Genomic DNA, 114,333 nt, shown 5'->3' with positions numbered 1-114,333 from the left:
TACTACTGTTCCCAGCAGAATCAGAGTGGCAGTAAACAATGGTATATAGTCTGGCTGAGCGGTGTACACAGAGTGTCAGTAAACAATGGTATATAGTCTGGCTGAGCGGTGTACACAGAGTGTCAGTAAACAATGGTATATAGTCTGGCTGAGCGGTGTACACAGAGTGGCAGTAAACACAATGCTATATACTCTGGCTGAGCGAGCGGTGTACTACTGTTCCCAGCAGACACAGAACAGTAAACAGAATGCTATATAGTGTGGCTGAGCGAGCGGTGTACCACTATTCCCAGCAGACACAGAACAGTAAACAGAATGCTATATAGTGTGGCTGAGCGAGCGGTGTACCACTATTCCCAGCAGACACAGAACAGTAAACAGAATGCTATATAGTGTGGCTGAGCGAGCGGTGTACCACTATTCCAAACAGACACAGAACAGTGAACAGAATGCTATATAGTGTGGCTGAGCGAGCGGTGTACCACTATTCCCAGCAGACACAGAGTGGCAGTAAACAGAATGCTATATAGTGTGGCTGAGCGAGGTACACAGAGTGGCAGTAAACAGAATGCTATATAGTGTGGCTGAGCAAGCGGTGTACTACTATTCCCAGCAGACACAGAGTGGCAGTAAACAGAATGCTATATAGTGTGGCTGAGCGAGGTACACAGAGTGGCAGTAAACAGAATGCTATATAGTGTGGCTGAGCAAGCGGTGTACTACTGTTCCCAGCAGTGACACAATGACAGGGGGGACCCTGGCTAGCGTGGCTGGAGCGCGAACTACCCTGCCTGCCTACCCAAAGCTAAACCCACAGACAAATGGCGGAGATATGACGTGGTTCGGGTATTTATTTACCCGAACCACGTGACCGTTCGGCCAATCAGAGCGCGTTCGGGTCCGAACCACGTGACCCGTTCGGCCAATCACAGCGCTAGCCGAACGTTCGGGGAACGTTCGGTCATGCGCTCTTAGTTCGGCCATGTGGCCGAACGGTTTGGCCGAGCACCGTCAGGTGTTCGGCCGAACTCGAACATCACCCGAACAGGGTGATGTTCTGCAGAACCCGAACAGTGGCGAACACTGTTCGCCCAACACTACTAAAGTGTAGCAATTGTGAAAATTAAATTAAAATAAGCTTGCATTGCCTTTCCTTTAAGTGATATACTCCAAAAGATGTCTTCAGAAAGTTTTTTGAGAATTTCACCTTGGCCAGCATGCTTAGAAAGATTGGTAGAAAAACAGTGCATTTTTGCTTGATGATGATGAAAGATGTCGGAAAGCAGTGCCTGAGGCTTGAGCCATAAGATAAAATGCCCACAAGCGCTAGTAGTGTAGGGGTATCATGCAAGATTCCCATTCTTGCGACCCGGGTTTGAGTCTCGGCTAGCGCAGGATAGCACTTTTATACGTCTTCAGTCAAAAGAAGCAAGGAAATGCATTTCCACTTGATAACATTTCCAAAGTCTTATCTCTTGCAGGTGTAGCTATCATGTGCCACACTTTCCCGAACCTAAAGCAAAAGCTTATGCAGGTTGAACTATTTTTTCCTTCTAAACAATGCACGGTGCCTGCCTGTCCTGCTAATCCTCTGCCTTCCAATACTTTTAGCCATAGACCCTGATCAAACATGCAGATCAGATTTTCTGACTACAGTTGGACTAGATTAGCCACATGTTTCAGGTGCGGGACTCAGAAACTACTGGTGCTAAAAAGATCAGCTGGATGTAAGATAACCTAGATTATTTTTTGTAAAAAATCAATATGTTAACCTCCGTATCCCTCTCAATTTAGGTTTCCATTAAACCAAACAGAGCCAGGAGCTTCTATGTGACATCTACACTGAATGTACACAGCAAACTACTGTTTTTCTTACTGCACAATTTTCTAAATGAGCTGGATAGGCTACATTTATGTAAGGCTCTTACAAATAGCTTGATTTTTGCTTGATGATGATGAAAGATGTCGGAAAGCAGTGGCTGAGGCTTGAGCCATAAGACAAAATGCTCACAAGCGCTAGTAGTGTAGGGGTATCATGCAAGATTCCTATTCTTGCGACCCGGGTTCGAGTCCCGGCTAGCGCAGGATAGCACTTTTATACGTCTTCAGTCAAAAGAAGCAAGGAAATGCATTTCCACTTGATAACATTTCCAAAGTGTTATCTCTTGCAGGTGTAGCTATCATGTGCCACACTTTCCCGAACCTAAAGCAAAAGCTTATGCAGGTTGAACAATTTTTTCCTTCTAAACAATGCACGGTGCCTGCCTGTCCTGCTAATCCTCTGCCTTCCAATACTTTTAGCCATAGACCCTGATCAAACATGCAGATCAGATTTTCTGACTACAGTTGGACTAGATTAGCCACATGTTTCAGGTGCGGGACTCAGAAACTACTGGTGCTAAAAAGATCAGCTGGATGTAAGATAACCTACATTATTTTTTGTAAAAAATCAATATGTTAGCCTCCGTATCCCTCTCAATTTAGGTTTCCATTAAACCAAACAGAGCCAGGAGCTTCTATGTGACATCTACACTGAATGTACACAGCAAACTACTGTTTTTCTTACTGCACAATTTTCTAAATGAGCTGGATAGGCTACATTTATGTAAGGCTCTTACAAATAGCTTGATCTGTAGAGATAGCTACCTAGAGCGATTCAACGTGGTGAAAATGTTAGCAGCTAAAGTGTAGCAATTGTGAAAATTAAATTAAAATAAGCTTGCATTGCCTTTCCTTTAAGTGATATACTCCAAAAGATGTCTTCAGAAAGTTTTTTGAGAATTTCACCTTGGCCAGCATGCTTAGAAAGATTGGTAGAAAAACAGTGCATTTTTGCTTGATGATGATGAAAGATGTCGGAAAGCAGTGGCTGAGGCTTGAGCCTTAAGACAAAATGCTCACAAGCGCTAGTAGTGTAGGGGTATCATGCAAGATTCCCATTCTTGCGACCCGGGTTTGAGTCCCTGCTAACGCCGGATAGCACTTTTATACGTCTTCAGTCAAAAGAAGCAAGGAAATGCATTTCCACTTGATAACATTTCCAAAGTCTTATCTCTTGCAGGTGTAGCTATCATGTGCCACACTTTCCCGAACCTAAAGCAAAAGCTTATGCAGGTTGAACAATTTTTTCCTTCTAAACAATGCACGGTGCCTGCCTGTCCTGCTAATCCTCTGCCTTCCAATACTTTGAGCCGTAGACCCTGATCAAACATGCAGATCAGATTTTCTGACTACAGTTGGACTAGATTAGCCACATGTTTCAGGTGCGGGACTCAGAAACTACTGGTGCTAAAAAGATCAGCTGGATGTAAGATAACCTAGATTATTTTTTGTAAATAATCAATATGTTAGCCTCCGTATCCCTCTCAATTTAGGTTTCCATTAAACCAAACAGAGCCAGGAGCTTCTATGTGACATCTACACTGAATGTACACAGCAAACTACTGTTTTTCTTACTGCACAATTTTCTAAATGAGCTGGATAGGCTACATTTATGTAAGGCTCTTACAAATAGCTTGATCTGTAGAGATAGCTACCTAGAGCAGATTCAAAGTAGTGAAAATGTTAGCAGCTAAAGTGTAGCAATTGTGAAAATTGAATTAAAATAAGCTTGCATTGCCTTCCCTTTAAGTGATATACTCCAAAAGATGTCTTCAGAAAGTTTTTTGAGAATTTCACCTTGGCCAGCATGCTTAGACAGATTGGTAGAAAAACAGTGCATTTTTGCTTGATGATGATGAAAAATGTCAGAAAGCAGTGGCTGAGGTTTGAGCCATAAGATAAAATGCTCACAAGCGCTAGTAGTGTAGGGGTATCATGCAAGATTCCCATTCTTGCGACCTGGGTTCAAGTCCCGGCTAGCGCAGGATAGCACTTTTATACGTCTTCAGTCAAAAGAAGCAAGGAAATGCATTTCCACTTGATAACATTTTCAAAGTCTTATCTCTTGCAGGTGTAGCTATCATGTGCCACACTTTCCCGAACCTAAAGCAAAAGCTTATGCAGGTTGAACGATTTTTTCCTTCTAAACAATGCACGGTGCCTGCCTGTCCTGCTAATCCTCTGCCTTCCAATACTTCTAGCCATAGACCCTGATCAAACATGCAGATCAGATTTTCTGACTACAGTTGGACTAGATTAGCCACATGTTTCAGGTGCGGGACTCAGAAACTACTGGTGCTAAAAAGATCAGCTGGATGTAAGATAACCTAGATTATTTTTTGTAAAAAATCAATATGTTAGCCTCCGTATCCCTCTCAATTTAGGTTTCCATTAAACCAAACAGAGCCAGGAGCTTCTATGTGACATCTACACTGAATGTACACAGCAAACTACTGTTTTTCTTACTGCACAATTTTCTAAATGAGCTGGATAGGCTACATTTATGTAAGGCTCTTACAAATAGCTTGATTTTTGCTTGATGATGATGAAAGATGTTGGAAAGCAGTGGCTGAGGCTTGAGCCATAAGACAAAATGCTCACAAGCGCTAGTAGTGTAGGGGTATCATGCAAGATTCCCATTCTTGCGACCCGGGTTCGAGTCCCGGCTAGCGCAGGATAGCACTTTTATACGTCTTCAGTCAAAAGAAGCAAGGAAATGCATTTCCACTTGATAACATTTCCAAAGTCTTATCTCTTGCAGGTGTAGCTATCATGTGCCACTAATTCCCGAACCTAAAGCAAAAGCTTATGCAGGTTGAACGATTTTTTCCTTCTAAACAATGCACGGTGCCTGCCTGTCCTGCTAATCCTCTGCCTTCCAATACTTTTAGCCATAGACCCTGATCAAACATGCAGATCAGATTTTCTGACTACAGTTGGACTAGATTAGCCACATGTTTCAGGTGTGGAACTCAGAAACTACTGGTGCTAAAAAGATCAGCTGGATGTAAGATAACCTACATTATTTTTTGTAAAAAATCAATATGTTAGCCTCCGTATCCCTCTCAATTTGGGTTTCCATTAAACCAAACAGAGCCAGGAGCTTCTATGTGACATCTACACTGAATGTACACAGCAAACTACTGTTTTTCTTACTGCACAATTTTCTAAATGAGCTGGATAGGCTACATTTATGTAAGGCTCTTACAAATAGCTTGATCTGTAGAGATAGCTACCTAGAGCGATTCAACGTGGTGAAAATGTTAGCAGCTAAAGTGTAGCAATTGTGAAAATTAAATTAAAATAAGCTTGCATTGCCTTTCTTTTAAGTGATATACTCCAAAAGATGTCTTCAGAAAGTTTTTTGAGAATTTCACCTTGGCCAGCATGCTTAGAAAGATTGGTAGAAAAACAGTGCATTTTTGCTTGATGATGATGAAAGATGTCGGAAAGCAGTGCCTGAGGCTTGAGCCATAAGATAAAATGCCCACAAGCGCTAGTAGTGTAGGGGTATCATGCAAGATTCCCATTCTTGCGACCCGGGTTCGAGTCCCGGCTAGCGCAGGATAGCACTTTTATACGTCTTTAGTCAAAAGAAGCAAGGAAATGCATTTCCACTTGATAACATTTCCAAAGTCTTATCTCTTGCAGGTGTAGCTATCATGTGCCACACTTTCCCGAACCTAAAGCAAAAGCTTATGCAGGTTGAACGATTTTTTCCTTCGAAACAATGCACGGTGCCTGCCTGTCCTGCTAATCCTCTGCCTTCCAATACTTTTAGCCATAGACCCTGATCAAACATGCAGATCAGATTTTCTGACTACAGTTGGACTAGATTAGCCACATGTTTCAGGTGCGGGACTCAGAAACTACTGGTGCTAAAAAGATCAGCTGGATGTAAGATAACCTACATTATTTTTTGTAAAAAATCAATATGTTAGCCTCCGTATCCCTCTCAATTTAGGTTTCCATTAAACCAAACAGAGCCAGGAGCTTCTATGTGACATCTACACTGAATGTACACAGCAAACTACTGTTTTTCTTACTGCACAATTTTCTAAATGAGCTGAATAGGCTACATTTATGTAAGGCTCTTAGAAATAGCTTGATCTGTAGAGATAGCTACCTAGAGCAGATTCAAAGTAGTGAAAATGTTAGCAGCTAAAGTGTAGCAATTGTGAAAATTGAATTAAAATAAGCTTGCATTGCCTTTCCTTTAAGTGATATACTCCAAAAGATGTCTTCAGAAAGTTTTTTGAGAATTTCACCTTGGCCAGCATGCTTAGACAGATTGGTAGAAAAACAGTGCATTTTTGCTTGATGATGATGAAAAATGTCGGAAAGCAGTGGCTGAGGCTTGAGCCATAAGATAAAATGCCCACAAGCGCTAGTAGTGTAGGGGTATCATGCAAGATTCCCATTCTTGCGACCCGGGTTCAAGTCCCGGCTAGCGCAGGATAGCACTTTTATATGTCTTCAGTCAAAAGAAGCAAGGAAATGCATTTCCACTTGATAACATTTCCAAAGTCTTATCTCTTGCAGGTGTAGCTATCATGTGCCACACTTTCCCGAACCTAAAGCAAAAGCTTATGCAGGTTGAACGATTTTTTCCTTCTAAACAATGCACGGTGCCTGCCTGTCCTGCTAATCCTCTGCCTTCCAATACTTCTAGCCATAGACCCTGATCAAACATGCAGATCAGATTTTCTGACTACAGTTGGACTAGATTAGCCACATGTTTCAGGTGCGGGACTCAGAAACTACTGGTGCTAAAAAGATCAGCTGGATGTAAGATAACCTAGATTATCCTGCCTATGTATGTGTTCATATACCAGCAAGCCCCCTATCTTAATATTTTCAAACCTTTTCTCAACCTAGTCTTGTCCAAAGCTATAAAATATTAAAATCCTCTTTAGAAAAATGCAGAATGTCCCGATATTAACTGTTGAACTAACTATACGGTGAAATGCTGGATAAAATATGTGGAATAAACCTGACCTTTGAAGTTTGGGCAAAGATTCCAGAAACAAAGATGGCGCCTGTAGAAAAGTCATGTGACCAGAGCCTCAAAGTATAAAGGGAGAAACCACCCCTCCCCACCTTAAGCCACACCCTGAGGAAGGCCATTGGCCGAAACATGTCGGTGGGAGGAGCTACCTGAGGCCGGCCTCATCCACCACCTCGTTCCATACCGTTGCGAGTGTGATCCCCGCTGTTGCGCTGTCACGTGGGCACGCGCGAGTAGATCTACTACACCAACCACCTGGCAACTATCCACAGGATTATGCAGCGCTGAGAAACGCTAAAAGAGAGGTATCGTATACCCTTGGGGGATTGATACAATAGAGTCATAGTGACCCCCTAACAAGGCTGTTGAATAAAGCGGACTCTCTGACTCTCTGACTCTAGCTGTGCATGACATGCATGTTTAACGCTATGCTGAAACTACAAAACTGCTGTTAACAACTAACTACTGCTTATCAATGCTTACTAACGTGGAAGGCTGCGCTTGGATTGCATCTTTGTGCACAATAGTGCTTGCTGCTGGCTAAAGGATCGCAGATATAACTCTATCAGTGACATTTTCCAACTTGGAGACAGCATGTTTTTTACTGGACTCTGAAGGTCTGGAACCTGTTCAACAGTGATTTTTGATTAGCACGTGCAACTTTTTCTTTGAGTCATGACAACTATCACAATGCATGCAATAATTCCTGTGGGATGAATGGTGTGAGTGCATGTATGGAGCGAATGAGGTGGGGAAATGCTGTGCACTCTCTGGAGCTCTTTGAGTGTTTTAAATGGTTTTAAATGTAGTGGAACTGTTTCACAATCTTTTTGATTGCCTATTCACAATAAAGTAACTTTTTGATATTGGCAAGTGAGGCCTGTTTGAACTTTTTGTTGTGGGCATAGAGGTTGAATAATTAAGTTTAAGGCCCACATATAGCTGAAAAGGCCACCTGAAAGGTGCAAATTGCACACAGTGAGGCCTTTACCTCTCAGCTACTGCCACTAGGAGACCCAGTTTTTTTCTTGTACTACAAATAGGGGGGTTTATGAAACCCATGTAAGTGTGGTCCCATACAACGATATCCCAGATTTCTGGGGCTATTATATCTATTGTGAATTGCAATCACTGAGTGTGCACAGATCCAACTGTTGTACATTTTATGCATGGGAGGGGGTGGTACCCACATGAAATAAGAACAATGGCATATCGGTTACCAGAAGTTTTGCAGGAGGAAATTGATTCAGCATTTTTTAGAACAGGGGTCACCGATGAAAAAGAAAAAGGTAAAAATAGGGAACCTCTCTGGCAGCTGTTCAAGGGGCATCGTCATCTAGTGGAAAAACAGCTAAAAAGAAGGTGGAACGTCTCTTTTTTGCAGTCCTATCATAAAGCTAAGGTCATTCCTCACGGGATACGTGAGCGAATAGCACCAGCTAACAATTTATTAACTGAAAGATTTAAGAAAATCTGGAGAGAGGACTGCTTACAGAGAGGTCTACACATACTACAGCTGTTTATAGAGGAGGAAAAGATGCAGTTAGAGGAGCTGTCAGATTTGGTTGAAATAAGCGGTGCCCAACTTGACAAATATAAAGATGACCCAGAGTTTGAAAAACTGAATAATAATCTAAAAGTGTACATAGAAAAGACACAATTTACGGTCCAAAAAATGAAACAGTCCAAATTTCAGAGAGATGTTTTGGAGTGGGACTTGACAACTGTATTTGATCCATCTCTCAGACCTAAACGGGGACGGTCAAAATCAAGAAGAAGGGGGAGTGGTAGTCGACCTAGACGCCCAAATCCAACCCCTAAAAACAACCCCCCTAAAGATATCATACATGACTATGAAGAAGAGACCGAGGATGAGGGCAATGACAGACAGGTGGCTTTTTTAGATCAGGAAGTAGAAGAGGAAGAAGAAGAAGGGAGTGTGGAAAGCGACGACCAGGACAGAGGCAAAGGTTCAGGAAACAGGAACAAAGAGATAAGTCAGAAAGGGAGGGGAGGGAAAGCAAAAACAGTAGTACAGAAGGAAGAACTGAGGAGGGGGCGGAGTCAGAACAAATAACATCAGGACAATTGGGAGTTGATGTGGTAAACCTTTCCGATTTCCCACTAGAGCCTCATCATATCTCCCTTCTCTCAAAGGGGCTTACGTTTGCCCCAGTCCAAAGAGGGGATGAATTTACTGTCTATAAGGATGTTCTCCTTTTTTTAAGGCGGGTCCTGTTGAAATTAATGTTTAAAGACAAAAAAACGGTCATGGAGGGGGAGGAAGCCCAATATGAATGTTTGAGTTTGGGAGAAAGAGAGGCTCTGATGGCATTGGAGAGTTTATGGGATGAAGGACATGTAGACAACAACTTGGCATTGATAACAGAGACTGTTGAGGAATCAATAGCCAAAACCAAACTCCGAAAAAAATCTGACTTCATGCCCTCCCTCAGCTCAAATAAATATCTGTCTGTTTTCCTAGAGACCTTCAGTAAAGATCTGGAGACACTAAACCTGAACCCTAGAATCAAACAAAATCTGACCAAATGTGATGATCGCTGCTGCAGCAGCTGTTGCTGGAAGTAGTAGTGCTGCAGCTCAGGCAGTTCTGATCTATTTCCATGCAAACTGCATAGCTTTGTCTGTCTTTCCCTGCTGTCAGCTTGTGACTGATTATCATTCACCTGTGTGGGAATCTGCATGTCTGCTCCCATTGGATGACCTCAGTATAAAGATCTGCTTCCTGCAGGGTTTCCTTGGGTTTGCATAGCTTCAGTTAAGCCTGTCTTGCTGTCGCTTTAGCCCCCGATCGTGTTTCTTGTTATAATGATACTTTGCTGGTTTTGCATCATATATTGGTTCATTGCCCATATATATGCATACCAGCACGTTTATTATTTTCCTTGTATTTGTGTTACGTTGATACATCAGTGTTGCTGATGTATACGTACACGAACTGTTTATATCCTGTGTGCAGTTAGTCAGCTTTCCAGCACGTTTTGGTAGGTTGCGCGTACCGTGACCACCCGTGCTGAGGTAGTTACCCTGCTCCTGGTTACCGTTTGTGGATTGCGTTCATCTCTGCGAAGAGATAACGAATCCTTCTGAATCCTGTTCTGTTACTGTTTGTGGATTGCGTTCATCTCTACGAAGAGATAACGAATCCTTCTGAATCCTGTTCTGTTGCCGTTTGTGGATTGCGTTCATCTCTGCGAAGAGATAGCGAATCCTTCTGAGTCCTGTTCCCTGTATTACTCCATTCCTAGTCAGCGTTCCTGCTTATGTCATATATCGGTTCATTGCCGATATATACATATGTTAGTCAGACGTTACAAATAGTTTCATTGATAGCTGTAATTGTAATACGCTAGGAAAACATGCTTATTGTATATTTATCTGTGTTACGTTCATCTATCTTAACCACTTCCCGACCGCCCACTACACAGGGGCGGCGGGGAAGTGGAGCCCTGCAGGACGGCCTCACCCACAGAGGCGGCAGTCCATTTAAGGGCATGGGCGGAGCGATGGCGTCATCCGTGACGCGATCCTCTGCCGGCGCCTGTCACCGCTCGCTCGCCGCAACATCCCGCCGGCTATACGGAAGCGCCGGCGGGATGTTAACCCCGCGATCGCCGCATACAAAGTGTATAATACACTTTGTAATGTTTACAAAGTGTATTATACAGGCTGCCTCCTGCCCTGGTGGTCCCAGTGTCCGAGGGACCACCAGGGCAGGCTGCAGCCACCCTAGTCTGCACCAAGCACACTGATTTTCTCCCCCCCCCGCCCCAGATCGCCCACAGCACCCATCAGACCCCCCCCCTGCCCACCCCCCAGACCCCTGTTTGCACCCAATCACCCCCCTAATCACCCATCAATCACTCCCTGTCACTATCTGTCAACGCTATTTTTTTTTTTATCCCCCCCCCTGCTCCCTGCCCCCTCCTGATCACCCCCCACCCCTCAGATTCTCCCCAGACCCCCCCCCCAGACCACCCCCCCCCCTGTTTACTGTATGCATCTATCCCCCTGATCACCTGTCAATCACCTGTCAATCACCTGTCAATCACCCGTCAATCACCCATCAATCACCCGTCAATCACCCCCTGTCACTGCCACCCATCAATCAGCCCCTAACCTGCCCCTTGCGGGCAATCTGATCACCCACCCACACCAATAGATCGCCCACAGATCCGACATCAGATCACCTCCCAAATCCATTGTTTACATCTATTCTCTCCTCTAAACACCCACTAATTACCCATCAATCACCCATCAATCACCCCCTATCACCACTTGTCACTTTTACCTATCAGATCAGACCCTAATCTGCCCCTTGCGGGCACCCAATCACCCGCCCACACGCTCAGATTGCCCTCTGACCCCCCCTTATCAATTCACCAGTGCATTAATTACATCTGTTCTTCCCTGTAATAACCCACTGATCACCTGTCAATCACCTGCCAATCACCTATCACCCATCAATCACCCCCTGTCACTGCCACCCATCAATCAGCCCCTAACCTGCCCCTTGCGGGCAATCTGATCACCCACCCACACCATTAGATCGCCCGCAAACCCGCCGTCAGATTACCTCCCAAATGTATCGTTTACATCTGTTATCTTCTCTAAACACCCACTAATTACCCATCAATCACCCCCTATCACCACCTGTCACTGTTACCTATCAGATCAGACCCTAATCTGCCCCTTGCGGGCACCCAATCACCCGCCCACACGCTCAGATTGCCCTCTGACCCCCCCTTATCAATTCACCAGTGCATTAATTACATCTGTTCTTCCCTGTAATAACCCACTGATCACCTGTCAATCACCTGCCAATCACCTATCACCCATCAATCACCCCCTGTCACTGCCACCCATCAATCAGCCCCTAACCTGCCCCTTGCGGGCAATCTGATCACCCACCCACACCATTAGATCGCCCGCAAACCCGCCGTCAGATTACCTCCCAAATGTATCGTTTACATCTGTTATCTTCTCTAAACACCCACTAATTACCCATCAATCACCCCCTATCACCACCTGTCACTGTTACCTATCAGATCAGACCCTAATCTGCCCCTTGCGGGCACCCAATCACCCGCCCACACGCTCAGATTGCCCTCAGACCCCCCCCCCCCCCCTTATCAATTCGCCAGTGCATTAATTACATCTGTCCTTCCCTGTAATAACCCACTGATCACCTGTCAATCACCTGCCAATCACCTATCACCCATCAATCACCCCCTGTCACTGCCACCCAACAATCAGCCCCTAACCTGCCCCTTGCGGGCAATCTGATCACCCACCCACACCAATAGATCGCCCGCAGATCCGACATCAGATCACCACCCAAGCGCAGTGTTTCCATCTATTCTCTCCTCTAAACACCCACTAATTACCCATCAATCACCCATCAATCACTCCCTATCACCACCTGTCACTGTTACCTATCAGATCAGACCCTAATCTGCCCCTTGCGGGCACCCAATCGACCGCCTACACGCTCAGATTGCCCTCAGACCCCCCCTTATCAATTCGCCAGTGCAATATTTACATCTGTTCTCCCCTGTAATAACCCACTGATTACCTGTCAATCACCTATCAATCACCCATCAATCACCCCCTGTCACTGCCACCCATCAATCACCCCCTGTCACTGCCACCCATCAATCACCCGCTGTCACTGCCACCCATCAATCAGCCCCTAACCTGCCCCTTGCGGGCAAACTGATCACCCACCCACACCAATAGATCGCCCGCAGATCCGACATCAGATCACCACCCAAGCGCAGTGTTTCCATCTATTCTCTACCCTAAACACCCACTAATTACCCATCAATCACCCCCTGTCACTGCTACCTATCAGATTAGACCCCTATCTGCCCCTAGGGCACTCAATCACCCGCCCACACCCTCAGAATGCCCTCAGACCCCAGCCCTGATCACCTCGCCAGTGCATTGCTTGCATCCATTCCCCCCTCTAATCACACCTTGAGACACCCATCAATCACCTCCTGTCACCCCCTAGCACACCTACCCATCAGATCAGGCCCCAATTTGCCCTGTGTGGGTTCCTGATCACTCGGCCAAACCCTCAGACCCCCTTCCGATCACCTCCCCAGTGCATGGATTGCATCTATTTTCCCCTCTAACCACCCCCTGAGACACCCATCAATCACCTCCTGTCACCCCCCTAGCACTCCTATCCATCAGATCAGGCCCAATACAACCTGTCATCTAAAAGCCCACCCTGCTTATGACCGGTTCCACAAAATTCGCCCCCTCATAGACCACCTGTCATCAAAATTTGCAGATGCTTATACCCCTGAACAGTCATTTTGAGACATTTGGTTTCCAGACTACTCACGGTTTTGGGCCTGTAAAATGCCAGGGCGGTATAGGAACCCCACAAGTGACCCCATTTTAGAAAAAAAAGACACCCCAAGGTATTATGTTAGGTGTATGACGAGTTCATAGAAGATTTAATTTTTTGTCAAAAGTTAGCGGAAATTAATTTTTATTAGTTTTTTTTCACAAAGTGTCATTTTTCACTAACTTGTGACAAAAAATAAAATCTTCTATGAACTTGCCATACACCTAACGGAATACCTTGGGGTGTCTTCTTTCTAAAATGGGGTCACTTGTGGGGTTCCTATACTGCCCTGGCATTTTAGGGGCCCTAAACCGCGAGGAGTAGTCTAGAAAACAAATGCTTCAAAATGACCTGTGAATAGGACGTTGGGCCCCTTAGCGCACCTAGGCTGCAAAAAAGTGTCACACATGTGGTACCGCCGTACTCAGGAAAAGTAGTATAATGTGTTTTGGGGTGTATTTTTACACATACCCATGCTGGGTGGGAGAAATTTCTATGTAAATGGACAATTGTGTGTAAAAAAATCAAACAATTGTCATTTACAGAGATATTTCTCCCACTTAGCATGGGTATGTGTAAAAATACACCCCAAAACGCATTATACTACTTCTCCTGAGTACAGTGGTACCACATGTGTGGCACTTTTTTACACCCTAAGTACGCTAAGGGGCCCAAAGTCCAATGAGTACCTTTAGGATTTCACAGGTCATTTTGCGACATTTGGTTTCAAGACTACTCCTCACGGTTTAGGGCCCCTAAAATGCCAGGGCAGTATAGGAACCCCACAAATGACCCCATTCTAGAAAGAAGACACCCAAAGGTATTCCGTACGGAGTATGGTGAGTTCATAGAAGATTTTATTTTTTGTCACAAGTTAGCGGAAAATGACACTTTGTGAAAAAAAACTATTAAAATCAATTTCCGCTAACTTGTGACAAAAAAATAAAAACTTCTATGAACTCACCATACTCCTAACGGAATACCTTGGGGTGTCTTCTTTCTAAAATGGGGTCATTAGTGGGGTTCCTATACTGCCCTGGCATTTTAGGGGCCCTAAACCGTGAGGAGTAGTCTTGAAACAAAAATGACCTGTGAAATCCTAAAGGTACTCATTGGACTTTGGGCCCCTTAGCGTACTTAGGGTGTAAAAAAGTGCCACACATGTGGTACCGCCGTACTCAGGAGAAGTAGTATAATGCGTTTTGGGGTGTATTTTTACACATACCCATGCTAAGTGGGAGAAATATCTCTGTAAATGACAATTGTTTGATTTTTTTTACACACAATTGTCCATTTACATAGAAATTTCTCCCACCCAGCATGGGTATGTGTAAAAATACACCCCAAAACACATTGTACTACTTCTCCCGAGTATGGCGATACCACATGTGTGGCACTTTTTTGCACCCTAAGTGCGCTAAAGGGCCCAAAGTCCAATGAGTACCTTTAGGATTTCACAGGTCATTTTGAGAAATTTCGTTTCAAGACTACTCCTCACGGTTTAGGGCCCCTAAAATGCCAGGGCAGTATAGGAACCCCACAAATGACCCCATTTTAGAAAGAAGACACCCCAAGGTATTCCGTTAGGAGTATGGTGAGTTCATAGAAGATTTTATTTTTTGTCAAAAGTTAGCGGAAATTGATTTTAATTGTGTTTTTTCACAAAGTGTCATTTTCCGCTAACTTGTGACAAAAAATAAAATCTTCTATGAACTCGCCATACTACTAACGGAATACCTTGGGGTGTCTTCTTTCTAAAATGGGGTCATTTGTGGGGTTCCTATACTGCCCTGGCATTTTAGGGGCCCTAAACCGTGAGGAGTAGTCTTGAAACGAAATTTCTCAAAATGACCTGTGAAATCCTAAAGGTACTCATTGGACTTTGGGCCCTTTAGCGCAGTTAGGGTGCAAAAAAGTGCCACACATGTGGTATCGCCGTACTCAGGAGAAGTAGTATAATGTGTTTTGTGGTGTATTTTTACACATACCCATGCTGAGTGGGAGAAATATCTCTGTAAATGGACAATTGTGTGTAAAAAAAATTAACAAATTGTCATTTACAGAGATATTTCTCCCACCCAGCATGGGTATGTGTAAAAATACACCTCAAAACACATTATACTACTTCTCCTGAGTACGGCAATACCACATGTGTGGCACTTTTTTGCAGCCTAACTGCGCTAAGGGGTCCAAAGTCCAATGAGCACCTTTAGGCTTTACAGGGGTGCTTACAATTTAGCACCCCCCAAAATGTCAGGACAGTAAACACACCCCACAAATGATCCCATTTTGGAAAGTAGACCCTTCAAGGTATTCAGAGAGGGGCATGGTGAGTCCGTGGCAGATTTCATTTTTTTTTTTGTCGCAAGTTAGAAGAAATGGAAACTTTTTTTTTTTTTTTTTTTTCCTCACAAAGTGTCATTTTCCGCTTACTTGTGACAAAAAATAATATCTTCTATGAACTCACTATGCCTCTCAGTGAATACTTTGGGATGTCTTCTTTCCAAAATGGGGTCATTTGGGGGGTATTTATACTATCCTGGAATTCTAGCCCCTCATGAAACATGACAGGGGGTCAGAAAAGTCAGAGATGCTTGAAAATGGGAAAATTCACTTTTGGCACCATAGTTTGTAAACGCTATAACTTTTACCCAAACCAATAAATATACACTGAATGGGTTTTTTTTTATCAAAAACATGTTTGTCCACATTTTTCGCGCTGCATGTATACAGAAATTTTACTTTATTTGAAAAATGTCAGCACAGAAAGTTAAAAAAATCATTTTTTTGCCAAAATTCATGTCTTTTTTGATGAATATAATAAAAAGTAAAAATCGCAGGAGCAATCAAATAGCATCAAAAGAAAGCTTTATTAGTGACAAGAAAAGGAGCCAAAATTCATTTAGGTGGTAGGTTGTATGAGCGAGCAATAAACCGTGAAAGCTGCAGTGGTCTGAATGGAAAAAAAGTGGCCGGTCCTTAAGGGGTAGAAAGCCCTAGGTCCTCAAGTGGTTAATCCTGCTATTTTCTGACTATCCTGTCCTGTCTTTGTGAGGCACGCCATCGCCGCATCGCATTGGCTGCCTCATTCCAGTCTGTCTGGTTTTGGACGCTTGCTGTCGCTAAGTAGCCGCTAGCTAGCAAGCGTTCATTCTGTCTACCTGTCCTGATCTCCTCAGTTCTGGTTTATGCGCTCAGCGCTACTTTGCGCTGAGACGTTATAACGAAAGCATTGTTTGTGGCTGTCAGATCTGCACCGGCTCTGTGCGCCACAATCTCCTATTGGAGTCAGTCCTCCCCTCCACTATACTAGGGATAGCCTGTTTCCTGGTGCTAGTGTGTGTACCTCCTCCACGCCAGCTCATGCGTTGCATGCTGACTGTGGAGAATACACCACCAAGCCTCACACCAAAGAGGAAAAAATGGCACTACAGGAATTAAAAGATGCAAGGGGGTTTGTTATAAAGCCGAGCGACAAAGGGGGGAATGTGGTCCTATGGCGTGAAGAGGACTATCTAAAAGAAATGCATCGCCATTTAAGCGATGAGAGGACATATGAAAGCATGACATGTGACCCATTCCCCCCTTTGGTTGACAAGATCAATGACAGATTGCAAGGAGCTTTTGGAGAGGGCCTACTGTCTAAGGCTGAACTGGAATTTTTGAAAGTGGATGAATATATTAGACCTACCCTCTATCTAATTCCGAAACTGCACAAAAATAAAGAGCAACCCCCTGGTCGCCCGATCCTATCAGGAATCGGGGGACCAACAGAACGGATCGGACAATATGTGGACCAAAAATTGAAAAACTTGGTCCAAAGTCTCCCTTCATACGTCCAAGATACCCGCGACGTCCTGAAGGTTATTGGTGGAGTTAAGATGCCCTATGGGGCCCTCCTGGTGGGGATCGATGTGGAGTCTCTATACACGTCGATTCCCCACCAGGTGGGGTTGGAGGCTGCCACATTCTATCTTGAAGAGGCCCATCCAATGATGGTTGATCATAACCGCTTTGTAGTGGATATGCTGCGAATGGTACTAACTGAGAATTACTTCCTATTTGGGGGCAGGTTCTATCACCAGGTGGCTGGAACATCGATGGGAGCGGCGTGTGCGCCAGCGTACGCATGTCTCCACCTGGGATTATGGGAAAGGCGTGACGTGTATGTACTTGATGCATTCCGGCGACACGCCGCGCTATGGATTAGATTCATAGATGATGTGCTGGTGGTGTGGAAAGGTACCAGAGATGAGCTAGATGACTTTGTTAGAACACTTAATAGCAATGATAGGAATATCAGGCTGACATATGTTTGTGACGAGCATGAGATCCCCTTTCTGGACCTGAAAATTGCGGTCAGAGATGGGGCTCTCATTAGCTCAACATATAGGAAGCCAACTGCGGGCAACACCATTCTCCACGCCACCAGCCACCATCCCAGCCACCTGGTGAGGAACATCCCATACGGCCAGTTCCTCCGTTTAAGGAGGAACTGTTCGTGTGAGGAAGAATTTGGCAAAGAATCACGTGAACTGTACTTACGTCTGCGAGAACGGGGATACCCTCATAGAGTACTTAGAAAAAGCCTGAAAAAGGCAAGAGAAAGAGATCGAGAGACTCTCCTTGTGTCTGGTAGGAGAGATGGATCAAAAACTCAAAACAGGGAAAGGATCATTACCCAGTATGGATCACATTGGGAGATAGTGCGAGACTCCCTTCAAAAGGCTTGGCCTATCCTTATGGCATCCCCTGATATCGCAGAAATTGTGGGGCCTACCCCCACAATGACAGCACGAAGAGCCAGAAACTTAAAAGACCAACTTGTGTCCTCTGAATTTAAAAATATAAAGCAAAGTGAAGATAGAAAAACTTGGCTAGCAGCAACTCCACCTCCGAGTGGCATGCACAGATGTGGGAGGTGTAAGGTGTGCCCTTTTGTACATAAAACTAAAACATTTTGGGATGCCAGACACAGAAGAGAATATAAAATTGGGACTTTTGTGAATTGTGAGACCACGGGGGTTGTGTACATGGTGACCTGCCCCTGTGGCCTACACTATATTGGTATGACAACTCGGACATTTAAAACCAGAATTTTGGAACACATATCCAATGTAGGTAATAAAAATGAGAACTGTAAGGGCCCCCTGAGAGAACACTACCGACAAGTCCACGGAGGAAAATTTAAGGGCAGTTTGGTCAAAGTGCTGTCATCAATAGTGAAGGGGGCAAGAAAGATGGATGTTGAGGGTGAGCTCTTGCGTCTTGAGACCATGTGGATTTACAAGCTGGGGACTCTGGCACCACATGGTCTCAACTCAGAGATCAATTTTTCAGTTTATCTGAATCCAAATGGCTAAGCCACATGTTAGCATAACTAACGCCTTCAGGCTTGAATATACACACCCCCTTGATACTGTGTGTGCTAACATATATATGTGGGGAGGTTCTGTTGCGCGGAAAATATCCCCTCTGAGAGATGTATGGCCGTTTAAGAAAGGAGGGGAGGTGATGCTGGAGGCGAGATGCCCATATGATACATGTGGAATGAATGCGCGTGTAATGATCGCTGCTGCAGCAGCTATTACTGGAAGTATTAGTGCTGCAGCTCAGGCAGTTCTGATCTATTTCCATGCAAGTTGCATAGCTTTGTCTGTCTTTCCCTGCTGTCAGCTTGTGACTGATTATCATTCACCTGTGTGGGAATCTGCATGTCTGCTCCCATTGGATGACCTCAGTATAAAGATCTGCTTCCTGCAGGGTTTCCTTGGGTTTTTCATAGCTTCAGCTTAAGCCTGCCTTGCTGTCGCTTTAGCCCCCGATCGTGTTTATTGTTATAAAGATACTTTGCTGGTCTTTGCATCATATATTGGTTCATTGCCCATATATATGCATACCAGCACGTTTATTATTTTCCTTGTATTTGTGTTACGTTAATACATCAGTGTCGCTGATGTATACGTACACGAACTGTTTATATCCTGTGTGCAGTTAGTCAGCTTTCCAGCACGTTTTGGTAGGTTGCGCGTACCGTGACCATCCGTGCTGAGGTAGTTACCCTGCTCCTGGTACCGTTTGTGGATTGCGTTCATCTCTGCGAAGAGATAACGAATCCTTCTGAATCCTGTTCTGTTACTGTTGGTGGATTTCGTTCATCTCTGCGAAGAGATAACGAATCCTTCTGAATCCTGTTCTGTTACCGTTTGTGGATTGCGTTCATCTCTGCGAAGAGATAGCGAATCCTTCTGAGTCCTGTCCCCTGTATTACTCCAGTCTTAGTCAGCGTTCCTGCTTATGTCATATATCGGTTCATTGCCGATATATACATATGTTAGTCAGAAGTTACAAATAGTTTCATTGATAGCTGTAATTGTAATATGCTAGGAAAACATACTTATTGTATATTTATCTGTGTTACGTTCATCTATCTTAATCCTGCTATTTTCTGACTATCCTGTCCTGTCTTTGTGAGGCACGCCATCGCCGCATCGCATTGGCTGCCTCATTCCAGTCTGTCTGGTTTTGGACGCTTGCTGTCGCTAAGTAGCCGCTAGCTAGCAAGCGTTCATTCGGTCTACCTGTCCTGATCTCCTCAGTTCTGGTTTGTGCGCTCAGCGCTACTTTGCGCTGAGACGTTATAACGAAAGCATTGTTTGTGGCTGTCAGATCTGCACCGGCTCTGTGCGCCACAATCTCCTTTTGGAGTCAGTCCTCCCCTCCACTATACTAGGGATAGCCTGTTTCCTGGTGCTAGTGTGTGTACCTCCTCCACGCCAGCTCATGCGTTGCATGCTGACTGTGGAGAATACACCACCAAGCCTTACATTATGAAAACCCCATTACCAATCCCCATTGTGGGGGGGATTCCCAGAAAGTATGACACTGTTAATTATGGTTCCTGTTCCTTTAAAAAATTTGAAGAACTTAGCTCTGAAACAGAAAATGAGTTTTTCTCTGAATGTGCCAGGTTCCTGACCAATCCTGATCTCCAAGCGACTCCTGTTTCAACCTGGGCACTCCAACTAAGTTATATTTTGTTTAAAGGGGAATTATTCCAGTGGGCATTTGATGTTCTCAATCATTCCGATTTGAAAGATAGACCGCTGGAATTTCTAGCGTTTGTGATCCATAACTGGTTGCGCATAGATCCATTGCCTTTTCCTCTTAATGAACTCCTAGCAGCAGGCCAATCAGCTGCTCCTTCAATTGCTTGCAAGAATGAGCAGCAAGCAGAAAGTGTTACTGATAATTTTCCTGCAGCTTTGAATAAATCACCAAAAACCGCAAGGTCAAAGGCAAAACGCAAACGTTCTAAGAAACGTGTCCAATCTGCAGAATCATTATCCTTAGCGACTGAGACCTATAATGAGATTCTGCCATTAACAGATAATGAAATGCAATTGTCTTTCAGGGGAGTTAAATGGACTTATGAAACTACTAATGAACTTTCCTCCCTGGCTAGGGAAAATAAAGATTTTTGTTTAAAAGAATTATCTGAGTATGATTATGATGAGATATTACAGAGTATTGAACAAATCAACTTATTTGTGAACCAAGGGAAGTTTGCATACACTACAGTTCAACACTTGCTACAGGTATTGGAAATTCTTAAGAATAAGGAATCTGCCAATCACCTGCTAATTAACCCTATACATGTGCCTGCCACAATCATATCTGCAGACTGTGATCAGCCTAAATGTTTCGCTGTTAAGTATGCATGGGATCCTCCATTCGAGAGGGGAGAGATGGAAGCCCTGGTCTGTGAATGGAAGAATGATTCAAGTTCATTTTGTCAATTTTACAGTGCAAAAAGTGAAATGGTATTGAACGCATGCATTAAGTCAGCCTATAACCTAATAGAGGCTGGTGTGTGTAGGTATGACCGTGTGGCTCCCTTGATTGATGTGTGGGAACTGATTTTGGATGATTTTTATGTGACTCCGAATTCGCAAATTTGGCGTTCTGACCCGCCTGCTTCAGCACCTTTGGCTGATTCAGCAGGTGATTCGGAGCTCTTTTTGTGTGAAATTGAAGTTCCTGCAATTCCACCCTGTACCAGGGATAACTCAGTGTTACTTCCCAGTAAAACAGAAGCCACTGATACATTCTTAACCTTGCCCTGCGCAAATTTCTCAGCAGAGAATCCAGAGGTCCTGCTGACTTCCGAGTCCAGTCTAGCCAGTACTCATGACTCTTTGTTTAGTGAAACAGACACCAGAAAAATCTTGCCTGTCTCTGCAAACACTTCTGCAGAAATTACCTGTGTTAATAAAGTTCAACTCCTGTCTGATCCAGCAGATGCCAGTAGGTGCACTGCATCAGTTTCCGAGTCCCAGCAATCCTGTCTAGTAAACTCAGAACCCCAGCATCTGAATTTTCCAATTTTACAAATGAATGGTGATTCAGATGCGCAAACATTGTGTCTTGATCTTCCTGTTTCTACACCTCGCTCTAGTTTCGTGAATAGCTCAGAGCATCTGCTATGTGAACCTGAAATCGCAGAATTATTACCTTGTTCAGAAAATTTTCCAATAAATTTGCCCTGTACCATGAATTGTGCAGTAGATCTCTCCAATGAAACTCAGGTCACAGAATCATTATGCTGTCCAGCAGGTGCTTCCATGGTTTTGCCCTGCAATATGGACTGTTCAGTGATCCTGTCCAGTGAAGCTGTGGTCGCAGAGTCTTATGCTTCACCCAGTACTTTGGATACTTTAAACCCTCTAGCAGAGGAGGCTGAAGCACTGCTTACCTCAGTTGGTGTTGCAGTAATATTCACTTGTCTAGCAGCTGTTTTGGAATTAAAGTCTGCTCTAATAAAACTTGATGAATTTCTGCCCAGCAAAGCAGAAGCCATTGAAATATTGTCCTCGTCAGCAAGTGTGTCAGATACCTTGCCCTGTACACAGTCTGATTTAACCAATGTTGAGTCCCTCTCCAGTGTTGTAACAGCCGAGGAACTCCAGCCCTGTCCTCTGAATGTTTCAGAAGTCTTGCCCTGTAACATGGATAATTCTGATTCTCTGGTCAAAATAATAGAAATCTCAGAATTTCAGTCCGGTCTGATGAGTGTTCCTGAAACCCAGCCCTGTATCCTGAAAGATTCTGGTTCTCTGGCCGCTGTGGCAGAGGTTCCAGAGTTCCCTTCCTGTCCAGGGAATTCCTCAGTTTTGCCTAGTCCAGTGGGGGCTGCTGCAATACTGACTTGTTCTGCAGCGCCTCATGAGCTCCAATCCAGTGTATTAAATGAGTCTCTGTCCAGTCCAGAGGTAGTTGTGGAGTCCCTGTCTGGTTCAGTGCATACATCAGAAGATTTGTCCTGTCTTGTTAGTGCCCCTGAATCTGATTTGTTACTGACTTTGCTGGAATCAGCGACATCTAAGTCTGATCCAGCATTCTCGTGTAAAAGTCCAGTAGTTGCGAAGTTTAGTCATGATGATTTTTTTTTGGCCAGTCCTGGTTTTGGTCCTGTCTTGGCTGACCCTGAGGCTCACAGTTCCTTGACATGCCCAGAGGTTTCTCTTGTGCCGGTGTGCCCAGATGTTCTTTGTGTGCCAGAATGCCCAAGTGTGTCTAAGGTGTTAGCGTGCTCTGATGCTTCCTTAGTGGGAACACGTTCTGATATTGCCAGTCTGCCTGCATGCCCAGAGATGGTTCTGGTCCCTGAAAGCCCTGATATTGATGTTTGTCCTTGTGGCCCTGACTCGGGAATTGCCCTAGGTTCCATAGGGGTTCTTGATAGTTCTCCATGTGAGCCTAAGGGGCATTCTGACCTATGGGGATCTCTTTGGAGCTTCAAGGTGTTCTGGGAGGTCTCTGAGAAAACTTGTCCTGGTGCCTTGGACTGGTTCAACAGTGGGTTTTGTGTTGGTAAAGACAGTACCGGTGGGCATTGCAAAGGCTTTGGCGTTTCTGAACTGTTCCTGGAAGGCGGTGGGTATCGCTCAGGGAGTTTCGGAGGGCTTTCTTCTGGAAATCATGGTTCTGATGGGTGTCACACTGGGGCTTGTAGTACTGATGGGCATGGTTCTGTAGGTTCTGGTTCTGATGGGTCCAGTCTTGTGGGGACTGATTCTGGAATTCGGTCTTGCCGGGCTGTCCCGGTCATCATGAATTATCAGTCAGACTGTTTTGTTGGAAATTTCAGTTTTGAAAAGCGTCTGGAATCCACTTTTAAAGGCGGGGGTACTGTAATGATCGCTGCTGCAGCAGCTATTACTGGAAGTATTAGTGCTGCAGCTCAGGCAGTTCTGATCTATTTCCATGCAAGTTGCATAGCTTTGTCTGTCTTTCCCTGCTGTCAGCTTGTGACTGATTATCATTCACCTGTGTGGGAATCTGCATGTCTGCTCCCATTGGATGACCTCAGTATAAAGATCTGCTTCCTGCAGGGTTTCCTTGGGTTTTTCATAGCTTCAGCTTAAGCCTGCCTTGCTGTCGCTTTAGCCCCCGATCGTGTTTATTGTTATAAAGATACTTTGCTGGTCTTTGCATCATATATTGGTTCATTGCCCATATATATGCATACCAGCACGTTTATTATTTTCCTTGTATTTGTGTTACGTTAATACATCAGTGTCGCTGATGTATACGTACACGAACTGTTTATATCCTGTGTGCAGTTAGTCAGCTTTCCAGCACGTTTTGGTAGGTTGCGCGTACCGTGACCACCCGTGCTGAGGTAGTTACCCTGCTCCTGGTACCGTTTGTGGATTGCGTTCATCTCTGCGAAGAGATAACGAATCCTTCTGAATCCTGTTCTGTTACTGTTGGTGGATTTCGTTCATCTCTGCGAAGAGATAACGAATCCTTCTGAATCCTGTTCTGTTACCGTTTGTGGATTGCGTTCATCTCTGCGAAGAGATAGCGAATCCTTCTGAGTCCTGTCCCCTGTATTACTCCAGTCTTAGTCAGCGTTCCTGCTTATGTCATATATCGGTTCATTGCCGATATATACATATGTTAGTCAGAAGTTACAAATAGTTTCATTGATAGCTATAATTGTAATATGCTAGGAAAACATACTTATTGTATATTTATCTGTGTTACGTTCATCTATCTTAATCCTGCTATTTTCTGACTATCCTGTCCTGTCTTTGTGAGGCACGCCATCGCCGCATCGCATTGGCTGCCTCATTCCAGTCTGTCTGGTTTTGGACGCTTGCTGTCGCTAAGTAGCCGCTAGCTAGCAAGCGTTCATTCGGTCTACCTGTCCTGATCTCCTCAGTTCTGGTTTGTGCGCTCAGCGCTACTTTGCGCTGAGACGTTATAACGAAAGCATTGTTTGTGGCTGTCAGATCTGCACCGGCTCTGTGCGCCACAATCTCCTTTTGGAGTCAGTCCTCCCCTCCACTATACTAGGGATAGCCTGTTTCCTGGTGCTAGTGTGTGTACCTCCTCCACGCCAGCTCATGCATTGCATGCTGACTGTGGAGAATACACCACCAAGCCTTACAGCGCGTGTGTTCATATGATAGTGGAAGCCTGCCTATGTATGTGTTCATATACCAGCAAGCCCCCTATCTTAATATTTTCAAACCTTTTCTCAACCTAGTCTTGTCCAAAGCTATAAAATATTAAAATCCTCTTTAGAAAAATGCAGAATGTCCCGATATTAACTGTTGAACTAACTATACGGTGAAATGCTGGATAAAATATGTGGAATAAACCTGACCTTTGAAGTTTGGGCAAAGATTCCAGAAACAAAGATGGCGCCTGTAGAAAAGTCATGTGACCAGAGCCTCAAAGTATAAAGGGAGAAACCACCCCTCCCCACCTTAAGCCACACCCTGAGGAAGGCCATTGGCCGAAACATGTCGGGGGGAGGAGCTACCTGAGGCCGGCCTCATCCACCTCCTCGTTCCATACCGTTGCGAGTGTGATCCCCGCTGTTGCGCTGTCACGTGGGCACGCGCGGGTAGATCTACTACACCAACCACACGGCAACTATCCACAGGATTATGCAGCGCTGAGAAACGCTAAAAGAGAGGTATCGTATACCCTTGGGGGATTGATACAATAGAGTCATAGTGACCCCCTAACAAGGCTGGTGAATAAAGCGGACTCTCTGACTCTCTGACTCTAGCTGTGCATGACATGCATGTTTAACGCTATGCTGAAACTACAAAACTGCTGTTAACAACTAACTACTGCTTATCAATGCTTACTAACGTGGAAGGCTGCGCTTGGATTGCATCTTTGTGCACAATAGTGCTTGCTGCTGGCTAAAGGATCGCAGATATAACTCTATCAGTGACATTTTCCAACTTGGAGACAGCATGTTTTTTACTGGACTCTGAAGGTCTGGAACCTGTTCAACAGTGATTTTTGATTAGCACGTGCAACTTTTTCTTTGAGTCATGACAACTATCACAATGCATGCAATAATTCCTGTGGGATGAATGGTGTGAGTGCATGTATGGAGCGAATGAGGTGGGGAACTGCTGTGCACTCTCTGGAGCTCTTTGAGTGTTTTAAATGGTTTTAAATGTAGTGGAACTGTTTCACAATCTTTTTGATTGCCTATTCACAATAAAGTAACTTTTTGATATTGGCAAGTGAGGCCTGTTTGAACTTTTTGTTGTGGGCATAGAGGTCAAAGTCTTATCTCTTGCAGGTGTAGCTATCATGTGCCACACTTTCCCGAACCTAAAGCAAAAGCTTATGCAGGTTGAATGATTTTTTCCTTCTAAACAATGCACGGTGCCTGCCTGTCCTGCTAATCCTCTGCCTTCCAATACTTCTAGCCATAGACCCTGATCAAACATGCAGATCAAATTTTCTGACTACAGTTGGACTAGATTAGCCACATGTTTCAGGTGCGGGACTCAGAAACTACTGGTGCTAAAAAGATCAGCTGGATGTAAGATAACCTAGATTATTTTTTGTAAAAAATCAATATGTTAGCCTCCGTATCCCTCTCAATTTAGGTTTCCATTAAACCAAACAGAGCCAGGAGCTTCTATGTGACATCTACACTGAATGTGCACAGCAAACTACTGTTTTTCTTACTGCACAATTTTCTAAATGAGCTGGATAGGCTACATTTATGTAAGGCTCTTACAAATAGCTTGATTTTTGCTTGATGATGATGAAAGATGTCGGAAAGCAGTGGCTGAGGCTTGAGCCTTAAGACAAAATGCACACAAGCGCTAGTAGTGTAGGGGTATCATGCAAGATTCCCATTCTTGCGACCCGGGTTTGAGTCCCGGCTAGCGCCGGATAGCACTTTTATACGTCTTCAGTCAAAAGAAGCAAGGAAATGCATTTCCACTTGATAACATTTCCAAAGTCTTATCTCTTGCAGGTGTAGCTATCATGTGCCACACTTTCCCGAACCTAAAGCAAAAGCTTATGCAGGTTGAACAATTTTTTCCTTCTAAACAATGCACGGTGCCTGCCTGTCCTGCTAATCCTCTGCCTTCCAATACTTTGAGCCATAGACCCTGATCAAACATGCAGATCAGATTTTCTGACTACAGTTGGACTAGATTAGCCACATGTTTCAGGTGCGGGACTCAGAAACTACTGGTGCTAAAAAGATCAGCTGGATGTAAGATAACCTAGATTATTTTTTGTAAAAAATCAATATGTTAGCCTCCGTATCCCTCTCAATTTAGGTTTCCATTAAACCAAACAGAGCCAGGAGCTTCTATGTGACATCTACACTGAATGTACACAGCAAACTACTGTTTTTCTTACTGCACAATTTTCTAAATGAGCTGGATAGGCTACATTTATGTAAGGCTCTTACAAATAGCTTGATCTGTAGAGATAGCTACCTAGAGCAGATTCAAAGTAGTGAAAATGTTAGCAGCTAAAGTGTAGCAATTGTGAAAATTAAATTAAAATAAGCTTGCATTGCCTTTCCTTTAAGTGATATACTCCAAAAGATGTCTTCAGAAAGTTTTTTGAGAATTTCACCTTGGCCAGCATGCTTAGAAAGATTGGTAGAAAAACAGTGCATTTTTGCTTGATGATGATGAAAGATGTCGGAAAGCAGTGGCTGAGGCTTGAGCCATAAGATAAAATGCCCATAAGCGCTAGTAGCGTAGGGGTATCATGCAAGATTCCCATTCTTGCGACCCGGGTTCAAGTCCCGGGTAGCGCAGGATAGCGCTTTTATATGTCTTCAGTCAAAAGAAGCAAGGAAATGCATTTCCACTTGATAACATTTCCAAAGTCTTATCTCTTGCAGGTGTAGCTATCATGTGCCACACTTTCCCGAACCTAAAGCAAAAGCTTATGCAGGTTGAACGATTTTTTCCTTCTAAACAATGCACGGTGCCTGCCTGTCCTGCTAATCCTCTGCCTTCCAATACTTCTAGCCATAGACCCTGATCAAACATGCAGATCAGATTTTCTGACTACAGTTGGACTAGATTAGCCACATGTTTCAGGTGCGGGACTCAGAAACTACTGGTGCTAAAAAGATCAGCTGGATGTAAGATAACCTAGATTATTTTTTGTAAAAAATCAATATGTTAGCCTCCGTATCCCTCTCAATTTAGGTTTCCATTAAACCAAACAGAGCCAGGAGCTTCTATGTGACATCTACACTGAATGTACACAGCAAACTACTGTTTTTCTTACTGCACAATTTTCTAAATGAGCTGGATAGGCTACATTTATGTAAGGCTCTTACAAATAGCTTGATTTTTGCTTGATGATGATGAAAGATGTTGGAAAGCAGTGGCTGAGGCTTGAGCCATAAGACAAAATGCTCACAAGCGCTAGTAGTGTAGGGGTATCATGCAAGATTCCCATTCTTGCGACCTGGGTTCGAGTCCCGGCTAGCGCAGGATAGCACTTTTATACGTCTTTAGTCAAAAGAAGCAAGGAAATGCATTTCCACTTGATAACATTTCCAAAGTCTTATCTCTTGCAGGTGTAGCTATCATGTGCCACACTTTCCCGAACCTAAAGCAAAAGCTTATGCAGGTTGAACAATTTTTTCCTTCTAAACAATGCACGGTGCCTGCCTGTCCTGCTAATCCTCTGCCTTCCAATACTTTTAGCCATAGACCCTGATCAAACATGCAGATCAGATTTTCTGACTACAGTTGGACTAGATTAGCCACATGTTTCAGGTGCGGGACTCAGAAACTACTGGTGCTAAAAAGATCAGCTGGATGTAAGATAACCTACATTATTTTTTGTAAAAAATCAATATGTTAGCCTCCGTATCCCTCTCAATTTAGGTTTCCATTAAACCAAACAGAGCCAGGAGCTTCTATGTGACATCTACACTGAATGTACACAGCAAACTACTGTTTTTCTTACTGCACATTTTTCTAAATGAGCTGGATAGGCTACATTTATGTAAGGCTCTTACAAATAGCTTGATCTGTAGAGATAGCTACCTAGAGCGATTCAACGTGGTGAAAATGTTAGCAGCTAAAGTGTAGCAATTGTGAAAATTAAATTAAAATAAGCTTGCATTGCCTTTCCTTTAGGGCTCGTTTCCACTATCGCGAATCTGCATGCGTCCAACGCATGCAGATCCGCACATGTAATACAAGTGGATGGGCCTGTTTCCACTGTAGCGTTGTTGAGGTGCGTTTTTTTCAGCGTGAAAAAAACGCACAAAAGAGCCAACGATTTCGCCTGCGTCGGGAATCCGTGCGAATCGCCGCTAATGTATTTAATAGTAAAAACGCATGCGTTTGTTACATGCGTTTTTATCCGCGATTTCGCGTGCGATTTCGCACCTTTTTCAATTTTATTTAGCCCTGGCAGTGTCATGGTTAATTTCGCATGGCACCCTGCCATGCGAAATCGCATGCGAAATCGCGGGTAAAAACGCATGTGGAAACGCATCCGCATGCGTTTTTACAAGCGTCGGAATGCGGCCGAAATCGCGTCGCAACAGTGGAAACAAGCCCTCAAGTGATATACTCCAAAAGATGTCTTCAGAAAGTTTTTTGAGAATTTCACCTTGGCCAGCATGCTTAGAAAGATTGGTAGAAAAACAGTGCATTTTTGCTTGATGATGATGAAAGATGTCGGAAAGCAGTGGCTGAGGCTTGAGCCATAAAATAAAATGCCCATAAGCGCTAGTAGTGTAGGGGTATCATGCAAGATTCCCATTCTTGCGACCTGGGTTCAAGTCCCGGCTAGCGCAGGATAGCACTTTTATATGTCTTCAGTCAAAAGAAGCAAGGAAATGCATTTCCACTTGATAACATTTCCAAAGTCTTATCTCTTGCAGGTGTAGCTATCATGTGCCACACTTTCCCGAACCTAAAGCAAAAGCTTATGCAGGTTGAACGATTTTTTCCTTCTAAACAATGCACGGTGCCTGCCTGTCCTGCTAATCCTCTGCCTTCCAATACTTCTAGCCATAGACCCTGATCAAACATGCAGATCAGATTTTCTGACTACAGTTGGACTAGATTAGCCACATGTTTCAGGTGCGGGACTCAGAAACTACTGGTGCTAAAAAGATCAGCTTGATGTAAGATAACCTAGATTATTTTTTGTAAAAAATCAATATGTTAGCCTCCGTATCCCTCTCAATTTAGGTTTCCATTAAACCAAACAGAGCCAGGAGCTTCTATGTGACATCTACACTGAATGTACACAGCAAACTACTGTTTTTCTTACTGCACAATTTTCTAAATGAGCTGGATAGGCTACATTTATGTAAGGCTCTTACAAATAGCTTGATTTTTGCTTGATGATGATGAAAGATGTCGGAAAGCAGTGGCTGAGGCTTGAGCCATAAGACAAAATGCTCACAAGCGCTAGTAGTGTAGGGGTATCATGCAAGATTCCCATTCTTGCGACCCGGGTTTGAGTCCCGGCTAGCGCAGGATAGCACTTTTATACGTCTTCAGTCAAAAGAAGCAAGGAAATGCATTTCCACTTGATAACAGTTCCAAAGTCTTATCTCTTGCAGGTGTAGCTATCATGTGCCACACTTTCCCGAACCTAAAGCAAAAGCTTATGCAGGTTGAACGATTTTTTCCTTCTAAACAATGCACGGTGCCTGCCTGTCCTGCTAATCCTCTGCCTTCCAATACTTCTAGCCATAGACCCTGATCAAACATGCAGATCAGATTTTCTGACTACAGTTGGACTAGATTAGCCACATGTTTCAGGTGCGGGACTCAGAAACTACTGGTGCTAAAAAGATCAGCTTGATGTAAGATAACCTAGATTATTTTTTGTAAAAAATCAATATGTTAGCCTCCGTATCCCTCTCAATTTAGGTTTCCATTAAACCAAACAGAGCCAGGAGCTTCTATGTGACATCTACGCTGAATGTACACAGCAAACTACTGTTTTTCTTACTGCACAATTTTCTAAATGAGCTGGATAGGCTACATTTATGTAAGGCTCTTACAAATAGCTTGATCTGTAGAGATAGCTACCTAGAGCGATTCAACGTGGTGAAAATGTTAGCAGCTAAAGTGTAGCAATTGTGAAAATTAAATTAAAATAAGCTTGCATTGCCTTTCCTTTAAGTGATATACTCCAAAAGATGTCTTCAGAAAGTTTTTTGAGAATTTCACCTTGGCCAGCATGCTTAGAAAGATTGGTAGAAAAACAGTGCATTTTTGCTTGATGATGATGAAAGATGTCGGAAAGCAGTGGCTGAGGCTTGAGCCATAAGATAAAATGCCCATAAGCGCTAGTAGTGTAGGGGTATCATGCAAGATTCCCATTCTTGCGACCCGGGTTCGAGTTCCGGCTAGCGCAGGATAGCACTTTTATACGTCTTCAGTCAAAAGAAGCAAGGAAATGCATTTCCACTTGATAACATTTCCAAAGTCTTATCTCTTGCAGGTGTAGCTATCATGTGCCACACTTTCCCGAACCTAAAGCAAAAGCTTATGCAGGTTGAACTATTTTTTCCTTCTAAACAATGCACGGTGCCTGCCTGTCCTGCTAATCCTCTGCCTTCCAATACTTTTAGCCATAGACCCTGATCAAACATGCAGATCAGATTTTCTGACTACAGTTGGACTAGATTAGCCACATGTTTCAGGTGCGGGACTCAGAAACTACTGGTGCTAAAAAGATCAGCTGGATGTAAGATAACCTACATTATTTTTTGTAAAAAATCAATATGTTAGCCTCCGTATCCCTCTCAATTTAGGTTTCCATTAAACCAAACAGAGCCAGGAGCTTCTATGTGACATCTACACTGAATGTACACAGCAAACTACTGTTTTTCTTACTGCACAATTTTCTAAATGAGCTGGATAGGCTACATTTATGTAAGGCTCTTACAAATAGCTTGATCTGTAGAGATAGCTACCTAGAGCAGATTCAAAGTAGTGAAAATGTTAGCAGCTAAAGTGTAGCAATTGTGAAAATTGAATTAAAATAAGCTTGCATTGCCTTTCCTTTAAGTGATATACTCCAAAAGATGTCTTCAGAAAGTTTTTTGAGAATTTCACCTTGGCCAGCATGCTTAGACAGATTGGTAGAAAAACAGTGCATTTTTGCTTGATGATGATGAAAAATGTCGGAAAGCAGTGGCTGAGGCTTGAGCCATAAGATAAAATGCCCACAAGCGCTAGTAGTGTAGGGGTATCATGCAAGATTCCCATTCTTGCGACCTGGGTTCAAGTCCCGGCTAGCGCAGGATAGCACTTTTATATGTCTTCAGTCAAAAGAAGCAAGGAAATGCATTTCCACTTGATAACATTTCCAAAGTCTTATCTCTTGCAGGTGTAGCTATCATGTGCCACACTTTCCCGAACCTAAAGCAAAAGCTTATGCAGGTTGAACAATTTTTTCCTTCTAAACAATGCACGGTGCCTGCCTGTCCTGCTAATCCTCTGCCTTCCAATACTTTTAGCCATAGACCCTGATAAAACATGCAGATCAGATTTTCGGACTACAGTTGGACTAGATTAGCCACATGTTCCAGGTGCGGGACTCAGAAACTACTGGTGCTAAAAAGATCAGCTGGATGTAAGATAACCTACATTATTTTTTGTAAAAAATCAATATGTTAGCCTCCGTATCCCTCTCAATTTAGGTTTCCATTAAACCAAACAGAGCCAGGAGCTTCTATGTGACATCTACACTGAATGTACACAGCAAACTACTGTTTTTCTTACTGCACAATTTTCTAAATGAGCTGGATAGGCTACATTTATGTAAGGCTCTTACAAATAGCTTGATCTGTAGAGATAGCTACCTAGAGCGATTCAACGTGGTGAAAATGTTAGCAGCTAAAGTGTAGCAATTGTGAAAATTAAATTAAAATAAGCTTGCATTGCCTTTCCTTTAAGTGATATACTCCAAAAGATGTCTTCAGAAAGTTTTTTGAGAATTTCACCTTGGCCAGCATGCTTAGAAAGATTGGTAGAAAAACAGTGCATTTTTGCTTGATGATGATGAAAGATGTCGGAAAGCAGTGGTTGAGGCTTGAGCCATAAGATAAAATGCCCATAAGCGCTAGTAGTGTAGGGGTATCATGCAAGATTCCCATTCTTGCGACCCGGGTTCGAGTCCCGGCTAGCGCAGGATAGCACTTTTATACGTCTTCAGTCAAAAGAAGCAAGGAAATGCATTTCCACTTGATAACATTTCCAAAGTCTTATCTCTTGCAGGTGTAGCTATCATGTGCCACACTTTCCCGAACCTAAAGCAAAAGCTTATGCAGGTTGAACTATTTTTTCCTTCTAAACAATGCACGGTGCCTGCCTGTCCTGCTAATCCTCTGCCTTCCAATACTTTTAGCCATAGACCCTGATCAAACATGCAGATCAGATTTTCTGACTACAGTTGGACTAGATTAGCCACATGTTCCAGGTGCGGGACTCAGAAACTACTGGTGCTAAAAAGATCAGCTGGATGTAAGATAACCTAGATTATTTTTTGTAAAAAATCAATATGTTAGCCTCCGTATCCCTCTCAATTTAGGTTTCCATTAAACCAAACAGAGCCAGGAGCTTCTATGTGACATCTACACTGAATGTACACAGCAAACTACTGTTTTTCTTACTGCACAATTTTCTAAATGAGCTGGATAGGCTACATTTATGTAAGGCTCTTACAAATAGCTTGATCTGTAGAGATAGCTACCTAGAGCAGATTCAAAGTAGTGAAAATGTTAGCAGCTAAAGTGTAGCAATTGTGAAAATTAAATTAAAATAAGCTTGCATTGCCTTTCCTTTAAGTGATATACTCCAAAAGATGTCTTCAGAAAGTTTTTTGAGAATTTCACCTTGGCCAGCATGCTTAGAAAGATTGGTAGAAAAACAGTGCATTTTTGCTTGATGATGATGAAAGATGTCGGAAAGCAGTGGCTGAGGCTTGAGCCATAAGATAAAATGCCCATAAGCGCTAGTAGTGTAGGGGTATCATGCAAGATTCCCATTCTTGCGACCCGGGTTCGAGTCCCGGCTAGCGCAGGATAGCACTTTTATACGTCTTCAGTCAAAAGAAGCAAGGAAATGCATTTCCACTTGATAACATTTCCAAAGTCTTATCTCTTGCAGGTGTAGCTATCATGTGCCACACTTTCCCGAACCTAAAGCAAAAGCTTATGCAGGTTGAACGATTTTTTCCTTCTAAACAATGCACGGTGCCTGCCTGTCCTGCTAATCCTCTGCCTTCCAATACTTCTAGCCATAGACCCTGATCAAACATGCAGATCAGATTTTCTGACTACAGTTGGACTAGATTAGCCACATGTTTCAGGTGCGGGACTCAGAAACTACTGGTGCTAAAAAGATCAGCTTGATGTAAGATAACCTAGATTATTTTTTGTAAAAAATCAATATGTTAGCCTCCGTATCCCTCTCAATTTAGGTTTCCATTAAACCAAACAGAGCCAGGAGCTTCTATGTGACATCTACACTGAATGTACACAGCAAACTACTGTTTTTCTTACTGCACAATTTTCTAAATGAGCTGGATAGGCTACATTTATGTAAGGCTCTTACAAATAGCTTGATTTTTGCTTGATGATGATGAAAGATGTCGGAAAACAGTGGCTGAGGCTTGAGCCATAAAACAAATGCTCACAAGCGCTAGTAGTGTAGGGGTATCATGCAAGATTCCCATTCTTGCAACCCGGGTTCGAGTCCCGGCTAGCGCAGGATAGCACTTTTATACGTCTTCAGTCAAAAGAAGCAAGGAAATGCATTTCCACTTGATAACATTTCCAAAGTCTTATCTCTTGCAGGTGTAGCTATCATGTGCCACACTTTCCCGAACCTAAAGCAAAAGCTTATGCAGGTTGAACAATTTTTTCCTTCTAAACAATGCACGGTGCCTGCCTGTCCTGCTAATCCTCTGCCTTCCAATACTTTTAGCCATAGACCCTGATCAAACATGCAGATCAGATTTTCTGACTACAGTTGGACTAGATTAGCCACATGTTCCAGGTGCGGGACTCAGAAACTACTGGGGCTAAAAAGATCAGCTGGATGTAAGATAACCTACATTATTTTTTGTAAAAAATCAATATGTTAGCCTCCGTATCCCTCTCAATTTAGGTTTCCATTAAACCAAACAGAGCCAGGAGCTTCTATGTGACATCTACACTGAATGTACACAGCAAACTACTGTTTTTCTTACTGCACAATTTTCTAAATGAGCTGGATAGGCTACATTTATGTAAGGCTCTTACAAATAGCTTGATCTGTAGCGATAGCTACCTAGAGCGATTCAACGTGGTGAAAATGTTAGCAGCTAAAGTGTAGCAATTGTGAAAATTAAATTAAAATAAGCTTGCATTGCCTTTCCTTTAAGTGATATACTCCAAAAGATGTCTTCAGAAAGTTTTTTGAGAATTTCACCTTGGCCAGCATGCTTAGAAAGATTGGTAGAAAAACAGTGCATTTTTGCTTGATGATGATGAAAGATGTCGGAAAGCAGTGGCTGAGGCTTGAGCCATAAGATAAAATGCCCATAAGCGCTAGTAGTGTAGGGGTATCATGCAAGATTCCCATTGTTGCGACCCGGGTTCGAGTCCCGGCTAGCGCAGGATAGCACTTTTATACGTCTTCAGTCAAAAGAAGCAAGGAAATGCATTTCCACTTGATAACATTTCCAAAGTCTTATCTCTTGCAGGTGTAGCTATCATGTGCCACACTTTCCCGAACCTAATGCAAAAGCTTATGCAGGTTGAACTATTTTTTCCTTCTAAACAATGCACGGTGCCTGCCTGTCCTGCTAATCCTCTGCCTTCCAATACTTTTAGCCATAGACCCTGATCAAACATGCAGATCAGATTTTCTGACTACAGTTGGACTAGATTAGCCACATGTTTCAGGTGCGGGACTCAGAAACTACTGGTGCTAAAAAGATCAGCTGGATGTAAGATAACCTAGATTATTTTTTGTAAAAAATCAATATGTTAGCCTCCGTATCCCTCTCAATTTAGGTTTCCATTAAACCAAACAGAGCCAGGAGCTTCTATGTGACATCTACACTGAATGTACACAGCAAACTACTGTTTTTCTTACTGCACAATTTTCTAAATGAGCTGGATAGGCTACATTTATGTAAGGCTCTTACAAATAGCTTGATCTGTAGAGATAGCTACCTAGAGCAGATTCAAAGTAGTGAAAATGTTAGCAGCTAAAGTGTAGCAATTGTGAAAATTGAATTAAAATAAGCTTGCATTGCCTTTCCTTTAAGTGATATACTCCAAAAGATGTCTTCAGAAAGTTTTTTGAGAATTTCACCTTGGCCAGCATGCTTAGACAGATTGGTAGAAAAACAGTGCATTTTTGCTTGATGATGATGAAAAATGTCGGAAAGCAGTGGCTGAGGCTTGAGCCATAAGATAAAATGCCCACAAGCGCTAGTAGTGCAGGGGTATCATGCAAGATTCCCATTCTTGCGACCTGGGTTCAAGTCCCGGCTAGCGCAGGATAGCACTTTTATATGTCTTCAGTCAAAAGAAGCAAGGAAATGCATTTCCACTTGATAACATTTCCAAAGTCTTATCTCTTGCAGGTGTAGCTATCATGTGCCACACTTTCCCGAACCTAAAGCAAAAGCTTATGCAGGTTGAACGATTTTTTCCTTCTTAACAATGCACGGTGCCTGCCTGTCCTGCTAATCCTCTGCCTTCCAATACTTCTAGCCATAGACCCTGATCAAACATGCAGATCAGATTTTCTGACTACAGTTGGACTAGATTAGCCACATGTTTCAGGTGCGGGACTCAGAAACTACTGGTGCTAAAAAGATCAGCTTGATGTAAGATAACCTAGATTATTTTTTGTAAAAAATCAATATGTTAGCCTCCGTATCCCTCTCAATTTAGGTTTCCATTAAACCAAACAGAGCCAGGAGCTTCTATGTGACATCTACACTGAATGTACACAGGAAACTACTGTTTTTCTTACTGCACAATTTTCTAAATGAGCTGGATAGGCTACATTTATGTAAGGCTCTTACAAATAGCTTGATTTTTGCTTGATGATGATGAAAGATGTCGGAAAGCAGTGGCTGAGGCTTGAGCCATAAGACAAAATGCTCACAAGCGCTAGTAGTGTAGGGGTATCATGCAAGATTCCCATTCTTGCAACCCGGGTTCGAGTCCCGGCTAGCGCAGGATAGCACTTTTATACGTCTTCAGTCAAAAGAAGCAAGGAAATGCATTTCCACTTGATAACATTTCCAAAGTCTTATCTCTTGCAGGTGTAGCTATCATGTGCCACACTTTCCCGAACCTAAAGCAAAAGCTTATGCAGGTTGAACAATTTTTTCCTTCTAAACAATGCACGGTGCCTGCCTGTCCTGCTAATCCTCTGCCTTCCAATACTTTTAGCCATAGACCCTGATCAAACATGCAGATCAGATTTTCTGACTACAGTTGGACTAGATTAGCCACATGTTCCAGGTGCGGGACTCAGAAACTACTGGTGCTAAAAAGATCAGCTGGATGTAAGATAACCTACATTATTTTTTGTAAAAAATCAATATGTTAGCCTCCGTATCCCTCTCAATTTAGGTTTCCATTAAACCAAACAGAGCCAGGAGCTTCTATGTGACATCTACACTGAATGTACACAGCAAACTACTGTTTTTCTTACTGCACAATTTTCTAAATGAGCTGGATAGGCTACATTTATGTAAGGCTCTTACAAATAGCTTGATCTGTAGAGATAGCTACCTAGAGCGATTCAACGTGGTGAAAATGTTAGCAGCTAAAGTGTAGCAATTGTGAAAATTAAATTAAAATAAGCTTGCATTGCCTTTCCTTTAAGTGATATACTCCAAAAGATGTCTTCAGAAAGTTTTTTGAGAATTTCACCTTGGCCAGCATGCTTAGAAAGATTGGTAGAAAAACAGTGCATTTTTGCTTGATGATGATGAAAGATGTCGGAAAGCAGTGGCTGAGGCTTGAGCCATAAGATAAAATGCCCATAAGCGCTAGTAGTGTAGGGGTATCATGCAAGATTCCCATTCTTGCGACCCGGGTTCGAGTCCCGGCTAGCGCAGGATAGCACTTTTATACGTCTTCAGTCAAAAGAAGCAAGGAAATGCATTTCCACTTGATAACATTTCCAAAGTCTTATCTCTTGCAGGTGTAGCTATCATGTGCCACACTTTCCCGAACCTAAAGCAAAAGCTTATGCAGGTTGAACGATTTTTTCCTTCTAAACAATGCACGGTGCCTGCCTGTCCTGCTAATCCTCTGCCTTCCAATACTTCTAGCCATAGACCCTGATCAAACATGCAGATCAGATTTTCTGACTACAGTTGGACTAGATTAGCCACATGTTTCAGGTGCGGGACTCAGAAACTACTGGTGCTAAAAAGATCAGCTGGATGTAAGATAACCTAGATTATTTTTTGTAAAAAATCAATATGTTAGCCTCCGTATCCCTCTCAATTTAGGTTTCCATTAAACCAAACAGAGCCAGGAGCTTCTATGTGACATCTACACTGAATGTACACAGCAAACTACTGTTTTTCTTACTGCACAATTTTCTAAATGAGCTGGATAGGCTACATTTATGTAAGGCTCTTACAAATAGCTTGATCTGTAGAGATAGCTACCTAGAGCAGATTCAAAGTAGTGAAAATGTTAGCAGCTAAAGTGTAGCAATTGTGAAAATTGAATTAAAATAAGCTTGCATTGCCTTTCCTTTAAGTGATATACTCCAAAAGATGTCTTCAGAAAGTTTTTTGAGAATTTCACCTTGGCCAGCATGCTTAGACAGATTGGTAGAAAAACAGTGCATTTTTGCTTGATGATGATGAAAAATGTCGGAAAGCAGTGGCTGAGGCTTGAGCCATAAGATAAAATGCCCACAAGCGCTAGTAGTGTAGGGGTATCATGCAAGATTCCCATTCTTGCGACCTGGGTTCAAGTCCTGGCTAGCGCAGGATAGCACTTTTATATGTCTTCAGTCAAAAGAAGCAAGGAAATGCATTTCCACTTGATAACATTTCCAAAGTCTTATCTCTTGCAGGTGTAGCTATCATGTGCCACACTTTCCCGAACCTAAAGCAAAAGCTTATGCAGGTTGAACGATTTTTTCCTTCTAAACAATGCACGGTGCCTGCCTGTCCTGCTAATCCTCTGCCTTCCAATACTTCTAGCCATAGACCCTGATCAAACATGCAGATCAGATTTTCTGACTACAGTTGGACTAGATTAGCCACATGTTTCAGGTGCGGGACTCAGAAACTACTGGTGCTAAAAAGATCAGCTTGATGTAAGATAACCTAGATTATTTTTTGTAAAAAATCAATATGTTAGCCTCCGTATCCCTCTCAATTTAGGTTTCCATTAAACCAAACAGAGCCAGGAGCTTCTATGTGACATCTACACTGAATGTACACAGCAAACTACTGTTTTTCTTACTGCACAATTTTCTAAATGAGCTGGATAGGCTACATTTATGTAAGGCTCTTACAAATAGCTTGATTTTTGCTTGATGATGATGAAAGATGTCGGAAAGCAGTGGCTGAGGCTTGAGCCATAAGACAAAATGCTCACAAGCGCTAGTAGTGTAGGGGTATCATGCAAGATTCCCATTCTTGCAACCCGGGTTCGAGTCCCGGCTAGCGCAGGATAGCACTTTTATACGTCTTCAGTCAAAAGAAGCAAGGAAATGCATTTCCACTTGATAACATTTCCAAAGTCTTATCTCTTGCAGGTGTAGCTATCATGTGCCACACTTTCCCGAACCTAAAGCAAAAGCTTATGCAGGTTGAACAATTTTTTCCTTCTAAACAATGCACGGTGCCTGCCTGTCCTGCTAATCCTCTGCCTTCCAATACTTTTAGCCATAGACCCTGATCAAACATGCAGATCAGATTTTCTGACTACAGTTGGACTAGATTAGCCACATGTTCCAGGTGCGGGACTCAGAAACTACTGGGGCTAAAAAGATCAGCTGGATGTAAGATAACCTACATTATTTTTTGTAAAAAATCAATATGTTAGCCTCCGTATCCCTCTCAATTTAGGTTTCCATTAAACCAAACAGAGCCAGGAGCTTCTATGTGACATCTACACTGAATGTACACAGCAAACTACTGTTTTTCTTACTGCACAATTTTCTAAATGAGCTGGATAGGCTACATTTATGTAAGGCTCTTACAAATAGCTTGATCTGTAGCGATAGCTACCTAGTAGAGTTGGGCCGAACCTCCGATTTTAGGTTCGCGAACCGGGTTCGCGAACTTTCGCGGAACGTTCGGTTCGCGTTAAAGTTCGCGAACCGCAATAGACTTCAATGGGGATGCGAACTTTGAAAAAAAAAAAATAATTATGCTGGCCACAAAAGTGATGGAAAAGATGTTTCAAGGGGTCTAACACCTGGAGGGGGGCATGGCGGAGTGGGATACACGCCAAAAGTCCCCGGGAAAAATCTGGATTTGACGCAAAGCAGCGTTTTAAGGGCAGAAATCACATTGAATGCTAAATGACAGGCCTAAAGTGCTTTAAAACATCTTGCATGTGTATACATCAATCAGGTAGTGTAATTAAGGTACTGCTTCACACTGACACACCAAACTCACCGTGTAACGCACCGCAAACAGCTGTTTGTACTAGTGACGGCCGTGCTGGACTGGTGCGCACCATGGCGAGAGTGCAGGTTTTGGTGGCTTTACAGCCCATATGGTCGGCCTGGCTGATGTAGCTGAATGACAGAACAGTGACTGTCCAGCTGATCAAATTTGGTCTGACCACAATGAAGCAACGACCTTATTATCTTTTGTGTGCCCCCCGAGACACTCATCTAGGCGCCGGTCATTGCTTCATTGTGATACGCAAGCCCCTTCACCACGGCAAGGTAATGATCACGAAGGGGAATGGGCGCATGTACATGCCTTTTCTTTTGTTGTTGCAGCTGCCCTCAGTGCAGCCAGAAAAATTAGGCAGTCATGTACACGCACCATAAAAATTATTACAGCGGCCGCTGCTAGCAGCGGCCTAAAAAATTCAGCAATCCGCCTGGAGTCCTCGACCCTGTTGGTGGTGGCGGAGAAGGTAGTGAAGCGGCCTGCAGGCAGACATGCTGTGTGGAGGGACTGGGAGCGACTTAGTCTTTTTGGGGCAGGCCAGGCAGCCAGTCACACGGCGTGCAGGCAGAGATGCTGTGTGTGCGGGGACTGACTTAGTCTTGGGGCGGGCAGCAGCCCTCCGGGATCCATGCCTCATTCATTTTGATAAAGGTGAGGTACTTAACACTTTTGTGACTTAGGCGACTTCTCTTCTCTGTGACAATGCCTCCAGCTGCGCTGAAGGTCCTTTCTGAGAGGACGCTTGCGGCAGGGCAGGAGAGAAGTTGGATGGCAAATTGGGACAGCTCTGGCCACAGGTCAAGCCTGCGCACCCAGTAGTTCAAGGGTTCCTCATCGCTGTTCACAGCAGTGTCTACATCCACACTTAAGGCCAGGTAGTCGGCTACCTGCCGGTCGAGGCGTTGGTGGAGGGTGGATCCGGAAGGGCTACGGCGAGGCGTTGGACTAAAGAACGTCCGCATGTCCGACATCACCATGAGATCGCTGGAGCGTCCTGTCTTTGACACGGGAGGAGGATTAGTGGCAGTGGTACCTTGCTGGCGTTGTGCTGTCACATCACCCTTAAAGGCATTGTAAAGCATAGTTGACAGCTGGTTCTGCATGTGCTGCATCCTTTCCACCTTCCGGTGAGTTGGTAACAGGTCCGCCACTTTGTGCCTGTACCGAGGGTCTAGTAGTGTGGCCACCCAGTACAGCTCATTCCCCTTGAGGTTTTTTATACGGGGGTCCCTCAACAGGCAGGACAGCATAAAAGACGACATCTGCACAAAGTCGGATCCAGTACCCTCCATCTCCTCTTGCTCTTCCTCAGTGACGTCAGGTAAGTCAACCTCCTCCCCCCAGCCGCGAACAATACCACGGGAAGGTTGAGCAGCACAAGCCCCCTGCGACACCTGCTGCGGTTGTTCTCCTGCCGCTGTCCCCTCCTCCTCCTCCTCCTCCTCCCCCAAAGAAACACCTTGCTCATCATCCTCTGAGTCTGACTCGTCTTCTGCACACGACCTCTCTTCTTCCTCCTCCTCCCCCCTCTGTGCTGCCGCAGGTGTTGAGGAAACAGCTGGGTCTGATGAAAATTGGTCCCATGCCTGTTCCTGCCGTAACGGTTCCTGGTCACGCTCATTCGCAGCTTCATCCGCCACTCTACGCACAGCACGCTCCAAGAAGTACGCGTAGGGAATTAAGTCGCTGATGGTGCCCTCACTGCGGCTCACCAGGTTGGTCACCTCCTCAAACGGCCGCATGAGCCTGCATGCATTTTTCATCAGTGTCCAGTTGTCGGGCCAGAACATCCCCATCTTCCCAGACTGTTTCGTTCTACTCCAGTTGTAGAGGTACTGGGTGACGGCTTTCTTCTGTTCTAGCAGGCGGGAGAACATGAGCAGGGTCGAGTTCCAGCGAGTGGGGCTATCGCAAATGAGGCGTCTCACCGGCATGTTGTTTTTACGCTGAATTTCTGCAAATCGTGCCATGGCTGTGTAAGAGCGCCTCAAATGCCCACAGAACTTCCTGGCCTGCTTCAGGACATCCGCTAAGCCAGGGTACTTTGCCACAAATCTTTGAACCACTAGATTCATGACATGTGCCATGCAGGGTATGTGTGTCAGCTTCCCCATATGCAAAGCGGCAAGCAGATTGCTGCCGTTGTCGCACACCACGTTGCCTATCTCCAGGTGGTGCGGGGTCAGCCACTCATCCACCTGTTTCTTAAGAGCAGCCAGGAGAGCTGCTCCAGTGTGACTCTCCGCTTTGAGACAAGCCATGTCTAAGATGGCGTGACACCGTCGTACCTGGCATGCAGCATAGGCCCTGCGGAGCTGGGGCTGTGTAGCTGGAGAGGAGAACTGCCACTCAGCCAAGGAGGAGGAGGAGGACAGCGAAGAGCATGTAGCAGGAGGAGAGGAGGTGGCAGGAGGCCTGCCTGCAAGCCGTGGAGGTGTCACAATTTGGTCCGCCGCTTTCTGCTTGCCATCGTTCACCACCAGGTTCACCCAATGGGCTGTGTAGGTAATGTAGCGGCCCTGCCCGTGCTTGGCAGACCAGCCATCCGTGGTCAGGTGTACCCTTGACCCAACGCTCTTCGCAAGAGATGACACCACTTGCCTCTCAACTTCACGGTGCAGTTGGGGTATGGCCTTTCTCGAAAAATAAGTGCGGCCTGGCATCTTCCACTGCGGTGTTCCGATGGCCACAAATTTACGGAAGGCCTCAGAGTCCACCAGCCGGTATGGTAACAGCTGGCGAGCTAACAGTTCCGCCACGCCAGCTGTCAGACGCCGGGCAAGGGGGTGACTGGCCAAAAGTGGCTTCTTCCGCTCAAACATTTCCTTCACGGACACCTGACTGCTGCTGTGGGCAGAGGAGCAGGAACCGCTCAAGGGCAGAGGCGGAGTGGAGGAGGGTGCCTGTGAAGGTGCAAGGGAGAAAGCGGCAGAAGCAGATGATGCACCTGAAGGAGGAAGAGGAGAAGGAGGGTGACTTTTCTTTTGTGTGCTGCTGCTGCTTTTGCTCAGGTGGCCATCCCATTGCTGTTTGTGCCTTTTCTCCAGGTGCCTTCGTAAGGCACTTGTCCCTACGTGAGTGTTGGCCTTTCCACGGCTCAATTTTTGTTGGCAGAGCGAACAGATGGCTTTGGTCCGATCTGAGGCACACACATTAAAAAATTTCCACACCGCTGAGCCACCCTGGGATGTGGGCACTATGGGGACCTCAGCAGCTGATGCTGAAGGGCAAGTTGGCTGGCTGTACATAGGTGGCGATACATGGTGCCGGACTCTGCCACCAGCTGTTTCTGACGAAGAGCTGCCCCAGCTTCTTTCAGCAACTTCTCTCCTCCTACTACTCTCTGACTCCCCCTCTGAACTGTCCCCCTCTTCATCTCCTCTATTGGGAACATACAGAGGATCCCTATTACCGTCATCATCGTAGTCATCCTGCCCAGCTTCGCTTGCCTCAGACAAATCCAAACTTGCACCATCAGTAGGTCCTTCATCCTCCTGACACGTTACATCCATAGTGTTGCCGCGTAACTCAGACATATTAGCTGGTGAAAATTCATCTGGCTGTAACAACAATGGCTGTGCATCAGTGATTTCAACACTAAATAATTCTTGCGAAGTGTCAAATGCAGCGGAAGTGGTGCTAGTAGTAGCGCTGGTGGTTGAGCAAGATGAGGTGTTCTGTGTCGCTAAATACTCAACCACGTCCTGACAATCTTGGGAGGTGATGGGACGTGCCTTCTTCCGAGCACTGTACTGTGGGCCAGGTCCACACGAAATTACATTTACACGACCTCGCGCAGACCTGCCGGGTGGCCTTCCTCTGCCTCTGCCACTACCTCTTCCTCTTCCTCTACCTGTTTTGTCCATATTGGGTATGCACGGAGTGGTATATCACACTGCGTGCACTCACGTAGGTAGGTGGGTTCACTTAACTGCACAGGTATGCGCACTGATGCGGTGGGTTCACTGAACAGAACAGGTATACAGTGGCGGGTTCACAGAACAGGTATGCAGTGGCAGGATCACTGAACACAATAGGTATGCAGTGGCGTGTTCACTAAACAGGTATACAGTGGCGGGTCCACTGAACAGAACAGGTATACAGTGGCGGGTTCACAGAACAGGTATACAGTGGCGGGTCCACTGAACAGAACAGGTATACAGTGGCGGGTCCACTGAACAGAACAGGTATACAGTGGCGGGTCCACTGAACAGAACAGGTATACAGTGGCGGGTCCACTGAACAGAACAGGTATACAGTGGCGGGTTCACAGAACAGGTATACAGTGGCGGGTCCACTGAACAGAACAGGTATACAGTGGCGGGTTCACAGAACAGGTATGCAGTGGCAGGATCACTGAACACAATAGGTATGCAGTGGCGTGTTCACTAAACAGGTATACAGTGGCGGGTCCACTGAACAGAACAGGTATACAGTGGCGGGTCCACTGAACAGAACAGGTATACAGTGGCGGGTCCACTGAACAGAACAGGTATACAGTGGCGGGTCCACTGAACAGAACAGGTATACAGTGGCGGGTCCACTGAACAGAACAGGTATACAGTGGCGGGTTGTGATGATTTGCTCAGCTGCCTGTGCAGACAGGCAGCCCTTTGACCATTGTGTAAGTTTGCATGCTGCAGGACTCTGGAAAGAAGAGTTTCTGTCAGTTTTGCAGCTTGTGCTTGCAGAGGAATTTGCATACGTTGTCATGCAAATTGCCTGGCCACATTCATTGGAGGCGTGTACTATAAGTACTATGTCTTTCCCACAATGCTTGGCTGGTCATTTCCCTTCCATGCTCAGTTCCTGATGGACACTGCTGGAGTGTCAGCCATTGCTATCTAGTATAGTTAATTCCTGGGGATTGCTTTAGGCTCCCCTTCTAGCCCAGTCAGGTTGTATTATCTGTATTGCCTGTTCTGTCTTGTCTTGCCTGTTTGCCATTGTCCTGTCCCTATGGTGGTTGACAGGAAATGGTTCTGAACTATGTTCTTGGAGTATAGCTGGTGCAGCGGTTGCTGCCAGCTATCTCTTCTGTTCTGTTTCCTGGGATCGCGCTAGCTACTTTGTGCTAGCGCTGGGGATCCTTCTGTTCTGTTTCCTGGGATCGCGCTAGCTACTTTGTGCGAGCGCTGGGGATCCTTCTGTTCTGTCTTGTCGGTCGCGATTGCGCTGTCACCAACGGCGGTTGATAGCGAATCGTTCTGTCTTGCTGAGATCGCACTAGCCGCTAGCGTTAGCGGCTGTGGATCTTTCTGATCTGTGTTCCTGCTTGGATCACACTTGCTCTGGCGGAAGAGCGGTGGATCCTTCCTGCCTAGTTCTTGTTTTTCGTGTGTCTGTCTTGTCCGCTGCGCTTGCTACAGGCTCGGTGAGGTAACCGTTAAGCAAGCGCTCGCGTCCCCTGTTTCATGTTTGTCTGTTTATGGTTAGTTAGGCGTGCTTGTCTCTATTGTGCTTATCACGTGGAGATCGCGCATAACCGCGTGCACTGTTGCGAATGAGTGCGGTGTTCGCGGTTAGCTAGCGGTTGTTATTTTCCGTATCTCCTTATTGTATTTGCTGTGCCTTTGCTACCCTCGTATTCTATTCTTTTCTGCCTTGTGTCACGTCTCGCGATCGCACCTCTCGCGATCGCGTTCCTATTTCGTATCTGCTGTTGTGTGTGTGCGCGGTCGCGGGGTGGCGACTGGATTGGCGCACACACATACAACCTATCCCTTTTGCTCAATCTCATTCGCAATCGCCTCTCTTGCGATTGCGTTCTGCGCTTCGTACAATTCCTGTCTGGCACTTGTGGAGGTACAGAGGATTGGTTCCTCTGCACTCCCCAGCGCCATCTGCCGACAGGAATTTCCCTCTACAGGTGCGTAGCACCTTTTGCTGGGTTCCTGCAAATTATACGCTTGTGGAGGATCTCCGCCGTGTCAGCGCACGCGTTGTGCGCTGATCACGGGGAAAGTTCCACAATCGTGACAGAATGACCAGCCCAACCCAAAACCCCAGTGTAGACGGAATTTCCGATTTGTACGATTTTGTCGAATATGGCTCTTGTACCTTTAAGAGATTTAAAAAACTTGAACCTGAATCAGCAGACGAATTTTTGTCTGAGTGTACGAAACTGTTAGCGAACCCTGAATTCCAATGCACCCCAGTGTCTACCTGGGCCCCCCAAATGGTCTACATTCTGTTGGGGGGCGAAATGTCAATGTGGGGTTATGATGTGTTAGATCATACCACCCTGAGTCAAAGACCCCTGGAATTCTTTGCCTTTTTAATTCACAATTGGCTGAGATTACCTCAATTACCATACCCCCTTAATGAGTTGTTGTCAGCAGCTCAATCAGCTGTTCCATCTACTCTTTCATCCATAAAGCAGCCATCCAAAGCCTCTAAGTCTAAACGTAAAAGATCTAGGAAGGCTTCCCAGCGGAAAGATCCGTTTCCCATGGCAACCACAGATAGAGAGGTTATTTCTGTCAAGTCTGAAATGGGCAAAACCATGCAGTATGATAATGATGTTTATAATGCATCTGCTGATCAGTTTCCAGGTTTTCTGCCCCAATCCAAAGCTTATGTGGATCCTGCTATAGGTAGGATCGCACACTACATTAAAGCAGTTAAAAAATCTGTTCTTGTTCCTGAACTCCACCCCTATGGAGATTATTTGGATACTGGCCTGTTTGAACCCCCATTTGCTTCCTGGGATGTTGGGGCCTTGCTGGAGGAATTCGATTTTGATTGGAAAGCCTTTTGCGATTTTTACATCGCAAAAAGCGAAGATGTCTTGAATGCTTGTCTTGACTCTATGTACCTTCTGATTGATTCCGATGAATGTGACAAGGATGATGTGGATCTGGTGATCTATGTATGGCAAACGATTTTGGATGAGTTGCACACACACCAACCAATTGATTCCAATAAAGAGACATCGTTGTCGGATGATTGTTCCTGCCTTTCTGGGGTAAAGCATGTGAGTCTTGACTTTGTGCAATCTGAAATGAATGAGTGTGCCGCTGTGGTTGATTCCTGTGCGAATCCTGAAGGATTCGCTCCTGACAGTGTGCAGTTTGAATCTGTGCGATCTGATGCCTGTTTCTCGGATGTTCCTGCAGATTGTGATCGGCATGAGTCTGCCGGTTTCCTCAAGGATGTGTGGGATCCTTTGTCATTTAGAAACAGATCTTTGAGATCTTCCATCTGTGACCCTGCTATGGGGAAAGTTTCTCGACTGTGCAGCGTCAAAAGTAAAATTAATATGCCTAATAAAGCTTGTCCTGTTGATGTCACTATTTCTTCTGCAGATGAGTCTCTGTCTCACCCTGTTCACACCTGTAAGGGCCCGTTGCCTGGGGACAGTTGCTCCAGCGTTTCGGTCCTAGATGCCTTGCAGTCTGCTCCGCAGATCGCGGAGGTTTGCGCTATAGAAGCGTCAGTTTCACAACCTAAAGTGAATTTTGATTCGCAGGTTTTGCGTTCTGATTCCTCGGATTCGACATTGTTAGCCGAATCTAAGAGTGAGACAGTGCTTCGGTTTTGCGAATCTGATGCTGAACCCTCTTTGCCTTATTCAGAGACGCTTTCTCTGAACCTGCCCTGTACCATGAATAACAATATGATGTCCAATCACACTGACATTTGTGAGTCCCTTTCTTGCTCTGAGGGAAGTTTTGACTCTCCACCCTGTACTCTGGATGAGTCAACATTGACTTGTCTAATATCTCCTGCCCTGCCCCTAGAGGCTCGTCTAGGTATTGCTGCTATTTTTACTTGTTTTTCTGCAGTTTTGGAGTTACAAGCTAGTTTGACTGCCACACAGAATTCTGGGTACAGTGAGAATGAAGTTAGGGAGTCAGTGTGTGTTCCAGTAAATATACCTGTACATTCCCCTCATGATGATGAGATCCAGTCTCAGGTTATGGTGGAACCATTCCTGGGACATCTGCCCTGTCCACAAAATAAAGTTCCAGTTTTGCCCTGTAACATGGATAGTTCAGAATCCTTTTTAGAAAACTTGAAAAATGATGCTCCTGAGGTCTTGTTGGATGTTCTGGAGGTCTCCGAGTTCCTCCCAAAGGGTGCAGAACTTGTAGGAGATGTCTCCTGCCCCCCAAGTTCTTCTGAGGGGTTACCCTCTTCCGTAGGCATTGCTGCCTTGCTGACTACCTTTGCAGCTCTGGTGGAGCTTCACTCATATGTAGTCAATGATGATATTGCAGTCACAGAAATTTCTGAATTTGAGCCCGAGTCTTCTTTTGAAAGTCCAGTGTTTGAGACCATTGCTCGTGATGATTCTCTGCCCGGTCCTGGTTTTGGTTTCCTCGTGTCGGACTCTGAGGTTGGCAGTTCCCCGACATGTCCTGAGGTTTCTCCTGTGCTGGTGTACCCCAGTGTGCTCTGTGACCCAGAAAGCCCAAGTGTGCCTCGGTTACCAGCGTACTCAGATGCTTCCTCGGTGGAGACATGCTCTGATATGGCCTGCCTGCTTGCATGCCCAGAAGTGGTCCCTGAAAGTCTTGATCTTGATGGGGGTCCTCGTAATTCTGAATCCGGAATTGTCATTGGTTCCATGGGGGTTCTTGGTAATTCTCCATGTGAGCCTGGTGATTGTTCTGCCCTCTTGGGATCTCTGTGGAGCTTCAAAAGGTTCTGGGAGATTCCGGGGGAAATTTTGCTTGGTACCCTGGATAAGATCAACGGTGGCTTTTGTGTTGTAAGGGACACTTCGAACAGGTATTGTGGCAGGTTTGGTATTTTCGGACGCTCCGTGGAAGGTGGTGGGTATTGTCTGGAGGGTGTCGATGGCTTCTTCTCTGGCGTTCACAGTCCTGATGGGTGTTATACTGAGACTGGTAGTACTGATGGGCATGTTTCGGTGGCTTCTGTTTCCGATGAGGTCGGTTTCGGGTGGACTGACTCTGGAATTGGACCTTGTCGGGCTGCCCCGACCTTCATGAGTCTTCAGTTTGAGTCTGTTGCTAATAGCAGTTTTGGGGGTCGTCTGGAATTCGACCCTGGAGGGGGGGGGGGTACTGTGATGATTTGCTCAGCTGCCTGTGCAGACAGGCAGCCCTTTGACCATTGTGTAAGTTTGCATGCTGCAGGACTCTGGAAAGAAGAGTTTCTGTCAGTTTTGCAGCTTGTGCTTGCAGAGGAATTTGCATACGTTGTCATGCAAATTGCCTGGCCACATTCATTGGAGGCGTGTACTATAAGTACTATGTCTTTCCCACAATGCTTGGCTGGTCATTTCCCTTCCATGCTCAGTTCCTGATGGACACTGCTGGAGTGTCAGCCATTGCTATCTAGTATAGTTAATTCCTGGGGATTGCTTTAGGCTCCCCTTCTAGCCCAGTCAGGTTGTATTATCTGTATTGCCTGTTCTGTCTTGTCTTGCCTGTTTGCCATTGTCCTGTCCCTATGGTGGTTGACAGGAAATGGTTCTGAACTATGTTCTTGGAGTATAGCTGGTGCAGCGGTTGCTGCCAGCTATCTCTTCTGTTCTGTTTCCTGGGATCGCGCTAGCTACTTTGTGCTAGCGCTGGGGATCCTTCTGTTCTGTTTCCTGGGATCGCGCTAGCTACTTTGTGCGAGCGCTGGGGATCCTTCTGTTCTGTCTTGTCGGTCGCGATTGCGCTGTCACCAACGGCGGTTGATAGCGAATCGTTCTGTCTTGCTGAGATCGCACTAGCCGCTAGCGTTAGCGGCTGTGGATCTTTCTGATCTGTGTTCCTGCTTGGATCACACTTGCTCTGGCGGAAGAGCGGTGGATCCTTCCTGCCTAGTTCTTGTTTTTCGTGTGTCTGTCTTGTCCGCTGCGCTTGCTACAGGCTCGGTGAGGTAACCGTTAAGCAAGCGCTCGCGTCCCCTGTTTCATGTTTGTCTGTTTATGGTTAGTTAGGCGTGCTTGTCTCTATTGTGCTTATCACGTGGAGATCGCGCATAACCGCGTGCACTGTTGCGAATGAGTGCGGTGTTCGCGGTTAGCTAGCGGTTGTTATTTTCCGTATCTCCTTATTGTATTTGCTGTGCCTTTGCTACCCTCGTATTCTATTCTTTTCTGCCTTGTGTCACGTCTCGCGATCGCACCTCTCGCGATCGCGTTCCTATTTCGTATCTGCTGTTGTGTGTGTGCGCGGACGCGGGGTGGCGACTGGATTGGCGCACACACATACAACCTATCCCTTTTGCTCAATCTCATTCGCAATCGCCTCTCTTGCGATTGCGTTCTGCGCTTCGTACAATTCCTGTCTGGCACTTGTGGAGGTACAGAGGATTGGTTCCTCTGCACTCCCCAGCGCCATCTGCCGACAGGAATTTCCCTCTACAGGTGCGTAGCACCTTTTGCTGGGTTCCTGCAAATTATACGCTTGTGGAGGATCTCCGCCGTGTCAGCGCACGCGTTGTGCGCTGATCACGGGGAAAGTTCCACAATCGTGACACGGGTCCACAGAACAGGTATGCAGTGGCAGGATCACTGAACACAATAGGTATGCAGTGGCGTGTTCACTAAACAGGTATACAGTGGCGGGTCCACTGAACAGAGCAGGTATACAGTGGCGGGTCCACTGAACAGAACAGGTATACAGTGGCGGGTCCACAGAACAGGTATGCAGTGGCAGGATCACTGAACACAATAGGTATGCAGTGGCGTGTTCACTAAACAGGTATACAGTGGTGGGTCCACTGAACAGAACAGGTATACAGTGGCGGGTTCACAGAACAGGTATACAGTGGCGGGTCCACTGAACAGAACAGGTATACAGTGGCGGGTCCACTGAACAGAACAGGTATACAGTGGCGGGTCCACTGAACAGAACAGGTATACAGTGGCGGGTCCACTGAACAGAACAGGTATACAGTGGCGGGTCCACAGAACAGGTATGCAGTGGCAGGATCACTGAACACAATAGGTATGCAGTGGCGTGTTCACTAAACAGGTATACAGTGGCGGGTCCACTGAACAGAACAGGTATACAGTGGCGGGTTCACAGAACAGGTATACAGTGGCGGGTCCACTGAACAGAACAGGTATACAGTGGCGGGTCCACTGAACAGAACAGGTATACAGTGGCGGGTCCACTGAACAGAACAGGTATACAGTGGCGGGTCCACTGAACAGAACAGGTATACAGTGGCGGGTCCACTGAACAGAACAGGTATACAGTGGCGGGTCCACAGAACAGGTATGCAGTGGCAGGATCACTGAACACAATAGGTATGCAGTGGCGTGTTCACTAAACAGGTATACAGTGGCGGGTCCACTGAACAGAACAGGTATACAGTGGCGGGTCCACTGAACAGAACAGGTATACAGTGGCGGGTCCACAGAACAGGTATGCAGTGGCAGGATCACTGAACACAATAGGTATGCAGTGGCGTGTTCACTAAACAGGTATACAGTGGCGGGTCCACTGAACAGAACAGGTATACAGTGGCGGGTTCACAGAACAGGTATACAGTGGCGGGTCCACTGAACAGAACAGGTATACAGTGGCGGGTCCACTGAACAGAACAGGTATACAGTGGCGGGTCCACTGAACAGAACAGGTATACAGTGGCGGGTCCACTGAACAGAACAGGTATACAGTGGCGGGTCCACAGAACAGGTATGCAGTGGCAGGATCACTGAACACAATAGGTATGCAGTGGCGTGTTCACTAAACAGGTATACAGTGGCGGGTCCACTGAACAGAACAGGTATACAGTGGCGGGTTCACAGAACAGGTATACAGTGGCGGGTCCACTGAACAGAACAGGTATACAGTGGTGGGTCCACTGAACAGAACAGGTATACAGTGGCGGGTCCACTGAACAGAACAGGTATACAGTGGCGGGTCCACTGAACAGAACAGGTATACAGTGGCGGGTCCACTGAACAGAACAGGTATACAGTGGCGGGTTCACAGAACAGGTATACAGTGGCGGGTCCACTGAACAGAACAGGTATACAGTGGCGGGTTCACAGAACAGGTATGCAGTGGCAGGATCACTGAACAGGTATGCAGTGGCAGGATCACTGAACAGGTATGGAGTGGCAGGATCACAGTACAGGTATGCAGTGGGCTGAGGGCTCACTGAACAGAACAGGTATGCAGTGGCAGGATCACTGAACAGGTATGGAGTGGCAGGATCACAGTACAGGTATGCAGTGGGCTGAGGGCTCACTGAACAGAGCAGGTATGCAGTGGCAGGATCACTGAACAGGTATGCAGTGGCAGGATCACTGAACAGGTATGCAGTGGCAGGATCACAGTACAGGTATGCAGTGGGCTGAGGGCTCACTGAACAGAACAGGTATGCAGTGGCAGGATCACTGAACAGGTATGGAGTGGCAGGATCACAGTACAGGTATGCAGTGGGCTGAGGGCTCACTGAACAGAACAGGTATGCAGTGGCAGGATCACTGAACAGGTATGCAGTGGCAGGATCACTGAACAGGTATGCAGTGGCAGGATCACAGTACAGGTATGCAGTGGGCTGAGGGCTCACTGAACAGAACAGGTATGCAGCCAGGAAGAAGTTAAGCCTAACTAATCTTTCCCTATATGAGAGACTGCAGCAGCTCGCCCTACTCTCACTAATGCAGGCACACGAGTGGCCGTAATGGCCGCCGCTGCCTGCCTTATATAAGGGGGGGTGGGGCTCCAGGGGCTAGTGTAGCCTAATTGGCTACACTGGGCCTGCTGACTGTGATGTAGAGGGTCAAAGTTGACCCTCAGTGCATTATGGGGCGAACCGAACTTCTTCCGCAAAAGGTTCGCGTGCGGTAACCGCACGCGAACCACCTACGTTCGCGCGAACCACGTTCGCCGGCGAACCGTTCGGCCCAACTCTACTACCTAGAGCGATTCAACGTGGTGAAAATGTTAGCAGCTAAAGTGTAGCAATTGTGAAAATTAAATTAAAATAAGCTTGCATTGCCTTTCCTTTAAGTGATATACTCCAAAAGATGTCTTCAGAAAGTTTTTTGAGAATTTCACCTTGGCCAGCATGCTTAGAAAGATTGGTAGAAAAACAGTGCATTTTTGCTTGATGATGATGAAAGATGTCGGAAAGCAGTGGCTGAGGCTTGAGCCATAAGATAAAATGCCCATAAGCGCTAGTAGTGTAGGGGTATCATGCAAGATTCCCATTCTTGCGACCCGGGTTCGAGTCCCGGCTAGCGCAGGATAGCACTTTTATACGTCTTCAGTCAAAAGAAGCAAGGAAATGCATTTCCACTTGATAACATTTCCAAAGTCTTATCTCTTGCAGGTGTAGCTATCATGTGCCACACTTTCCCGAACCTAAAGCAAAAGCTTATGCAGGTTGAATGATTTTTTCCTTCTAAACAATGCACGGTGCCTGCCTGTCCTGCTAATCCTCTGCCTTCCAATACTTTTAGCCATAGACCCTGATCAAACATGCAGATCAGATTTTCTGACTAAAGTTGGACTAGATTACCCACATGTTTCAGGTGCGGGACTCAGAAACTACTGGTGCTAAAAAGATCAGATGGATGGAAGAGAACCTACATTATTTTTTGTAAAAATTTAATATGTTAGCCTCCGTATCCCTCTCAATTTAGGTTTCCATTAAACCAAACAGAGCCAGGAGCTTCTATGTGACATCTACACTGAATGTACACAGCAAACTACTGTTTTTCTTACTGCACAATTTTCTAAATGAGCTGGATAGGCTACATTTATGTAAGGCTCTTACAAATAGCTTGATCTGTAGAGATAGCTACCGAGAGCGATTCCACATGGTGAAAATGTTAGCAGCTAAAGTGTAGCAATTGTGAAAATTAAATTAAAATAAGCTTGCATTGCCTTTCCTTTAAGTGATATACTCCAAAAGACGTCTTCAGAAAGTTTTTTGAGAATTGCACCTTGGCCAGCATGCTTAGAAAGATTGGTAGAAAAACAGTGCATTTTTGCTTGATGATGATGAAAGATGTCGGAAAGCAGTGGCTGAGGCTTGAGCCATAAGACAAATGCTTACAAGCGCTAGTAGTGTAGGGGTATCATGCAAGATTACCATTCTTGCGACCTGGGTTCGAGTCCCGGCTAGCGCAGGATAGCACTTTTATACGTCTTCAGTCAAAAGAAGCAAGGAAATGCATTTCCAAAGTCTTATCTCTTGCAGGTGTAGCTATCATGTGCCACACTTTCCCGAACCTAAAGCAAAAGCTTATGCAGGTTGAACGATTTTTTCCTTCTAAACAATGCACGGTGCCTGCCTGTCCTGCTAATCCTCTGCCTTCCAATACTTTTAGCCATAGACCCTGATCAAACATGCAGATCAGATTTTCTGACTACAGTTGGACTAGATTAGCCACATGTTCCAGGTGCGGGACTCAGAAACTACTGGTGCTAAAAAGATCAGCTGGATGTAAGATAACCTACATTATTTTTTGTAAAAAATCAATATGTTAGCCTCCGTATCCCTCTCAATTTAGGTTTCCATTAAACCAAACAGAGCCAGGAGCTTCTATGTGACATCTACACTGAATGTACACAGCAAACTACTGTTTTTCTTACTGCACAATTTTCTAAATGAGCTGGATAGGCTACATTTATGTAAGGCTCTTACAAATAGCTTGATCTGTAGAGATAGCTACCTAGAGCGATTCAACGTGGTGAAAATGTTAGCAGCTAAAGTGTAGCAATTGTGAAAATTAAATTAAAATAAGCTTGCATTGCCTTTCCTTTAAGTGATATACTCCAAAAGATGTCTTCAGAAAGTTTTTTGAGAATTTCACCTTGGCCAGCATGCTTAGAAAGATTGGTAGAAAAACAGTGCATTTTTGCTTGATGATGATGAAAGATGTCGGAAAGCAGTGGCTGAGGCTTGAGCCATAAGATAAAATGCCCATAAGCGCTAGTAGTGTAGGGGTATCATGCAAGATTCCCATTCTTGCGACCCGGGTTCGAGTCCCGGCTAGCGCAGGATAGCACTTTTATACGTCTTCAGTCAAAAGAAGCAAGGAAATGCATTTCCACTTGATAACATTTCCAAAGTCTTATCTCTTGCAGGTGTAGCTATCATGTGCCACACTTTCCCGAACCTAAAGCAAAAGCTTATGCAGGTTGAATGATTTTTTCCTTCTAAACAATGCACGGTGCCTGCCTGTCCTGCTAATCCTCTGCCTTCCAATACTTTTAGCCATAGACCCTGATCAAACATGCAGATCAGATTTTCTGACTACAGTTGGACTAGATTAGCCACATGTTTCAGGTGCGGGACTCAGAAACTACTGGTGCTAAAAAGATCAGCTGCATGGAAGATAACCTACATTATTTTTTGTAAAAAATTAATATGTTAGCCTCCGTATCCCTCTCAATTTAGGTTTCCATTAAACCAAACAGAGCCAGGAGCTTCTATGTGACATCTACACTGAATGTACACAGCAAACTACTGTTTTTCTTACTGCACAATTTTCTAAATGAGCTGGATAGGCTACATTTATGTAAGGCTCTTACAAATAGCTTGATCTGTAGAGATAGCTACCTAGAGCGATTCAACATGGTGAAAATGTTAGCAGCTAAAGTGTAGCAATTGTGAAAATTAAATTAAAATAAGCTTGCATTGCCTTTCCTTTAAGTGATATACTCCAAAAGACGTCTTCAGAAAGTTTTTTGAGAATTGCACCTTGGCCAGCATGCTTAGAAAGATTGGTAGAAAAACAGTGCATTTTTGCTTGATGATGATGAAAGATGTCGGAAAGCAGTGGCTGAGGCTTGAGCCATAAAATAAAATGCCCATAAGCGCTAGTAGTGTAGGGGTATCATGCAAGATTCCCATTCTTGCGACCCGGGTTCGAGTCCCGGCTAGCGCAGGATAGCACTTTTATACGTCTTCAGTCAAAAGAAGCAAGGAAATGCATGTCCACTTGATAACAGTTCCAAAGTCTTATCTCTTGCAGGTGTAGCTATCATGTGCCACACTTTCCCGAACCTAAAGCAAAAGCTTATGCAGGTTGAACGATTTTTTCCTTCTAAACAATGCACGGTGCCTGCCTGTCCTGCTAATCCTCTGCCTTCCAATACTTCTAGCTATAGACCCTGATCAAACATGCAGATCAGATTTTCTGACTACAGTTGGACTAGATTAGCCACATGTTTCAGGTGCGGGACTCAGAAACTACTGGTGCTAAAAAGATCAGCTTGATGTAAGATAACCTAGATTATTTTTTGTAAAAAATCAATATGTTAGCCTCCGTATCTCTCTCAATTTAGGTTTCCATTAAACCAAACAGAGCCAGGAGCTTCTATGTGACATCTACAATGAATGTACACAGCAAACTACTGTTTTTCTTACTGCACAATTTTCTAAATGAGCTGGATAGGCTACATTTATGTAAGGCTCTTACAAATAGCTTGATCTGTAGAGATAGCTACCTAGAGCGATTCAACATGGTGAAAATGTTAGCAGCTAAAGTGTAGCAATTGTGAAAATTAAATTAAAATAAGCTTGCATTGCCTTTCCTTTAAGTGATATACTCCAAAAGACGTCTTCAGAAAGTTTTTTGAGAATTGCACCTTGGCCAGCATGCTTAGAAAGATTGGTAGAAAAACAGTGCATTTTTGCTTGATGATGATGAAAGATGTCGGAAAGCAGTGGCTGAAGATTGAGCCATAAGATAAAATGCCCACAAGCGCTAGTAGTGTAGGGGTATCATGCAAAATTCCCATTCTTGTGACCCGGGTTCGAGTCCCGGCTAGCGCAGGATAGCACTTTTATACGTCTTCAGTCAAAAGAAGCAAGGAAATGCATTTCCACTTGATAACATTTCCAAAGTCTTATCTCTTGCAGGTGTAGCTATCATGTGCCACACTTTCCCGAACCTAAAGCAAAAGCTTATGCAGGTTGAACGATTTTTTCCTTCTAAACAATGCACGGTTCCTGCCTGTCCTGCTAATCCTCTGCCTTCCAATACTTTTAGCCAAAGACCCTGATCAAACATGCAGATCAGATTTTCTGACTACAGTTGGACTAGATTAGCCACATGTTTCAGGTGCGGGACTCAGAAACTACTGGTGCTAAAAAGATCAGCTGGATGTAAGATAACCTACATTATTTTTTGTAAAAAATCAATATGTTAGCCTCCGTATCCCTCTCAATTTAGGTTTCCATTAAACCAAACAGAGCCAGGAGCTTCTATGTGACATCTACACTGAATGTACACAGCAAACTACTGTTTTTCTTACTGCACAATTTTCTAAATGAGCTGGATAGGCTACATTTATGTAAGGCTCTTACAAATAGCTTGATCTGTAGCGATAGCTACCTAGAGCGATTCAACGTGGTGAAAATGTTAGCAGCTAAAGTGTAGCAATTGTGAAAATTAAATTAAAATAAGCTTGCATTGCCTTTCCTTTAAGTGATATACTCCAAAAGATGTCTTCAGAAAGTTTTTTGAGAATTTCACCTTGGCCAGCATGCTTAGAAAGATTGGTAGAAAAACAGTGCATTTTTGCTTGATGATGATGAAAGATGTCGGAAAGCAGTGGCTGAGGCTTGAGCCATAAGATAAAATGCCCATAAGCGCTAGTAGTGTAGGGGTATCATGCAAGATTCCCATTCTTGCGACCCGGGTTCGAGTCCCGGCTAGCGCAGGATAGCACTTTTATACGTCTTCAGTCAAAAGAAGCAAGGAAATGCATTTCCACTTGATAACATTTCCAAAGTCTTATCTCTTGCAGGTGTAGCTATCATGTGCCACACTTTCCCGAACCTAAAGCAAAAGCTTATGCAGGTTGAACGATTTTTTCCTTCTAAACAATGCACGGTGCCTGCCTGTCCTGCTAATCCTCTGCCTTCCAATACTTTTAGCCATAGACCCTGATCAAACATGCAGATCAGATTTTCTGACTACAGTTGGACTAGATTAGCCACATGTTCCAGGTGCGGGACTCAGAAACTACTGGTGCTAAAAAGATCAGCTGGATGTAAGATAACCTACATTATTTTTTGTAAAAAATCAATATGTTAGCCTCCGTATCCCTCTCAATTTAGGTTTCCATTAAACCAAACAGAGCCAGGAGCTTCTATGTGACATCTACACTGAATGTACACAGCAAACTACTGTTTTTCTTACTGCACAATTTTCTAAATGAGCTGGATAGGCTACATTTATGTAAGGCTCTTACAAATAGCTTGATCTGTAGAGATAGCTACCTAGAGCGATTCAACGTGGTGAAAATGTTAGCAGCTAAAGTGTAGCAATTGTGAAAATTAAATTAAAATAAGCTTGCATTGCCTTTCCTTTAAGTGATATACTCCAAAAGATGTCTTCAGAAAGTTTTTTGAGAATTTCACCTTGGCCAGCATGCTTAGAAAGATTGGTAGAAAAACAGTGCATTTTTGCTTGATGATGATGAAAGATGTCGGAAAGCAGTGGCTGAGGCTTGAGCCATAAGATAAAATGCCCATAAGCGCTAGTAGTGTAGGGGTATCATGCAAGATTCCCATTCTTGCGACCCGGGTTCGAGTCCCGGCTAGCGCAGCATAGCACTTTTATACGTCTTCAGTCAAAAGAAGCAAGGAAATGCATGTCCACTTGATAACAGTTCCAAAGTCTTATCTCTTGCAGGTGTAGCTATCATGTGCCACACTTTCCCGAACCTAAAGCAAAAGCTTATGCAGGTTGAACGATTTTTTCCTTCTAAACAATGCACGGTGCCTGCCTGTCCTGCTAATCCTCTGCCTTCCAATACTTCTAGCTATAGACCCTGATCAAACATGCAGATCAGATTTTCTGGCTACAGTTGGACTAGATTAGCCACATGTTTCAGGTGCGGGACTCAGAAACTACTGGTGCTAAAAAGATCAGCTTGATGTAAGATAACCTAGATTATTTTTTGTAAAAAATCAATATGTTAGCCTCCGTATCCCTCTCAATTTAGGTTTCCATTAAACCAAACAGAGCCAGGAGCTTCTATGTGACATCTACAATGAATGTACACAGCAAACTACTGTTTTTCTTACTGCACAATTTTCTAAATGAGCTGGATAGGCTACATTTATGTAAGGCTCTTACAAATAGCTTGATCTGTAGAGATAGCTACCTAGAGCGATTCAACATGGTGAAAATGTTAGCAGCTAAAGTGTAGCAATTGTGAAAATTAAATTAAAAGAAGCTTGCATTGCCTTTCCTTTAAGTGATATACTCCAAAAGACGTCTTCAGAAAGTTTTTTGAGAATTGCACCTTGGCCAGCATGCTTAGAAAGATTGGAAGAAAAACAGTGCATTTTTGCTTGATGATGATGAAAGATGTCGGAAAGCAGTGGCTGAGGCTTGAGCCATAAGACAAATGCTCACAAGCGCTAGTAGTGTAGGGGTATCATGCAAGATTCCCATTCTTGCAACCCGGGTTCAAGTCCCGGCTAGCGCAGAATAGCACTTTTATACGTCTTCAGTCAAAAGAAGCAAGGAAATGCATTTCCACTTGATAACATTTCCAAAGTCTTATCTCTTGCAGGTGTAGCTATCATGTGCCACACTTTCCCGAACCTAAAGCAAAAGCTTATGCAGGTTGAACGATTTTTTCCTTCTAAACAATGCACGGTGCCTGCCTGTCCTGCTAATCCTCTGCCTTCCAATACTTTTAGCCATAGACCCTGATCAAACATGCAGATCAGATTTTCTGACTACAGTTGGACTAGATTAGCCACATGTTTCAGGTGCAGGACTCAGAGACTACTGGTGCTAAAAAGATCAGCTGGATGTAAGATAACCTACATTATTTTTTGTAAAAAATCAATATGTTAGCCTCCGTATCCCTCTCAATTTAGGTTTCCATTAAACCAAACAGAGCCAGGAGCTTCTATATGACATCTACACTGAATGTACACAGCAAACTACTGTTTTTCTTACTGCACAATTTTCTAAATGAGCTGGATAGGCTACATTTATGTAAGGCTCTTACAAATAGCTTGATCTGTAGAGATAGCTACCTAGAGCGATTCAACGTGGTGAAAATGTTAGCAGCTAAAGTGTAGCAATTGTGAAAATTAAATTAAAATAAGCTTGCATTGCTTTTCCTTTAAGTGATATACTCCAAAAGATGTCTTCAGAAAGTTTTTTGAGAATTTCACCTTGGCCAGCATGCTTAGAAAGATTGGTAGAAAAACAGTGCATTTTTGCTTGATGATGATGAAAGATGTCGGAAAGCAGTGGCTGAGGATTGAGCCATAAGATAAAATGCCCACAAGCGCTAGTAGTGTAGGGGTATCATGCAAAATTCCCATTCTTGTGACCCGGGTTCGAGTCCCGGCTAGCGCAGGATAGCACTTTTATACGTCTTCAGTCAAAAGAAGCAAGGAAATGCATTTCCACTTGATAACATTTCCAAAGTCTTATCTCTTGCAGGTGTAGCTATCATGTGCCACACTTTCCCGAACCTAAAGCAAAAGCTTATGCAGGTTGAACGATTTTTTCCTTCTAAACAATGCACGGTTCCTGCCTGTCCTGCTAATCCTCTGCCTTCCAATACTTTTAGCCAAAGACCCTGATCAAACATGCAGATCAGATTTTCTGACTACAGTTGGACTAGATTAGCCACATGTTTCAGGTGCGGGACTCAGAAACTACTGGTGCTAAAAAGATCAGCTGGATGTAAGATAACCTACATTAATTTTTGTAAAAAATTAATATGTTAGCCTCCGTATCCCTCTCAATTTAGGTTTCCATTAAACCAAACAGAGCCAGGAGCTTCTATGTGACATCTACACTGAATGTACACAGCAAACTACTGTTTTTCTTACTGCACAATTTTCTAAATGAGCTGGATAGGCTACATTTATGTAAGGCTCTTACAAATAGCTTGATCTGTAGAGATAGCTACCTAGAGCGATTCAACATGGTGAAAATGTTAGCAGCTAAAGTGTAGCAATTGTGAAAATTAAATTAAAATAAGCTTGCATTGCCTTTCCTTTAAGTGATATACTCCAAAAGACGTCTTCAGAAAGTTTTTTGAGAATTGCACCTTGGCCAGCATGCTTAGAAAGATTGGTAGAAAAACAGTGCATTTTTGCTTGATGATGATGAAAGATGTCGGAAAGCAGTGGCTGAGGCTTGAGCCATAAGATAAAAGGCCCACAAGCGCTAGTAGTGTAGGGGTATCATGCAAGATTACCATTCTTGCAACCCGGGTTCAAGTCCTGGCTAGCGCAGAATAGCACTTTTATACGTCTTCAGTCAAAAGAAGCAAGGAAATGCATTTCCACTTGATAACATTTCCAAAGTCTTATCTCTTGCAGGTGTAGCTATCATGTGCCACACTTTCCCGAACCTAAAGCAAAAGCTTATGCAGGTTGAACGATTTTTTTCCTTCTAAACAATGCACGGTGCCTGCCTGTCCTGCTAATCCTCTGCCTTCCAATACTTTTAGCCATAGACCCTGATCAAACATGCAGATCAGATTTTCTGACTACAGTTGGACTAGATTAGCCACATGTTTCAGGTGCGGGACTCAGAAACTACTGGTGCTAAAAAGATCAGCTGGATGTAAGATAACCTACATTATTTTTTGTAAAAAATCAATATGTTAGCCTCCGTATCCCTCTCAATTTAGGTTTCCATTAAACCAAACAGAGCCAGGAGCTTCTATGTGACATCTACACTGAATGTACACAGCAAACTGTTTTTCTTACTGCACAATTTTCTAAATGAGCTGGATAGGCTACATTTATGTAAGGCTCTTACAAATAGCTTGATCTGTAGAGATAGCTACCTAGAGCGATTCAACATGGTGAAAATGTTAGCAGCTAAAGTGTAGCAATTGTGAAAATTAAATTAAAATAAGCTTGCATTGCCTTTCCTTTAAGTGATATACTCCAAAAGATGTCTTCAGAAAGTTTTTTGAGAATTTCACCTTGGCCAGCATGCTTAGACAGATTGGTAGAAAAACAGTGCATTTTTGCTTGATGATGATGAAAAATGTCAGAAAGCAGTGGCTGAGGCTTGAGCCATAAGATAAAATGCCCACAAGCGCTAGTAGTGTAGGGGTATCATGCAAGATTCCCATTCTTGCGACCCGGGTTCGAGTCCCGGCTAGTGCAGAACAGCCCTTTTATACGTCTTCAGTCAAAAAAAGCAAGGAAATGCAATTCCACTTGATAACATTTCCAAAGTCTTATCTCTTGCAGGTGTAGCTATCATGTGCCACACTTTCCCGAACCTAGAGAAAAAGCTTGAGCAGGTTGAACTATTTTTTCCTTCTAAACAATGCACGGTGCCTGCCTGTCCTGCTAATCCTCTGCCTTCCAATACTTTTAGCCATAGACCCTGATCAAACATGCAGATCAGATTTTCTGACTACAGTTGGACTAGATTAGCCACATGTTTCAGGTGCGGGACTCAGAAACTACTGGTGCTAAAAAGATCAGCTGGATGTAAGATAACCTACATTATTTTTTGTAAAAAATCAATATGTTAGCCTCCGTATCCCTCTCAATTTAGGTTTCCATTAAACCAAACAGAGCCAGGAGCTTCTATGTGACATCTACACTGAATGTACACAGCAAACTACTGTTTTTCTTACTGCACAATTTTCTAAATGAGCTGGATAGGCTACATTTATGTAAGGCTCTTACAAATAGCTTGATCTGTAGAGATAGCTACCTAGAGCGATTCAACGTGGTGAAAATGTTAGCAGCTAAAGTGTAGCAATTGTGAAAATTAAATTAAAATAAGCTTGCATTGCCTTTCCTTTAAGTGATATACTCCAAAAGATGTCTTCAGAAAGTTTTTTGAGAATTTCACCTTGGCCAGCATGCTTAGACAGATTGGTAGAAAAACAGTGCATTTTTGCTTGATGATGATGAAAATTGTCAGAAAGCAGTGGCTGAGGCTTGAGCCATAAGATAAAATGCTCACAAGCGCTAGTAGTGTAGGGGTATCATGCAAGATTCCCATTCTTGCGACCCGGGTTCATGTCCCGGCTAGCGCAGAATAGCACTTTTATACGTCTTCAGTCAAAAGAAGCAAGGAAATGCATTTCCACTTGATAACATTTCCAAAGTCTTATCTCTTGCAGGTGTAGCTATCATGTGCCACACTTTCCCGAACCTAGAGCAAAAGCTTATGCAGGTTGAACTATTTTTTCCTTCTAAACAATGCACGGTGCCTGCCTGTCCTGCTAATCCTCTGCCTTCTAATACTTTTAGCCATAGACCCTGATCAAACATGCAGATCAGATTTTCTGACTACAGTTGTACTAGATTAGCCACATGTTTCAGGTGCGGGACTCAGAAACTACTGGTGCTAAAAAGGTCAGCTGGATGTAAGATAACCTACATTATTTTTTGTAAAAAATCAATATGTTAGCCTCCGTATCCCTCTCAATTTAGGTTTCCATTAAACCAAACAGAGCCAGGAGCTTCTATGTGACATCTACACTGAATGTACACAGCAAACTACTGTTTTTCTTACTGCACAATTTTCTAAATGAGCTGGATAGGCTACATTTATGTAAGGCTCTTACAAATAGCTTGATCTGTAGAGATAGCTACCTAGAGCGATTCAACATGGTGAAAATGTTAGCAGCTAAAGTGTAGCAATTGTGAAAATTAAATTAAAATAAGCTTGCATTGCCTTTCCTTTAAGTGATATACTCCAAAAGATGTCTTCAGAAAGTTTTTTGAGAATTTCACCTTGGCCAGCATGCTTAGACAGATTGGTAGAAAAACAGTGCATTTTTGCTTGATGATGATGAAAATTGTCAGAAAGCAGTGGCTGAGGCTTGAGCCATAAGATAAAATGCCCACAAGCGCTAGTAGTGTAGGGGTATCATGCAAGATTCCCATTCTTGCGACCCGGGTTCAAGTCCCGGCTAGCGCAGAATAGTACTTTTATACGTCTTCAGTCAAAAGAAGCAAGGAAATGCATTTCCACTTGATAACATTTCCAAAGTCTTATCTCTTGCAGGTGTAGCTATCATGTGCCACACTTTCCCAAACCTAGAGCAAAAGCTTATGCAGGTTGAACTATTTTTTCCTTCTAAACAATGCACGGTGCCTGCCTGTCCTGCTAATCCTCTGCCTTCTAATACTTTTAGCCATAGACCCTGATCAAACATGCAGATCAGATTTTCTGACTACAGTTGGACTAGATTAGCCACATGTTTCAGGTGCGGGACTCAGAAACTACTGGTGCTAAAAAGGTCAGCTGGATGTAAGATAACCTACATTATTTTTTGTAAAAAATCAATATGTTAGCCTCCGTATCCCTCTCAATTTAGGTTTCCATTAAACCAAACAGAGCCAGGAGCTTCTATGTGACATCTACACTGAATGTACACAGCAAACTACTGTTTTTCTTACTGCACAATTTTCTAAATGAGCTGGATAGGCTACATTTATGTAAGGCTCTTTCAAATAGCTTGATCTGTAGAGATAGCTACCTAGAGCGATTCAACGTGGTGAAAATGTTAGCAGCTAAAGTGTAGCAATTGTGAAAATTAAATTAAAATAAGCTTGCATTGCCTTTCCTTTAAGTGATATACTCCAAAAGATGTCTTCAGAAAGTTTTTTGAGAATTTCACCTTGGCCAGCATGCTTAGAAAGATTGGTAGAAAAACAGTGCATTTTTGCTTGATGGTGATGAAAGATGTCAGAAAGCAGTGGCTGAGGCTTGAGCCATAAGATAAAAAGCCCACAATTGCTAGTAGTGTAGGGGTATCATGCAAGATTCCTATTCTTGCGACCCGGGTTCAAGTCCCGGCTAGCGCAGGATAGCACTTTTATACGTCTTCAGTCAAAAGAAGCAAGGAAATGCATTTCCACTTGATAACATTTCCAAAGTCTTATCTCTTGCAGGTGTAGCTATCATGTGCCACACTTTCCCGAACCTAGAGCAAAAGCTTATGCAGGTTGAACGATTTTTTCCTTCTAAACAATGCACGGTGCCTGCCTGTCCTGCTAATCCTCTGCCTTCCAATACTTTTAGCCATAGACCCTGATCAAACATGCAGATCAGATTTTCTGACTACAGTTGGACTAGATTAGCCACATGTTTCAGGTGCGGGACTCAGAAACTACTGGTGCTAAAAAGATCAGCTGGATGTAAGATAACCTACATTATTTTTTGTAAAAAATCAATATGTTAGCCTCCGTATCCCTCTCAATTTAGGTTTCCATTAAAGCAAACAGAGCCAGGAGCTTCTATGTGACATCTACACTGAATGTACACAGCAAACTACTGTTTTTCTTACTGCACAATGTTCTAAATGAGCTGGATAGGCTACATTTATGTAAGGCTCTTACAAATAGCTTGATCTGTAGAGATAGCTACCTAGAGCGATTCAACATGGTGAAAATGTTAGCAGCTAAAGTGTAGCAATTGTGAAAATTAAATTAAAATAAGCTTGCATTGCCTTTCCTTTAAGTGATATACTCCAAAAGATGTCTTCAGAAAGTTTTTTTGAGAATTGCACCTTGGCCAGCATGCTTAGAAAAATTGGTAGAAAAACAGTGCATTTTTGCTTGATGATGATGAAAGATGTCGGAAAGCAGTGGCTGAGCCTTGAGCCGTAAGATAAAATGCCCACATGTGCTAGTAGTGTAGGGGTATCATGCGAGATTTCTATTCTTGCGACCCGGGTTCGTGTCCCGGCTAGCGCAGGATAGCACTTTTATACGTCTTCAGTCAAAAGAAGCAAGTAAATGCATTTCCACTTGATAACATTTCCAAAGTCTTATCTCTTGCAGGTGTAGCTATCATGTGCCACACTTTCCCGAACCTAAAGCAAAAGCTTATGCAGGTTGAACTATTTTTTCCTTCTAAACAATGCACGGTGCCTGCCTGTCCTGCTAATCCTCTGCCTTCCAATACTTTTAGCCATAGACCCTGATCAAACATGCAGATCAGATTTTCTGACTACAGTTGGACTAGATTAGCCATATGTTTTAGGTGCGGGACTCAGAAACTACTGGTGCTAAAAAGGTCAGCTGGATGTAAGATAACCTACATTATTTTTTGTAAAAAATCAATATGTTAGCCTCCGTATCCCTCTCAATTTAGGTTTCCATTAAACCAAACAGAGCCAGGAGCTTCTATGTGACATCTACACTGAATGTACACAGCAAACTACTGTTTTTCTTACTGCACAATTTTCTAAATGAGCTGGATAGGCTACATTTATGTAAGGCTCTTACAAATAGCTTGATCTGTAGAGATAGCTACCTAGAGCGATTCAACGTGGTGAAAATGTTAGCAGCTAAAGTGTAGCAATTGTGAAAATTAAATTAAAATAAGCTTGCATTGCCTTTCCTTTAAGTGATATACTCCAAAAGATGTCTTCAGAAAGTTTTTTGAGAATTTCACCTTGGCCAGCATGCTTAGACAGATTGGTAGAAAAACAGTGCATTTTTGCTTGATGATGATGAAAATTGTCAGAAAGCAGTGGCTGAGGCTTGAGCCATAAGATAAAATGCTCACAAGCGCTAGTAGTGTAGGGGTATCATGCAAGATTCCCATTCTTGCGACCCGGGTTCATGTCCCGGCTAGCGCAGAATAGCACTTTTATACGTCTTCAGTCAAAAGAAGCAAGGAAATGCATTTCCACTTGATAACATTTCCAAAGTCTTATCTCTTGCAGGTGTAGCTATCATGTGCCACACTTTCCCGAACCTAGAGCAAAAGCTTATGCAGGTTGAACTATTTTTTCCTTCTAAACAATGCACGGTGCCTGCCTGTCCTGCTAATCCTCTGCCTTCTAATACTTTTAGCCATAGACCCTGATCAAACATGCAGATCAGATTTTCTGACTACAGTTGTACTAGATTAGCCACATGTTTCAGGTGCGGGACTCAGAAACTACTGGTGCTAAAAAGGTCAGCTGGATGTAAGATAACCTACATTATTTTTTGTAAAAAATCAATATGTTAGCCTCCGTATCCCTCTCAATTTAGGTTTCCATTAAACCAAACAGAGCCAGGAGCTTCTATGTGACATCTACACTGAATGTACACAGCAAACTACTGTTTTTCTTACTGCACAATTTTCTAAATGAGCTGGATAGGCTACATTTATGTAAGGCTCTTACAAATAGCTTGATCTGTAGAGATAGCTACCTAGAGCGATTCAACATGGTGAAAATGTTAGCAGCTAAAGTGTAGCAATTGTGAAAATTAAATTAAAATAAGCTTGCATTGCCTTTCCTTTAAGTGATATACTCCAAAAGATGTCTTCAGAAAGTTTTTTGAGAATTTCACCTTGGCCAGCATGCTTAGACAGATTGGTAGAAAAACAGTGCATTTTTGCTTGATGATGATGAAAATTGTCAGAAAGCAGTGGCTGAGGCTTGAGCCATAAGATAAAATGCTCACAAGCGCTAGTAGTGTAGGGGTATCATGCAAGATTCCCATTCTTGCGACCCGGGTTCATGTCCCGGCTAGCGCAGAATAGCACTTTTATACGTCTTCAGTCAAAAGAAGCAAGGAAATGCATTTCCACTTGATAACATTTCCAAAGTCTTATCTCTTGCAGGTGTAGCTATCATGTGCCACACTTTCCCGAACCTAGAGCAAAAGCTTATGCAGGTTGAACTATTTTTTCCTTCTAAACAATGCACGGTGCCTGCCTGTCCTGCTAATCCTCTGCCTTCTAATACTTTTAGCCATAGACCCTGATCAAACATGCAGATCAGATTTTCTGACTACAGTTGTACTAGATTAGCCACATGTTTCAGGTGCGGGACTCAGAAACTACTGGTGCTAAAAAGGTCAGCTGGATGTAAGATAACCTACATTATTTTTTGTAAAAAATCAATATGTTAGCCTCCGTATCCCTCTCAATTTAGGTTTCCATTAAACCAAACAGAGCCAGGAGCTTCTATGTGACATCTACACTGAATGTACACAGCAAACTACTGTTTTTCTTACTGCACAATTTTCTAAATGAGCTGGATAGGCTACATTTATGTAAGGCTCTTACAAATAGCTTGATCTGTAGAGATAGCTACCTAGAGCGATTCAACGTGGTGAAAATGTTAGCAGCTAAAGTGTAGCAATTGTGAAAATTAAATTAAAATAAGCTTGCATTGCCTTTCCTTTAAGTGATATACTCCAAAAGATGTCTTCAGAAAGTTTTTTGAGAATTGCACCTTGGCCAGCATGCTTAGAAAGATTGGTAGAAAAACAGTGCATTTTTGCTTGAGAATGATGAAAGATGTCGGAAAGCAGTGGCTGAGGCTTGAGCCATAAGATAAACAGCCCACAAGCGCTAGTAGTGTAGGGGTATCATGCAAGAGTCCCATTCTTGCGAACTGGGTTCAAGTCCCGGCTAGCGCAGAATAGTACTTTTATACGTCTTCAGTCAAAAGAAGCAAGGAAATGCATTTCCACTTGATAACATTTCCAAAGTCTTATCTCTTGCAGGTGTAGCTATCATGTGCCACACTTTCCCGAACCTAAAGCAAAAGCTTATGCAGGTTGAATGATTTTTTCCTTCTAAACAATGCACGGTGCCTGCCTGTCCTGCTAATCCTCTGCCTTCCAATACTTTTAGCCATAGACCCTGATCAAACATGCAGATCAGATTTTCTGACTACAGTTGGACTAGATTAGCCACATGTTCCAGGTGCGGGACTCAGAAACTACTGGTGCTAAAAAGATCAGCTGGATGTAAGATAACCTACATTATTTTTTGTAAAAAATCAATATGTTAGCCTCCGTATCCCTCTCAATTTAGGTTTCCATTAAACCAAACAGAGCCAGGAGCTTCTATGTGACATCTACACTGAATGTACACAGCAAACTACTGTTTTTCTTACTGCACAATTTTCTAAATGAGCTGGATAGGCTACATTTATGTAAGGCTCTTACAAATAGCTTGATCTGTAGAGATAGCTACCTAGAGCGATTCAACGTGGTGAAAATGTTAGCAGCTAAAGTGTAGCAATTGTGAAAATTAAATTAAAATAAGCTTGCATTGCCTTTCCTTTAAGTGATATACTCCAAAAGATGTCTTCAGAAAGTTTTTTGAGAATTGCACCTTGGCCAGCATGCTTAGAAAGATTGGTAGAAAAACAGTGCATTTTTGCTTGATGATGATGAAAGATGTCGGAAAGCAGTGGCTGAGGCTTGAGCCATAAGACAAATGCTCACAAGCGCTAGTAGTGTAGGGGTATCATGCAAGATTCCCATTCTTGCAACCCGGGTTCGAGTCCCGGCTAGCGCAGAATAGCACTTTTATACGTCTTCAGTCAAAAGAAGCAAGGAAATGCATTTCCACTTGATAACATTTCCAAAGTCTTATCTCTTGCAGGTGTAGCTATCATGTGCCACACTTTCCCGAACCTAAAGCAAAAGCTTATGCAGGTTGAACGATTTTTTCCTTCTAAACAATGCACGGTGCCTGCCTGTCCTGCTAATCCTCTGCCTTCCAATACTTTTAGCCATAGACCCTGATCAAACATGCAGATCAGATTTTCTGACTACAGTTGGACTAGATTAGCCACATGTTTCAGGTGCAGGACTCAGAGACTACTGGTGCTAAAAAGATCAGCTGGATGTAAGATAACCTACATTATTTTTTGTAAAAAATCAATATGTTAGCCTCCGTATCCCTCTCAATTTAGGTTTCCATTAAACCAAACAGAGCCAGGAGCTTCTATATGACATCTACATTGAATGTACACAGCAAACTACTGTTTTTCTTACTGCACAATTTTCTAAATGAGCTGGAATGGATAGGCTACATTTATGTAAGGCTCTTACAAATAGCTTGATCTGTAGAGATAGCTACCTAGAGCGATTCAACGTGGTGAAAATGTTAGCAGCTAAAGTGTAGCAATTGTGAAAATTAAATTAAAATAAGCTTGCATTGCTTTTCCTTTAAGTGATATACTCCAAAAGATGTCTTCAGAAAGTTTTTTGAGAATTTCACCTTGGCCAGCATGCTTAGAAAGATTGGTAGAAAAACAGTGCATTTTTGCTTGATGATGATGAAAGATGTCGGAAAGCAGTGGCTGAGGCTTGAGCCATAAGATAAAATGCCCATAAGCGCTAGTAGTGTAGGGGTATCATGCAAGATTCCCATTCTTGCGACCCGGGTTCGAGTCCCGGCTAGCGCAGGATAGCACTTTTATACGTCTTCAGTCAAAAGAAGCAAGGAAATGCATTTCCACTTGATAACATTTCCAAAGTCTTATCTCTTGCAGGTGTAGCTATCATGTGCCACACTTTCCCGAACCTAAAGCAAAAGCTTATGCAGGTTGAACGATTTTTTCCTTCTAAACAATGCACGGTTCCTGCCTGTCCTGCTAATCCTCTGCCTTCCAATACTTTTAGCCAAAGACCCTGATCAAACATGCAGATCAGATTTTCTGACTACAGTTGGACTAGATTAGCCACATGTTTCAGGTGCAGGACTCAGAGACTACTGGTGCTAAAAAGATCAGCTGGATGTAAGATAACCTACATTATTTTTTGTAAAAAATCAATATGTTAGCCTCCGTATCCCTCTCAATTTAGGTTTCCATTAAACCAAACAGAGCCAGGAGCTTCTATATGACATCTACACTGAATGTACACAGCAAACTACTGTTTTTCTTACTGCACAATTTTCTAAATGAGCTGGATAGGCTACATTTATGTAAGGCTCTTACAAATAGCTTGATCTGTAGAGATAGCTACCTAGAGCGATTCAACGTGGTGAAAATGTTAGCAGCTAAAGTGTAGCAATTGTGAAAATTAAATTAAAATAAGCTTGCATTGCTTTTCCTTTAAGTGATATACTCCAAAAGATGTCTTCAGAAAGTTTTTTGAGAATTTCACCTTGGCCAGCATGCTTAGAAAGATTGGTAGAAAAACAGTGCATTTTTGCTTGATGATGATGAAAGATGTCGGAAAGCAGTGGCTGAGGCTTGAGCCATAAGATAAAATGCCCATAAGCGCTAGTAGTGTAGGGGTATCATGCAAGATTCCCATTCTTGCGACCCGGGTTCGAGTCCCGGCTAGCGCAGGATAGCACTTTTATACGTCTTCAGTCAAAAGAAGCAAGGAAATGCATTTCCACTTGATAACATTTCCAAAGTCTTATCTCTTGCAGGTGTAGCTATCATGTGCCACACTTTCCCGAACCTAAAGCAAAAGCTTATGCAGGTTGAATGATTTTTTCCTTCTAAACAATGCACGGTGCCTGCCTGTCCTGCTAATCCTCTGCCTTCCAATACTTTTAGCCATAGACCCTGATCAAACATGCAGATCAGATTTTCTGACTACAGTTGGACTAGATTAGCCACATGTTTCAGGTGCGGGACTCAGAAACTACTGGTGCTAAAAAGATCAGCTGGATGGAAGATAACCTACATTATTTTTTGTAAAAAATTAATATGTTAGCCTCCGTATCCCTCTCAATTTAGGTTTCCATTAAACCAAACAGAGCCAGGAGCTTCTATGTGACATCTACACTGAATGTACACAGCAAACTACTGTTTTTCTTACTGCACAATTTTCTAAATGAGCTGGATAGGCTACATTTATGTAAGGCTCTTACAAATAGCTTGATCTGTAGAGATAGCTACCTAGAGCGATTCAACGTGGTGAAAATGTTAGCAGCTAAAGTGTAGCAATTGTGAAAATTAAATTAAAATAAGCTTGCATTGCCTTTCCTTTAAGTGATATACTCCAAAAGATGTCTTCAGAAAGTTTTTTGAGAATTTCACCTTGGCCAGCATGCTTAGAAAGTTTGGTAGAAAAACAGTGCATTTTTGCTTGATGATGATGAAAGATGTCGGAAAGCAGTGGCTGAGGCTTGAGCCATAAGATAAAATGCCCATAAGCGCTAGTAGTGTAGGGGTATCATGCAAGATTCCCAGTGTTGCGACCCGGGTTCGAGTCCCGGCTAGCGCAGGATAGCACTTTTATACGTCTTCAGTCAAAAGAAGCAAGGAAATGCATTTCCACTTGATAACATTTCCAAAGTCTTATCTCTTGCAGGTGTAGCTATCATGTGCCACACTTTCCCGAACCTAAAGCAAAAGCTTATGCAGGTTGAACGATTTTTTCCTTCTAAACAATGCACGGTGCCTGCCTGTCCTGCTAATCCTCTGCCTTCCAATACTTCTAGCCATAGACCCTGATCAAACATGCAGATCAGATTTTCTGACTACAGTTGGACTAGATTAGCCACATGTTTCAGGTGCGGGACTCAGAAACTACTGGTGCTAAAAAGATCAGCTTGATGTAAGATAACCTAGATTATTTTTTGTAAAAAATCAATATGTTAGCCTCCGTATCCCTCTCAATTTAGGTTTCCATTAAACCAAACAGAGCCAGGAGCTTCTATGTGACATCTACACTGAATGTACACAGCAAACTACTGTTTTTCTTACTGCACAATTTTCTAAATGAGCTGGATAGGCTACATTTATGTAAGGCTCTTACAAATAGCTTGATTTTTGCTTGATGATGATGAAAGATGTCGGAAAGCAGTGGCTGAGGCTTGAGCCATAAGACAAAATGCTCACAAGCGCTAGTAGTGTAGGGGTATCATGCAAGATTCCCATTCTTGCAACCCGGGTTCGAGTCCCGGCTAGCGCAGGATAGCACTTTTATACGTCTTCAGTCAAAAGAAGCAAGGAAATGCATTTCCACTTGATAACATTTCCAAAGTCTTATCTCTTGCAGGTGTAGCTATCATGTGCCACACTTTCCCGAACCTAAAGCAAAAGCTTATGCAGGTTGAACAATTTTTTCCTTCTAAACAATGCACGGTGCCTGCCTGTCCTGCTAATCCTCTGCCTTCCAATACTTTTAGCCATAGACCCTGATCAAACATGCAGATCAGATTTTCTGACTACAGTTGGACTAGATTAGCCACATGTTCCAGGTGCGGGACTCAGAAACTACTGGTGCTAAAAAGATCAGCTGGATGTAAGATAACCTACATTATTTTTTGTAAAAAATCAATATGTTAGCCTCCGTATCCCTCTCAATTTAGGTTTCCATTAAACCAAACAGAGCCAGGAGCTTCTATGTGACATCTACACTGAATGTACACAGCAAACTACTGTTTTTCTTACTGCACAATTTTCTAAATGAGCTGGATAGGCTACATTTATGTAAGGCTCTTACAAATAGCTTGATCTGTAGAGATAGCTACCTAGAGCGATTCAACGTGGTGAAAATGTTAGCAGCTAAAGTGTAGCAATTGTGAAAATTAAATTAAAATAAGCTTGCATTGCCTTTCCTTTAAGTGATATACTCCAAAAGATGTCTTCAGAAAGTTTTTTGAGAATTTCACCTTGGCCAGCATGCTTAGAAAGATTGGTAGAAAAACAGTGCATTTTTGCTTGATGATGATGAAAGATGTCGGAAAGCAGTGGCTGAGGCTTGAGCCATAAGATAAAATGCCCATAAGCGCTAGTAGTGTAGGGGTATCATGCAAGATTCCCATTCTTGCGACCCGGGTTCGAGTCCCGGCTAGCGCAGGATAGCACTTTTATACGTCTTCAGTCAAAAGAAGCAAGGAAATGCATTTCCACTTGATAACATTTCCAAAGTCTTATCTCTTGCAGGTGTAGCTATCATGTGCCACACTTTCCCGAACCTAAAGCAAAAGCTTATGCAGGTTGAACTATTTTTTCCTTCTAAACAATGCACGGTGCCTGCCTGTCCTGCTAATCCTCTGCCTTCCAATACTTCTAGCCATAGACCCTGATCAAACATGCAGATCAGATTTTCTGACTACAGTTGGACTAGATTAGCCACATGTTTCAGGTGCGGGACTCAGAAACTACTGGTGCTAAAAAGATCAGCTGGATGTAAGATAACCTAGATTATTTTTTGTAAAAAATCAATATGTTAGCCTCCGTATCCCTCTCAATTTAGGTTTCCATTAAACCAAACAGAGCCAGGAGCTTCTATGTGACATCTACACTGAATGTACACAGCAAACTACTGTTTTTCTTACTGCACAATTTTCTAAATGAGCTGGATAGGCTACATTTATGTAAGGCTCTTACAAATAGCTTGATTTTTGCTTGATGATGATGAAAGATGTCGGAAAGCAGTGGCTGAGGCTTGAGCCATAAGACAAAATGCTCACAAGCGCTAGTAGTGTAGGGGTATCATGCAAGATTCCCATTCTTGCAACCCGGGTTCGAGTCCCGGCTAGCGCAGGATAGCACTTTTATACGTCTTCAGTCAAAAGAAGCAAGGAAATGCATTTCCACTTGATAACATTTCCAAAGTCTTATCTCTTGCAGGTGTAGCTATCATGTGCCACACTTTCCCGAACCTAAAGCAAAAGCTTATGCAGGTTGAACAATTTTTTCCTTCTAAACAATGCACGGTGCCTGCCTGTCCTGCTAATCCTCTGCCTTCCAATACTTTTAGCCATAGACCCTGATCAAACATGCAGATCAGATTTTCTGACTACAGTTGGACTAGATTAGCCACATGTTCCAGGTGCGGGACTCAGAAACTACTGGGGCTAAAAAGATCAGCTGGATGTAAGATAACCTACATTATTTTTTGTAAAAAATCAATATGTTAGCCTCCGCATCCCTCTCAATTTAGGTTTCCATTAAACCAAACAGAGCCAGGAGCTTCTATGTGACATCTACACTGAATGTACACAGCAAACTACTGTTTTTCTTACTGCACAATTTTCTAAATGAGCTGGATAGGCTACATTTATGTAAGGCTCTTACAAATAGCTTGATCTGTAGCGATAGCTACCTAGAGCGATTCAACGTGGTGAAAATGTTAGCAGCTAAAGTGTAGCAATTGTGAAAATTAAATTAAAATAAGCTTGCATTGCCTTTCCTTTAAGTGATATACTCCAAAAGATGTCTTCAGAAAGTTTTTTGAGAATTTCACCTTGGCCAGCATGCTTAGAAAGATTGGTAGAAAAACAGTGCATTTTTGCTTGATGATGATGAAAGATGTCGGAAAGCAGTGGCTGAGGCTTGAGCCATAAGATAAAATGCCCATAAGCGCTAGTAGTGTAGGGGTATCATGCAAGATTCCCATTCTTGCGACCCGGGTTCGAGTCCCGGCTAGCGCAGGATAGCACTTTTATACGTCTTCAGTCAAAAGAAGCAAGGAAATGCATTTCCACTTGATAACATTTCCAAAGTCTTATCTCTTGCAGGTGTAGCTATCATGTGCCACACTTTCCCGAACCTAAAGCAAAAGCTTATGCAGGTTGAATGATTTTTTCCTTCTAAACAATGCACGGTGCCTGCCTGTCCTGCTAATCCTCTGCCTTCCAATACTTTTAGCCATAGACCCTGATCAAACATGCAGATCAGATTTTCTGACTACAGTTGGACTAGATTAGCCACATGTTTCAGGTGCGGGACTCAGAAACTACTGGTGCTAAAAAGATCAGCTGGATGGAAGATAACCTACATTATTTTTTGTAAAAAATTAATATGTTAGCCTCCGTATCCCTCTCAATTTAGGTTTCCATTAAACCAAACAGAGCCAGGAGCTTCTATGTGACATCTACACTGAATGTACACAGCAAACTACTGTTTTTCTTACTGCACAATTTTCTAAATGAGCTGGATAGGCTACATTTATGTAAGGCTCTTACAAATAGCTTGATCTGTAGAGATAGCTACCGAGAGCGATTCCACATGGTGAAAATGTTAGCAGCTAAAGTGTAGCAATTGTGAAAATTAAATTAAAATAAGCTTGCATTGCCTTTCCTTTAAGTGATATACTCCAAAAGACGTCTTCAGAAAGTTTTTTGAGAATTGCACCTTGGCCAGCATGCTTAGAAAGATTGGTAGAAAAACAGTGCATTTTTGCTTGATGATGATGAAAGATGTCGGAAAGCAGTGGCTGAGGCTTGAGCCATAAGACAAATGCTTACAAGCGCTAGTAGTGTAGGGGTATCATGCAAGATTACCATTCTTGCGACCTGGGTTCGAGTCCCGGCTAGCGCAGGATAGCACTTTTATACGTCTTCAGTCAAAAGAAGCAAGGAAATGCATTTCCAAAGTCTTATCTCTTGCAGGTGTAGCTATCATGTGCCACACTTTCCCGAACCTAAAGCAAAAGCTTATGCAGGTTGAACGATTTTTTCCTTCTAAACAATGCACGGTGCCTGCCTGTCCTGCTAATCCTCTGCCTTCCAATACTTTTAGCCATAGACCCTGATCAAACATGCAGATCAGATTTTCTGACTACAGTTGGACTAGATTAGCCACATGTTCCAGGTGCGGGACTCAGAAACTACTGGTGCTAAAAAGATCAGCTGGATGTAAGATAACCTACATTATTTTTTGTAAAAAATCAATATGTTAGCCTCCGTATCCCTCTCAATTTAGGTTTCCATTAAACCAAACAGAGCCAGGAGCTTCTATGTGACATCTACACTGAATGTACACAGCAAACTTGTCAGGGAGAGACTCACCTCTTCAGCGGCGGCCAGTATGGACGCCGCTCGCAGCGCTGACGTCACCGGATCCCCGAACTTCCGGTCGGCATCAGCTGGCGGCGCCGGCGGCCGTCACAGCCACAGGTCATCATTGCAGGGCCGGGCAACGCGCTCACGCACGGAGCGTCAGGCCCTTTATGCCCTGAGGAGAAGGTTGCCTTGATCCGCCCTGTGGAGGCACGCTCCGCCCCTTGCTGACATCATCCGGGGGGTGGGGGTTCCTGGAGGAACAATCTGCATTTAAGCAGCAGACTGTCAGTACTCCTTGTCCGCTGTAGCGATCACACTCTGTGCTAGCTCTCGGATCCACAGTATACTTATATATTGGTTACGCCAATATATAGGTACTGGAAGAAATATACCATTGTATTTACCTGTGTCTTTGATCTTTTGCCTGTCCTTGACTCTGAGTTTGCCTAATCCTTCTGTACTGCTGCCTATCTGATTTCCCGTTGCCTACCTTGCTGTGCCCTCGTTTACTCTCTTGCCTACCGTCTCTGTACCTCGTATCTCTGATCTCTGTTGCCGAACCCCGGCTAGCCTTCTAGTCTCCGACTCCGCCTCCTGATTCTGTACCTCGTATTTCTGATTACCTGTTGCCGATCCTTGCTTGTAGACCATCCCCGCCAGTGGGCCCTTGCCGCTGGACGGTAGTCTGTGTTCTGTGGGCCCTCGCCACAGAACAATACGCTATTATTGTTTGCACCAATCATTACACCCCATTTTGGGTGGACAGAGGTTAGCGTATATATCGGATTATCGGTGAGACTGCAGATCACTTATAATCAGGTATATCTGTATTTCTGGCGATACTGCAGATCTCCAGAGATCAGTCACTCTCTGTCCTCTCTAGTTGTTACGGAACGTGACAGTACAGCGGACCACTTAATATGGAAGCCCTGGTCCAGCAGGTCAATACTCTGACTACAGTCGTTGCTCAATTGGACCAGACCATTAAAAACCAGCAGGTCCAGATCAACCGACTAACAGAGACTGTGCAAAACTTGCAGGCACCAGGTGTTCCCGCTCCCATAGCACCTGTCGAACCTAAGATGCCGTTACCGATACCATTTTCAGGGGAACGTTCCGATTTCCGAAATTTTCGGGATCGCTGTCAGTCTTATTTTTTGATGCGTCCTATCTCATCTGGTTCAGAATTACAAAGGGTCACGCTTATAAAGACCCTCTTACAGGGCAACTCACAGACCTGGGCCTACAGCTTACCCTTAGGTCATGAGGCCCTTACCTCTGTTGAGAACTTTTTTAATGCCATGGCGGTGGTATATGATGATCCAGATATAGCCGCCACAGCTGAAATGAAACTCAAGAGACTCAGACAAGGTCAGAACTCTGTTGAGACTTATGCGGCAGAGTTCCGCAAGTGGTCGTTCTCCACCAGGTGGGAGGCACAGTCTCTTTTAGATAGGTTTCTGACGGGGTTAGCTGACTCTATATCTGAATTAATGTTAAGTCACCCTGAACCCAGAACTCTGGATGAAGCCATAAGCCTTGCTATTAAAATTGATCGAAGGGTACGTTTTCATAAGTCATCTAGACAACGACCCATTATGCGACTTCAAACTCCCATAAGTCTTCCCAGCTCTCCTTCCACTGATGAGCCCATGCAGTTGGGTCATTCTAAACTATCTGAGACAGAAAAGTTAAGAAGAAGAAAGGAGGGTCTATGTCTTTATTGTGGGGAGAAAGGTCATATCGCATCTGTTTGTACCAGGAAGGCGGAAAACTTCTCCGCCTAGGGTTAGTCGGAGGTACTACCCTGGGCGAGAATTCGATACCTCCCAGAGATAAAGTGTTATTACCTATTTCCATTTCCTGGAATAAACAGGTCAGTTTACTGCAGGCTTTTATTGATACAGGCGCTGCAGCCAATTTTATGGACTCTAGTCTAGCTTTAAAGATGGGCATACCAGTCATCCCGTTAGAAAAACATATCATAGTCACGGCCATTGATGATTCGCCATTACAGGATAGTTTGCCGGTCTCCGTCACACCTGAGTTGACATGTACTGTGGGGATCTTACATTGTGAGAGGTTACGATTTTATCTAATCAGAATGCCTTCTTGTCCTATTATTTTGGGCCTACCATGGCTACGTCTGCATTCCCCACAAATAGATTGGGCCTCCGGGCAATTATTATCCTGGTCACCATACTGTCAGAAGCACTGTATTTCCCAAATACCTCTCCGTGCCACTCAGTTAGTTCTTCAGGGACTCCCTCAGCCATATGTATCTTATGCCGACGTGTTCTGTCCACGATCTGCTGATTCACTGCCACCTCACAGACCGTATGACTGCCCGATTGAACTCAGACCTGGAACCATGCCTCCCAGGGGTCACCTTTACAATCTCACTGGTCCCGAGAAAGTGGCCATGAGGGAATACATCCAGGAGAACTTGGAGAAAGGGTTCATTAGACCCTCTAAGTCACCCGCTGGGGCAGGGTTTTTCTTTGTAAAGAAAAAAGATGGTGGCCTGCGGCCTTGTATTGACTACAGAGCTCTTAACGCCATTACAATTAAAAATCGTTATCCGCTCCCCCTGATCGATGATCTTTTTAATCAGGTCACAGGTGCCCAGATATTTACCAAGTTAGATCTCAGGGGAGCTTACAATTTGGTCAGAATTAGGCAGGGGGACGAGTGGAAGACAGCGTTCAACACTCAGGACGGGCATTACGAATATACGGTCATGCCTTTTGGTCTGTGTAATGCTCCCGCTGTCTTCCAGGAGCTGGTCAATGACATTTTCAGGGACGTTGTGGGGAGGTTCGTGGTCGTCTATCTAGATGACATCCTGGTCTTTTCTCATGATATCAAGGAACATCGGTCACAAGTTCAGTATGTTTTGCTCAAATTACGTGAGAATTCATTATATGCTAAATTAGAAAAATGTTTATTTGAGGTCACAGAGGTTCCATTTTTAGGTTATATAATCTCAAGTTCCGGGTTATCTATGGATAACAGCAAGGTCACGGCGGTTTTGAACTGGCCTCAGCCAGTTGGACTGAAGGCCCTACAACGATTTTTGGGGTTTTCTAATTATTACAGAAAATTCATAAAGGGGTATTCCGCCTTGATAGCCCCTCTTACTGACATGACCAAGAAAGGGGCTAACACCGTCAATTGGTCTTCCGAGGCCATTTCCGCTTTTCAAAACCTTAAGACAGCGTTCTGTTCCGCCCCCATTTTGCATCACGTGGATTCTTCCAGACCATTTATTGTGGAAGTAGACGCATCTGAGATTGGGGTTGGGGCAGTCTTGTCACAATACACCGGGTCACAGGGAAGACTCCATCCCTGCGCTTTTTTTTCGAAAAAATTTTCCGAAGCAGAGAAAAATTATGATATTGGCAATAGGGAATTGCTTGCTGTGAAGTTGGCATTTGAAGAGTGGCGACACTGGCTTGAGGGGGCAGAACATGTGATCACAGTTTATACAGATCATAAGAATTTGGAGTATCTGAAGGGGGCCAAGAGATTGAATCCCAGACAAGCACGGTGGTCTTTATTTTTTTCCCGGTTTGACTTCATTATCACATTCAGACCGGGAAGTAAAAATGTCAAAGCAGATGCCCTCTCCCGATGTTTTGACATAGAGTCGGTATTGCCCTCTGAACCAGATCCAATTTTATCTGAGAAAGTGGTGTTGGCTTGTGTAGATTCGAGGGAGGATCTTGCCTCTGTTCTTCTTCCTCATCAACCAGACAGTCCGACGGGGAAGCCACCTGATCTGATGTTTGTTCCGTTACAGTTTAGGTTACAGGTGTTGCAGTTGTTCCATTCATCCAGACTGGCAGGTCATCCTGGAATTGACAGAACCAGAGAATTGTTATCCAGGAGTGTCTGGTGGCCCAACTGGAGGAGGGATGTCGAGGAATTTGTTGCCTCTTGTGCAGTATGTTCACGGAGCAAACCCTCACATATATCCCCAGTAGGTACCCTCCAACCCCTGCCCATACCCTCTGAACCCTGGACTCACATATCCATGGATTTTGTGGGGGAATTGCCTTCTTCAGATGGTAACACGGTGATTTGGGTCATTATTGACCGATTTTCTAAAATGGCTCATTTTGTGCCATTGAGAAAATTTCCCTCCACCAAGGAACTGGCTGAGCTATTCGTAGTCCATGTCCTTCGCCTTCATGGGGTCCCGGAGAATATAGTGTCTGACAGGGGGGTGCAGTTTATCTCGGAATTTTGGAAAGAATTTTGCAGAGTACTAGGAATTACGCTTTCATTTTCATCTGGTTATCACCCTCAGACCAATGGTCAGACAGAGAGGGTGAACCAGTCACTGGAACAGTATCTCCGGTGTTATGTGGCAGATAACCAAACAGAATGGGTACAATACTTACCATACGCCGAATTTGCCCATAACAATCTCCGGAACTCTTCCTCAGGGTTTTCACCCTTTCAGATTGTTAATGGGAGATCTCCCAGGTTTTCCCCCTTTCCTGTTAGTTCTTCTCCTTTTCCTGCCCTAGAAAACTGGCAGGAGACACTAAAATCCCGATGGAAGGAAGTAAATGCCAATTTAAAGAAATCGGTTTCACTCCAGAAAGTACAGGCTGACCGAAAGCGTTCACCTGAGTGGGAGTTCTCTCCCGGGGATCTTGTATGGATTTCCACTCGGCATATCGCCTTACGGCAACCTTCAGCTAAGCTTGGGCCTAAATTTGTGGGTCCATATCCAGTAGCTAAAAGAATCAATAAAGTTTCTTATCAGATAACGTTGCCTCAATCTATGCGTGGGGTGAGAACATTTCATGTGTCATTACTAAAACCTGCGGTGCATGTGGACCCTGGTCCTCCTCCTGTGTTAGTGGATGGTGAGCCTGAGTATGAGGTCGAGAGAATACTGGATTCTCGATTTCTTAGGAGGTCTCTCCAGTATCTGGTTCATTTGAGGGGATACGGTCCTGAGGAGAGATCATGGGTACCAGCTCATCATTGCCATGCACAAGAACTCATACAGGAGTTTCATGACTCCCATCCTGATAAACCTTCCTTAGCGCGTTCGGAGACCACGCCTCAGGGGAGGGGTAATGTCAGGGAGAGACTCACCTCTTCAGCGGCGGCCAGTATGGACGCCGCTCGCAGCGCTGACGTCACCGGATCCCCGAACTTCCGGTCGGCATCAGCTGGCGGCGCCGGCGGCCGTCACAGCCACAGGTCATCATTGCAGGGCCGGGCAACGCGCTCACGCACGGAGCGTCAGGCCCTTTATGCCCTGAGGAGAAGGTTGCCTTGATCCGCTGTAAGGCTTGGTGGTGTATTCTCCACAGTCAGCATGCAACGCATGAGCTGGCGTGGAGGAGGTACACACACTAGCACCAGGAAACAGGCTATCCCTAGTATAGTGGAGGGGAGGACTGACTCCAATAGGAGATTGTGGCGCACATAAGCTGAAGCTATGAAAACCCAAGGAAACCCTGCAGGAAGCAGATCTTTATACTGAGGTCATCCAATGGGAGCAGACATGCAGATTCCCACACAGGTGAATGATAATCAGTCACAAGCTGACAGCAGGGAAAAACAGACAAAGCTATACAGCTTGCATGGAAATAGATCAGAACTGCCTGAGCTGCAGCACTACTTCCAGCAATAGCTGCTGCAGCAGCGATCATTACAGTACCCCCGCCTTTAAAAGTGGATTCCAGACGCTTTTCAAAACTGAAATTTCCAACAAAACAGTCTGACTGATAATTCATGATGACCGGGACAGCCCGGCAAGACCGAATTCCAGAATCAGTCCCCACAAGACTGGACCCATCAGAACCAGAACCTACAGAACCATGCCCATCAGTACTACAAGCCCCAATGTGACACCCATCAGAACCATGATTTCCAGAAGAAAGCCCTCCGAAACTCCCTGAGCGATACCCACCGCCTTCCAGGAACAGTTCAGAAACGCCAAAGCCTTTGCAATGCCCACCGGTACTGTCTTTACCAACACAAAACCCACTGTTGAACCAGTCCAAGGCACCAGGACAAGTTTTCTCAGAGACCTCCCAGAACACCTTGAAGCTCCAAAGAGATCCCCATAGGTCAGAATGCCCCTTAGGCTCACATGGAGAACTATCAAGAACCCCTATGGAACCTAGGGCAATTCCCGAGTCAGGGCCACAAGGACAAACATCAATATCAGGGCTTTCAGGGACCAGAACCATCTCTGGGCATGCAGGCAGACTGGCAATATCAGAACGTGTTCCCACTAAGGAAGCATCAGAGCACGCTAACACCTTAGACACACTTGGGCATTCTGGCACACAAAGAACATCTGGGCACACCGGCACAAGAGAAACCTCTGGGCATGTCAAGGAACTGTGAGCCTCAGGGTCAGCCAAGACAGGACCAAAACCAGGACTGGCCAAAAAAAAATCATCATGACTAAACTTCGCAACTACTGGACTTTTACACGAGAATGCTGGATCAGACTTAGATGTCGCTGATTCCAGCAAAGTCAGTAACAAATCAGATTCAGGGGCACTAACAAGACAGGACAAATCTTCTGATGTATGCACTGAACCAGACAGGGACTCCACAACTACCTCTGGACTGGACAGAGACTCATTTAATACACTGGATTGGAGCTCATGAGGCGCTGCAGAACAAGTCAGTATTGCAGCAGCCCCCACTGGACTAGGCAAAACTGAGGAATTCCCTGGACAGGAAGGGAACTCTGGAACCTCTGCCACAGCGGCCAGAGAACCAGAATCTTTCAGGATACAGGGCTGGGTTTCAGGAACACTCATCAGACCGGACTGAAATTCTGAGATTTCTATTATTTTGACCAGAGAATCAGAATTATCCATGTTACAGGGCAAGACTTCTGAAACATTCAGAGGACAGGGCTGGAGTTCCTCGGCTGTTACAACACTGGAGAGGGACTCAACATTGGTTAAATCAGACTGTGTACAGGGCAAGGTATCTGACACACTTGCTGACGAGGACAATATTTCAATGGCTTCTGCTTTGCTGGGCAGAAATTCATCAAGTTTTATTAGAGCAGACTGTAATTCCAAAACAGCTGCTAGACAAGTGAATATCACTGCAACACCAACTGAGGTAAGCAGTGCTTCAGCCTCCTCTGCTAGAGGGTTTAAAGTATCCAAAGTACTGGGTGAAGCATAAGACTCTGCGACCACAGCTTCACTGGACAGGATCACTGAACAGTCCATATTGCAGGGCAAAACCATGGAAGCACCTGCTGGACAGCATAATGATTCTGTGACCTGAGTTTCATTGGAGAGATCTACTGCACAATTCATGGTACAGGGCAAATTTATTGGAAAATTTTCTGAACAAGGTAATAATTCTGCGATTTCAGGTTCACATAGCAGATGCTCTGAGCTATTCACGAAACTAGAGCGAGGTGTAGAAACAGGAAGATCAAGACACAATGTTTGCGCATCTGAATCACCATTCATTTGTAAAATTGGAAAATTCAGATGCTGGGGTTCTGAGTTTACTAGACAGGATTGCTGGGACTCGGAAACTGATGTAGTGCATCTATTGGCATCTGCTGGATCAGACAGGAGTTGAACTTTATTAACACAGGTAATTTCTGCAGAAGTGTTTGCAGAGACAGGCAAGATTTTTCTGGTGTCTGTTTCACTAAACAAAGAGTCATGAGTACTGGCTAGGCTGGACTCGGAAGTCAGCAGGACCTCTGGATTCTCTGCTGAGAAATTTGCGCAGGGCAAGGTTAAGAATGTATCAGTGGCTTCTGTTTTACTGGGAAGTAACACTGAGTTATCCATGGTACAGGGTGGAATTGCAGGAACTTCAATTTCACACAAAAAGAGCTCCGAATCACCTGCTGAATCAGCCAAAGGTGCTGAAGCAGGCGGGTCAGAACGCCAAATTTGCGAATTCGGAGTCACATAAAAATCATCCAAAATCAGTTCCCACACATCAATCAAGGGAGCCACACAGTCATACCTACACACACCAGCCTCTATTAGGTTATAGGCTGACTTAATGCATGCGTTCAATACCATTTCACTTTTTGCACTGTAAAATTGACAAAATGAACTTGAATCATTCTTCCATTCACAGACCAGGGCTTCCATCTCTCCCCTCTCGAATGGAGGATCCCATGCATACTTAACAGCGAAACATTTAGGCTGATCACAGTCTGCAGATATGATTGTGGCAGGCACATGTATAGGGTTAATTAGCAGGTGATTGGCAGATTCCTTATTCTTAAGAATTTCCAATACCTGTAGCAAGTGTTGAACTGTAGTGTATGCAAACTTCCCTTGGTTCACAAATAAGTTGATTTGTTCAATACTCTGTAATATCTCATCATAATCATACTCAGATAATTCTTTTAAACAAAAATCTTTATTTTCCCTAGCCAGGGAGGAAAGTTCATTAGTAGTTTCATAAGTCCATTTAACTCCCCTGAAAGACAATTGCATTTCATTATCTGTTAATGGCAGAATCTCATTATAGGTCTCAGTCGCTAAGGATAACGATTCTGCAGATTGGACACGTTTCTTAGAACGTTTGCGTTTTGCCTTTGACCTTGCGGTTTTTGGTGATTTATTCAAAGCTGCAGGAAAATTATCAGTAACACTTTCTGCTTGCTGCTCATTCTTGCAAGCAATTGAAGGAGCAGCTGATTGGCCTGCTGCCAGGAGTTCATTAAGAGGAAAAGGCAATGGATCTATGCGCAACCAGTTATGGATCACAAACGCTAGAAATTCCAGCGGTCTATCTTTCAAATCGGAATGATTGAGAACATCAAATGCCCACTGGAATAATTCCCCTTTAAACAAAATATAACTTAGTTGGAGTGCCCAGGTTGAAACAGGAGTCGCTTGGAGATCAGGATTGGTCAGGAACCTGGCACATTCAGAGAAAAACTCATTTTCTGTTTCAGAGCTAAGTTCTTCAAATTTCTTAAAGGAACAGGAACCATAATTAACAGTGTCATACTTTCTGGGAATCCCCCCCACAATGGGGATTGGTAACGGGGTTTTCATAATGTAAGGCTTGGTGGTGTATTCTCCACAGTCAGCATGCAACGCATGAGCTGGCGTGGAGGAGGTACACACACTAGCACCAGGAAACAGGCTATCCCTAGTATAGTGGAGGGGAGGACTGACTCCAATAGGAGATTGTGGCGCACAGAGCCGGTGCAGATCTGACAGCCACAAACAATGCTTTCGTAATAACGTCTCAGCGCAAAGTAGCGCTGAGCGCACAAACCAGAACTGAGAAAATCAGGACAGGTAGACAGAATGAACGCTTGCTAGCCAGCGGCTACTTAGCGACAGCAAGCGTCCAAAACCAGACAGACTGGAATGAGGCAGCCAATGCGCTGCGGCGATGGTGTGCCTCACAAAGACAGGACAGGACAGTCAGAAAATAGCAGGATTAAGATAGATAAACGTAACACAGATAAATATACAATAAGTATGTTTTCCTAGCGTATTACAATTACAGCTATCAATGAAACTATTTGTAAGGTCTGACTAACATATGTATATATCGGCAATGAACCGATATATGACTTAAGCAGGAACGCTGACTAGGAATGGAGTAACGCAGGGAACAGGACTCAGAAGGATTCGCTATCTCTTCGCAGAGATGAACGCAATCCACAAACGGTAACAGAACAGGATTCAGAAGGATTCGTTATCTCTTCGCAGAGATGAACGCAATCCACAAACAGTAACAGAACAGGATTCAGAAGGATTCGTTATCTCTTCGCAGAGATGAACGCAATCCACAAACAGGACCAGGAACAGGATAACTAGCTCAGCACGGGTGCTCACGGTACGCGCAAACTACCAAAACGTGCTAGAAAACTGACTAACTGAACACAGGAAATCAACAGTTCGTGTACGTATATATCAGCAACACTGATATATTAACGTAACACAAATACAAGGAAAATAATAAACGTGCTGGTATGCATATATATTGGCAATGAACCAATATATGATGCAAAGACCAGCAAAGTATCTTTAACAAGAAACACGATCGGGGGCTAAAGCGACAGCAAGACAGGCTTAAGCTGAAGCTATGAAAACCCAAGGAAACCCTGCAGGAAGCAGATCTTTATACTGAGGTCATCCAATGGGAGCAGACATGCAGATTCCCACACAGGTGAATGATAATCAGTCACAAGCTGACAGCAGGGAAAAACAGACAAAGCTATACAGCTTGCATGGAAATAGATCAGAACTGCCTGAGCTGCAGCACTACTTCCAGCAATAGCTGCTGCAGCAGCGATCATTACATCCGCCCTGTGGAGGCACGCTCCGCCCCTTGCTGACATCATCCGGGGGGTGGGGGTTCCTGGAGGAACAATCTGCATTTAAAGAGGAACTCCAGTGAAAATAATGTAGTAAAAAAAGTGCTTCATTTTTTACCATAATTATGTATAAATGATTTAGTCAGTGTTTGCTCATTGTAAAATCTTTCCTCTCCCAGATTCACATTCTGACATTTATTACATGGAGACATTGTTACTGTGGGCAGGTTATTTAGCTGTTTCTAGCTGCTCTGGCTGTTAGACAGCTAATAACAGCTGTTTCCTGTCTCTGAACATTGTTACATTGTGGCTGTTTGCCAGGAGTACCGCGGTCTTCAGAGGTTCTTGTGGGAGGGATTTCAGCACAAAATCAGTCACACAGCGCCCCCTGATGGTCTGTTTGTGAAAATCATTGTCTTTCTCATGTAAAATGGGGTATCAGCTACTGATTGGGAAAAAGTTCAATTCTTGGTTGGAGTTTCTCTTTAAGCAGCAGACTGTCAGTACTCCTTGTCCGCTGTAGCGATCACACTCTGTGCTAGCTCTCGGATCCACAGTATACTTATATATTGGTTACGCCAATATATAGGTACTGGAAGAAATATACCATTGTATTTACCTGTGTCTTTGATCTTTTGCCTGTCCTTGACTCTGAGTTTGCCTAATCCTTCTGTACTGCTGCCTATCTGATTTCCCGTTGCCTACCTTGCTGTGCCCTCGTTTACTCTCTTGCCTACCGTCTCTGTACCTCGTATCTCTGATCTCTGTTGCCGAACCCCGGCTAGCCTTCTAGTCTCCGACTCCGCCTCCTGATTCTGTACCTCGTATTTCTGATTACCTGTTGCCGATCCTTGCTTGTAGACCATCCCCGCCAGTGGGCCCTTGCCGCTGGACGGTAGTCTGTGTTCTGTGGGCCCTCGCCACAGAACAATACGCTATTATTGTTTGCACCAATCATTACACCCCATTTTGGGTGGACAGAGGTTAGCGTATATATCGGATTATCAGTGAGACTGCAGATCACTTATAATCAGGTATATCTGTATTTCTGGCGATACTGCAGATCTCCAGAGATCAGTCACTCTCTGTCCTCTCTAGTTGTTACGGAACGTGACAAAACTACTGTTTTTCTTACTGCACAATTTTCTAAATGAGCTGGATAGGCTACATTTATGTAAGGCTCTTACAAATAGCTTGATCTGTAGAGATAGCTACCTAGAGCGATTCAACGTGGTGAAAATGTTAGCAGCTAAATGTAGCAATTGTGAAAATTAAATTAAAATAAGCTTGCATTGCCTTTCCTTTAAGTGATATACTCCAAAAGATGTCTTCAGAAAGTTTTTTGAGAATTTCACCTTGGCCAGCATGCTTAGAAAGATTGGTAGAAAAACAGTGCATTTTTGCTTGATGATGATGAAAGATGTCGGAAAGCAGTGGCTGAGGCTTGAGCCATAAGATAAAATGCCCATAAGCGCTAGTAGTGTAGGGGTATCATGCAAGATTCCCATTCTTGCGACCCGGGTTCGAGTCCCGGCTAGCGCAGGATAGCACTTTTATACGTCTTCAGTCAAAAGAAGCAAGGAAATGCATTTCCACTTGATAACATTTCCAAAGTCTTATCTCTTGCAGGTGTAGCTATCATGTGCCACACTTTCCCGAACCTAAAGCAAAAGCTTATGCAGGTTGAACGATTTTTTCCTTCTAAACAATGCACGGTGCCTGCCTGTCCTGCTAATCCTCTGCCTTCCAATACTTCTAGCCATAGACCCTGATCAAACATGCAGATCAGATTTTCTGACTACAGTTGGACTAGATTAGCCACATGTTTCAGGTGCAGGACTCAGAAACTACTGGTGCTAAAAAGATCAGCTTGATGTAAGATAACCTAGATTATTTTTTGTAAAAAATCAATATGTTAGCCTCCGTATCCCTCTCAATTTAGGTTTCCATTAAACCAAACAGAGCCAGGAGCTTCTATGTGACATCTACACTGAATGTACACAGCAAACTACTGTTTTTCTTACTGCACAATTTTCTAAATGAGCTGGATAGGCTACATTTATGTAAGGCTCTTACAAATAGCTTGATCTGTAGAGATAACTACCTAGAGCGATTCAACGTGGTGAAAATGTTAGCAGCTAAAGTGTAGCAATTGTGAAAATTAAATTAAAATAAGCTTGCATTGCCTTTCCTTTAAGTGATATACTCCAAAAGATGTCCTCAGAAAGTTTTTTGAGAATTTCACCTTGGCCAGCATGCTTAGAAAGATTGGTAGAAAAACAGTGCATTTTTGCTTGATGATGATGAAAGATGTCGGAAAGCAGTGGCTGAGGCTTGAGCCATAAGATAAAATGCCCATAAGCGCTAGTAGTGTAGGGGTATCATGCAAGATTCCCATTCTTGCGACCCGGGTTCGAGTCCCGGCTAGCGCAGGATAGCACTTTTATACGTCTTCAGTCAAAAGAAGCAAGGAAATGCATTTCCACTTGATAACATTTCCAAAGTCTTATCTCTTGCAGGTGTAGCTATCATGTGCCACACTTTCCCGAACCTAAAGCAAAAGCTTATGCAGGTTGAATGATTTTTTCCTTCTAAACAATGCACGGTGCCTGCCTGTCCTGCTAATCCTCTGCCTTCCAATACTTTTAGCCATAGACCCTGATCAAACATGCAGATCAGATTTTCTGACTACAGTTGGACTAGATTAGCCACATGTTTCAGGTGCGGGACTCAGAAACTACTGGTGCTAAAAAGATCAGCTGGATGGAAGATAACCTACATTATTTTTTGTAAAAAATTAATATGTTAGCCTCCGTATCCCTCTCAATTTAGGTTTCCATTAAACCAAACAGAGCCAGGAGCTTCTATGTGACATCTACACTGAATGTACACAGCAAACTACTGTTTTTCTTACTGCACAATTTTCTAAATGAGCTGGATAGGCTACATTTATGTAAGGCTCTTACAAATAGCTTGATCTGTAGAGATAGCTACCTAGAGCGATTCAACATGGTGAAAATGTTAGCAGCTAAAGTGTAGCAATTGTGAAAATTAAATTAAAATAAGCTTGCATTGCCTTTCCTTTAAGTGATATACTCCAAAAGACGTCTTCAGAAAGTTTTTTGAGAATTGCACCTTGGCCAGCATGCTTAGAAAGATTGGTAGAAAAACAGTGCATTTTTGCTTGATGATGATGAAAGATGTCGGAAAGCAGTGGCTGAGGCTTGAGCCATAAGACAAATGCTTACAAGCGCTAGTAGTGTAGGGGTATCATGCAAGATTACCATTCTTGTGACCTGGGTTCGAGTCCCGGCTAGCGCAGGATAGCACTTTTATACGTCTTCAGTCAAAAGAAGCAAGGAAATACATGTCCACTTGATAACAGTTCCAAAGTCTTATCTCTTGCAGGTGTAGCTATCATGTGCCACACTTTCCCGAACCTAAAGCAAAAGCTTATGCAGGTTGAACGATTTTTTCCTTCTAAACAATGCACGGTGCCTGCCTGTCCTGCTAATCCTCTGCCTTCCAATACTTCTAGCTATAGACCCTGATCAAACATGCAGATCAGATTTTCTGACTACAGTTGGACTAGATTAGCCACATGTTTCAGGTGCGGGACTCAGAAACTACTGGTGCTAAAAAGATCAGCTTGATGTAAGATAACCTAGATTATTTTTTGTAAAAAATCAATATGTTAGCCTCCGTATCCCTCTCAATTTAGGTTTCCATTAAACCAAACAGAGCCAGGAGCTTCTATGTGACATCTACAATGAATGTACACAGCAAACTACTGTTTTTCTTACTGCACAATTTTCTAAATGAGCTGGATAGGCTACATTTATGTAAGGCTCTTACAAATAGCTTGATCTGTAGAGATAGCTACCTAGAGCGATTCAACATGGTGAAAATAATAGCAGCTAAAGTGTAGCAATTGTGAAAATTAAATTAAAATAAGCTTGCATTGCCTTTCCTTTAAGTGATATACTCCAAAAGACGTCTTCAGAAAGTTTTTTGAGAATTGCACCTTGGCCAGCATGCTTAGAAAGATTGGTAGAAAAACAGTGCATTTTTGCTTGATGATGATGAAAGATGTCGGAAAGCAGTGGCTGAGGATTGAGCCATAAGATAAAATGCCCACAAGCGCTAGTAGTGTAGGGGTATCATGCAAAATTCCCATTCTTGTGACCCGGGTTCGAGTCCCGGCTAGCGCAGGATAGCACTTTTATACGTCTTCAGTCAAAAGAAGCAAGGAAATGCATTTCCACTTGATAACATTTCCAAAGTCTTATCTCTTGCAGGTGTAGCTATCATGTGCCACACTTTCCCGAACCTAAAGCAAAAGCTTATGCAGGTTGAACGATTTTTTCCTTCTAAACAATGCACGGTTCCTGCCTGTCGTGCTAATCCTCTGCCTTCCAATACTTTTAGCCAAAGACCCTGATCAAACATGCAGATCAGATTTTCTGACTACAGTTGGACTAGATTAGCCACATGTTTCAGGTGCGGGACTCAGAAACTACTGGTGCTAAAAAGATCAGCTGGATGTAAGATAACCTACATTATTTTTTGTAAAAAATCAATATGTTAGCCTCCGTATCCCTCTCAATTTAGGTTTCCATTAAACCAAACAGAGCCAGGAGCTTCTATGTGACATCTACACTGAATGTACACAGCAAACTACTGTTTTTCTTACTGCACAATTTTCTAAATGAGCTGGATAGGCTACATTTATGTAAGGCTCTTACAAATAGCTTGATCTGTAGCGATAGGTACCTAGAGCGATTCAACGTGGTGAAAATGTTAGCAGCTAAAGTGTAGCAATTGTGAAAATTAAATTAAAATAAGCTTGCATTGCCTTTCCTTTAAGTGATATACTCCAAAAGATGTCTTCAGAAAGTTTTTTGAGAATTTCACCTTGGCCAGCATGCTTAGAAAGATTGGTAGAAAAACAGTGCATTTTTGCTTGATGATGATGAAAGATGTCGGAAAGCAGTGGCTGAGGCTTGAGCCATAAGATAAAATGCCCATAAGCGCTAGTAGTGTAGGGGAATCATGCAAGATTCCCATTCTTGCGACCCGGGTTCGAGTCCCGGCTAGCGCAGGATAGCACTTTTATACGTCTTCAGTCAAAAGAAGCAAGGAAATGCATTTCCACTTGATAACATTTCCAAAGTCTTATCTCTTGCAGGTGTAGCTATCATGTGCCACACTTTCCCGAACCTAAAGCAAAAGCTTATGCAGGTTGAATGATTTTTTCCTTCTAAACAATGCACGGTGCCTGCCTGTCCTGCTAATCCTCTGCCTTCCAATACTTTTAGCCATAGACCCTGATCAAACATGCAGATCAGATTTTCTGACTACAGTTGGACTAGATTAGCCACATGTTTCAGGTGCGGGACTCAGAAACTACTGGTGCTAAAAAGATCAGCTGGATGGAAGATAACCTACATTATTTTTTGTAAAAAATTAATATGTTAGCCTCCGTATCCCTCTCAATTTAGGTTTCCATTAAACCAAACAGAGCCAGGAGCTTCTATGTGACATCTACACTGAATGTACACAGCAAACTACTGTTTTTCTTACTGCACAATTTTCTAAATGAGCTGGATAGGCTACATTTATGTAAGGCTCTTACAAATAGCTTGATCTGTAGAGATAGCTACCTAGAGCGATTCAACATGGTGAAAATGTTAGCAGCTAAATTGTAGCAATTGTGAAAATTAAATTAAAATAAGCTTGCATTGCCTTTCCTTTAAGTGATATACTCCAAAAGACGTCTTCAGAAAGTTTTTTGAGAATTGCACCTTGGCCAGCATGCTTAGAAAGATTGGTAGAAAAACAGTGCATTTTTGCTTGATGATGATGAAAGATGTCGGAAAGCAGTGGCTGAGGCTTGAGCCATAAGACAAATGCTTACAAGCGCTAGTAGTGTAGGGGTATCATGCAAGATTACCATTCTTGTGACCTGGGTTCGAGTCCCGGCTAGCGCAGGATAGCACTTTTATACGTCTTCAGTCAAAAGAAGCAAGGAAATGCATTTCCAAAGTCTTATCTCTTGCAGGTGTAGCTATCATGTGCCACACTTTCCCGAACCTAAAGCAAAAGCTTATGCAGGTTGAACGATTTTTTCCTTCTAAACAATGCACGGTTCCTGCCTGTCCTGCTAATCCTCTGCCTTCCAATACTTTTAGCCAAAGACCCTGATCAAACATGCAGATCAGATTTTCTGACTACAGTTGGACTAGATTAGCCACATGTTCCAGGTGCGGGACTCAGAAACTACTGGTGCTAAAAAGATCAGCTGGATGTAAGATAACCTACATTATTTTTTGTAAAAAATCAATATGTTAGCCTCCGTATCCCTCTCAATTTAGGTTTCCATTAAACCAAACAGAGCCAGGAGCTTCTATGTGACATCTACACTGAATGTACACAGCAAACTACTGTTTTTCTTACTGCACAATTTTCTAAATGAGCTGGATAGGCTACATTTATGTAAGGCTCTTACAAATAGCTTGATCTGTAGAGATAGCTACCTAGAGCGATTCAACGTGGTGAAAATGTTAGCAGCTAAAGTGTAGCAATTGTGAAAATTAAATTAAAATAAGCTTGCATTGCCTTTCCTTTAAGTGATATACTCCAAAAGATGTCTTCAGAAAGTTTTTTGAGAATTTCACCTTGGCCAGCATGCTTAGAAAGATTGGTAGAAAAACAGTGCATTTTTGCTTGATGATGATGAAAGATGTCGGAAAGCAGTGGCTGAGGCTTGAGCCATAAGATAAAATGCCCATAAGCACTAGTAGTGTAGGGGTATCATGCAAGATTCCCATTCTTGCGACCCGGGTTCGAGTCCCGGCTAGCGCAGGATAGCACTTTTATACGTCTTCAGTCAAAAGAAGCAAGGAAATGCATGTCCACTTGATAACAGTTCCAAAGTCTTATCTCTTGCAGGTGTAGCTATCATGTGCCACACTTTCCCGAACCTAAAGCAAAAGCTTATGCAGGTTGAACGATTTTTTCCTTCTAAACAATGCACGGTGCCTGCCTGTCCTGCTAATCCTCTGCCTTCCAATACTTCTAGCTATAGACCCTGATCAAACATGCAGATCAGATTTTCTGACTACAGTTGGACTAGATTAGCCACATGTTTCAGGTGCGGGACTCAGAAACTACTGGTGCTAAAAAGATCAGCTTGATGTAAGATAACCTAGATTATTTTTTGTAAAAAATCAATATGTTAGCCTCCGTATCCCTCTCAATTTAGGTTTCCATTAAACCAAACAGAGCCAGGAGCTTCTATGTGACATCTACAATGAATGTACACAGCAAACTACTGTTTTTCTTACTGCACAATTTTCTAAATGAGCTGGATAGGCTACATTTATGTAAGGCTCTTACAAATAGCTTGATCTGTAGAGATAGCTACCTAGAGCGATTCAACATGGTGAAAATGTTAGCAGCTAAAGTGTAGCAATTGTGAAAATTAAATTAAAAGAAGCTTGCATTGCCTTTCCTTTAAGTGATATACTCCAAAAGACGTCTTCAGAAAGTTTTTTGAGAATTGCACCTTGGCCAGCATGCTTAGAAAGATTGGTAGAAAAACAGTGCATTTTTGCTTGATGATGATGAAAGATGTCGGAAAGCAGTGGCTGAGGCTTGAGCCATAAGACAAATGCTCACAAGCGCTAATACTGTAGGGGTATCATGCAAGATTCCCTTTCTTGCAACCCGGGTTCAAGTCCCGGCTAGCGCAGAATAGCACTTTTATACGTCTTCAGTCAAAAGAAGCAAGGAAATGCATTTCCACTTGATAACATTTCCAAAGTCTTATCTCTTGCAGGTGTAGCTATCATGTGCCACACTTTCCTGAACCTAAAGCAAAAGCTTATGCAGGTTGAACGATTTTTTCCTTCTAAACAATGCACGGTGCCTGCCTGTCCTGCTAATCCTCTGCCTTCCAATACTTTTAGCCATAGACCCTGATCAAACATGCAGATCAGATTTTCTGACTACAGTTGGACTAGATTAGCCACATGTTTCAGGTGCAGGACTCAGAGACTACTGGTGCTAAAAAGATCAGCTGGATGTAAGATAACCTACATTATTTTTTGTAAAAAATCAATATGTTAGCCTCCGTATCCCTCTCAATTTAGGTTTCCATTAAACCAAACAGAGCCAGGAGCTTCTATATGACATCTACACTGAATGTACACAGCAAACTACTGTTTTTCTTACTGCACAATTTTCTAAATGAGCTGGATAGGCTACATTTATGTAAGGCTCTTACAAATAGCTTGATCTGTAGAGATAGCTACCTAGAGCGATTCAACGTGGTGAAAATGTTAGCAGCTAAAGTGTAGCAATTGTGAAAATTAAATTAAAATAAGCTTGCATTGCTTTTCCTTTAAGTGATATACTCCAAAAGATGTCTTCAGAAAGTTTTTTGAGAATTTCACCTTGGCCAGCATGCTTAGAAAGATTGGTAGAAAAACAGTGCATTTTTGCTTGATGATGATGAAAGATGTCGGAAAGCAGTGGCTGAGGATTGAGCCATAAGATAAAATGCCCACAAGCGCTAGTAGTGTAGGGGTATCATGCAAAATTCCCATTCTTGTGACCCGGGTTCGAGTCCCGGCTAGCGCAGGATAGCACTTTTATACGTCTTCAGTCAAAAGAAGCAAGGAAATGCATTTCCACTTGATAACATTTCCAAAGTCTTATCTCTTGCAGGTGTAGCTATCATGTGCCACACTTTCCCGAACCTAAAGCAAAAGCTTATGCAGGTTGAACGATTTTTTCCTTCTAAACAATGCACGGTTCCTGCCTGTCCTGCTAATCCTCTGCCTTCCAATACTTTTAGCCAAAGACCCTGATCAAACATGCAGATCAGATTTTCTGACTACAGTTGGACTAGATTAGCCACATGTTTCAGGTGCGGGACTCAGAAACTACTGGTGCTAAAAAGATCAGCTGGATGTAAGATAACCTACATTAATTTTTGTAAAAAATTAATATGTTAGCCTCCGTATCCCTCTCAATTTAGGTTTCCATTAAACCAAACAGAGCCAGGAGCTTCTATGTGACATCTACACTGAATGTACACAGCAAACTACTGTTTTTCTTACTGCACAATTTTCTAAATGAGCTGGATAGGCTACATTTATGTAAGGCTCTTACAAATAGCTTGATCTGTAGAGATAGCTACCTAGAGCGATTCAACATGGTGAAAATGTTAGCAGCTAAAGTGTAGCAATTGTGAAAATTAAATTAAAATAAGCTTGCATTGCCTTTCCTTTAAGTGATATACTCCAAAAGACGTCTTCAGAAAGTTTTTTGAGAATTGCACCTTGGCCAGCATGCTTAGAAAGATTGGTAGAAAAACAGTGCATTTTTGCTTGATGATGATGAAAGATGTCGGAAAGCAGTGGCTGAGGCTTGAGCCATAAGATAAAAGGCCCACAAGCGCTAGTAGTGTAGGGGTATCATGCAAGATTACCATTCTTGCAACCCGGGTTCAAGTCCTGGCTAGCGCAGAATAGCACTTTTATACGTCTTCAGTCAAAAGAAGCAAGGAAATGCATTTCCACTTGATAACATTTCCAAAGTCTTATCTCTTGCAGGTGTAGCTATCATGTGCCACACTTTCCCGAACCTAAAGCAAAAGCTTATGCAGGTTGAACGATTTTTTTCCTTCTAAACAATGCACGGTGCCTGCCTGTCCTGCTAATCCTCTGCCTTCCAATACTTTTAGCCATAGACCCTGATCAAACATGCAGATCAGATTTTCTGACTACAGTTGGACTAGATTAGCCACATGTTTCAGGTGCGGGACTCAGAAACTACTGGTGCTAAAAAGATCAGCTGGATGTAAGATAACCTACATTATTTTTTGTAAAAAATCAATATGTTAGCCTCCGTATCCCTCTCAATTTAGGTTTCCATTAAACCAAACAGAGCCAGGAGCTTCTATGTGACATCTACACTGAATGTACACAGCAAACTGTTTTTCTTACTGCACAATTTTCTAAATGAGCTGGATAGGCTACATTTATGTAAGGCTCTTACAAATAGCTTGATCTGTAGAGATAGCTACCTAGAGCGATTCAACATGGTGAAAATGTTAGCAGCTAAAGTGTAGCAATTGTGAAAATTAAATTAAAATAAGCTTGCATTGCCTTTCCTTTAAGTGATATACTCCAAAAGATGTCTTCAGAAAGTTTTTTGAGAATTTCACCTTGGCCAGCATGCTTAGACAGATTGGTAGAAAAACAGTGCATTTTTGCTTGATGATGATGAAAAATGTCAGAAAGCAGTGGCTGAGGCTTGAGCCATAAGATAAAATGCCCACAAGCGCTAGTAGTGTAGGGGTATCATGCAAGATTCCCATTCTTGCGACCCGGGTTCGAGTCCCGGCTAGTGCAGAACAGCCCTTTTATACGTCTTCAGTCAAAAAAAGCAAGGAAATGCAATTCCACTTGATAACATTTCCAAAGTCTTATCTCTTGCAGGTGTAGCTATCATGTGCCACACTTTCCCGAACCTAGAGAAAAAGCTTATGCAGGTTGAACTATTTTTTCCTTCTAAACAATGCACGGTGCCTGCCTGTCCTGCTAATCCTCTGCCTTCCAATACTTTTAGCCATAGACCCTGATCAAACATGCAGATCAGATTTTCTGACTACAGTTGGACTAGATTAGCCACATGTTTCAGGTGCGGGACTCAGAAACTACTGGTGCTAAAAAGATCAGCTGGATGTAAGATAACCTACATTATTTTTTGTAAAAAATCAATATGTTAGCCTCCGTATCCCTCTCAATTTAGGTTTCCATTAAACCAAACAGAGCCAGGAGCTTCTATGTGACATCTACACTGAATGTACACAGCAAACTACTGTTTTTCTTACTGCACAATGTTCTAAATGAGCTGGATAGGCTACATTTATGTAAGGCTCTTACAAATAGCTTGATCTGTAGAGATAGCTACCTAGAGCGATTTAACATGGTGAAAATGTTAGCAGCTAAAGTGTAGCAATTGTGAAAATTAAATTAAAATGAGCTTGCATTGCCTTTCCTTTAAGTGATATACTCCAAAAGATGTCTTCAGAAAGTTTTTTGAGAATTTCACCTTGGCCAGCATGCTTAGACAGATTGGTAGAAAAACAGTGCATTTTTGCTTGATGATGATGAAAGATGTCAGAAAGCAGTGGCTAAGGCTTGAGCCATAAGATAAAATGCTCACAAGCGCTAGTAGTGTAGGGGTATCATGGAAGATTCCCATTCTTGCGACCCGGGTTCAAGTCCCGGCTAGCGCAGATTAGCACTTTTATACGTCTTCAGTCAAAAGAAGCAAGGAAATGCATTTCCACTTGATAACATTTCCAAAGTCTTATCTCTTGCAGGTGTAGCTATCATGTGCCACACTTTCCCGAACCTAAAGCAAAAGCTTATGCAGGTTGAACGATTTTTTCCTTCTAAACAATGCACAGTGCCTGCCTGTCCTGCTAATCCTCTGCCTTCCAATACTTTTAGCCATAGACCCTGATCAAACATGCAGATCAGATTTTCTTACTACAGTTGGACTAGATTAGCCACATGTTTTAGGTGCGGGACTCAGAAACTACTGGTGCTAAAAAGGTCAGCTGGATGTAAGATAACCTACATTATTTTTTGTAAAAAATCAATATGTTAGCCTCCGTATCCCTCTCAATTTAGGTTTCCATTAAACCAAACAGAGCCAGGAGCTTCTATATGACATCTACACTGAATGTACACAGCAAACTACTGTTTTTCTTACTGCACAATTTTCTAAATGAGCTGGATAGGCTACATTTATGTAAGGCTCTTACAAATAGCTTGATCTGTAGAGATAGCTACCTAGAGCGATTCAACATGGTGAAAATGTTAGCAGCTAAAGTGTAGCAATTGTGAAAATTAAAATAAGCTTGCATTGCCTTTCCTTTAAGTGATATACTCCAAAAGATGTCTTCAGAAAGTTTTTTGAGAATTGCACCTTGGCCAGCATGCTTAGAAAGATTGGTAGAAAAACAGTGCATTTTTGCTTGATGATGAGGAAAGATGTCGGAAAGCAGTGGCTGAGGCTTGAGCCATAAGACAAATGCTCACAAGCGCTAGTAGTGTAGGGGTATCATGCAAAATTCCCATTCTTGCAACCCGGGTTCAAGTCCCGGCTAGCGCAGAATAGCACTTTTATACGTCTTCAGTCAAAAGAAGCAAGGAAATGCATTTCCACTTGATAACATTTCCAAAGTCTTATCTCTTGCAGGTGTAGCTATCATGTGCCACACTTTCCCGAACCTAAAGCAAAAGCTTATGCAGGTTGAACGATTTTTTCCTTCTAAACAATGCACGGTGCCTGCCTGTCCTGCTAATCCTCTGCCTTCCAATACTTTTAGCCATAGACCCTGATCAAACATGCAGATCAGATTTTCTGACTACAGTTGGACTAGATTAGCCACATGTTTCAGGTGCAGGACTCAGAGACTACTGGTGCTAAAAAGATCAGCTGGATGTAAGATAACCTACATTATTTTTTGTAAAAAATCAATATGTTAGCCTCCGTATCCCTCTCAATTTAGGTTTCCATTAAACCAAACAGAGCCAGGAGCTTCTATATGACATCTACACTGAATGTACACAGCAAACTACTGTTTTTCTTACTGCACAATTTTCTAAATGAGCTGGATAGGCTACATTTATGTAAGGCTCTTACAAATAGCTTGATCTGTAGAGATAGCTACCTAGAGCGATTCAACGTGGTGAAAATGTTAGCAGCTAAAGTGTAGCAATTGTGAAAATTAAATTAAAATAAGCTTGCATTGCTTTTCCTTTAAGTGATATACTCCAAAAGATGTCTTCAGAAAGTTTTTTGAGAATTTCACCTTGGCCAGCATGCTTAGAAAGATTGGTAGAAAAACAGTGCATTTTTGCTTGATGATGATGAAAGATGTCGGAAAGCAGTGGCTGAGGATTGAGCCATAAGATAAAATGCCCACAAGCGCTAGTAGTGTAGGGGTATCATGCAAAATTCCCATTCTTGTGACCCGGGTTCGAGTCCCGGCTAGCGCAGGATAGCACTTTTATACGTCTTCAGTCAAAAGAAGCAAGGAAATGCATTTCCACTTGATAACATTTCCAAAGTCTTATCTCTTGCAGGTGTAGCTATCATGTGCCACACTTTCCCGAACCTAAAGCAAAAGCTTATGCAGGTTGAACGATTTTTTCCTTCTAAACAATGCACGGTTCCTGCCTGTCCTGCTAATCCTCTGCCTTCCAATACTTTTAGCCAAAGACCCTGATCAAACATGCAGATCAGATTTTCTGACTACAGTTGGACTAGATTAGCCACATGTTTCAGGTGCGGGACTCAGAAACTACTGGTGCTAAAAAGATCAGCTGGATGTAAGATAACCTACATTATTTTTTGTAAAAAATCAATATGTTAGCCTCCGTATCCCTCTCAATTTAGGTTTCCATTAAACCAAACAGAGCCAGGAGCTTCTATGTGACATCTACACTGAATGTACACAGCAAACTACTGTTTTTCTTACTGCACAATTTTCTAAATGAGCTGGATAGGCTACATTTATGTAAGGCTCTTACAAATAGCTTGATCTGTAGAGATAGCTACCTAGAGCGATTCAACGTGGTGAAAATGTTAGCAGCTAAAGTGTAGCAATTGTGAAAATTAAATTAAAATAAGCTTGCATTGCCTTTCCTTTAAGTGATATACTCCAAAAGATGTCTTCAGAAAGTTTTTTGAGAATTGCACCTTGGCCAGCATGCTTAGAAAGATTGGTAGAAAAACAGTGCATTTTTGCTTGATGGTGATGAAAGATGTCAGAAAGCAGTGGCTAAGGCTTGAACCATAAGATAAACTGCTCACAAGCGCTAGTAGTGTAGGGGTATCATGGAAGATTCCCATTCTTGCGACCCGGGTTCAAGTCCCGGCTAGCGCAGATTAGCACTTTTATACGTCTTCAGTCAAAAGAAGCAAGGAAATGCATTTCCACTTGATAACATTTCCAAAGTCTTATCTCTTGCAGGTGTAGCTATCATGTGCCACACTTTCCCGAACCTAAAGCAAAAGCTTATGCAGGTTGAACGATTTTTTCCTTCTAAACAATGCACAGTGCCTGCCTGTCCTGCTAATCCTCTGCCTTCCAATACTTTTAGCCAGTGGTGCTCAGCAGAGCTCGAATATTCGAGTAGCTCGAATATTCGAGCTCTTTTTCAGCTATTCGAGCTCGGTATTCGAGCTCCGAATAGCTGTAGCTATTCGAATGGGCTATCCGAGTACACTCGAATAGCCCATTCACTATTCGAGCTATTCGAGCAACCCGGCGCTATTCGAGCTCGGTACCGAGCTCGAATAGCGTCATAGCCCAGATTGATGTCCTTAGAGCCAATCAGAGGGCTCCCAGGCCCTCTGACGGCAGCCAATCACAGAGGGGGACCCTGGCCAGCCCCTACCCTATAAATAGCGGCCGCCATGTTCCGTTTCTCCATGCTTGCCTGAGACTTGTACAGAGAGAGAGTTGCTCCTTTGTGCTTTGGCTTAGCAAGTGCTCTATTGTGATCATTTACCTAGCGTTTTTGCTCACCTACACCTGCCATATACACCTATATTGTTGTTAGTTAGATAGACATTGTATTTTAGTTAGTAGCTTGTGTGTTACATTAGAGACAGGCAGCTGCTGCAAGCTTACAGGTTTAGGCCTCAGGGGGGCCTTGCCTCTGTGGGCAGCTGTCCTCTGTTTATTTCTCTCATCTATACCAGTATTTCTGCTGTCCTTTACTAATAGTATTGTAGTTATACTGTACTAGGAGTAGGACACTCACTGACTGTCACTGTTTATAGGCTACTAGCTAGCTCCTGCGTGTGTGCACTCACTCACTGTCTGTGTGTGTACACACACTCTATTTCCTTCTGATTACTGATAGATTATTGTTAGTTATTTGTACTTACTTACTACTTACTCTTACTGTACCCGTAGGGACACTCAGTGTCACTGTTCATATAGGCTACTAGCTCCTGCGTGCGGTCACTCACTGTCTGAGTGTACACACACCACCCACACTCCATTTCCTTCTGATCGCTGATTGATTATTGTAATTAGTTAGTTCTACTTACTGTTACTACTTACTCTTACTGTACTAGGAGTCTAGGACACTCAGTCACTGTGTTCATAGGCTACTAGCTCCTGCGTGCGGTCACTCACTGTCTGAGTGTACACACACCACCCACACTCTATTTCCTTCTGATCGCTGATTGATTATTGTAATTAGTTAGTTGTACTTACTGTTACTACTTACTCTTACTGTACTAGGAGTCTAGGACACTCAGTCACTGTGTTCATAGGCTACTAGCTCCTGCGTGCGTGCACTCACTGTCTGAGTGTACACACACCCACACTCCATTTCCTTCTGATCGCTGATTGATTATTGTAATTAGTTAGTTCTACTTACTGTTACTACTTACTCTTACTGTACTAGGAGTCTAGGACACTCAGTCACTGTGTTCATAGGCTACTAGCTCCTGCGTGCGGTCACTCACTGTCTGAGTGTACACACACCACCCACACTCCATTTCCTTCTGATCGCTGATTGATTATTGTAATTAGTTAGTTCTACTTACTGTTACTACTTACTCTTACTGTACTAGGAGTCTAGGACACTCAGTCACTGTCCATAGGCTACTAGCTCCTGCGTGCGGTCACTCACTGTCTGAGTGTACACACACCACCCACACTCTATTTCCTTCTGATCGCTGATTGATTATTGTAATTAGTTAGTTGTACTTACTGTTACTACTTACTCTTACTGTACTAGGAGTCTAGGACACTCAGTCACTGTGTTCATAGGCTACTAGCTCCTGCGTGCGTGCACTCACTGTCTGAGTGTACACACACCCACACTCCATTTCCTTCTGATCGCTGATTGATTATTGTAATTAGTTAGTTCTACTTACTGTTACTACTTACTCTTACTGTACTAGGAGTCTAGGACACTCAGTCACTGTGTTCATAGGCTACTAGCTCCTGCGTGCGTGCACTCACTGTCTGAGTGTACACACACCCACACTCCATTTCCTTCTGATCGCTGATTGATTATTGTAATTAGTTAGTTCTACTTACTGTTACTACTTACTCTTACTGTACTAGGAGTCTAGGACACTCAGTCACTGTGTTCATAGGCTACTAGCTCCTGCGTGCGGTCACTCACTGTCTGAGTGTACACACACCACCCACACTCCATTTCCTTCTGATCGCTGATTGATTATTGTAATTAGTTAGTTCTACTTACTGTTACTACTTACTCTTACTGTACTAGGAGTCTAGGACACTCAGTCACTGTGTTCATAGGCTACTAGCTCCTGCGTGCGGTCACTCACTGTCTGAGTGTACACACACCACCCACACTCCATTTCCTTCTGATCGCTGATTGATTATTGTAATTAGTTAGTTCTACTTACTGTTACTACTTACTCTTACTGTACTAGGAGTCTAGGACACTCAGTCACTGTCCATAGGCTACTAGCTCCTGCGTGCGGTCACTCACTGTCTGAGTGTACACACACCACCCACACTCTATTTCCTTCTGATCGCTGATTGATTATTGTAATTAGTTAGTTGTACTTACTGTTACTACTTACTCTTACTGTACTAGGAGTCTAGGACACTCAGTCACTGTGTTCATAGGCTACTAGCTCCTGCGTGCGTGCACTCACTGTCTGAGTGTACACACACCCACACTCCATTTCCTTCTGATCGCTGATTGATTATTGTAATTAGTTAGTTCTACTTACTGTTACTACTAGTGTTGGGCGAACATCTAGATGTTCGGGTTCGGGCCGAACAGGCCGAACATGGCCGCGATGTTCGGGTGTTCGACCCGAACTCCGAACATAATGGAAGTCAATGGGGACCCGAACTTTTGTAGTTTGTAAAGCCTCCTTACATGCTACATACCCCAAATTTGCAGGGTATGTGCACCTTGGGAGTGGGTACAAGAGGAAAAAAAAATTAGCAAAAAGAGCTTATAGTTTTTGAGAAAATCGATTTTAAAGTTTCAAAGGGAAAACTGTCTTTTAAATGCGGGAAATGTCTGTTTTCTTTGCACAGGTAACATGTTTTTTGTCGGCATGCAGTCATAAATGTAATACATATAAGAGGTTCCAGGAAAAGGGACCGGTAACGCTAACCCAGCAGCAGCACACGTGATGGAACAGGAGGAGGGTGGCGCAGGAGGAGAAGAAGGCCACGCTTTGTGAGACACAACAACCCCGGCCTTGCATGAGGGCAAGAAGCGTGCGGATAGCAGGCTTTGTACCGCCATGCAGTCATAAATGTAATAAAGATAAGTGGTTCAATAAACAGGGACCACGCGGCAACGCTAACCCAGCAGCAGCAGACGTGATGGAACAGGAGCAGGCGCAGGAGGAGAAGGCCACGCTTTGTGAGACACAACAACCCAGGCCTTGCATGAGGGCAAGAAGCGTGCGGATAGCAGGCTTTGTACCGCCATGCAGTCATAAATGTAATAAAGATAAGTGGTTCAATAAACAGGGACCACGCGGCAACGCTAACCCAGCAGCAGCAGACGTGATGGAACAGGAGCAGGCGCAGGAGGAGAAGGCCACGCTTTGTGAGACACAACAACCCAGGCCTTGCATGAGGGCAAGAAGCGTGCGGATAGCAGGCTTTGTACGGCCATGCAGTCATAAATGTAATAAAGATAAGTGGTTCAATAAACAGGGACCACGCGGCAACGCTAACCCAGCAGCAGCAGACGTGATGGAACAGGAGGAGGCGCAGGAGGAGAAGGCCACGCTTTGTGAGACACAACAACCCAGGCCTTGCATGAGGGCAAGAAGCGTGCGGATAGCATGCTTTGTACCGCCATGCAGTCATAAATGTAATAAAGATAAGTGGTTCAATAAACAGGGACCACGCGGCAACGCTAACCCAGCAGCAGCAGACGTGATGGAACAGGAGCAGGCGCAGGAGGAGAAGGCCACGCTTTGTGAGACACAACAACCCAGGCCTTGCATGTGGACAAAAAGCGTGCGGATATAGCAGCAATGCTTTTTGCCGCCATGCAGTCATAAATGTAATACAGATGAGAGGTTCAATAAACAGGGCCCGGAAACGCAACACCATCCCAGATGTTCATTGGTCATGTTACTTGGTTGGGGTCCTGGAGTGTTGCGTAGTCATTTCCAATCCAGGATTGATTCATTTTAATTTGAGTCAGACGGTCTGCATTGTCTGTAGAGAGGCGGATACGCCGATCTGTGACGATGCCTCCGGCAGCACTGAAACAGCGTTCCGACATAACGCTGGCTGCCGGGCAAGCCAGCACCTCTATTGCGTACATTGCCAGTTCGTGCCAGGTGTCTAGCTTCGATACCCAATAGTTGAAGGGTGCAGATGGATGGTTCGACACAGCTACGCCATCTGACATGTAGTCCTTGACCATCTTCTCCAGGCGATCGGTGTTGGAGGTGGATCTGCACGCTTGCTGTTCAGTGGGCTGCGGCTGCATGGGTGTCAGAAAATTTTCCCACTCCAAGGACACTGCCGATACCATTCCCTTTTGGGTACTAGCTGCGGCTTGCGTTGTTTGCTGCCCTCCTGGTCGTCCTGGGTTTGCGGAAGTCAGTCTGTCTGCGTACAACTGGCTAGAGGAGGGGGAGGATGTCAATCTCCTCTCTAAAGTCTCCACAAGGGCCTGCTGGTATTCTTCCATTTTGACCTGTCTGACTCTTTCTTCAAGCAGTTTTGGAACATTGTGTTTGTACCGTGGATCCAGAAGGGTATAAACCCAGTAATTGGTGTTGTCCAGAATGCGCACAATGCGTGGGTCACGTTCAATGCAGTCTAGCATGAATTGAGCCATGTGTGCCAGAGTCCTACCAGAATCCTCATCATCCTCTTGTGAGCGTTGTGATAGTTGTTGTGATGCATCATAGTCGTCACCTTCCTCCTGGTCTGCTTCTGCTGACCATTCGCGTTGAATTGTGGAAGTCCAACGTGCACCGCTCTGGCCCTCGTCAGTGGTGGCATGAAATTCCTGCTCCAACTCCAGCTGTTCCTCCTCCTCTTCTTCGTCATAGCTGCTGGGGCCAGCGTTCCCTGAGGCGGATGGCCTGATGTTGGTACCATCACGCTGATCGTTTTCTCCTTCAGATTCCCCCAGTTGCATCATGACAGCTGTTTCCTTGATTTTTAACATCGACCTCTTCAGTAAACACAGCAGTGGTATGGTAATGCTGACTGAAGAGTTGTCACTGCTCACAAGCAACGTGGATTGCTCAAAATTTTGGAGGACTTGGCAGAGGTCCAACATGTTGGCCCAATCGGATCCACAGAAGCTTGGCAGCTGGCCGGATGCGCCTCGGTACTGCGCCGTCATGTACTGGACCACTGCACTCTTCTGCTCGCAAAAGCGGGCTAGCATGTGCAGCGTAGAATTCCAGCGCGTAGGGACATCACACAGCAAGCGATGGTGGGGGAGATTGAAGCGCTCCTGCATCTTGGCGAGTGCCCCCGAAGCAGTACTGGAATTTCTACAATGTTTGGACACTCGACGCACCTTCAACAGCAGATCGGGCACGCCTGGGTATGTCCTCAGGAACCGCTGAACTACTAGGTTCATCACGTGCGCCAGGCAAGGGATGTGTGTCAGCTTAGCCAACCTTAAAGCGCGAATGAGATTACTCCCATTATCACACACAACCATGCCCGGTTTCAGGTCCAGCGGTGCCAGCCACAAATCCGTCTGTTCCTTTATTCCCCTCCAAATTTCCTCCCCTGTGTGCTGCTTATCCCCAAGGCAGATTAGCTTCAGCAACGCTTGCTGACGCATGCCAACAGCTGTGCTGCACTGCTTCCACGATCCTACTGCTGCTGGGTTAGCGTTTCCGGATGAGGTACAGCTTTGAGATGCGTTGGAGGAGAAGGAGTCAGAGAGGTAGGTGCTGCTGTTATCCAGTGGGAGGGACGGCGGTGCAGCTGTTTGTGGCGTGGGCAACACCCGTGCCGTAGCAGGTGAGGAATCGCTGCCAGGCTCCACAAGGTTCACCCAGTGCGCGGTAAGGGAGATGTATCGACCCTGGCCGAACGCACTCGTCCAGGTGTCAGTGGTGAGGTGAACCTTGCAGGCAACGGCATTCTTCAAGCTTCGGGTTATTTTGCTGACCACGTGCTCATGCAACTCAGGCACTGCAGAGCGTGCAAAGTGGTAGCGGCTGGGAACCACGTAACGTGGGATGGCCACTGACATCATGCCCTTGAAGCTGTTTGTCTCCACCAATCGATATGGCAGCATTTCGCAGGCCAGAAGCTTGGCTATGCTGGCTGTTACTGCCACGGCCCGGGGGTCATTTGCTGGCAATTTCCTCTTGCGCTCAAACATCTCCGACACAGACAACTGAACCGTAGCGCTGCACACGGAAGGGCTGTTGGTTGTTGTGTTTGATGAACACTGGGAGACCTCAAGAGCACTACTCCGGAAAGTGACAGTGTCAGCGTCGTCTGATGTTTGTGAATGTTGTGAACCACGCAATGGCTGGGCTACTGCTGCTGCTGAGGCGGGTCTGGTGAACCCAAGGGAGGCAGTGTTGTTTCTGGTACCCTGTCCTGACGCGTTTGCCCAAAGAGTGGGATGTTTGGATAGCATGTGACGGCTCATGCTGGTGGTGGAGAGGTTGTTAATATTTTTCCCCCTGCTCAGGCGGGTCTTGCACACCTTGCAAATCGCCATGGTAACATCCTCAGTGCAGTCTTCAAAGAAAGCCCAGACTTTGGAGCACCTGCCTCCTTGCTGGCGATTTCTGTTTGCTCCTCTTTTGCCTCTCACTTGAACTTCCACGCTTGTGGTGCCTGAAATTGCGCGCCGCCTACCTTGTGGCACAAGGCGAACTCGTGCAGCAGTGTGTTCTTCAACAGACTCATCTGTGCTGCTGCTACGACGGCGATGTTCTCGTTCACAAACAAAATCTGGGTCTCTGTCCACATTGTCCATACCCTCCTCTTCCATCTCCTCAAACTCGTCATATGTCATTGTGGGCCACCGCCGTGGAGTAGAGCTCCCCACAACAACCTCTGCGCAGCACACTCCAACGTCGTCTTCCAGATCTTGTCGGCCGACCTCCTGCAATTGCAACCCCTCCTGCCCAAATTGCTCTGGGATTTGGGTTTCCGAGTCCTCTTCGGACTCGCCTCGTATTTCAGTGCGCGGTACATTTCCCACAGTTAACGGTTGTGAATCCAGGCACAACATTTCTGGCTGTTCCTCCATTGACCTTTGAAAGGTGGAAGTTTGTTGGGCTGGGAATAGCTCCTGCGAATACCCCATTGTGTCCTGAGGTAATTCATCGGACTGGTTATCTGGCAGTTGTGTGCGTGGTGTCGCTGCCGGTTGTGTCAGCTTTGTGCCCACTGGCTCCTTGTAACTGGCTGAGGACTCGGACCTCGTGCGTGATGTGCTGGTGCTGCTTAACCCACTGCTGGACGCTTGAGAGGTCATCCAAGTAATTATCTGGTCCTGTTCTTTTGGATTTGTGAGGGTTGTTGTCCTGGACAACATGGGTGGTATTGAGTGGGTTTTCTTGGGTGCTCCCCTGTGGCCTGTACGTGAACCGTCAGGGGAAACACCTCTTCCCTTGCCCCTCCCTCTTTCACCGGATTTCTTCCTCATTTCACTTATCCTTACAGTACACGCTGACTGGCAGCAGTACAGTGGCAGTACAGAAATGCTATACAGTACCACTATTCCCAGCAGCGACACAGAGCACAATGCTATACAGTGACGGGTGAGCGGTGTACCACTATTCCCAGCAGACACAGAACAGTGAACAGAATGCTATATAGTGTGGCTGAGCGAGCGGTGTACCACTATTCCCAGCAGACACAGAACAGTGAACAGAATGCTATATAGTGTGGCTGAACGAGCGGTGTACTACTGTTCCCAGCAGACACAGAACAGTACACAGAATGCTATATAGTGTGGCTGAACGAGCGGTGTACTACTGTTCCCAGCAGACACAGAACAGTACACAGAATGCTATATAGTGTGGCTGAACGAGCGGTGTACTACTGTTCCCAGCAGACACAGAACAGTGAACAGAATGCTATATAGTGTGGCTGAGCGAGCGGTGTACCACTATTCCCAGCAGACACAGAACAGTGAACAGAATGCTATATAGTGTGGCTGAGCGAGCGGTGTACCACTATTCCCAGCAGACACAGAACAGTAAACAGAATGCTATATAGTGTGGCTGAGCGAGCGGTGTACCACTATTCCCAGCAGACACAGAACAGTGAACAGAATGCTATATAGTGTGGCTGAGCGAGCGGTGTACCACTATTCCCAGCAGACACAGAACAGTGAACAGAATGCTATATAGTGTGGCTGAGCGAGCGGTGTACCACTATTCCCAGCAGACACAGAACAGTGAACAGAATGCTATATAGTGTGGCTGAGCGAGCGGTGTACCACTATTCCCAGCAGACACAGAACAGTGAACAGAATGCTATATAGTGTGGCTGAGCGAGCGGTGTACTACTGTTCCCAGCAGACACAGAACAGTACACAGAATGCTATATAGTGTGGCTGAACGAGCGGTGTACTACTGTTCCCAGCAGACACAGAACAGTACACAGAATGCTATATAGTGTGGCTGAACGAGCGGTGTACCACTATTCCAAGCAGACACAGAACAGTGAACAGAATGCTATATAGTGTGGCTGAGCGAGCGGTGTACCACTATTCCCAGCAGACACAGAGTGGCAGTAAACAGAATGCTATATAGTGTGGCTGAGCGAGGTACACAGAGTGGCAGTAAACAGAATGCTATATAGTGTGGCTGTGCAAGCGGTGTACTACTATTCCCAGCAGACACAGAGTGGCAGTAAACAGAATGCTATATAGTGTGGCTGAGCGAGGTACACAGAGTGGCAGTAAACAGAATGCTGAGCGAGCGGTGTACTACTATTCCCAGCAGCGACACACAATGACTGGGGGGGACCCTGGCTAGCGTGGCTGGAGCGCGAACTACCCTGCCTGCCTACCCAAAGCTAAACCCACAGACAAATGGCGGAGATATGACGTGGTTCGGGTATTTATTTACCCGAACCACGTGACAGTTCGGCCAATCAGAGCGCGTTCGGGTCCGAACCACGTGACCCGTTCGGCCAATCACAGCGCTAGCCGAACGTTCGGGGAACGTTCGGCCATGCGCTCTTAGTTCGGCCATATGGCCGAACGGTTTGGCCGAGCACCGTCAGGTGTTCGGCCGAACTCGAACATCACCCGAACAGGGTGATGTTCTGCAGAACCCGAACAGTGGCGAACACTGTTCGCCCAACACTAGTTACTACTTACTCTTACTGTACTAGGAGTCTAGGACACTCAGTCACTGTGTTCATAGGCTACTAGCTCCTGCGTGCGGTCACTCACTGTCTGAGTGTACACACACCACCCACACTCCATTTCCTTCTGATCGCTGATTGATTATTGTAATTAGTTAGTTCTACTTACTGTTACTACTTACTCTTACTGTACTAGGAGTCTAGGACACTCAGTCACTGTCCATAGGCTACTAGCTCCTGCGTGCGGTCACTCACTGTCTGAGTGTACACACACCACCCACACTCTATTTCCTTCTGATCGCTGATTGATTATTGTAATTAGTTAGTTGTACTTACTGTTACTACTTACTCTTACTGTACTAGGAGTCTAGGACACTCAGTCACTGTGTTCATAGGCTACTAGCTCCTGCGTGCGTGCACTCACTGTCTGAGTGTACACACACCCACACTCCATTTCCTTCTGATCGCTGATTGATTATTGTAATTAGTTAGTTCTACTTACTGTTACTACTTACTCTTACTGTACTAGGAGTCTAGGACACTCAGTCACTGTGTTCATAGGCTACTAGCTCCTGCGTGCGGTCACTCACTGTCTGAGTGTACACACACCACCCACACTCCATTTCCTTCTGATCGCTGATTGATTATTGTAATTAGTTAGTTCTACTTACTGTTACTACTTACTCTTACTGTACTAGGAGTCTAGGACACTCAGTCACTGTCCATAGGCTACTAGCTCCTGCGTGCGGTCACTCACTGTCTGAGTGTACACACACCACCCACACTCTATTTCCTTCTGATCGCTGATTGATTATTGTAATTAGTTAGTTCTACTTACTGTTACTACTTACTCTTACTGTACTAGGAGTCTAGGACACTCAGTCACTGTGTTCATAGGCTACTAGCTCCTGCGTGCGTGCACTCACTGTCTGAGTGTACACACACCCACACTCCATTTCCTTCTGATCGCTGATTGATTATTGTAATTAGTTAGTTCTACTTACTGTTACTACTTACTCTTACTGTACTAGGAGTCTAGGACACTCAGTCACTGTGTTCATAGGCTACTAGCTCCTGCGTGCGGTCACTCACTGTCTGAGTGTACACACACCACCCACACTCCATTTCCTTCTGATCGCTGATTGATTATTGTAATTAGTTAGTTCTACTTACTGTTACTACTTACTCTTACTGTACTAGGAGTCTAGGACACTCAGTCACTGTCCATAGGCTACTAGCTCCTGCGTGCGGTCACTCACTGTCTGAGTGTACACACACCACCCACACTCTATTTCCTTCTGATCGCTGATTGATTATTGTAATTAGTTAGTTCTACTTACTGTTACTACTTACTCTTACTGTACTAGGAGTCTAGGACACTCAGTCACTGTGTTCATAGGCTACTAGCTCCTGCGTGCGTGCACTCACTGTCTGAGTGTACACACACTAAATTTACTTGTGATTACTACTGATTATTGTAACTGCTAGTTGTACTTCCTGACTGTTACTACTTACTTACTGTACTAGGGGACACTCACTCAGTCACCTCACCAACCAACCCACTCCATTAAAGTACCCCACTTTTCACCCGCCCTTTTAAAAAACTTTTGTCTATACGCCCAAAACATTGAAGATGTCTGGAAGTGGCAGCCAGCGCGGTTTGGGCAAGGGGAAGGGCAGCAAGGGAATCAGGAGGAGAGGGAGCAGCATTGTGGCAAGCCGCGGCCGCGGCCGCGGGCGCGCCACCATGCACAGTTCCGCAGCAGCAGCAGCAGCGTCAGTGGCTAACATTCCTCCCATAGCCACTGGCCGTGGACGCCTTGGGCGCCGCCCAGCAGGAGCATCTGCAACTCACGCTGCAGAGACGCAGCAGCAGCGTGTAGCACCTGCTCCCATTTTCCTCCAGCCGGGTCGGAAACGTCCCATTGAGGAAAAGGATGCAGACACTGTGGTGCAACTCATGACGGAGGATGAGCAGCCCGCCATCAGCTCTGCATCCGAGGCCTCCACCCTCACCACCACCACCACCACCACCACCACCCCTGTTCGCAGCAGCCGCCCAGCAGGGTCTGGGGAGGAGGCCAGTTCACCGTCACTCGCCGACCTGTCATTCAGCAGTCTTTTGACCCCAGGCATCATGAGTAAATTGTCTGCTGTTGTTGGCGATCTTGAGGAGGAGATGCTGATGGGCACTTTGGGGGATGAGGGATTGGACAGCAAGACTGTGGCGACAGTCAAGCAGCCCATCCATGCATCAGGAGAGGAGTTTGGGGGGTCCTCATCCCAGCAGGACATGTTTCAGGAGGGGGAGGATGATGATGACCCGGTGACAGACAGAGACTGGGTGCCACCACCTCCAGGGGATGTCGTCCTCAGCAGCTCTGAGGAGGAGGAGGAGGATGCGCTTGTGGGCCTTGCAAGGAGGCGCATCATTGCAAGCATTGGCAGCGTCCCACACCCTGCTGGTGTCTCAGGCTCAGCAGCAGCAGCAGCAGCATCAGCCAGTACCACCACCAGCCGCACCCAAGCCCCCCAAGCCCCCCCCCCAACCACCACAGGGAGACAGGCAGCAGCGCTTCCATGCCGTAGGGGGATGTTTAAGTCACCAATCTGGCGATATTTCACCATGCCCACTGTGTACAGCAAGTACGCCACTTGCAACCACTGTCAGCGGAAGTTGAGCAGAGGTGCAGACCCCTTAAAGTTCTGCACCAGCTCGCTCATCAACCACCTTGCGGCTAAACATTTCCACCAGCATGAGGAGTTCCAGAGGCTGAAGGCATCTGGTGCTGGCAGTGGCACCACACCCATCACTGCACAGCCTTCAGCAGCAGCAGCAGCAACAGCAGCCACCCGCCCTCCTGCTCCTCCAGCAGCACCAGCAGGAGTGCGGAAACGCACTGCTCCTCCCCCCTCTGCAACTCCTGCCGCCGACACTGAGGCCTGTTCTGGCAGCCAGTCCTCAGTGGCCTCCTCTGCTGTGTCTGCTGATTCCCGTGTCAGCAAAAGGCCACGCCAGAGCCTTTTGAGCGAGTCCTTCCAGGGGGTGGTTAGGGCTCTGCCTCCCAGCAGCCGTCGCGTGCGGCAGCTGAACGGCTTGCTGGCACGGGCCATGTGCTCCCAACTCCTGCCGTACACGCTCGTGCAGGAGGGGAGCGACATTCGTGCGCTGCTTGCTTGCGCAGCCCCAGACTGGCAGCTCCCCAGCAGACACTTTTTCTCCCGCAAGGCCATTCCTGCACTGCACCGCTTTGTGATGGCCAATGTGGAGCGAGGGCTGGAGCACGCGGTTGGTGAAAGGGTCCACGTCACCATGGACTCCTGGAGCAGCCGCTTCGGGACAGGCCGCTACCTGTCCTTCACTGTCCACTGGGTCAGCTTGGTGGAAGGGGGTGAGGATGGGAGAGCAGCAGCGGGCACAGCAGCAGCAGCAACACAGTGGGTGGTGCCACCCCGCAGGCTCAGGGGAACTGCAGCAGGTTCCTCCGATCCTCTGCCATCCTCCGGCACACCTGGCCAAACCCCCCGCCTCAGCAGCAGCGTGAAGGCCCGCCACTGCCAAGCGCTGCTGCACTTGGTCAGCCTTGGGAAGACCAAGCTGACGGCAACCCATGTGTTGGCCAAACTCCAGGAGCAGGAGAGGATTTGGCTGACCCCCAGAGGCCTCAGAGTCGGAGAGGTGGTGGCCGACAATGGGGCCAATCTGGTTGCCGCAATAGACAGGGGAAACCTGACCCACATCCCCTGTCTTGCCCACGTGCTGAACCTGGTGGTGCAGAAGTTCCTGCGCACCTACCAGGGGATGGGCGAACTGCTGGAAACGGCAAGGAATGTTGTGCGTCACTTCCGGCGCTCGGCTGCAGCCTGTGCGAGCCTGGAAGACGTGCAAAAGGAGCTGGATCTGCCACGCCATCGGCTGATCCTTGACGTTCCGACTCGCTGGAACTCCACCCTGGCGATGTTGGAGCGTCTGGTTGAACAGAGGCGCGCTGTCAAAGAGTACCTTGCCCTGGCCACT

At 44.4% G+C, this 114,333-nt stretch overlaps 60 non-coding genes across 60 annotated transcripts; all 60 read left to right on the top strand.

Annotated features, from left to right (window-relative positions):
* Positions 1-1,323: 1,323 nt before the first annotated feature.
* On the top strand, positions 1,324-1,394 carry TRNAG-CCC (transfer RNA glycine (anticodon CCC)). Its single transcript has one exon. It is a non-coding gene; the product is annotated as a tRNA-Gly (tRNA).
* Positions 1,395-2,013: 619 nt separating this feature from the next.
* On the top strand, positions 2,014-2,084 carry TRNAR-CCU (transfer RNA arginine (anticodon CCU)). The gene has a single exon. It is a non-coding gene; the product is annotated as a tRNA-Arg (tRNA).
* A 1,710-nt stretch (positions 2,085-3,794) lies between these two features.
* TRNAG-CCC (transfer RNA glycine (anticodon CCC)) lies at positions 3,795-3,865 on the top strand. The gene has a single exon. It is a non-coding gene; the product is annotated as a tRNA-Gly (tRNA).
* A 619-nt stretch (positions 3,866-4,484) lies between these two features.
* On the top strand, positions 4,485-4,555 carry TRNAG-CCC (transfer RNA glycine (anticodon CCC)). Its single transcript has one exon. It is a non-coding gene; the product is annotated as a tRNA-Gly (tRNA).
* Positions 4,556-5,374: 819 nt separating this feature from the next.
* On the top strand, positions 5,375-5,445 carry TRNAG-CCC (transfer RNA glycine (anticodon CCC)). The gene has a single exon. It is a non-coding gene; the product is annotated as a tRNA-Gly (tRNA).
* An 820-nt stretch (positions 5,446-6,265) lies between these two features.
* On the top strand, positions 6,266-6,336 carry TRNAG-CCC (transfer RNA glycine (anticodon CCC)). The gene has a single exon. It is a non-coding gene; the product is annotated as a tRNA-Gly (tRNA).
* A 20,086-nt stretch (positions 6,337-26,422) lies between these two features.
* Positions 26,423-26,493, top strand: TRNAG-CCC (transfer RNA glycine (anticodon CCC)). The gene has a single exon. It is a non-coding gene; the product is annotated as a tRNA-Gly (tRNA).
* An 820-nt stretch (positions 26,494-27,313) lies between these two features.
* On the top strand, positions 27,314-27,384 carry TRNAG-CCC (transfer RNA glycine (anticodon CCC)). Its single transcript has one exon. It is a non-coding gene; the product is annotated as a tRNA-Gly (tRNA).
* A 619-nt stretch (positions 27,385-28,003) lies between these two features.
* On the top strand, positions 28,004-28,074 carry TRNAG-CCC (transfer RNA glycine (anticodon CCC)). Its single transcript has one exon. It is a non-coding gene; the product is annotated as a tRNA-Gly (tRNA).
* A 1,252-nt stretch (positions 28,075-29,326) lies between these two features.
* On the top strand, positions 29,327-29,397 carry TRNAG-CCC (transfer RNA glycine (anticodon CCC)). The gene has a single exon. It is a non-coding gene; the product is annotated as a tRNA-Gly (tRNA).
* Positions 29,398-30,016: 619 nt separating this feature from the next.
* On the top strand, positions 30,017-30,087 carry TRNAG-CCC (transfer RNA glycine (anticodon CCC)). The gene has a single exon. It is a non-coding gene; the product is annotated as a tRNA-Gly (tRNA).
* An 819-nt stretch (positions 30,088-30,906) lies between these two features.
* Positions 30,907-30,977, top strand: TRNAG-CCC (transfer RNA glycine (anticodon CCC)). Its single transcript has one exon. It is a non-coding gene; the product is annotated as a tRNA-Gly (tRNA).
* Positions 30,978-31,797: 820 nt separating this feature from the next.
* Positions 31,798-31,868, top strand: TRNAG-CCC (transfer RNA glycine (anticodon CCC)). Its single transcript has one exon. It is a non-coding gene; the product is annotated as a tRNA-Gly (tRNA).
* Positions 31,869-32,687: 819 nt separating this feature from the next.
* Positions 32,688-32,758, top strand: TRNAG-CCC (transfer RNA glycine (anticodon CCC)). Its single transcript has one exon. It is a non-coding gene; the product is annotated as a tRNA-Gly (tRNA).
* Positions 32,759-33,578: 820 nt separating this feature from the next.
* Positions 33,579-33,649, top strand: TRNAG-CCC (transfer RNA glycine (anticodon CCC)). The gene has a single exon. It is a non-coding gene; the product is annotated as a tRNA-Gly (tRNA).
* A 618-nt stretch (positions 33,650-34,267) lies between these two features.
* TRNAG-CCC (transfer RNA glycine (anticodon CCC)) lies at positions 34,268-34,338 on the top strand. Its single transcript has one exon. It is a non-coding gene; the product is annotated as a tRNA-Gly (tRNA).
* Positions 34,339-35,157: 819 nt separating this feature from the next.
* Positions 35,158-35,228, top strand: TRNAG-CCC (transfer RNA glycine (anticodon CCC)). Its single transcript has one exon. It is a non-coding gene; the product is annotated as a tRNA-Gly (tRNA).
* An 820-nt stretch (positions 35,229-36,048) lies between these two features.
* TRNAG-CCC (transfer RNA glycine (anticodon CCC)) lies at positions 36,049-36,119 on the top strand. The gene has a single exon. It is a non-coding gene; the product is annotated as a tRNA-Gly (tRNA).
* A 619-nt stretch (positions 36,120-36,738) lies between these two features.
* TRNAG-CCC (transfer RNA glycine (anticodon CCC)) lies at positions 36,739-36,809 on the top strand. Its single transcript has one exon. It is a non-coding gene; the product is annotated as a tRNA-Gly (tRNA).
* An 819-nt stretch (positions 36,810-37,628) lies between these two features.
* Positions 37,629-37,699, top strand: TRNAG-CCC (transfer RNA glycine (anticodon CCC)). The gene has a single exon. It is a non-coding gene; the product is annotated as a tRNA-Gly (tRNA).
* An 820-nt stretch (positions 37,700-38,519) lies between these two features.
* TRNAG-CCC (transfer RNA glycine (anticodon CCC)) lies at positions 38,520-38,590 on the top strand. The gene has a single exon. It is a non-coding gene; the product is annotated as a tRNA-Gly (tRNA).
* Positions 38,591-39,209: 619 nt separating this feature from the next.
* TRNAG-CCC (transfer RNA glycine (anticodon CCC)) lies at positions 39,210-39,280 on the top strand. Its single transcript has one exon. It is a non-coding gene; the product is annotated as a tRNA-Gly (tRNA).
* A 14,063-nt stretch (positions 39,281-53,343) lies between these two features.
* TRNAG-CCC (transfer RNA glycine (anticodon CCC)) lies at positions 53,344-53,414 on the top strand. Its single transcript has one exon. It is a non-coding gene; the product is annotated as a tRNA-Gly (tRNA).
* An 818-nt stretch (positions 53,415-54,232) lies between these two features.
* On the top strand, positions 54,233-54,303 carry TRNAG-ACC (transfer RNA glycine (anticodon ACC)). The gene has a single exon. It is a non-coding gene; the product is annotated as a tRNA-Gly (tRNA).
* Positions 54,304-55,106: 803 nt separating this feature from the next.
* TRNAG-CCC (transfer RNA glycine (anticodon CCC)) lies at positions 55,107-55,177 on the top strand. The gene has a single exon. It is a non-coding gene; the product is annotated as a tRNA-Gly (tRNA).
* Positions 55,178-55,996: 819 nt separating this feature from the next.
* Positions 55,997-56,067, top strand: TRNAG-CCC (transfer RNA glycine (anticodon CCC)). Its single transcript has one exon. It is a non-coding gene; the product is annotated as a tRNA-Gly (tRNA).
* Positions 56,068-56,886: 819 nt separating this feature from the next.
* TRNAG-CCC (transfer RNA glycine (anticodon CCC)) lies at positions 56,887-56,957 on the top strand. The gene has a single exon. It is a non-coding gene; the product is annotated as a tRNA-Gly (tRNA).
* An 819-nt stretch (positions 56,958-57,776) lies between these two features.
* On the top strand, positions 57,777-57,847 carry TRNAG-CCC (transfer RNA glycine (anticodon CCC)). The gene has a single exon. It is a non-coding gene; the product is annotated as a tRNA-Gly (tRNA).
* Positions 57,848-58,666: 819 nt separating this feature from the next.
* Positions 58,667-58,737, top strand: TRNAG-CCC (transfer RNA glycine (anticodon CCC)). Its single transcript has one exon. It is a non-coding gene; the product is annotated as a tRNA-Gly (tRNA).
* Positions 58,738-59,555: 818 nt separating this feature from the next.
* TRNAG-CCC (transfer RNA glycine (anticodon CCC)) lies at positions 59,556-59,626 on the top strand. The gene has a single exon. It is a non-coding gene; the product is annotated as a tRNA-Gly (tRNA).
* An 819-nt stretch (positions 59,627-60,445) lies between these two features.
* On the top strand, positions 60,446-60,516 carry TRNAG-CCC (transfer RNA glycine (anticodon CCC)). Its single transcript has one exon. It is a non-coding gene; the product is annotated as a tRNA-Gly (tRNA).
* An 819-nt stretch (positions 60,517-61,335) lies between these two features.
* TRNAG-ACC (transfer RNA glycine (anticodon ACC)) lies at positions 61,336-61,406 on the top strand. Its single transcript has one exon. It is a non-coding gene; the product is annotated as a tRNA-Gly (tRNA).
* Positions 61,407-62,223: 817 nt separating this feature from the next.
* TRNAG-CCC (transfer RNA glycine (anticodon CCC)) lies at positions 62,224-62,294 on the top strand. Its single transcript has one exon. It is a non-coding gene; the product is annotated as a tRNA-Gly (tRNA).
* Positions 62,295-63,113: 819 nt separating this feature from the next.
* On the top strand, positions 63,114-63,184 carry TRNAG-CCC (transfer RNA glycine (anticodon CCC)). Its single transcript has one exon. It is a non-coding gene; the product is annotated as a tRNA-Gly (tRNA).
* Positions 63,185-64,003: 819 nt separating this feature from the next.
* Positions 64,004-64,074, top strand: TRNAG-CCC (transfer RNA glycine (anticodon CCC)). The gene has a single exon. It is a non-coding gene; the product is annotated as a tRNA-Gly (tRNA).
* Positions 64,075-66,674: 2,600 nt separating this feature from the next.
* On the top strand, positions 66,675-66,745 carry TRNAG-CCC (transfer RNA glycine (anticodon CCC)). Its single transcript has one exon. It is a non-coding gene; the product is annotated as a tRNA-Gly (tRNA).
* An 819-nt stretch (positions 66,746-67,564) lies between these two features.
* TRNAG-CCC (transfer RNA glycine (anticodon CCC)) lies at positions 67,565-67,635 on the top strand. Its single transcript has one exon. It is a non-coding gene; the product is annotated as a tRNA-Gly (tRNA).
* Positions 67,636-69,343: 1,708 nt separating this feature from the next.
* TRNAG-CCC (transfer RNA glycine (anticodon CCC)) lies at positions 69,344-69,414 on the top strand. Its single transcript has one exon. It is a non-coding gene; the product is annotated as a tRNA-Gly (tRNA).
* An 824-nt stretch (positions 69,415-70,238) lies between these two features.
* Positions 70,239-70,309, top strand: TRNAG-CCC (transfer RNA glycine (anticodon CCC)). The gene has a single exon. It is a non-coding gene; the product is annotated as a tRNA-Gly (tRNA).
* An 819-nt stretch (positions 70,310-71,128) lies between these two features.
* TRNAG-CCC (transfer RNA glycine (anticodon CCC)) lies at positions 71,129-71,199 on the top strand. The gene has a single exon. It is a non-coding gene; the product is annotated as a tRNA-Gly (tRNA).
* An 819-nt stretch (positions 71,200-72,018) lies between these two features.
* TRNAG-CCC (transfer RNA glycine (anticodon CCC)) lies at positions 72,019-72,089 on the top strand. The gene has a single exon. It is a non-coding gene; the product is annotated as a tRNA-Gly (tRNA).
* Positions 72,090-72,708: 619 nt separating this feature from the next.
* On the top strand, positions 72,709-72,779 carry TRNAG-CCC (transfer RNA glycine (anticodon CCC)). The gene has a single exon. It is a non-coding gene; the product is annotated as a tRNA-Gly (tRNA).
* Positions 72,780-73,598: 819 nt separating this feature from the next.
* On the top strand, positions 73,599-73,669 carry TRNAG-CCC (transfer RNA glycine (anticodon CCC)). Its single transcript has one exon. It is a non-coding gene; the product is annotated as a tRNA-Gly (tRNA).
* Positions 73,670-74,288: 619 nt separating this feature from the next.
* On the top strand, positions 74,289-74,359 carry TRNAG-CCC (transfer RNA glycine (anticodon CCC)). Its single transcript has one exon. It is a non-coding gene; the product is annotated as a tRNA-Gly (tRNA).
* An 819-nt stretch (positions 74,360-75,178) lies between these two features.
* Positions 75,179-75,249, top strand: TRNAG-CCC (transfer RNA glycine (anticodon CCC)). The gene has a single exon. It is a non-coding gene; the product is annotated as a tRNA-Gly (tRNA).
* Positions 75,250-76,067: 818 nt separating this feature from the next.
* Positions 76,068-76,138, top strand: TRNAG-ACC (transfer RNA glycine (anticodon ACC)). Its single transcript has one exon. It is a non-coding gene; the product is annotated as a tRNA-Gly (tRNA).
* Positions 76,139-88,394: 12,256 nt separating this feature from the next.
* Positions 88,395-88,465, top strand: TRNAG-CCC (transfer RNA glycine (anticodon CCC)). Its single transcript has one exon. It is a non-coding gene; the product is annotated as a tRNA-Gly (tRNA).
* An 819-nt stretch (positions 88,466-89,284) lies between these two features.
* On the top strand, positions 89,285-89,355 carry TRNAG-CCC (transfer RNA glycine (anticodon CCC)). Its single transcript has one exon. It is a non-coding gene; the product is annotated as a tRNA-Gly (tRNA).
* An 818-nt stretch (positions 89,356-90,173) lies between these two features.
* On the top strand, positions 90,174-90,244 carry TRNAG-ACC (transfer RNA glycine (anticodon ACC)). Its single transcript has one exon. It is a non-coding gene; the product is annotated as a tRNA-Gly (tRNA).
* Positions 90,245-91,063: 819 nt separating this feature from the next.
* Positions 91,064-91,134, top strand: TRNAG-CCC (transfer RNA glycine (anticodon CCC)). Its single transcript has one exon. It is a non-coding gene; the product is annotated as a tRNA-Gly (tRNA).
* Positions 91,135-91,953: 819 nt separating this feature from the next.
* Positions 91,954-92,024, top strand: TRNAG-CCC (transfer RNA glycine (anticodon CCC)). Its single transcript has one exon. It is a non-coding gene; the product is annotated as a tRNA-Gly (tRNA).
* Positions 92,025-92,842: 818 nt separating this feature from the next.
* Positions 92,843-92,913, top strand: TRNAG-ACC (transfer RNA glycine (anticodon ACC)). Its single transcript has one exon. It is a non-coding gene; the product is annotated as a tRNA-Gly (tRNA).
* Positions 92,914-93,716: 803 nt separating this feature from the next.
* Positions 93,717-93,787, top strand: TRNAG-CCC (transfer RNA glycine (anticodon CCC)). Its single transcript has one exon. It is a non-coding gene; the product is annotated as a tRNA-Gly (tRNA).
* A 1,708-nt stretch (positions 93,788-95,495) lies between these two features.
* Positions 95,496-95,566, top strand: TRNAG-CCC (transfer RNA glycine (anticodon CCC)). The gene has a single exon. It is a non-coding gene; the product is annotated as a tRNA-Gly (tRNA).
* Positions 95,567-96,385: 819 nt separating this feature from the next.
* Positions 96,386-96,456, top strand: TRNAG-ACC (transfer RNA glycine (anticodon ACC)). Its single transcript has one exon. It is a non-coding gene; the product is annotated as a tRNA-Gly (tRNA).
* Positions 96,457-97,273: 817 nt separating this feature from the next.
* Positions 97,274-97,344, top strand: TRNAG-CCC (transfer RNA glycine (anticodon CCC)). Its single transcript has one exon. It is a non-coding gene; the product is annotated as a tRNA-Gly (tRNA).
* An 819-nt stretch (positions 97,345-98,163) lies between these two features.
* Positions 98,164-98,234, top strand: TRNAG-CCC (transfer RNA glycine (anticodon CCC)). Its single transcript has one exon. It is a non-coding gene; the product is annotated as a tRNA-Gly (tRNA).
* An 813-nt stretch (positions 98,235-99,047) lies between these two features.
* Positions 99,048-99,118, top strand: TRNAG-CCC (transfer RNA glycine (anticodon CCC)). The gene has a single exon. It is a non-coding gene; the product is annotated as a tRNA-Gly (tRNA).
* An 819-nt stretch (positions 99,119-99,937) lies between these two features.
* On the top strand, positions 99,938-100,008 carry TRNAG-CCC (transfer RNA glycine (anticodon CCC)). Its single transcript has one exon. It is a non-coding gene; the product is annotated as a tRNA-Gly (tRNA).
* Positions 100,009-100,827: 819 nt separating this feature from the next.
* TRNAG-CCC (transfer RNA glycine (anticodon CCC)) lies at positions 100,828-100,898 on the top strand. Its single transcript has one exon. It is a non-coding gene; the product is annotated as a tRNA-Gly (tRNA).
* The last annotated feature ends 13,435 nt before the right edge of the window (positions 100,899-114,333 follow it).

Source organism: Hyperolius riggenbachi, chromosome 10 (assembly GCF_040937935.1).
Source record: "Hyperolius riggenbachi isolate aHypRig1 chromosome 10, aHypRig1.pri, whole genome shotgun sequence".
Taxonomy (NCBI): domain Eukaryota; kingdom Metazoa; phylum Chordata; class Amphibia; order Anura; family Hyperoliidae; genus Hyperolius; species Hyperolius riggenbachi.
The sequence above is the reverse complement of the archived record's forward strand: the minus strand, read 5'-3'. Positions and strand labels throughout refer to the sequence as shown.